Genomic DNA, 144179 nt, shown 5'->3' on the forward strand with positions numbered 1-144179 from the left:
TTAAAGCAACCAATATTTATTATCTCTTGCAGTTTCCAAGAAGTGAGAATTTGAGAGTGACTTAGCTGGGTGGTTCTGACACAGAGTCTCTCACAAGGTTGTCGTCAACTTGTCTGCAGGGGCTACAGTCATCTCACGTCATCTCAAGACTTGCCCAGGGGCTGCAGGAGCTGTTTCCAAGTTCATTTAGGGAATTATTGACAAATTGCAGTTCCTTGCTGGCTATTAGTTAGAATTCTTTTTTTTTTTTTTTTTTTTTTTTGCCATGGGCGCCTCTCCATAGGGCTACTCACAACCTGGTGGCCTGCCTTCCCCACAGTGAATGATCCAAGAGAAAGCAAGTCATAGGGTAGTCAAGACAGAAGTCTCAGTCTGACACCCCCATCACTACTGCTGTCTGCCTCAAACCAAGTCATACAAAACAAACCAGGGACGATGTGGGAGAGACTATTCAAAGGGATGAATAGCAGGAGGCAAAGACCAGTAGGGGCCATCCCAAAGGCTGGCCACCCAGGAGTTAAGGATGTTAGGCACTCAGAGACTAGCAATAGCAGGAAACCATTTCCATCCTTAGACTGGAAGGGGAAAAGGGAAGACAGCATTGCTGGAGCCCAGGAAAGCTGGAACAATGGAAAAGGAGTGCAGGACAGGATTTGTAGTGTTGGAGGAATATAGCCACTGCTAGAAACACAGCCTGAAGCAGGGAGGAAGCAGGAAAGAAAAACCCTGACTTCTTCTCTTCCTTCCCTTCTGTCTCTCGCTGGTGCCTGCCATTGACTTAGCCCAACTGGAAGTCAGTCAGCAAGGGAGTCCAACTGATGCAGCCTGAAAGGATCTGTCTCTCTGGACACAGGTCAAGGAAGAGAAAAACAGATAATGGATCTGAGGTGGGAGTGTAGGTAAATGGATTCTAACCAGCACCCCTAAGTGTTCCCTGGCTGCTGGAGCTGCCCTGGCTCCTCTCCTAATGCCCCCACCCCCAATATGTCCTGGGATCCAACCTCTAAAGGGCCACACCCAGCCACATCTCTAATCCAGCCACCCACTGCCTTCCTTTTGGCCAGTCTCAAGGACCCTCTCCAGCACTCAGTGACATTCCATTCTGTTTCGTCAGTGCCCAAGCCTCACCAGAGATTAAGTATTTTTAAATATCACCTCTGGCTAGAACAGACAGCAAAGGAAATAATTTTAACTAAAGCAGAGAAGGATGGCCTAACGAGAGTCAAATGAGGGAGTTCGGTCTTGAAACAGGGAGAACCCATGTTTCACACACTAAAGCAGCCTGAACCAGGGCAGAAACAGGCTCTATGTCCCATAGGGAAGGGTTCCCCTGGCTAAAAAGAGCTGCCATTTTGGATTAGGAACAAATCTCTCAGCACCACCAGCATTTTATCTGTGGTTTGGCATGCTTTGTTGGGTCCCAGTGGTGGGGTGGGGGGCAGGGGACAGATTAGCACACGAAGCCCATGTTCCCAGACAGAACATCCTCCACACCTTTGTCTGAAAGCTGTTCTCTGCATAGCAAAAAGCTATGGAGAACTTGAGGGATGACAAGAGTGGTACTCAGTCAGCTTGGAATGAAGTTAGGCAGAGAGGCTTCCCCAGATTGAGTCCAGAGCTGCACTGGGATTCAATGAGAAGGAAACAAGAAGCAGAGGACATTCCAGTGGAAGGGATTGTTGTGAGGAGGATGTGGAGGCAGGAAACACAGGGATTATGCAAAGAACAGCCTAGGGGCTGGCAGAGCCTGAATGGGAAGTAATGAGTTTGGTGGATTAGAGGGAAAATGTCCATCATGGCCTGCAAAAGAAGACACAAGTGGCCTCTTTCTTTCTCTCCCTGGAGGCTGCCTGAGCCATTTATTCTATGCCCAAGGCCAGCTGTGGCACATCTGGGCCAGCTGATGAAAAGTCCATGATGGCATGTGGAGTTGGATGCCATACAGGAAAGGTGGCCAGATCACTAAACCTGTCCTGTACTTTTGCATAATTATTTGCACATTGATTGTAACATGTTTACTGCCTAAATGAGCATAAACACATCAAGTATTTCTCCATCTTTTCCAATACCTCTGGTTTTTGGCATTTCTGCCCTTAGCCATTCCTTTACAGACCTCCAACCTGGTGCATGTCCCCTCTTCTTGCTCTGCTCACCCAGAGGTACAGGCTCTTGAGGAGGAACAAGCAAAGCACACACCTCAGAGAGCATTTGAGTCAGTCCTTCTGTTTTATTAATTCAAAATCGGGCCCAAAGAGGGGATGGGTCTTGATCAAGGTCACATAGCAAGTTGGTGGGAAAGCACGGACTGTGAGGAAGGCAGGGAGGTTTTCTCAGCATCGAAGGGAGGGAGCAGGAAAGTAGCTTCAGGCCCCAGTGGCTCTGAGAAGAGGCTGTTCTTGGGCTCATCGCAGCATTCTTAAGTGTAATTGACGTTTAGGCATTAAACTTTTACCAGAATGAGCTCACACAAGGTCTGTAGGGAGAGGGAAAGTGCCTGGCGTTTCCTGCCTCGTGGGGCAGCGTCTGTATGGAAAGCCCCTCCTCCTGGCTACAGGATGTGGCCCTCTCCTGGGAGGGAGAAGAGGGGTAAGGTCCCAGGAGATGGTGCAGGCTAGGAAGCAGAGTGTTCAGTGCCCACCTTGTCCTCTCCAACACCAGGCGGAAAGAGGACAGGGGTTTAGACCACCCACCCAACAGCCATCAAGCAGTCATGCTCTGTGCAGTGAGAGACTACTGCAGGGGTAGGGAAGAGGAGACAGAGAACTCAGTCCCTGCTCATAGGACATAGCCCTCTCCTCTCCTGACCAATCTCACTCACTGGTTTATCCCTAAATCTGTCCTGCCATCATTATGAACCTTGCTTCAATCACTACCAATCTCTGGACATCAGTGTTCTCATCTATTTAATGAGCTGAGCCAGATGATGTCTTGAAGTTTTCTGAGTGTTGCTATTCCCTAATGAGGGCGTTATCTTCATTCTTAGGTGGGCAGGTGCCAAGATGCAGCAGCCATCCCTGGAACAGCTGCAGCCCCTCAGTTTGACTTCAGAGCTAAAATGAGGGATGCTGAGGTTTACTGAGACTTCCATTTAAACCCCCCAAACCTCAAGGGCAGGCGTTTTGTTACAAGTTTGTTGAAGCTGACATACTGAGAACTGCACACATTTAAAGAATACAACTTGATAAATTGTGACCTATATTATTCACTTTAGAAACCATTACCATGATCAAGATAGCAAACATATCAACATCCTCAAAAGCTTCTCCCTGCATCTCTATCTTTCTTTCTTATCAATCCAATTCTCATCCCGCAGCTTACCACAGATTTACTCGTCACTACTGTTTAGTTTACGTTGTTTAGAATTTTAGATAAATGCAGTTATTCAGTATATAATTGTTTTTGTCTAGTTTCTTTCATTCAGCATCATTCTTTTGAGAATCATTCCTGTCATTGCTATCAACTATCAATAGTTCATTCCTTCATGTTTACTAGGTAGTATAGTATTGGATGGATATATCACCATTTATTTATTCATTCATCTGTTGATGGATATTTGGGTTGTTTGCAGTTTGGGTCATTAAAAACAAAGCTACCGTTAGTGTTTGTGCACAAGTCTTTGTGTAGGCATGTTTCATTTCTATTGGGTAAATACTTGGGAGTGGAATGACTGAGTTGTATGGTTGGTAGGTGTACGTTTTACTTCACAAGAAATAAGGAAACTGTTTCCCAAAGTGACTGAGCTATTTTATGATTCTACCAGCAATATATGACAGTTCTAGTTACTCAACATCCTTAACAAAACTTGATAGTGTCAAATTTTTTCTTTTCTTTTCACTAAAGTCCACTTTATTGTTTTTCCTCTTCAAAAACTAGTACTTCATATGTTGGACTTAAGAAATCTTTGCCAACCCAAGATCATTCTCCTGTGTTTTCTAATAGAAATTTTTAGTTTAACTCACATTTATGTCTGTGATCTATTTTGGTTAATTTTTATATATGGCATGCAGTAAGAATCAATGTACTTTTTTGTTGTTGTTGTTTTTGTATATGAGTATCCAGTTATTCTGGAATCATTTTTTGGAAATGGTTTCCTCATTGAATCTCCTTGACATCTTTGTTACATATCAATTGAACATATATGTGTGGTTCTATTTCTTTTCTGGATTCTGTTCTGTTCTCTTCCTTTGAGCTATTTGTCTATATTTATGCCACTAATACACTATCTTGATTACTATAGCTATATAATATTTCTTGAAATCAGGTAGTGTTGACCTCTCCAACTTTTTTCTTCTTTTTCTAAGTTATTTTTGCTCTTCTAGGTCTTTTGTATTTTCATACAAATTTTAGAATCAGCTTATTCATTTCTACAAAAAACTTGCAGGGACTTTAGGATTGCTTTGGGGAAAAGTTATGTCTTAACAAATATTGAGTCTTCTGATCCATGACCATAGTATTATTTCCTTTAATTATTTAGATCTGTTTAAATTTCTCACAACAATGTTTTGTAGTTTTCAGTACACAGGTCTTGCATCTTAGTTGTCAAATTTATTTCTAAGTATTTCATATTTCCCCATGCTGTTGTAAATAGTATTTTAAGTTTTAACTTACAGTTGTTCCTTGCTAGCATATAGAAATACAATTGATTTTAAAATAATGATTTTGTATCCTGCTGCCTCCCTAACCTCACCTTTTTTGTAGATTCCATAGGAAAGTCTACACAGTCAATTATGTCATTTGCCAACAAAGACAGTCCTACTTATTTTTCAATGTATCTGGATGCCTTTTACTTTTTCTTGCCTTATTTTCCTGGTTAGAATTTTCTATACAATGTTGAGTAGAAGCTTCATGAGCCGCCTTCCTTGCTTTGTTTCAGATCTTCGGGGGAAAGTACATCATTACATAGTTAGCTCTCCTTTATTTTATGCTCTTCGTCAGATTGAGGAAATTCTCTTTTATGCCTAATTTGCTGGAATCTTAGAGCATTTTTAAAAAAAATCAGGAATGAATGTTAAATTTTGATAAATGAGTTTTTTTCATCTTTGAGATAGTCATATGGTTTTTCTTTGTTAGTTTATCAGTATGATGCATTACACTGATTGATTTTCAACATCAGACCATTCATATATTTCTGAGATAAATCCCATTTGTTGTAATGTATTTTTAAAAACATATTTCTGGATTTGATTTGCTAAATTTTGTAAAAGATCTTTGGATCTATGTTCATGAAGCTTATTGGCTTGTAGTTTTCTTTTCTTGATACATCTTTGTCTGGTTTTTATATCAGGGCCTCATAGGGTGAATTGGAAATATTTCTACTTCTTCAATTTTTTGGAAGAGTTTGTGTAGAAATGGAATTACTTTTTGCTTTCTTGGAGTTTTCTTTGTGGAAAGAATTTTAACTAAAAATTCAATTTTTAACCTAGATATAGTACTATTCAAGTTATTTCTTCTTGAATGAGGCTAGTTTATGTCTTTTGTGGAAGTTATTCACTTCATCTAAGTTGTTCAGTTTATCAGAATAAAATTCTTTGTGATAATCCCTTACCGTGTTATTGTCTGTAGAATTTACTGTCTATAGAATCAGTTTATCAGAATAAAATTCTTTGTGATAATCCCTTACCGTGTTATTGTCTGTAGAATTTACTGTCTATAGAATCAGTGGGTGATTCTATAGACAATAACACAATAATGAGGGATTCATTCTATTCTCATTCCTGGTATTGGTCATTTATATCTCTTCCCTTTTTAGCTAGAAATTTTTCAGTTTTATTGATCAGCCCAAAGAGCCAGCTTTTGGTTTTATTGACTCTCTCTCTGATTTTTCTGCATTCCATTTCATTAATTTCTCTCTTTATTATTCAATATCTTCTATTTAGGAGCATGTTTTTAGTTTCCAGTTTTAGGGATTTTTCAGGTATCTTTCTGTTATAGATTTATAATTCAATTCCATTGTAATCTGACAGCATATTTTTATGATTTGAATATTTTAAATTTATTGAGACATTTGATGGTCCTATCTTGGTAAATATTCTATAAGTACTTAAAAATAATGTGTATTTTTTATTCTTACTGAGTTCTATAAAAATCAATTAGAGCAAGTTGGCTGATAGTTTTGTTCAAGTCTCCTGTACCTTTTTATATTTTCACTCAGTCCTAGAGTGGTCACTCTCAACTCCAGGCCGGCCATTTCCCTCACTTGATGTCTCCCCTGATTGGTGGTCCATCCCTTGAGGCTCTGCTGCCCTCCCATGGAATAGTAGAAACCTCTCTTTTCAAACTTCAATGTGAAAATGGATGATACAGAACCTTACTGAGACCTTCATTTAGATCCAAAGCAATGTTTTTCAAGTATTGCTCTTTAAAACATTAATTTAGGAGAAAAACTCTTTAGAAGTCTAACTAGGACTCATGAATCAATAGAATATGAGCCATCGGTGTGATTTGGCTCCAGGTATATTTCCTGTAGTCCTATAGCTCCAATATATCTCCTATACTTAAAATATAGGAAGAACTTAGAGTACGGAAATGGGGCAGGGGAACTTGAAGCTGCATTGGCACCACTGACACAGTGTTTTTACTTAGCCTGTATGCTCATTCAGAGTGTCTTAAATTGGGGGATTGGTGCGGATTAACGGAAGCTAAATTAGTACCCCCAGGATACCTCTTGGTAGCACTACAGTCTGACTAGTATAATTGTAGTCTATATTAATAGAAGTCTACTGGCCAAAAGGAAAAGATGTTCCATTGCCCCCTGGGCACCCGGTTTTAGAAGAGATAGATTAACCATAGTTTGCCTGGAGAAGAAGGGAGAGAATGGAAAAAGGATGGAAGCTCTGTCAAAATATTAGGGGACCAAATACATCGACAGAACTGAGTATATTAAATTTGGAGAGGGAGCACAGCATCTCCCCAGTGTGAGTTTCCACATTGTAAAGATAACTTTAAAAACATGCATTATCTTGAGAGAAAAAGAAATAAATGCAAAAGGTTCACAGACACTACCAAGAAAACTCCGTACCTTCTGTTTAACATCAAGCACGTTGTCTCTTTTTGTCTGAGAGGCAGTGCAGTATAGCATTGATAGCTTGAGACCTAGAGCCAGAATGCTTGGGTTTGAATCCTGAAAAAACCTCCTACTGGCTCTCAAAGAAGCCTCTTATTTCTTCTACATGCCTCAGTTTCTTCGTCTATATAATGAAGATTACAAATAGTTTCTACCTAATAGAGATGTTGTGAAGAAGTAATGCTGGTAAAGTGACTACCTGGCCCAGAGTAAGCACTCAATAAATGTTAGCTCTTGTTTTCTCAGTGCCACTTTGATTACTCCTTGTGTATCAAGGGACAAGATTGCCCATTCAATGACCCTGGAGGTTCTATCTGGGTTGCCAGGCAACTAGCAATCTGGGATCAGTGGCTTCCCCTCCTTGAGCAGGAGGAGCTATACAGAATTTCAGTTCCCCAAGGGCATTGGGTGTTAGTAACTGACATTCCAAGACTGCTCCCTGGAATAGCTGGCTCCCTGGCCCAGTTGTTTATAAGGCAAGCTCTCATCTTCGCCCTACAAAAAGGTAGAGCAGTAAGTGGTGGGATTGTTTCCTGGATCCTGCATGCTGTTTGGTAGAAGGGATGAAAACGTGGGACTGTGTATCTCACCTTGTTGACTGAATTTCTCCAATGAAGCCTGCTCTCTTCCCCCAATACAAGTCACGGTATTTACTGTCACCTGCTATCCCACATTCTTCTCTGGACTGTCTCACTCCTCTTCACCGTCATTCCCTGAAAACATACCCTCAGGGCAAGTACCCTGCCTGCTTCTAGAGCTGGGTATACTCTCTCTCCCATGATGTCATCTGCTCCTGGGGTTTCAGACATCACCTTTGCACCGAAGACTCTCGTCCACACCTTGTCCTCAAGTTCAAGTCTTGGCTGGGCATTGTCAGTTAGACCTGAGATCTTAAACTTCCAAAATATTTAAAATTGAATTACGTTTTAGATTTTCTTCCTCATTAGCCATTAAAACAAACAAACAAAAAAACTCAAACCCTTGTTCCTCCTATGCTATTAACTTCGTACCCTTTACTGCCATCTATCTTGTCTTCCCTGATGGTCAGGCTGCTGGCACAAGCATCTTGGAATCACACCACATTGCTCTTACCTCCTTCCTGGCTCAGTGCCTCTCCCCCACCAGGATCAGATCTTGTTTTCCTCCATTCCACCTTGCACATTCTATCCAGTTATTTTTCTTCCCTGCTAAAATACCTTTAATGCCTTCTTATTTTCTAAATACGCTAGAATTCCTCACTCTGGCATTTGAGGCTCTCCACAAATGTCTGTGTTTAAGATTCAGTAGCTGCTGCTTCACTCCCTATACTCCATGTCCAGTCAACTGGGTAATTCATACTTCCTCACACTTCCTAATTGCCATCAAGCTGCCTGTGCTGTCTCCCCAACTTTAAATGCCCTCCAAACCCAGGTTTGCCTTTCAAAATCCTACACCCCAGTTAAGTGCATCCATCTCAGATGCTCCTCTCTCAGGAAGCCTTTCTGTGAGCTTGCTTCATTCACGTCCTCAGAGCAGAGGCATGTTTCTTGTTTATGGCACTTGTTATGTTGTATTGCATTATTATTGCGTGGACACTCATCTAATTCTCCTGCCAAACAGCAAATATGCTCTTGAGATTATAGTCCTATAGTCTATTTGGTTAGAAGCAGTTTACACAAAACACTGCATTCATCCTTGGAACATGTCTGCCCATTGAATTGCAGGGGGCTGATCTACCTGGAGAAAAGAAAACTCAGAGAGTAAGGGGACTGGATTCATGTGCCTGGAGGGCTGCTTGCAGTGGAAAATCAGTATGTCCCAGGGAAACAGAGCTCACACCAACATCTCTGCCTCCTGAGGGTGTCCTGGATCCTCTCACAGCGAGCAATATTTCTAGGGATATTACTATGAGCTTTCTATCACCATTTAGATAATTCACTATTATCTAAGGTCTATCTAAGGGCTCTTCTCCCTTCAACCCTGTGGCTTTCTAAGTGCCAGGCCTGCGTACAGATGATGTGCAGCCCTCTCTGAAAAGATCATGTTGGACATTTGCTGCCATCTAGTGAAGGTAGAGTGGTCCAACCTCTTGATAAAGCTAAGCAGATCTTGTTCTCTTCCTAGGAGGTGGCTCCAAGAAACCAGCCCTGGTTAAACAGAAGCATGTCAGGGTATACAGGTGTGTATGAAAGGGAGGAGGGTGAAGCTTGTTTTATTATTATTTTTACTTTGTTCCACATGTTCTGAGGGTGAGGCTTATATACAAAACAGATCACATTCAAGCTCCTGCATGGTAGCCTGGAATGGGCAAGACCATATCCTTCCAGATCCTCTCCCTACCTCTACCCAAAAGGTACCCTTCTTGAAATGATGACCAGCCATCTTTTTTTTTTTTTTTTGAAAACTTGATAGAGAATCTATAAAACACCTAAAGTTCATAATCAGAGCTTTTTAAAAAGGACCCATAGGTTATTCCCAGTACCTTAAGGAGAATGTAGCCATGACTTTGTAACTAGTGATTTCCATGAGGCCCTCCCAGTCCTGCACAGGAGCCCTGGTAGCCCATCTCAAACCTTCCCTGGTCCTGAGCCCACCCACTTCCCCTTCCCAGCGTGGCACACAGGCTCAGGCTCCACCAGGTGCATGATTGTATGCAGGTCACTCAACCTCTCTGAGTCTCAGTTTTCTCCTTTTTAAATGGGGTATGTCTTCCTCATTGAGTAGGTATGAGGTACAAATGAGATCATTCATGGCAAATGCTTAGCCAGTGCCTGATGCACAGCAACCACTAAATAAATATTAGAGAATGATATTATCACTATTTTTACCAATGCTTCAGAGCACAAGGCTGCCTACAAAACTCAGGTCCTTGAAATGAATACATCAAGTCATGGTAAGATCTTACACACTGAAAATAATCACCTCTCAGCCCACCACAGGATCCAGTGCTGCCCTTCCCTTTGCTGGGCAATGTGGGGCAGGCCAGAGGCCCCGACCTCAGACTGCAGGCTGCCGACAGACACATCAGTTCTTCTCACCTGTCTGAGATCCAGGGTCCCAGAGCTATTTCTATGAGGTTTTCCTCCACTCCTCAATGATCACAATGTAGGTTCTTTGTCCTCGCCCAGTCTTTTGGGGGACTGAAAGCCTAATGCCTGTTTGACCTCTTGGCATCTCCAGTTTTTAGGGAACTCCCGGGCTCCTCCTGCTCCCAAGCCCTTTTGATAGGTCTGGGTGTTTCTCTGAAACAGACATTCAGCCAAAACTGTATGTAGGGCTCATCAAATGGCTAAGATCACTGGTTAAGCAGTATGTCTATGGATCTCTCACCCTGTGCCCCAGGTGTTGCTAAGAGGGTACTCTCTCTCCCCCAGGTGCCCACTGCAAATATTTTAACCCGTCAAGTGGGGGGCTCTTATCAGTTTCAGCAAGTGATGTGCTGCAGTCAGCTTGAGCCAGCTCTCAACTTATTACGAGCATCTCTTCTCAACTCCACGTCCAGTAATATTATGTTGATAGCTCGAAATCAGTCATAATGGGAGTACTCACACCACAGAGATTAGTGAATGCTACAAAGCATGGCTTTCTTTTTTCCTGAAGAGCCAGTTGTTAAAACACTTGTCGGATACACCACTGGCTCTAGTCTTTAATTGCAAGCAAAGCACCACATTTAAACCACTACTCACACAACCACTGAACAAAAGGGGAATATTAGTGTACTATCTGAAAGAAACACAAACAGAAAATTATATTAAAAAAATATATATGTATGACAGTAACTTGTGAAAGGGTAGTAATTGACAAGTCAAGATTGTGCCTCTAGGTCTTTTTTTTTTTTTTTTTTTTGAGACGGAGTCTCGCGCTGTGTCACCCAGGCTGGAGTGCAGTGGCGCCGATCTCGGCTCACTGCAAGCTCCGCCTCCCAGGTTCACGCCATTCTCCTGCCTCAGCCTCCGAGTAGCTGGGACTACAGGCACCCGCCACCACGCCCAGCTAGTTTTTTGTATTTTTAGTAGAGACGGGGTTTCACCATGTTAGCCAGGATGGTCTCGATCTCCTGACCTCGTGATCCACCCGCCTCGGCCTCCCAAAGTGCTGGGATTACAGGCTTGAGCCACCGCGCCCGGCCTATGCCTCTAGGTCTTAAACAAACCCAAAATAATTAATGTTGATAAAAAAATCTGCAATAAGCTATTCATTTATTGGCAAGTTTTGAATTTTCATTTAGCATGCAAAAGAGCTACAGGTGATAAACCACATACTTGCATCAGGAAAATATCAAACAAAAATGATGTACCTAGAAACATAGAAAATACAACTTAAAATTTTAATGTGTTTTTTGTGTCTTATTCTTTTTTATTTAGATATAATTTGAACCATGTTTCAACCATGTTTCTTTTTTTTTCCTTTTTTTTTTTTTTGTTTTTCTTTTGAGACAGAGTCTCACTCTGTCACCAGGCTGGAGTGCAGCAGCACGATCTTGACTCACTGCAACCTCCATCTCCCAGGTCTAAGCGATTCTCCTGCCTCAGCCTCCCGAGTAGCTGGGAGTACAGGTGCACGCCACCATGTCCAGCTAATTTTTGTATTTTTTGGAAGAGATGGGGTTTCACCATGTTGGCCAGGATGGTCTCAATCTCTTGGCCTCATGATCTGCTCGCTTCAGCGTCTCAAAGTGCTGGGATTACAGGTATGAGACACTGCGCCCGGCCTGAACTATTCCAATCCTAACATTGGTATGTCCTTTTACAGTCCTTCCTGGTGTCTTCTTCCTTATTAACATAGTACCAGTGGTTGTCAGGCAGCTTTATCTTATATCTCTGTATCATTTAAAATGAAATTGAAATATCACTTCTTTTAGCCAGAAAAGAAAATGGAATGGCTAATTTGGTGAATCCACTACCTGTTCATACACTAAGTTGCCGACCCCTGGAGCTCAGAGGCTGGAGGCAAGGCTGTGAAGCTGTGAGGTAAGCGTGGAGGTGACGGCTCAGTCATAGTGGACCTTGCCCTTGACCACCCCAAAGCTAGGTAAGTCTCCATTGCAAAGAGTCTGGAGTGGTGAATGAGGCCTGTTTTCCAAGTCACTTTGGTCACCTTGGTCACCCTTGGTCACCTTCATCATGTACTTTCGAAAGGCCTTTTGAATAACTGCAGCACATCTTTCCTCTTCCTTTCTCTTGGTGGTGGTGACTATGGGTTCATACAACTTCTTGAGAGGATTGGTTTCCATGAACTTCTCTTCCATCATTGCTTTCATGCTATCCAGGCCATCAGACCCACCAAGTACCCTAGCGGTGAAGGCGAAAAGAATATCCATGCAGTGGAGGCGATCTCCACTCACCATGGGCAAGTCCATTACTAGAAATTGATATTTATTTGGCTTTGCCACACGCAAAGGCTCAGGCAAGGCATCAGCAAAGTCAGAAAGGGCAGAATATTCGATAAATTGTGTTGCTTCTGGGTCAAACTTTTCCCACACTTCATAAAATATGTCAAAGTCATCTTCACCCAAAGGGTCCTCACTTTCTTCAGTGGCTGTATTGAAGTTCTCTAAAATCACAGCAATGTACATGTTGACAACAATGAGAAAGGAGATGATAATGTAACTGACAAAGTAGGATGTGGCTATGCCAGGGAGGTGGCAGTTTTCTGAGGAGGAGTTACATGATTCTTTTGATCGCAGCATGGGGCTGAGCAGGGAATCCCAACCTGCTGATGTGCTTATCTGGAAGAGACAGAGCATGCTTCCGGCAAAAGTCTCGAAGTTGAATATATCATCAATTCCAGACCTGGATTCACTTTGGAAAACCAGTTCATACCCAAAATGGCATAGATAAACATAATCAGAAAGAGTAGAAGACCAATGTTGAACAGAGAAGGGAGCGACATCATCAGAGCAAAGAGGAGAGTCCTGATTCCTCGTGCAGCCCGGACAAGCCTCAGGATTCGGCCAATCCGAGCCAAGCGGACAATTCTGAAGAGCGTTGGAGGGAAAGGAATGTACTCCTGACTTTCCAAGGTAGAAATCATTGTACCTCAGAAGAAGGAGAAAAGTCAATGAGTTTCCAGAAGGCACACTGGTTTCAGCTCCAGCCTGTCTCCTGCCTCAGAATCCTACGGGGGCCAACTTTTTATCAACACTTTGTAGCTCATGTACAAAACTAAGAATTTCTTTTACCACTATCAGGGAAAATACTTATCTGTGTCTTAATTCAGAAAATAAGTTTCCAAGGGCCATACAATTTTAGATGGGATCGGATGTCTAAAATATTAGAGACAACTAAGGAAAGGAATGCAGTTTATGAAAGCCTATTTTGTGAGTTATGTACTTGAAGTGTATTATCTATGTTGGGTTTTTAAAGCCACTCAGGAAGAATAAATACAACAGGTTTCCATATGTATTGAATATATAGAATATAGAATGTAAAACAGATAAACTACAGCTTGAGTCTTTTAGACTAGAGTGCAAGGAGAGATTTCTGCTACAGAAGGTTGCCTTGAGCCTGAGCTGCCAGTGGAAATTGTAGAATCCCCAATCCCAAAGTTCCTTAAAAGGGACAGGTCCTTATTTGTGTAGAAGAATTTAAATACAGCCCTACTACAGGTGAGGACAGTTTATCTGCTGAAAGAGCCACAGTGTATGTAGGGCTCGAGGGAAATGGTAGCATTGGAATGCCCAACTTTAGGCTGAAGCTGCCTATGGATTGTTCTTATTTGTCATCCTCATTCCAAGGACTTCTGAGACCCAAACTCAAAAAGCTCAAGGGAACACAATTTGGAGATACTTTCTCTGTTGCTGCAAACCCCATAAATGTCATTTCAAAGGTTTGATCAAAGCAGCTGAATATGTGACCTAAAATGTTGCCCTGTTCTTCCATTGTCTGCTCTGCAGGCAAGTGATGCAAGGATTTAAGACAACTCACATTTTGGCCTAAACATTATAGAATGGTTGGAACATACTTGCCTTGTGTAGACATGGCTTTGTTCTTGCTTTGAGAGTCTTCTAGGGTCGTTAGGGGTCATGGGCAGTCTTTGAGTGCCGATGACCCTAATGACCTTGAGTGTCCTCTAAGGTCACTAGGGGTCTATTAGGGGTTATGGGCAGCAGAACGCTTTGCTGTCACCTAATGACTAAAGAGAGCTAGTTGATTATATACTTCACTGACTCCTCAATTGTGCCAAAGAAGTTTAATTCATACCTTAATTGGGAAGTCAACCCGGAAAGATGTAAAATTTATTAAGTGCCAATTCAGCAACAACTGGAGGAGGCCCATCATTTAAGATTTACCTCCTCTATGAATATTTCTTGGGCTGATCAAGCTCATAGTAATCTGTTCTTTCTCTGAGCTCATTTCTGCTTTGCACCATGTGATATGGTGTTCAATTAATTTCCCTATCTTTTTTTGGCACTTTAAGATGAGTAAGCCGTAATACCTCAACTATATTGTTAACTCCTAGAGAGAGATTCATTTCAACTCACATTCATTTTGCATTTCTCCAAAAACTTAGGAAAGAGCTTGGAAAAGTATTGAGGCTAAGCGTTGGACAGCAGAAACATTGGCAAAGGCATATAAAACTCTGTCCACATTAGTGAGTAAGATTAATATATGGATTAATCCGACTGCTGAGTATTATCTGGCTTAATATGTGGATTTTCTCATCCACTGGAGCAAATGCCAGACAGCATGTATAACTGCAATTGCTTAGCAGTTGTTCAAAGGACAAAAGTCAGAAACATTTTAACAAACTGCATGATGCTTGGCATTGCATGGAAGGAACTTTGGAATGAATGAGCTGCTCTTTACTCATCAGAGGAAGGGCTCTCTGAGTTCTTAGAGGGCCTGCCCCAGACATCCGACCACCAATTTTTTTTTTTTTTTTTTTTTTTTTTTTTGCTGCTGTCAGTTTCACCAGGACTTGTGATTGGAACTGACTAATAAAAATTAAAGGTCTACTTAACTGTAAACTCATGGAATAATCTATTGCTAAGCTTTATCTACATTAACATCATGGCTTAAAAACCAGAAAACACTATGAACTGTAGCATATTTGTTGTTGTTCTCTGAAACATCTGCATTGCTGCAGTAGCATTAGGAACCAAAATATCGTAATCCAATATATCTGTTTGATGCATTCTTTCTGAGATCGCACAAAAGCGTCCACTTGGAAAATCAGTTTTCTTTGTCTTCATTGCGTTTTGAACTATGAGAAGGCCTCCTGGACAGTTTTACATAATTATAAAAAGTTAACAATTTAATTAAAACCAAACTTCAAACACCCAGAGTAAGCACTTATGATTTAGCCATGAATAATTTAATTTTAAAGATGATGTGTGTATGTGTGTGTTTTATAAGAAGGTGTATGGCAATAACCTTCTTTCTTTTGTATTCTTTTATAAACCTTTTAGTTAACCCTGTCTGTGATTAGGAAAAATATACTGATTAGAGAATGAGGCTGGTTAGTAAATGGGATCAAAGAATCTGAGACAAGCATAGTTCACACTATGGTTTAAGTTAACACGGGATATAGAATAGAAAAAAAAGCTTTGATTGTCTGAATGATATACTCTTGGAAGCCCAATCTAGAGTGGGCCATGGGGCCTTGAATAGGGGTTGAAAGGGGGCACAGCAGTGCCACAGGGGCACAATAATTGTGATCTGGCATCCATGTGGATTTTAAACAAAGGAAAAACATGGGCAGTAAATCCTTAAAACTATAAAATGCTCACAGGGCTTATAGTTGCACAGGAAAGGTGGAACTTTGACTCAATTATCTGAATAAATTAGGTTACCACCCCAAAAACTTCTGAGTCATTTTAATTTTGTCTATTTCCATTGAGTACATTATCTGCATAATTATTTAACTCTATCTCAGTTGTGTAGCGAGTTCAGGGAATGGAAATTACTCTCTATCTTCTAGCAACTTCCCAGTAGAGAATGGCATTAGTAACCCTGTCTATTCTTTCAGAAACTACACTAGGCCCAGTTTTCTACTTTGTGGATAGTTTGAACAAACTTCAAAAAATAGTAAGATTTACAAACTTACTTCTGGTTCTTAAAGCCCCTCTGACTGCTGATTTTACTTACTAACAATAGAAATAAGCACGACCACAGAGTCAAATAAATTCCAGCCATTGGTGAAGTAGTATTGCCTCAAAGCGAAGATTTTGATGAGACATTCTAATGTAAAGATGACCACAAAGACCCAGTTGAGATGGTCAAGGGTGGATTTCACAGCTTTGGATTGGTCGTATGATTCAGCCATCATGCTAATCATGTTTAGGATAATGAGACTTATGATGATGATGTCAAAGATCTGGCTTGTGACTACGTCGAACACAAGACCTTGACATTTGTTCTGAGAAAAAAAAAGAAATTATAAATCATTTTGAATGCAAGAATAAAATTATGTACAATAAAAAACAACATAAATACAACAGAATTTGTTTTTCCTTACAATTGAAGCACTTCCTTGAAAAATATACAGACCCTTTTCAAAGGGCAAGAAATTCCTATATATCCCCAGTGTTGCCTTATATATTTTCATTCAAATGTAATTAGTAACTGGTTTTAAGTGCTTAGGCTTATAGCTTTAAAACAAAAAATATTAAAACATTTAATATTAAAATATTTTTTAAAACAAAAAATATTAAAAAGTCTTAGTAACAAAATAACTGATGTGATTGATGATGTGCTTTGCTGAAATAAAACAGTGCATGTTGGATTTAATAATAAAAAGATGAATCTTGGTCTATATTTTATCTCTTTCTGTATTCTTACTTCAACAATATTAGTGCAGAGAATACCTGCTCACATGAGTATGTTGGAAAAAATGGAATTAATATCTTCAATGCTCCTTTTACCAATTCAAATAATCAGAACTTAACCAAAATTCTGTATTCAAATAATTCTTCAATGCCAATTTAAAAATTCTTGTTCACTTAAAGATAAAGCTAATAGATGAGATTAGAATCCAATAATTACTAAAACTGAAAACAGAAAAAATTATTAATTTATATTACAATGGAGGGTGAATTTACATGCGGTTTGTATATAGATGGCTATACTGCCCAAAAAGTGTGTATATGGTGATTGGTCTGGCACAGGTTCTAACTCAAGTTGCATGCCAAGTCTACCATATGTGGTGAAATTACTCAATTATTCCATGATTTTCTTTAATACAACTGCTGTGAAGCACTACTTAGTTCTTCACTTAGTGGAAAACTATTCCTAACTACAAACTCAGAAATTGACATTTTACAGCATTCTTGACTATACGTTGGTACACATACAATCTGTGTACATATTATTTTATATTATTATCATTTAATCAAACTGGCTACATTATTATCTTTAGAGAACTCATATACCCCTAAGAATACATCTTTAGACACCCTAGGGATCTGTTATGTAACCCAGGCAAAGATGATGTTGGCTTGTGGTGGTGACAGCAGATAAAGATAAAAGCATGTATGTTTAAGAGCTAATGTGAGGTAGAAGCAAGAACTGTCAGAGAATTCAAATGTAGTGGGGCTTTGGGAAAGTTAAGATTGAGAATATAGTTTCTGGTTGATGAAACCATTTAACCAGCCAGAGAGCAGAGGATGAGGAATATTAAAAGGAGATGGTGAGATCTGACCTGAGCATGTTGAGTTCAGGTGCCAGTGGGGGATCCAAGGGCAATGGCAGGTAGAAGTATGAGTTTGGAAGCTACAATACAGATGGCATTAATACTGATATGAATTAAAACCACAGGAGTGAATTATACATCATTCGGGGAGAGCAAGGGCAATGAGAGGAAGGAGGGTAGGGACAACACTGGAAGACACTACATTTCCATTGCGACTTTCAAGCCATGCGCTGGGAGCCCCAAAGCTTTTATCAAAGAGCCAGAAGACACTAGAAAGTCAAGTGCCTTTCCTATTTGAGCATGAATTTGGAAGTCAGAAAGGAGCTGGAGAAAAGACACTTTCAAGGATGCACTCCAGGGAAGTGGAATGAAGGCCAAAAAGAAATATGAGGGAGGGTAAGTATTGGTTTTATAGTTAACTCTAACATCAAGACAAATAGAGAAGATTAAGAGCATAAATTACCTAAAGTGTTGGACTACCTAAAGTGTTGGATGATCGAAAAAGCATTCTACATCACTTCAGAACGTATAGTGACTCCTATACCTCAGTATGAATTTTTTTTTTTTTTTTTTTTTTTTGAGACGGAGTCTGGCTCTGTCACCCAGGCTGGAGTGCAGTGGCGTGATCTCGGCTCACTGCAAGCTCCGCCTCCCGGGTTTACGCCATTTTTTAACCAAGAAATACAGTCACCTCGCCCCTGTGTATTTTTTAGTAGAGACGGGTTTCACCGTGTTAGAGGATGGTCTCGATCTCCTGACCTCGTGATCAGAAGTGTGATTACAGGCAACCGCCCCTTGTATGAATTTTTCTAAATCACCCTGTGGTTTCAAAGAAATCAAAAGAAATGCATCTGGGAAATGAAATGCTTAGGCTAAAACAGCTATGTTTTCCTCCTATGCAATTGCTATTCATTTGTTTTAAGGGTCAAAAGCTAATATTTGGATTTTAGAGATGGAAAAAAAAATCTCTGGGGAGATTAAGTTGTGGGTCAATGGCTAACTGTTGAAGTCTAAGCCCAGACTCAGGGACTTCTGGTGATATGATGTTGGATTTATCTCATGCGGCACTACTCTCTGGAATGTAAAAGTCAAGATAAACATGCAGTGTTAAGTGGTGAGATTGTGTTTTATTACCAGAATCATTCATTGAAGGCTTGATTCATGAGTTGCAGCTACACAGGGAGAGCTGTGACTTTGCACCTACTCCCAGATAAGCCATGTGAAAAACATGCTATAAAAGATGGTTAAGGAATGGAGGTGACAGCTTTCCTATACTAACATAGTCTGCACCCACTTTCAGTTCATCTTTTGCAGCCTAGCATACTCTGTGCAGTGCATCTATGTTGTAACAACTCCTGTTTGGCTGTGTGCTGCGTTGCTTGAAATACACTGATAAATATGTGGGAACATATTGTGTCTTGTGACTCTTTTAGTTAATGCCAAACCCAAGACCAACTGGTAATGAATCAGTGGTTGTATTGCATGCATATGTGAAGAAAAATTCTCTTTTCTTGTTGTTGGCTCAAGTTCAAGTAAGAACTTTAAAGTGAAATTAGTACTAGAAAGTGAGATTGGTATTTAAAAACTAGATTCATTTAGGTAAACTGAAGTCCCATAAACCGTTGGTGGTATTTAAAAACTAGATTCAATTTAGGTAAACTGAAGTCCCATACACCGTTGGCAGGTTAAACCTCCCCAAATAAAATTTTATCATTAACCCTGTGATCAAAAATCTCTCACTACGTAAAAGACAAATTCTAAATTCTTGGCCCTGACATTCATTGACATTTTTAGTGCATCACAAATACTTCATTTTAGTGTGATGGACTCTGTTTGTGCCTTAAAGCATATTTTTTATTCAATAAATAATTACTGAGAACACATTTTATGCCAAGTTCTATTCTGAGTGCTGAGAATAACAGTGGGTGAACTGCATTCATTATTTGGGATCTCATGTTCAAATGGGAATTTCCAAATTATCTACATGCTTCAGATTGCAAGCCCCTCTTTCATACTGCTTTCCCTGACTTTTCAGCCTCCACTGACCTGCTCAGGTTTGGAGCTTTCAAACTTACTTGTCAGAGCTACCAACTTTGTTGTGCCTGTTGTACTACTTTATAATCCAATGCTCTCAAGTATGTATACAACATCTCAGCTCCTCAGTTAGACTGTAAGCACAGAGCTGCCCTGGATGCTGCTTCTATCTTGTCCCATAGTACCTGACAAAGCAGGATTCATAGAGAGCAGGGATCAGCAAACCATGGCCTATAGGACAAATCCAGTGACCTATGTGTTATTGTACAGCCCATGAGCTCAGAATGGGTTTTACATTTTTAAATGTTTGGTGAAACAAAAATCAAAAGAAGAATAAAATTTTGTGACATATGATAATTATATAAAATCCAAATTTTCATGTACCTACATAAAAACTTGTGTTGTAATACAGGCATGTTCATTTCTTCTATATTGTTTATGGCTGCTTCTGTGCCACAGTGGCAGAGTTGAGTACTATGACAGAGACAAATAGCCAGCAAAGACTAAAATATTTACTATCTGTGTCTTTAAGGAAAAGTCTGTCAATCCCTGATATACAAAGTTTGTCATAAATACTTGTAAAGTGGAAGTAAGTATACACGACCTTAACCTCACACTAAAAAAAAACTAGTAAAAAGTGTTATAAGTACATTTTAAACTGGTCAAAATTGAAAAAAGCAAAAACGGGAAGACGGGCAGACAGGCGGCAAGGCTAACGTGCATCTCCCACCTGGATGGAGAGAACAGTGTGTGGAGACTCACACTGTGGACTTTTGCTTCAAGAACCATCGCAGGAACGTAACAAGAAAACCAGAAGAATTCACAGATCCTTTGAAAGAAGCGACACGCGACTGCAGACTGCACAGGACAGGTGAAAAGCAGTGAGTTCCCAAAGTGTGAGTGAGAGGGGGGAAAACCTGCCTCCGAACACACATCCCCACTGGGGAATCTGAAAATCCAGATCACGAGAGAAGGATGTAACCTTACCTAGAGCTGAAATGAATTCAGGGAGCTGCATGAAGTGCAAAAGTAGAAGCAGCAGCAGGAACCTTGAAGGCACTCCCAGTCTCCAGCTTGAGCCCTGGAATGCCATTCCTGACTGTATCTCACAGAGGCCTTCTGAGAAGGCAGACAGACAAATAAAGGAGGGACCATAGGGTGAAAGAAACTTCCAATTAGATTTTGTGATAATTTCGACTGGGCACAAACTTCCTTGAGCAGAATCCAGGGGGCTAACGGGAATTGCTCCAGATACAAGTGCATGAGCTGCTGACATCGTGGGCAGACAGGGAGGGATGTGCCCTGAAAGCCATTCTTGCTTTGTCAGCAGGGAAACTTATGGCCTGGGGCAGGTCTGAGATCCCTGCATAGGCTGCCAGGATCTAAACTTCATGCAGTTAGTAGGGCACTGCAGGAGCAAGACCAGCCTCACTAACTGTGTGGGAGCTGGGCAAGGCCTTTCACTACTCACTATTCCCCACTTCCCTGGTGAACTATACTGCACAGCAGAGGTAGCCATAATCCCCTCTGGAACATAACCCCATTGGCCTGAGGACCACCTCCTCATCCCCCACAGTGGTTATGGCAAGCCCCATTCAAGGACAGTCTGCACTTGGACTTGCCTAACCCTGCCCCCACCTGACGGTTTTTCTCTACCTGTCCTGGTAGCTGCACACAAAAAACATAAACCCTTACGACTCTGCCCATCACCTGAAAAGTCAGAATACTTCCCCTGGCCAACTTAGGGCAAGCATATATCCCACTGCTAATAGTATGGCTGGTGCTCTCTTGAAAGCACCACCTCCTGGCTGGAGGTCAACCAACTCAGGACGTGACTGCAATTCATGACAGAATAGCCCTGATCCCAGGAAGGGGAAGACGACAGCTAATTCTACTGCCTGCAACATCCTGGCTAACCAGAGGTCCTGAGTCTGTCCACGTGACAACTTCACTGCTAGTATAACCAGCATTCGAGAAAGCCAGCATACTAACTGTATCTACAACCAAGGACTGTCAGAGTCTACTTCACTCTCCTGCCACTTCCACCAGAGCAGGTGCTGGTATCCACACCTGGGAGACCTGAAAACAGATCATATCACAGGACTCTTTGCAAACACTCCCCAGCACCACCCCAGAGCCTGGTAGCCCTGCCAGGTGGCTAGACCCAAAAGAGCAGGAACAATCACTGCAGTCTGGCTTTCAGGAAGCCCCATCCCTAGGGAAGGGGGAGTGCACCACATCAGGGGATTACCCTGTGGGACAAAAGAATCTGAAGAGCAGGCCTTGAGTTCCAGATATTTCTGCTGGTGAGTAGTTTCTCACAGCAGAAACACAATTGCAGTGCTGGCACAGTAGGGAAAGTCTGCACCCCTATCCCAGTGGGCAGGTATCCTCTGTGATTGTGAAGGGCCTTGGAGAAGAGGTCCTTGTTTTCCCCTGGCACTCCACTGAGACACAGCTGGGGCTTCCCCCACAGGAACACAGTATGGAGGCATCAATAGACAGCCTGTCTGGAACAATCCAGGGTGAGTGTGGCCCCACAGAAGCAGCGCACTCCAGATTCAGGTCTGTGTGAGAGGCAGAGTCACAATTCCTCCCTATTTGGAACATCAACATTCCTACAGATGAAAAGAGGTGGCTGTCTGATCTGAAGAGCCAAAACACTGGGACAGGAGTGAGGCTATAAGGTGAATAGCTTTCTGGCTGACCTGGCAGAGGAGCTGAGGTAGCTTCTCCTCTTCACCCTGATAAAACAGCACATCTGAGAGCTCTCACAGCCACCATCATGGCTGGGACCTCAGCCCACTGTTGGATACTACATTTACCCACCTGCCTTAGCCATAGCCAGTGCCTACCTAGAAATACCTTCCCTATTGGCTTGAAGCCTGAATCAACTCAGTAAATAAAACACTGGGAGAAAATTACATAAATAAATAAAAATGTACACCATGAGAGAACCAGATAAGCTGCAAGAGATCCCTGCCATTCCAACCGCATAGGAGACAGTGAACTTGCCAGCACACTAAGACTATTACTACTACAACCAGCATCAGGGAAAGCCAGTGCACAATTGTGTCCAGAATTGGTGGGTTCTTGGTCTCACCGACTTCAAGAATGAAGCCGCAGACCCTCGCGGTGAGTGTTACAGTTCTTAAAGATGGTGTGTCCGGAGTTTGTTCCTTCTGATGTTCGGACATGTTTGGAGTTTCTTCCTTCTGGTGTGTTTGTGGTCTCGCTGGCTTCAGGAGTGAAGCAGCAGACCTTAGTGGTGAGTGTTACAGCTCTTAAGGCAGCATGTCAGGAGTTGTTCATTCCTCCCAGTGGGTTCGTGGTCTCGCTGGCCTTAGGAGTGAAGCTGCAGACCTTCCCGGTGAGTGTTACAGCTCAAAAAAGCAATGTGGACCCAAAGAGTGAGCGGCAACAAGATTTACTGCAAAGAGCAAAAGAACAAAGCTTCCACAGCGTGGAAGGGGACCCCAGCAAGTTTCCGCTATTGGCTCAGGCAGCCTGCTTTTATTCCCTTTTCTGGCCCCACCCATATCCTGCTGATTGGTCCATTTTACAGAGAGCTGATTGGTCCGTTTTGACAGGTTGTTGATTGGTGCATTTACAATCCCTGAGCTAGACACAGAGTGCTGATTGGTGCATTTACAATACTCTAGCTAGACATAAAAGTTAGCCAAGTCTTCACCAGATTAACTAGACACAGAGCACTGATTGGTGCATTTACAAACTTTGAGCTAGACACAGAGTGCTGATTGGTGCATTTACAATCTTCTAGCTAGACATAAAAGTTCTTCAAGTCCTCACCAAATTAACTAAACACAGAGTATTGATTGGTGTGTTCACAAACCTTGAGCTAGACACAGGGTGCTGACTGGTGTGTTTACAAACCTTGAGCTAGACACAGAGTGCTGATTGGTGCATTTACAATCCTTTAGCCAGACATAAAGGTTCTCCAAGTCCCCACTAGATTAGCTAGATACAGAATACTGATTGGTGTATTTACAAACCTTGAGCTAGATACAGGGTGCTGATTGGTGTGTTTACAATCCCAGAGCTAGACACACAGTGCTGATTGGTGTGTTTACAAACCTTTAGCTAGACACAGTGCTAGACAGAAAAGTTCTCCAAGTCCCCACTAGATTAGCTAGATACAGAGCACTGACTGGTGCATTTGCAAACCTTGAGCTAGACACAGGGTGCTGATTGGTGTGTTTACAAATCTTGAGCTAGACACAGAGTGCTGATTGGTGTATTTACACTCCCTTAGCTAGATATAAAGGTTCTCCAAGTCCCCACTAGACCTAGGAGCCCAGTCAGCTTCACCTAGTGGATCCTGCACCAGGGCCACAGGTGGAGCTGCCTGCCAGTCCTGTGCCATGTGCCCACACTCCTCAGCCCTTGGGCGGTTGATGGGACCCCGCACCATGGAACAGGGGGCAGTGCTCATAGGGGAGGCTGGGGCCATGCAGGAGCCCACGGTGGGGGGGAGGCTCGGGCATGGTGGGCTGTGGGTCCCGAGCCCTGCCCCATGGGGAGGCAGCTAAGGCCTGGTGAGAATTCGAGTGCAGTACCAGCAGGCCAGCACTACTTGGGGACCCAGCACACCCTCTGCAGCTGCTGGCTGGGGTGCTAAGCCCCTCACTGCCTGGGGCCGGCAGCGCCAGCCGGCCACTCCAAGTGTGGGGCCCACCGAGCCCATGCCTACCTGGAACTCGCACTGGCCCATAAGCACCTTGTGCAGCCTCGGTTCCCATCCGCACCTCTCCCTCCACACCTCCCCGCAAGCAGAGGGAGCCAGCTCCAGCCTTGGCCAGCCCAGAGAGGGGCTCCCACAGTGCAGCAGCAGGCTGAAGGGCTCCTCAAGCATGACCAGAGTGGGCACCAAGGCTGAGGAGGTGCCAAGAGCGAGGAAGGGCTGCCAGCACACTGTCACTTCTCACAATGACGCTCTATAACTAAGGATCTCATATACAGTCTTTACTCCTACAAGTACCAATAATCAAATTAGGCTAAAATACACACTGATGTTAAAGAGGGAAATATTTTAAATTAAAAAAAAATTTTTTTAAAAGGTCAATTAAAATTAAATCCAAGAACAATTTTAAGTAATAAAATAAGTAACAATTTTTCACCCAAGTGAAAAGGAACCAGAAAAGTAATTCTGGTAATATGACAAGACAGGGTTCTATAACACCTCCAAAAGATCATACTAGCTTCCCAGCAATGGATCTAAACCAAGAAGAAATCTCTGAATTTCCAGATAAAGAATTCAGAAGATTGATTATTCAGCTAATCAAGGAGATACCAAAGAAAGGTGAAAACCCAGTTAAAGAAATTTAAAAAACAATACAAGAGATGGATAAAAAATTTTTCCAGAGAAATAGATATCATAAAGAAAAAAATAGTCACAACTTCTGGAAGTGAAAGACACACCCAGGGAAATGCAAAATGCCATGCTAAGTTTCAACAATAGACTAGGACAAGTAGAAGAACTTTAGAGCTCAAAGACAAGGCTTTTGAATTAAAAACCAATCAGACAAAGACAAAGAAAAAGTTTAAAAAATGAATGAAGCCTCCAAGACATTTGGGATTATGTTAAATGGCTAAACCTAAGAATAACTGGTCTTCCTGATGAAGAAGAGATATCTAAAGTTCAGAAAACTTACTTGAAGAAATAATTGAGGAAAACTTTCCTGGCCTAATTAGAAATCTAGACAACCAAATAGGAAGCTCAAAAAACTTCTGGGAAGTTCATCAGAAAAAGATTATCACCTAGGAACATAGTCATCAAGTTATCCAAAGTCAAGATGAAGGAAAGAGTCAAGAGCTGTGAGACAAAAGAATTAGATAACCTATAAAGGAAAACCTATCAGATTAACAGTTAACTTCTCAGCAGAAACCTTACCAGCTGGAAGGAACTGGGGTCCTATCTTTAGCCTCCATAAACAACATAATTGTCAGCCAAGAATTTTGTATCCAGTGAAACTAAGCTTCATAAATGAGGGAAAGATAAAGTCTTTTTCAGACAAATAAATGCTGAGAGAATTCATCACCACCAAACCAACACTACAAGAAATGCAAAAAGGAATTCTAAATTATGAAACAAAACCTTGAAATACACCAAAACCAAACAAACAAAGCCTCCTTAAAGCATGGGGCCTATAAAACAGCAACATAATTTCAAAAAACTCAACAAAGTATTTAGGCAACAACTAACATGATGAATAGAACAGTAACTCACATCTCAATACTAATGTAGAATGTAAATGGCCTAAATGCTCCCTTTAAAAGATACAGAATTGTAGAATGGATACAAATCCACAAAGCAAGCATCTACTGTCTTCAAGAGACTCACCTAACACATAAGGACTCATACACTTAAGGTAAAGGGTGAAAAAAGATATTCCATGCAAATGGAAATGAAAAGTGAGCAAGAGTAGCTATTCTTGTATCAGACAAAATAGACTTTAAAGCAACAACAGTTAAAAAAGACAAAGAGGGACATTATATCATGATAAAATGATTAGTCCAACAGGAAAACATCACAGTCCTAAATATATATGCACCTAACACTGGAGCTCCCAAATTCATAAACAATCACTATTAGACCTAAGTAATGAGGCAACACAATAATAGTGGGAGACTTCAGTACTTCACCGACAGCACTAGACAGATAATCAAGACAGAAATTAAACAAAGAAACAATGGACTTAAACTATACCCTAGAACAAACGAAATTAACAGATATTTACAGAATATTCTACCCAACAACTGAAGAATATATTTTCTATTCATCAGCACACGGAGCATTCTCCAAGATAGAACATATGATAGATCACAAAGCAAGTCATAATAAATTTAAGAAAATCTAAATCATATCAAGTATCTTTCCAGACCACAGTGCAATAAAACTGGAAATTAACTCCAAAAGGAACCTTCAAAACTATACAAATACATGGAAATTAAACAATCTCCTCTTGAATGATCTTTAGGTTAACAACGAAATCAAGATGGAAATTTAAAAATTATTTGAACTTAAAGTATAATAATAATAAATAAATAAATAAATAAATAAATAAATAAAAATTATTTGAACTGAATGATAATAGTGACACAACTTATGAAAACCACTGAGATACAGTGAAAGTGGTGCTAAGAGGAAAGTGTATAGCATTAAATGCCTACATCACAATGTCTGAAAAAGCACTAACAGACAATCTAAGGTCAGATCTCAAGGAACCAGAGAAAGAAAAACAAGCCAAAGGCAAATCCAAACCCAGCAGAAGAAAATAAATAACAAAGATCAAGCAGAACTAAATGAAACTGAAACAAACAAAAAAATACAAAAGATAAATTAAACAAAAAGCTGGTTATTTGAAAAGACAAAAATGATAGACCTTTAGTGAGATTAACCAAGAAAAGAAGAAATATCAAAATAAGCTCAATTAAAAATGATACAGGAGATATTACAACTGATACCACAGAAATACAAAAGATCATTCAAGGCTACTACAAACACATACATGCACAAATTAGAAAATCCAGAGGAAATGGATAAATTCCTGGAAATATACAACCACCCTAGATTAAATCAGGAAGAAGTAGAAACTCTAAACAGACCAATAAAAAGTAGCAAGATTGAAACAGTAATAAAAAAGTTACCAACCTAAAAAAGTCCAGGACCAGATGGATCAACAGCTGAAATCTATCAGACATTTAAAGAAGAATTGGTACCAATCCTACTTATGGAACTGCATTTGCAAAATTATAACTGAGGAAATTATGATAGTGAAAGAGATCACACCTAACGGACTCCATCTGCTTCTAACCTTTAAGCTGTCCTTGTTCATTCCTGGGTATAGGCTGAACTAACTTTGGGAAGGAATTCAATTCATGGCTTGACTTTGAAACAAAATTGATAATAGATATTTCCCAAAAAGACCCCATCCTCTTGCCTGGGGACCAGGCTGCCTTTGCAGGACTAACAAATTAGCTACAAGATTAGAAATTAGGGTTTAGGGGTCGTGCAGCCTCTGGGATCCAAGAGTCTGAACCTCCTCAAATTGCTCCTGGAGATAACATCAGTATTGTAAAACCTAAGATCAGTGCTGGAGATATTTTGCAGACCCTGCACTGGATGGATCAGCTGACACCACCCAGACCCATAATCTGGCTCAACTGGCTCTGCCATTCCACCCAGGAACAGAAGACAGCAAGAAAATCTCACTTTGACCCCCTATGATTCCATATCAAACCTGACCAATTAGCACTCCCCATTTCCCTAGCCCCTACCCACCAAATTATCTTTAAAAACTCTGATCCCTGAATGCTCGGGGAGACTGATGTGAGTAATAATAAAACTCTCATCTCTCACACAGCCAGCTCTGTGTGAATTACTCTTTCTCCATTGCAATTCCTCCATCTTGATAAATTGGCTCTGACTAGGCAGAGGGCAAGGCTGGTTACACTGACACTAAAAGATAGAGAAAGAGGAACTCCTCCCTAAATCATTCTATGAAGCCAGTATCACCCTAATACCAAAACCAGGAAAGGACACAACAAAAAAGAAAACTACAGACCAACATCCCTGATGACGATAGGTGCAAAATACTCAACAAATACTAGCTAACTAAATCCAACTCAAAAAATACTAGCTAACTAAATCCAACAGCATATCAAAAAGAAAATCCACCATGATCAAGTGGGTTTTATACCAGGAATGCAGGGATGGTTTAACATACACAAGCCAATAAGTGTGATACATCACATAAACAGAATTAAAAACAAAAATTATATGATCATCTCAATAGACACAGAAAAAACATTTGACAATATCAGCATCTCTTTATGATAAAAAACCCTCAGCAAAATTGGCATAGAAGGAACATAGCACAAGGTAGTAAAAGCCATCTGTGACAAACCCACAGCCAACATCATACTGAACAGATAATGGTTGAAAGCATTCCCCATAACAAATGGGACAAGATAAGGATGCCCACTTTCACCACTTCTATTCAACATAGCACTGGAAGTCCTAGCCAGAGCAATCAGATAAGAGAAAGAAATAAAGAGCATTCAAATTGGAAAAGAGGAAGTCAAACTATTGCTGTTTGCCAAGGATATGACTGTATATTTAGAACACCCTAAAGACTCATCCAAAAAACTCCTAGATCTAATAAATGAATTCAGTAAAGTTTCAGGATACAAATTCAATGTACATAAATCAGTAGCACTGCTATACACCAACAACAACCAAGCTGAGAAACAAATCAAGAATTCAATGTATTTTACAACAGCTGCAGAAAAACATAAAATACTTACAAACATACCCAACCAAGGAGATGAAAGATCTCTACAGGGAAAACTACAAAACACTGCTGAAAAAAATCATTAATGACACAAACAAATGGAAACACATCCCCTGCTCATGGATAGGTAGAATTAACATTGTGAAAATGACCATACTGTTAAAAGCAATCTACAGACTCAATGCAATTCCCAACAAAATACCACCATCATCCTTCACAGGATTAGAAAAAAATTCTTGAAATTCATATGGAACCAAAAAAGAGCCTGCATAGCCAAAGCAAGACTAAGCAAAAACAACAAATCTGGAGGAATCACATTACTGGACTTTAAACTATACTACAAGGCCATAGTTACTGAAACAGAATGGTACTGGTATAAAAACAAGTATGTAGACCAGTGGAACAGAATAGAGAACCCTCCAAAAAAGCCAAATAGTTACAGCCAATTGATCTTTGGCAAAGCAAACAAACATAAATTGGGGGACGGGCACCCTATTCCACAAATTGTGTTGGGATAATTGGCAATTCACATGTAGAAGAATGAAGCTAGATCCTCATCTCTCACCTGGTACAAAAATTAACTCAAGATGGATCAGACTTAACTCTAAGACCTGAAACCATACAAATTCTAGAATATAACTCTTCCAGATATTGGCTTAGGCAAATAATTCATGACCGAGAACCCAAATGCAAATGCAACAAAAACAAAAATAAATAAATGAGACCTAATTAAACTAAAAATCTTCTGCATGGCAAAAGAAATAATCAGCAGAGTAAAGAGAAAACTCACCAAGTGGGAGAAAATATTCACACACTTTGCATCTGACAAAAGACTAATTTTCAGGATCTACGAGGAACTCAAAGGAATCATCAAGACAAAAACAATTCTATCCAAAAGTAGGCAAAGAACATAATCAGACAATTCTCAAAAAAAGATTTACATATGGCCAGGAAAACATAGAAAAAAAATGCTCAACATCACTAATTCTTAGGCAAATGTAAATTAAACCACAATGGGGTGCCACCTTACTTCTGCAAGAATGATCATAATTTAAAAAATCAAAAAAAAAAAATAGATGTTGGCATGGATGTGGTGAAAAGGAAACACTTTCACACTGTTAGTGGGAATGTAGACAAGTATAACCACCATAAAAACCAGTATGGAAATTTCTTAAAGATCCAAAAGGAGAACTACTATTCGATTAAGCAATCTCACTACTACGTACCTACCCAAAGGAAAATACGTTATTATATGAAAAATACAGTTACACCACGCTTGTAGCTGAACAATTCTCAATGGAAAAAATGTGAAACCAAGCTAAATGCCTGCCAACCAAAGAATAAATAGAGAAAATGTGGTATATCTACACCATGGAATACTAGTCAGCCATAAAAAGGAATGAAATAATGGCAATTGCAGCAACCTGGATGGAATTGGAGACCATTATTCTAAGTGAAGTAACTCAGGAATTGAAAATCAAGTGTTGTATTTTCTAACTTATAAGTGGGACCTAAGCTGTGAGGACATAAAGGCATGAGAATGATACAATGGACTTTGGGGAATCAAGGAGATGGGTGAGAAGAGGGTGAGGAATACAAGACTACACACTGGATACAGTGTGCACTGCTTGGGTGACATGTGCACCAAAATCTCAGAAATCACTACTAAAGAACTTAATGCATGGAACAAAAAAACCACCTGTTCCCCAAAAACTACTGAAATGAAATAAAATAAAACTGGTCAAAATTAAGTTCAAACAGACCACTAAGTTCATATGGTTGCAATAAGTATTTACTTAAGCACATATTGCCTGGCTCACTAAAAAATAAATTTAAGTTGTTGTCCAGGCTCTTACTTTTGAATCTGAGTATCTAATTTTCCTAAGTGTTTGAATATGTCTTGACTTCTGTTGAGTCCTTAATGCCTGCAAATTTTAAAAATAAAGAAGGATGGCACTGCAGAAATGTGAGTTCCTCACAATAACTCAACAGTTCTACATATTTACAGTCATTCAATTGCTCTCACCAGAGGCCGTGGAATAGGTTTTTGAGGTTTTTTGGATCCTAATTTTTTCATTGCATTATAGTATTTCTTCTGTTCTTCCGTCATAAAAATGTCTTGGCCACCTAAGTATATGGAAAAGATAAGAGCTAATTACCTTTAACACTTTTTTTTTTTTTTTTTTGGAATCTAGTTCTGAATTTTTTGACACAATTTTAAAGTTACATTACATTTCTATTAACAGTTCCTAAAATTCCAATAGTAAGCTTAAGAGACTGGACTATAGGGAAATGCTGCAAAGAAACAAGATTTAAGTTAAGGTATACAAGAGAAATAAGGTTTCATCAGTTATTTTTCATTTTTTAGAACAGAAAGGTTATAAATCTTTGCAAATATACACAGAATCTTTACAAAAATTTGATATATTTCAGCTTGCATAAATCAAACCACGATGCAACAAAAACAGAAATTAGTACCAAAATTTAGACAAAAATCTCATAAAGGGCAACTGGATTTCTCTTAAATAATGAATACACATAACACTACTAACAAAGCTGCATAAAATCTGTTCAGAGCCACTCTCAGGGAAAAAAAAGTTCTAACTATTTTCACTACTGAGCAAGAAAGAACAGAAAAATGAGCTAGGATTCTCACATCTGGAAATTTGAGGGCAAAATATCTAGCATGAAATTTAAAAACAACCTATAAATGTCCAAAGAGGGGAATGATCAGGATAAATTATGATCTATCCATAATATGCAATGTAATTCAGCCCTGAGAATTCTTTTTTTTTTTTTTTTTTTTTTTTGAGATGGAGTCTCGCTCTGTTGCCCAGGTTGGAGTGCAGTGGAGCGATCTCGGCTTACTGCAACCTCCGTCTCCCGGGTTCAAGCAATTCTTCTACCTCAGCCTCCCGGGTGGCTGGGATTACAGGCCTGTACCACCACAGCTGGCTAATTTTTTTGTATTTTTTGTAGAGACTGGGTTTTACCATGTTGGCCAGGCTGGTCTCGAACTCCTGACCTCAAGTGATCTCTGCGCCTCGGCCTCCCAAAGTACTGGGATTACAGGTATGAGCCACCACGCCCTGCCAGCGGCCCTGAGAATTCTTATAGCAAAGATACTTTTACGACATAAGCTTATAACTAATGAGGTCAAAACTACAAAATTAAAATTATAAGGTAATTCTAACTGTGTAAAAGTAATACAAAGTGACTGAAATGGATTATACCAAAATCATAAGAGGCATTGTCTAAAGTGATTACCATTTGGTGGCCACTTTAGGGTGATTTAACATTTCTTTTTATCTTCCTTAATTTTCACATTCACTATAAAGCTCCTGTGGATTTTAGAATCAGCAAAATAAATATGTGTTTATTATAGTGTATGGAGAAGGAAACCTCCCTAGCCCTGCCTCTTCCCCAATCATCTTCTTTCCAAGTAGGGTGGATAGATCTGCTGAGGCTTGGGGGCTGGGGGCCAGGATACATTGGCTGAAAAAGGAGAGTATATTATTTTTATTGTGGTAATAAAGTGCATTTGAAAGATTATTAAAATATGACCCTCCTGTCATATTTAATAAATACTAATCCTGGTGGTGGTTGTTCTATTAGGGTTCAATTATTAATGGGTTTCATCTCAATAGTAACAATGTCCATTGATTAAGAAGGTAAAAGAGAATAAAAGCAATGACTTAACTAAACCCAGATGTTTTCAGTCTTCTTTCAGCCTCATCTTTGAGGATCATCTCCAGGCAGACAGGGGAGGCTCCCTCCTTGTTATTGTGCAGATCATAAAGGCTACTTTGTATAATATTCTAGGCCAGAATTATGTTTCAATGCATTTGGAGGACAGAGATAAAATTACCAAATCAAGACAACTCGGATACTTATCTTTTTCTGCTGTTGGTTGAAGTTGTCAATAATAACACCAATGAAGAGATTCAGAGTGAAGAATGAGCCAAAGACGATAAAAACTACGAAGTAAATGTAACCGAGTGAATTGCTCTCAAACGCTGGCTGCTGTTCTTTCTGTTAGAAATTTTTTTAATAAGAGAAAAAAACAATTACTGGAGAAAAATATAAGCATCGAACTGCCTTATCTAGAAGACCAAGGTGTTTCTTACAGCAGCATTGACTACATAGCCTCTTCCTAACAGCCATGGACCCTGTTGGGAGCCTGTCTCTCCGTTTTCCCAGCTCAGCTTGAGTGGTGGCATGTGGTGGGGACCTGGGGTGGTGGAAAATTGGGCTTTTTATTCTAAGCAAAGGAGAATCATTGAGGGATTGTAAGGGAGAGGAGTGGTATGATCACATTTGTGTTTTTAAAAAGTCATCCATATGGAATGTCCATATGGATATGTAACTGGAGGGAACCTGACTGGAAGTGAGGCCACCAGAGGAGGGGCACATTCACCTTGGGCAGAGGTGACTAAACTACTAAATGTTGTCAAACTACTATGTCCCCCATATAGAGCCCACTGCTTTATTTAATATGTGGTTATGTCCTTTCACTCTTAAATTCCTTGTGCCTAGCATACCTTCTGATATGTAGATTTTTGACACACATGGAATAAATATCTAAATGAATGAATGAATGATCAAGCTCTAAAATGGATACAAATTGACTTCAACCAAGCTCTCCTAGTTCGAGGTACCGCCCAAATCATCTGAGATCCCTTTCATTCAAGTCCTTCGCATTGTTATTGGCTTCAAGCACTTTTAGGCAGGTGGCAAAAGAATTTCACTTTTTTCCCTTCTATCACATCAAAGACGTAAGTGCTGATAGCTCTGACTAATGTTGAATGTATTTATGGTATTTGTTATTCAACACTCACAATGTAGACTAGTGTAATGAAGTTAATTATTTGAAAATATTATTTCTCTCTTTTGCTACGAAGACTACCTGACCTTAGTCCAGGTTTGCTTGAGGCATCCATTTATTTGAACAAAAGGTAGACATTAGTACAGAAACAATGTAATGGAAAGAATATTCAGCATTGGACATTTAAAATAAAATTGCCAAGTAGGCTAATAGTCTTGCAAGTTAGGTTATTGCTTTGAGATATAGGAATGTCTACACTCCTTCATGTCCCTCTTTGTTAGATCAAGGGTTTGAAGGTGGAGAGTTTTATTGGAGGGAGGTTTAGACAAGAATATGAAATGATCAAAGCTTACTCAATTTGTCCATAGGAAATGTAGGAAAAATAAACAGAGACAGAAAATCAGAGCTACAAGATATCTGTCCTGATTATCCCTCTTTGGGTCTGGAAAGAGGGGTTGGGATCCAGTAAATTGAGGGAAATGGAAGGCAGAGAGGGTATTCTCGCTTTACTTCTGCATTTTTCTGGAAGGAATTACTAGTAGGAAGGCCTGAGATATATTAGGCAGGCAGGCTGACTTAAGAGATTAGAGTAACATAATTGAACAGAGAGAAGTCTCTTGAACCTCTCAGTTCTCATGTGGCTTGGACATGGAGTTCATAGCTATGGGCTTGTCATGTTGGGCCTTGTAGCAAGGGATGGGAGTAGACTGCCAAGGACCCTGTGGAGGATATGGCAGAGAACCAGCATTTAAGGCCAGGAGGAAATGATGGGGAGAATGCCCGCAGTTTCAACAATCACAACTTCAATATTTGAGGCCAGCAGGGTGCTGGGTGACTACATAGACAAGAGTCATCAGGCTAGAAGCCAGCATACAACAACCAGTACATAGCAGGACCAGCACCAAAACAGGCACCCCTCCACACATTTCCACCCACCTGTCACTCACTCTGGGAGCATTTGCAAGCCACACACCTTGTCTGCTACACATCTGCAAAACCTTTCCTCCCCACTTCCCATCTCCACCTCCACGAAGATGGATGTCAAAGCCAAACTAGAGTGAAGGTCATGTACTCAAAAAGACAAATGAGTACATTAGTATTTTTAAAATATTTCCTTTGCTATAAATTGTAATTATAAAATTATGTTGTGTATATAATTATAAAATTACATTTTAAAATTATGAAATTATAAAAGTACATTTTATAATTATATACACAACATAATTTTATAATTACATATAAAAATTATATGTAATTAATTTGTAATTACATATAAATATATATAAACATTACAATGTAAACTATAATTGTTATAAACAGTTAAGTATCTACTGTTAGCTCCGCCTTTCCAGAAAGTTGATTTTATTAACACACCCACAGAAGTAAGCAAACTCAGATTTGTTGCTATGCATCATCTGTATATTAACTTATAATGCCAATCTGTGAATTTATAATGACAACTGGAATCACCATAAAGATTCATTCTCATCTCTTGGTGCTGCTATAACACTACTCAAACCACCTCTACTGCTACTACAGGTTGAACATCCTTAATCTGAAAATTCAAAGTCTCAAGTGTTCCAGAATCTGAAACTTTTTGAGTGCTGACATAACATGCAAAGGTCATGCTTAAAGGAAATGTTCACTGTGGCATTTTGGATTTTCAGATCAGGGATGCTCAACTGTAAGTATTATGCAAATATTCCCAAATCTTACAAAATTCAAAATCTGAAACCCTTCTGGTCCCAAGCATTTCAGATAAGGGATACTCAGTCTGTACCAGCTCACAGGTACTGAATACAGTGTTAGGCATCAACTCTGCTGACTCCCAAACAGGTCAAAACACACACATATGCTGCAATAGAAAACAGTAATTTCTGCCATTGACTCCATTCTTGAGCTAACCATCTGCTCACTCTATGGCTTTGGGAAACTCTTTCTTTTTATCCCTCAAATTTCCAAGCTGGAAAATAGAAGCTAGGCTAGATTACTGAGTACACTTCCAACTTTGAGAGTCCGTGATTATCTTTTTCTTTAACTAAAATTCCAGTTGGCCATCACTAGGGAGTCTGGAGCCATGGAAGGGTCTCCCTTGCAAATTTAGTGCAGTCTTAAGGTTTTCCACAGTCTAAGACAGATACTCTTTGAAATTTGGTTTCTGCTTATACAACCATTTGGAGAAGAGGTAAGAGGAAAATCAAGGCATCCTGTGATTCGGCCACTTTTGGCTCCATCTCCTATATGAGTGGTTTTTCCTTGGCCACCATGGAGAAAGAGGATTGGATTTTAGAAAATACTGGGTGGGTATCAGATACTCACTAGAGGATGCGTAAGAACCCTTTGTATCAGGCAGTGGTATCTCATGGTGTTTTGTTCCAAAGAAAACAAGGCAGAGAACCCTGGCTGCTGGAACTATGATGCCATAAGTTCTGGACTGTCCATGTAGCCGTGGTATCTCTGACTTGACCCTAACACTCCAGAACATGGTAGAACACTGACTCACCTCTCTGGAATCAACAGCTGCATATATAATATCCATCCAGCCCTTAAATGTTGCCTGCAACAAAAGCAGAAAAACATGAATAATACAAATGTAGACTTGCCATCAACAGACACGTGGCATGGAAAAGCAGGTGAGGTCCAGTGGGCTGAATATATAAGATGATACCCCAACTTTCTAGGACAGGATGCTCAAATAAAAGAACAGTAGAAGAGAACTCAAGGATGTGTGTCTTGGATTTTTTTTCTTCTTCTTCATTTGTACAAGATACAAAGTTTAAAAACAAGAAATTTCCACCTTAAAAGTTACCAGAGAAGCTGAAGCTGTGGCCCAACAGCTGAAAAGAGACTGGCTAAGGGTTCTTTTCTGATGCCATATTTATTTGCACTGCCTGTTCAAGACCTGGCAACTGTGGTTTAAACAGGGAACTGTTCAAAGTGTCATGACCTACACCCAAGGCTCCACTCCTCTCTGCCTGGAGATGTGGAGAGCCAGCAAAGGTGCCATACAGGACAAGGTGAGATGTACAGATCCTTAAAGGGGCATCACTAGGAAGCTGAGGCTCAGCAGTCAATGAAGTTGCAGATGCTCAGTAGAGGACAATTCCAGTAGACATTGGCTTTCATATGAGGAATCAGGATTTGCTTCTATTATCACAATGGAGTCACTGCATTTTTTAGCTGAGAAACAATTCATGATTATTTGAAGTATTTTCTCCTCAGAGTGCAAAACATACTGATTGTACTCACCACTTGCAGCAGAGCGAGGTAAGCATTTCCCACATTGTCAAAGTTGACTTTCTGGTTGATCCAAGAGAAATTGCCACTTTCACATTGACTTTTATTTGCAATGATGGTATAACTTATAACTGACTCTGTTCCATTAATGCATTTCCCAAATTTTCCAGAAAAGAAGTGTACTCCCAGAATACAAAATATGAGCCAGAAAATGAGGCAGACAAGCAAAACATTCAGAATGGCAGGTATGGCACCTATGAGAGCATTGACCACCACCTTATGGAAACAAAACCAGAGAAAACCATAACAGACTGGTAGGATGCACCAGGCTCTTCGATTCTCAGGATGGGCCTGATGCGCAGGGCTGGATCTCTTGGAGCTCTGTCCTTAATCTCCACATACATGCGCCCCACCCCCATGACAAGCCCTGCTCTCAGCTACCTACATAATGGGTCCTCTCTGTTGCCACTAAGGATACCTTGAGAAGTGCCCTGTGATGACAGTGTTAGAGACTTATGGACACCTACCCCAGGATTCTGAAGGGAAGCTAGAACTCATCTTGGCTGTCACAGAAGCTTTTAGGGTAGAAAGTACTATCTTAGGCTTTTCCCTACCTCTCAAATTCTAAGCATTGGGCAGGCTGGGAAATAACCCAGGGAAAGCTTGGCAATTTAAGGAAATCTCAGCCCAGAAAGAACTGTTGGTCTTTCCACCTTTCCCTGTTAACTGAACTTCCACCCACTCCTCTGCAGAATGTACCTTCATTCCTTCAAACTGGGACAGCGCACGAAGAGGCCTCAGTGCTCGCAGAGTTCGGAAGGACTTCAATTCCTTTAAGTTAATGAGGGTGGTCACAGAGACCTGATGGGAAGAGAAGCCACAGGTAATGCACCTGACTTGGTGTCCAGCTCAAAAGTCCATTTTTCTCCTTATCTACCAAAGCTACAGTCCATAAAGGTGGGGACAATGCACTCACATTATTTGTTTAGTGAAAGACAAAGAAAATCTCAGAAAGTGTTGTGAATTAAAGGAAACCAAAGAGATATAACAATCATATGTAATATGGGGTCCTGAATTGAATCCTGGATTGGAGTGGGGGCAGGAGGTGGATGCATAGAGGGAATTAACCATAAAGAATCTTGTTATGGCAGTCAATTGAAATAAATATATTTATTTATTTATTTATTTATTTATTTATTTTTTGAGATGGAATCTCGCTCTGTCGCCCAGGCTGGAGTGCAGCCGCGCGATCTCGGCTCACTGCAAGCTCCGCCTCCCAGTTTAACGCCATTCTCCTGCCTCAGCCTGTAGCTGGGACTACAGGTGCCCGCCACCATGCCCAGTTAATTTTTTTGTGTTTTTTAGTAGAGACGGGGTTTCACCACGTTAGCCAGGATGGTCTCGATCTCCTGACCTCGTGATCCACCCACCTCGGCCTCCCAAAGTGCTGGGATTACATGTGTGAGCCACCACGCCCAGCCAGTCAATTGAAATTTATTATGACAGTCAATTGCCCTAAAAAAGCTCTTTATGGTGAATTTGAAAAATTTGAAAATGGACGTGGATTTTAATTCAATCAATGTTAAATTTCCTAACTTTGATCACTGTATTGTAATCATGTGAGACATTGTCCTTGTTAGGAAATATACATTGACATGTTTAGCGGTAACAGGTTTGATGCTTGCAACTTAATCTCAAGCAGTTCAGGGGGGAAAAAAAGAGAAAAAATGACAAAGCAGATGGGTGACAATAATTGGTGAACCTGAAGAAAGAATATGTGGATTTCATTATGCTATTTCTTGCAACATTTTTCTTAGTTTGAAATGATATCAAAATAAAAAGTTACATGGAAAAAAATAATTATTTGCTAATAGTTCCCCTAACCCAAATCACTCCTTATTGGGGAATTAAATGCTATTTTCTCTCCCAATACACTTCTCCTCTATAGGACAGAATTGAGTATTAGAAAGCTCTGTTAAGAATACCAAATTAAATCTTAACAATATTTACAGATGCTCAGTAGAGGACAATTCCAGAAGGCATTGGCTTTCATATGAGGAATTAGGATTTGCTTCTGTTATCACAATGGAATCAATGCTGTGCTTGAGTTGAGGCTGCTTGCTGCAGATCTTCAGCCATTCTTATTATGGAGAGTTTTCAGAGGCTCAACTTGGAAGAAGAGTTGCTCAGCTGGATAGAAAGTGAATCAGGCTAGTCCTGACTAAGCTGATGTCAGAGTTCACTATTAACTAAAAACATTCCTCACAAATCTTGCCAACCTCATTGTAGCAGTGAAGAGAAATTGAGTTAATATGACAGAATATTAAGATTTTGAAATTTATAATCAATTTATAGTGTATTTATAATGTTTTTAATGGGCTTTTTGTTTACAATGGCACCACTTTTAGAGAGTTATTTAAGTAGCTTTCGCGTAAATACTCCATTTGTTCCTAGCCAGATGAAAACAGATGGCAAAGTTTAGCAATTCTTCTGTTTTACCAAATCATTGTCATAGTTGGTGAGAAGAGATGTTCCTACAGGGACCTTACACACCTCTTTACCTGAAATCTCACCCCAGTTTCTGTTCCATCAGACTTGCAGGTATCAGTGAGACACAGAGAAGCACCCATATTCTTTCCCATCCTACTGTACTCACTCTTCAAGTGAGAATTCATCTACTAGTTTTATCTTATTTTTTAAATCTAACTTGCATTTATCACTCTGCACTGTTTTTGAAATCATCATATTGATTATATTCTCATGGTTTGCTCCTTGTAACTATTGAGGAATAGTACAGCATATAAATCTTCATATTTTATGGATCCACTCCTCCTTGGTGAATACCTAGGTTATTTCCATTTCTTTGCTATTAGGCAAAACAGTACACTGGACAGTATTATGCACAACTGTACACTGGACAGATGTGTGCATTTTTCTTGGGTACATAGGCAAGAATTCTCCTTGGATCTATAACAAGTGATATTTGTGGATTGTGAGTTGGGTCATTTGTGATTTTTACTTAACAGTGCAAAATGTTCCCTACAGTGGCTGTACCAATTAAATTATTAGCAGTGGTTTGAGATCGCATTTTCCTGTATCCTTCTAAATATCGATGTTATCCAACTTTAAAATTTTTGCCATGGCTGGGCACAGTGGCTCAAGCCTGTAATCCCAGCACTTTGGGAGGCCGAGGCAGGAGGATAGCTTGAGCTCAGGAGTCTGAGACCATCCTGGGCAACATGGTAAAACCCGTCTCCACAAAATTACAAAAATTAGCTGGGCATGGTGGTAGGCACCTGCAGTCCCACCTATTTAGGAGGCTGAGGCAAGAGGATCAATTGAGCCTGGGAGGCAGAGGTTGCCACTGCACTCCAGCCTGGGTGACAGAGTGAGACCATGTTTCAAAACAATATATTTTGTTTTCCAATCAAATGAGTAAAAAGAGGCCTCTCATTTTTATATGCACTTCTATGCTAACTGGTGATAGAACTAGTGTATATTTCATCATACATTTATTCCTTTTGTGAACTGGCTGTTTGTATACTTATCCCATTCTTACTTTGGGTTGTTTTTTTCCTGTGACTCTGTAGGAAATTTTTATATGTTGTGAATAATAATGATCTGTTGTGGCAAATACTGTCTCTCAGGCTCTAGTTGGTTTTTAACTGTAATTAGAGTATTGTTGAATACAAAAATAAAAGTTTTACTACATTTTGATGTAGTTGAATTGTGTATCTTCTTGTGATTTATACTTTTCTAATAAAAATTATGATGGCAATTTTATATAATCTTGATTGACAATAAATATTATAGAATTGTTCACATACGTTCTCTCATTTAATCTGTACAACAATATCCCAAGCTAAGCAGCATTTTGCAACATATACCATATTATAGGTGAGAAAACCTGAAGCTAAGTAGATCAGCAACTTGTTTCAGGTCATACAGCTGATAAGTGGTGAATTTCAGATCCACACCACAGTCTGCATGCTGTCAAGGCTAATAATAATAATAGTAAACCACATGTGTTGAGTTCTTTATCTGCGATTTATAAAGATATACAATTGTAATATTATTTTCTTCTTATTTGATTAATTTCTGTTCTATTCATTTTATTATCAATATTATGTTTGTCTCACTAAATAAGTTTGCAAGCTTTCCCTTTTTTGTCTATTCTTTGTAACAATTTGAATAAGATGAGATTAATTGCTCCTTGTAAGTTTGGTGAAACTTACCTGCAAAACCATCTGGGTCTTGTGATTATATGATTGTATACATAGAAAACCCTAAAGAGTCATTCAAAAAGCTTCTAGAACTGGCAAATGAATTCAGCAAAGTTTCAGGTTACATAATCAATGTACAAAAATCAGTAGCACTGTGATACACCAACAGTGACCAAGCTCAGAAACAAGTCAAGAACTCAACCCATTTTACAATAGCTGAAAATAAAACAAAATAAAATAAAATAAAACACTTAAGAATATACCTAACCAAGGAGGTGAAAGACCTCTACAAAGAAAACTACAAAAATACTTAGGAATATACCCAACCAAGGAGGTAAAAGACCTCTACAAAGAAAACTACAAAACACTGCTGAAAGAAATCATGAATGACACAAACAAATGAAAACACATCTCATGTTCATGGATGGGTAGAATCAACATTGTGAAAAATGACCCTACTACCAAAAGCAATCTACAAATTCAATGCAATTCCCATCAAAATACCACTATCATTCTTCCCAGAACTAGAAAAAACAATCTTAAAATTTACATGGAACCAAAAAAGAGCCTGCATACCCAAAGCAAGACTCACCAAAAAGAGCAAGTCTGGAGGTATCACATTATCAGACTTCAAACTATACTATAGGGCCAAAGGTACCAAAACAGCATGGTACTGGTATAAAAAAAGGCACACAGACCAATTGAACAGAATAAAGAACCCAGAAATAAAGCTAAATACCTACAGCCAACTGACCTTCAACAAAGCAAACAAAAACATAAATTGGGAAAAGAGCACCCTATTCAATAAATGGTGCTGGGATAACTGGTTAGCTATAGGTAAGAGAATGAAACTGGATCCTCATCTCTCACCTTATAGAAAAATCAACTCAAGATGGATCAGAGATTTAAATCTAAGACCTGAAACCATACAAATTCTAGAAGATAACATGGGAAAAACTCTTCTAGACATTGGCTTAGGCAAAGTCTTCATGACCAAGAACCCAAAAGCAAATGCAACAGAAACAAAGATGAATAGATGGAACTTAAACTAAAAAGCTCCTGCACAGCAAAAGAAACAATCAGCACAGTAAACAGACATCCACAGAGTGGGTGAAAATCTTTGCAATCTATACATCTGACAAAGGACTAATATCCAGAATCTACAAAGAACTCAATCAAATCAGCAAGTAAAAAAACAAATAATCCTATCCAAAAGTGGGCAAAGGACATGAATAGACAACTCTCAAAAGAAGATTTACAAATGGCCAACAAACATAGGAAAAAATGTTCAACCTCACTGATTATCAGGGAAATACAAATCATAACCACAATGCAATACCACCTTACTCCTGCAAGGATGGCCCTAATCAAAAATTATAGATGTTGGAGTGGATGTGGTGAAAAGAGAACACTTCTACAATGCTGGTGGGAATGTAAACTAGTACAACCACTATAGAAAACAATGTGGAGATTCCTTAAAGAACTAAAAATAGATCTGTCATTTGATCCAGTAATCCCACTATTGTGTAACTACCCAGAAGAAAACAAATCATTATATGAAAAAGACACTTGCACACTCGTTTATAGCAGGCACGATTCACAACTGCAAAAATATTGATCGGCCCAAATGCCTATCAATCAAATCGTGGATAAAGAAAATGTGATATATATATATGGTATATATATAGTATATGCCATATATATACACATACACCATGGAATACTACTTAGCCATAAAAAGAACCAAAATAATGGAATTCACAGCAACCTGGATGGAATTGGAGACTATTATTCTAAGTGAAGTAACTCAGGAATGGAAAACCAAATATTGTATGTTCTCACTCATAAGAGGGACCTAAGTTAAGAGGACACAAAGGTGTAAGAATAATACAATGGACTTTGGGGACTCAGGGGAAAGAAGGGTGTGAGGGATAAAAGACTACATTGAGTACAGTGTACACTGATCAGGCGATGGGGCACCAAAATCTCAGAAATCACCACTAAATAAGTTATTCATGTAACCAAACACCAGCTGTTCCCTGAAAACCTATTGAAATATAATAAATAAATAAATAAATAAACAAACCCACCCACCCATCTGGGCCTGGTACCTTTTGACAGTGTGGCTTTGGACTACTGTTTTGATATCGTTAATGGCGATCCTAGATTTCTAGTGAAACTATCACTAGTTTTCTATTTTGTATTCAGTCAGTTTGGGCAATTTATAGTCCACATCCTCATTTTTACCTGTGAGAAAATTACTGTCAAAAGAGGGGAAGTGTTTCGCTTAAGGTTACACAAAAGGAGGGTAGACCAATTAGCTTTAGGACCCAGGCTCCTAAGTGTAGGGCTTGTATCCAGTAAAACACAGGTCCCTATAATTGAGATACCAATCTTCTGTTTATCACATAGTTTATAGGGTTTTCTTTTTACTATAATCTACTAAGATAATAGGTACAGAATTATTTGTTCTCTAGAAATTAACAGGACTGACAAACGTGGATGTTTTTATTCTCATCTTTGAATCCTGTTGTAGCTTCTATGGCATTGATGCCTTTCTAAAATGCCTGAACCACAATGAGCTTCTCTTTCCTTGCCTCTGAGCTTCTGGTTTTCTTGTTTGCAATGTGGTAGATGTCATGTAATACTGATGAACTCAGGATATTGATGTCCACATTAAATGAACACATAGTCTGTTTGTGCTAACCAGCAACATTATGGTTCTCCAGTGGGGTTTGCTGACCACATGGTTTATGCTCATGCATTTGTCTTATCTACTTCCTTGCACAGCAGGGACAAAGTTTAACTAATTTTATCATGATGGAAAGAAGGTAATGTTAAAATCAAGGGCCCTGGAGTGAGACTTACTAGGTTCCACCACTTTTAATTATTTAAAGGTATTACATAATCACATGTATCCTGAAAATGCGTCCATCTACTATATATCAGTAAACATAAAATTAATCTTAAAAAGAGGATGTAATGTTAAATCAAGAGTTTTGGAGTGAGGCTTACTAGGTTTGTATCTCACCACCACTTCTAGCTGGGCAATCTTGAACATGTTTCTTAGCCTCTCTATGACTTACTTTCTTTCTCTGAATATACAAAAATAGTAGTACCTGCCACAGAGTGGCTATGATAACTAAAAGACAGAAGGCATTTGGAACATATGGAAGAGTACTTGATACAGAGAAAGCACTCAATAAATGTGATCCACTAATACTATTATTAGCTTTTGTGTCATATAGCTAGACATGTGAATTCCAATTTCACCACTTATCAGCTCTATGACCTGAAACAAACTGCTAATCCTCTGAGCTTCAGGTTTCCTTGTATACAGTGTGGGAGGCGTCACACGATGCTGCTTAACTCAGAACATTGTCATGCATATTAAATGAGAGACTGTATGTGAACAATCCTCTTATGTTGCTTGACAATTAAGATGGATATTAGCCTAGTCTATTGGCTGCTGACCAGCTTTGAGAAGTCTTGAAAAGAAATACACAGTTGGAAGAAGAAAAAATCGAGGATACTGAAAGTTATTCTAGATACATATCATACATAAACAGTGCTTATGCAGAGAAGTGAATGAATCATGGGAAAGGAAAAAACCTTTCCCATCATGGGAAAGGTTGGAGTGGTGAGCATATAAAGTGCAGTGTATGAGGAGTGAGACCTAGAAAAGGCTCAACGGCTGATAGACAAATGACAACTACTTCCAAGTACTGCGAAGAGGCAATGATAATAAGAAAAACTATTTTAGACAGACATCCCACATGAGGCACACAGGAAAAGCAGCCCCCATATGATCCCTGCCTTAACCACTACCCCAGCCTGTGTGGGACACAGAGATGGTAAACTTACAATCACAATGATGAAATCAAGGCAGCACCAGGCACTGGTGAAATACTTTCCAAATCCAAAGGCTACCCATTTTAGTACCATCTCCAGGATAAAAACATATGTAAAAATAATGTCAGTACAATTTAGTAATTCTTGGATTTTGGGTCGGTCCTTAAGGTAAACATCTTCAAATATCTGAAACGAAAAAGCATAGCCATAGGCCAGACTGAATATTTGCAAAGAACTCCTTGGTAACTTTGCTTTTTGTTTTTCTTCCTTATGTGAATAAAAACGGGTATCTCTCTTGGTAATGAGGTTTTGCTCAAAAGATATTAAGGCTAAACTTTTCCAATGGAATCCATTCCTTGAGTAAGTAAAAATGGAAGAAGGAAAATCCTCTTTCTTCTGTTGTCATAATAGTTTCTCAACTTCTTATTACTGGTCCCCTGAATATTAAAACTTCTTCCTAATGGATCACATTATTTCCTGGGCTTCCTCATACTTTCAACTGCTGCCAAATATGTCTTGTCAACATTCCCAGGACCACCCAGTGGCACAGACCATCTCTCATCCTCCCAATTGCCTTGGTGAATTAATTCAGTGTCTCTTTGTTGCTTATAACATGAAGTCCAAGTGCTTTAGCCCACCCTCTAAATCCTGCCAACCCTGATGCCCCTCATCTCCCCCTACAAACAGCCTCATCCATTTACCTTACCATTCCCTACAAATAGTGTCATTTCATATGTGTGCCATGACACACAAAATTTGGAACACTCTGGGCTAAAGCTCCCAGTGTAAATTACTTTGAGTATTGAACATTGTTATGTGTAACTATGAAAAAATAAATTCTGGCTTTCAGAGCAACCCTTTTTAATGCTACATCCAAACACTTCCCTCACCCAAAGTGTATGTGATTCTACAGGGTCTATATAACTAGGGTATAAGCTGTCCTTTTGGCCTTTACAGAGTTACTGAGAATGAAAGAAAGGAAGAAGGCCTGTTACTAAAGCTGCCCATGAAATTTACGCCAACATTGAAGGCAGGAAGGAAATCACCTTTCCTCTTGGGGACTAGGGTAAGCCCACAGCCCCAAAGTCCTGGGGTGAAAAAAAGAATGCAAAAGAGTGAAACAGTCTCACTTCCAATTGCCAAGTGGGTTTTTGGCTGGAGAAGGCCCTCTATCTCATCCTCTGCTCTTTCGGCTCTTCTTTGGCTTTAAGATTTCAGCCTAGCTGATATTTTCTACAGGAAACTGTCCTGTTCCAGCAGGATTGGGTTAGGTTCCCATCCTACATGCTCCCATGTCACCCACTGCTTCCCTGAGTAGGCCACTTAATTGCTCTATCTATCTTGATCTATACTTTCTGGTCTATAATCGCTCCAGCTATCTTTCCTACTAGACTTCAAGCTCCTGGAGGTCAGGGACTTTGTTTGTTTGCCTCTTGAGGATAAACAAATCTGAATGGTATTAGGTGCTCATTTCCTCCCTTATTTGGGAAGCTTAACGGTAAGATGGTTCAGCAGACCTGAGTAGTTAGCTCAATGGATGAGCAGGCTTATATCTGCAACTGTGCTTCAGAGGCTTCCACATTATATCTAGGCCGTTTTCTGACACAGGAAACTCTTATTATTACATAGTTGCCTAGACCAGAGTTTCTCAAACTCTAATGGACCCCAAATCACCTAGGGAACTTGTTATAATGGACTGCTTGTTACAATGTAATAATCTACATTTCTAACAAGCTTCCAGGTGATTCTGATGCTGCTGATAGATATATATAGTGGCAAACGACTTGATGTCTCTTGTTCTCATTGTCTACAAATACGTACAGAGAAATACGGGCTGGGTCCTTCTCCTGGCACCCTCTGCATCGTGTATTCAGCTTTGTTCTGCCCAGCCTGCACCTGCCTTTCTGAAGGCAGGTAAAAACTGGGGCTGTGTGCCCTCTGCTACATTTCTGATCATAAATTTTCTTTTTATGGCACCATGGGGCATTTTTGCTGTGGCCTTTTAGCAACATCACTGCTTTCCCACTGCCTATCATAAGTATCATTTGTGGAATAAATACAAAAAACCCTACCACTTGAATAAGAGTAGACAGCCAGTCAAAATGTAGTCACCGGCAAGTGTACAGGTAACACTAGACCCAAGATTAACAATAAAAATTGATCAAGGGAATCCTCTGGGATGGTTTTAGAGAAATCTGCTTTTCTGTCTGAAGAATAATTTACACTGTAATAAGTAGACAAACGGAGATGTATGTTGATCACAATCCCTGGTGGCCTCTGGTATGTATTCCTCTCTTTTCACCTAGAGATCACACAAGTGTAAAACACTAATCAGAAGCTATGGGGTGTAGGAGCAAGATATTTCCTTGCCTTTTCCACTTGCTAATGACTCACTGTGAAATGTTCTGTCACTCTTAGTAGGGGAGAACCCAAGACTCCTGGGTTTAGTAATATGGAACCAAACTCTCATAACAAACTCATAACTGTTTGTTATGTCAAACAGTAAGAGAGTTTGGTTCCATATTATTTAGCTCCACATTACTGTATAATCATTTTAAGTGAATATACATGATAGAAAAAAGCAGAAAATAGAAAAGGAGAGGGAGAAATATGCAGATGATAAGAGAAAAGATACTATCCCCCTAGCAGAGAGGGGAAAGGGAGACAAGAAGGACCAGAAGGTGTGAAGAGAGAGCATAAAGGAGTGGATGGCTTTATGGCTATGGAAGCTGATGGGTTCAGAGTTATTTCTAAACTTCATTGGGACTCATACCACACTTTGATCATGCATATAAAGCAACATCTCCTTGTCCTTTCTTTCAAGGGATCATGAATGACAGAAAACACCAAGGCAACTTATTATATCCTAATCTGGTCCCTGTAACTCCCTCCTATAATATTTTACCTTTCAGAAAACAGCACTTTGGTTTACAGTAAGAGGGAGAATAAAAGCATTGCTGTCTAGAGGAGGAACTATGGAGGATATAGTGAAAATGTCTAGAAATCCCCCAAAATTGAGAGGTAGATGATCAAGGACCAGACTCTAGTGGCCACTTTAAAGTGCTGGTTTTAGTTACTCTTCCACACAGACGAAGCATCTTTGCTTGGGGATATCCCAGTTGAGCATGACTTCAGAAGTTGTGCAAAACCCTGCCCACTGCGGGAACCAGCAGCACCAGAGACCACTTCTGCCTGGTCTCCCATATTCACAGTCCCATGAGAAGCCAAGTAAGAGTGCAGCTTCCCCAGCTGCCCTGATGCCCAATGTCTCCACAAGACCATGATGATTTACCAGTGCCCCACTGCTCAGCAGAATCACAAAGATAATAAAGCTCTCAAACCAGCTGTGTTTCACTATTTGGTAGCAGGTTTTCCGCAGGTTCCACCAAATGACCCAGTGAGGCTTTCTCTTGTCCATGCTACAGCATGGAAAGCAGCAACCAAAGCCTGAAAGGAATTAACGGTAGGCACTATCATTAGTGTCTGTAATAAATTGCATTAAAATGCAACTTTTCACCCCCTCCTGTGTTCATATCCCTTGCCACGTGACCTGCAGTTGCTCCCATTAAAGAAGTACAGCATCTTTTTCTAACCGCTTAAATCTGGTCCCAGCCATGTGACTTGCTTTGGCCAATAGAGTAGAATGGAAGTCACACCGTGCCAGTTCTGAGCCCCTTGAAAAGCCTTGCATGTTTCCATTTGCTCTCTTGTGTCATCTCCATAAAAAAAGGCATATTCAGGCTACCCCATTGGGTCTGGAAGGAGGCTGATAGACATGTGGAGCAGAGCCATGTTGCCCTGTTGAGCCCAGACTAGATAACACTTGCATGAATGAAGCCAGCCAAGATCAGCAGAATCCTGCAGGCACATGTTTATTATTTTATGCCACTGAGGTTTTGTGGTTGTTTGTTATGCAGTAATTTTTTTTGGTAATCATAAAGAGATCATGTCTGGAGGACTCCAGGGAATTAGGTAGAATGGTCACAGGCTTTGTGAACCTCTCAGGTCATACACGAAAGAATTTCATCAAATGTCGAGATGTTTACAAAGAGCTGAGCATTTGTTCTCAACACACACAGGCCTTCAGCATAGACCACATTGCCCTTTCCACCTTTTCTCCTCCTCCCCTTATACAAATTCTGCTGATCCTTACTTCATGATGATTATAACATTTTGCTCCTTTCCTCATCTTCTTAAACCACTATGGGCTCTCTTCACTCTGCCTCTTTTCTTCTTCCAAGAATGTCAGTAGGTTCATCTTCCTAAAATACTACACTTTTTTCCTGGCTTTTATCCCACTCCTCCCTTCTTTGATAAAATCACCCTTCTTTCTCATCTCCACTGTTGACATCATATGCACACCTCAAGGGCCAGTGCAAATGTAAATCAGGAGAACTGCAATCTACTGGAAATCCTTAATCCAACTCCTGTCCAGCTTTGGAGCTGTTAAACAACCTGGAATGTGACTTTGAAATCTGTTATCTGTGTTCTTTCTGGACCCAATTTAGTCCTAATCTGATAGATAATTTTTTAGATTCATTCATTAATTTGTTGTCACTTATATATTCATTGACATTTGTTGAACCCATTTCTGGGCCGGCTTCTATTCTTACACAAGAGATACAATGCTGATGAAGTCACTGCCTTTGTTTTTAAGGACCCCATGGGGGAAACCAGTGCAAATAAGTTCACTACAATGAATATAAGAAATAGTAAAAGCCATAGGAAAAAGCCACTACATCCACTCAAGGAATTAGGAAAGGCTGCATTTATTGATTGCTTATTTTTGTTCCAGATGCTCTTCTAAGTGATTTATACTAACTCATTTAATACTCACAGCAGCTCTTTGCTTTGGGTACTATTATTACCCTCATTTTAGAAATAAAGCACAGAGAGGTTAACTAAATTGAACAAGTCGCACAGTTCATAAGTGGCGAGGCCAAAATTTGAGCTCAGGCAGTCTTGCTCCTAAGCTAAAGATCCTGACTACAATGTCTGAACTCTTTTCTTGGTCTTTCACCTCAAATATACACTGACATTGAATGCCCTGGGAACCACAAAAAGTGGCAGACATATTGACCCAGTGGGCTTTCTAAGAAAGTTTTCTAGAGTGTTTACCTGGCATGTTGGGCCATGTGAGAGGAGCCCAATTAAAGCAAGAATTTCCTGAAATCTTCTCTGCCTAGACCTGACAATCGCCCCAAGAATCTATGGGTGCCCTCTCTTGCTTTTGTCTCCAATAGAAGTAGAAAGATGCTGTCTACTAAAACCACAGAGCCTCAGAGAAGAACAGAAACCCCATCCAAAGATTATGTGAACTGGATGCAGAAATACTGCCACTTACCTTTGGGCAAACATCTCTCTGGTTGCTTTTCGGGAACCATCTCAGGTAACAATCCAAAGCCATCCTGAAGATCAATGGTGCTACATTCTGATAGTATACTGGTAACATCAGACTTCTGCACATCAGAACAAAAGGAATGGGGAGCCATTTACTAAAACCTTCTTCCACCATGGTAGTATGGAGTTTCTCACTGTCTGATTTTTTAAGGATGAAATGAACTAGACAAAGGTTTCTAGGATGAGGTGTGTCAAGAACCACCCCTCCTGCTGGGCTCTTCTCTAAGTGCTATGAGCAGTCTGATTTCAGAAGAGAACTCTCTAGCTCATCTCTATGGCTGAGGAATGGCAAGGCATATGCAGATATAGTACCTCTACTTTTTCTCCCTATGGATCATAACCCTGATATGCTGCCTAAGCGATAAGACGACTACTTCACTGAGACTGTAATTTTCCACTGTCTCACCTACTGGAATAATAGGCCTAGACCAGAAGTTCTTATTTCCTTGGCCCTCCAGGAGATATTTTGGCAGTGTCTAGGACATTTTTCATTTTCTTAACTGGGGGATGCTACTGGCACTGAATGCATAGAGGCCAAGGATATGGATAAACATCTTATAATCCACAGAAAAGCTCACCGCAACAAATAATTGTCCTGCTTCAAATGTCATAGAAGTAAAGTTGAGAAACTTGGCCTAGACTTTTGCTCAAAACTCGATTCTTGCAATTTTCTCTGCATTAACTGTGCCATTTTTCCATAATAGCTATCCTGGAGAAGGTGTGTGGATGAGCCACAAGCTCCTCTGACATCCTAGGAAAATTACCTTTCGGGGATCCTGTATGGTCAGATGAGGCTCATCTTCAGGGAACATGTCAATTTCCACATTTTGAACTCCCTGGCTGGTGGGCTTCTTGTTCTCCTGATGGAGCTCATAGGCCTAACACAGAGAGCCCAGGATAGAATTAATATTCCTCCTGGACATGTCACTTAAGATGAAAGAAGTTTGAATGCTATTTCGTTTTCTCTTCGTCATGAGAATAAGCCTTTGACATTATTACTCTTTTTTCTCTTTAAAAACTGCTCCTGGAAAAACTCAACATAATTCTGGGAAAACTACTAGAGGAAACAGATATTGAACTTGTTGCAAAGATACATAATCAAAACAGTATGGTTCTGATACAAAACTCCACAAGTAATTCATAAATAAAACTTATGTGGCGATTTAATATAATTTATATGGGGATTTAATATATTTTAAACATACCCTTTCAATTCAATGACTAAATGATAAATTATTTAATAAATGGTACACAATTCCATTATACAGTAAAAATAAAATATATAGTCATATGATATTTTGATGTAAAAATAAATGGGTAAGCATTTTAAAAGGAAAATTTGAAAAATAACTTGCTATCATGTGGGGTACAGAGTTTCCTTAGCAAAATAGGAAACTAAAAGGCATAAAGAAAAATAATATATCACTACATAAAACTGAAAAATAAATTTGGTCTGATGACCTACAGGGATATCTAAGAAGAATGTGTAAAGTCATGTAACCGAGCAGCTTGGCAGCTGAGCCTCAAACCGTGTTTTAAACTTTTTTTTCTTTTTTCCCTCTTCCTGTTCCTCTTTCTCCTCCAAGTCAAAGATACAACTTTGAGACAAACTGCCTACGTGTTACCTCTTATCTTGAAATACAGCCTCGGAATGCGCTGTGAACCTCCACTGCCTTTCCTTTCCCATACTATATTCCCATACCTTATGCACATTTATTTACCTAAATGCTTTCTAACCACACACCATGCTCTTTTATGTGATCATTAATTTTCTTAGAAGCTTCAAGAGTCAGATCCTGATAGGGACCAGACACCTCTAGAATTCTCTAACAAGATTACTTCAAGAATGGAACCTATCCCCGGCTGTAGACTGACTACAAGATTGACTGCAACTAATGTGTAACCTGGCAGGATCCATGATCCATGATGGTGCCAGCCCCTTCACCAAATGGGACAACAATTCAAGAAGGGCCACTGGAGCAAGTCACACCACTGAGCACCCCCTCATCCCCCCTTGCCTCTTCTCTATCTCAAATGCTTTATTTAAAAACCCCCGCACTCCTTCCACAAATTGAAGAGTAGAATGAGTCTCTGCTCTTCCCCTTGCTGGCACAGATAGTAAGGGAATATTGCTCTTATCATAATTTGTTATTATTTCAAATTCTTTTCATAAGCAGCTAGCAGCCAGACCCTTTTGCAGGTTACAGTTACATCCTGGGTGAATGTTTTACACTAACATCTATGTGAAGACTCCTGCAACTGTGACATTATAAGGTAATGATTCAGAAACATTTCTCCACTCATGTAATAGCATATGTAAAAATACACACACATACTAATGTGTCCAGAATTGGTGGGTTCTGGGTCTTGCTGCCTTCAAGAATGAAGCTGTAGACCCTCACAGTGAGTGTTACAGTTCTTAAACATGGCATGTCCGGAGTTTGTTCCTTCAGATCTTCAGATGTGTCTGAAAATGTGTCCAGAATTTCTCTCTTCTGGTGGGTTTGTGGTGTCCCTGGCCTCAGAGGTGAAGGTGCAGACCTTCGCAGTGAGTGTTACAGCTCTTAAAAACGACGAGGACCCAAAGAGTGACCATCAGCAAGATTTATCACTAAGAGCAATAGCACAAACCCTCAATAGCATGTAAGTGGACCAGCAGGTTGCTGCTGCAAGTTTGGGCAGCCTACCTTTATTCCCTTATCTGACCCCACCCACATCCTGCTGATTGGTCCATTTTACAGAGAGCTGATTGGTCCATTTTACTGAGAGTTGATTGGTCCATTTTGACAGAGCGCTGATTGGTGCATTTACAAACCTTTAGCTAGACACAGAGCGCATATTGGTGCATTTACAATCCTTTAACTAGACCCAAAAGTTCTCCAAGTCCCCTACCCAATTAGCTAGACACAGAGCGCTGATTGGTGCATTTACAAACCTTGAACTAGACACAGAGTGCTGATTGGTGCATTAACAATCCTTTAGCTAGACAGAGAAGTTTTCCAAGTCCCCACCCAACCCAGAAGCCTAGCCTGCTTCACCTTTCAATGGCACTCAGGGTGGGACTTTGTGGCACCTAGCCTGGGTACTCCAGCAGCCCAGAGGGAGCTCAGCCCAGAGGGAGCTCATCCCTCCATCAAGCCCAGCAGGGGTCCGCCGTGCCGAGATTCAGGCCCCACTGAGCCTGCACCTGCACCCACCCAGAACTCACACTGGCCTGCCAGTGCCAAGCGCATCCTGGGTTCCCGCCCACGACTCTCTCTCCAAACCTCCCGGCAAACAGAGGGAGCCGGCTCCAGACATGGCCAGCCCAGAGAGGGGCTCCCACAGTGCAGCAGCAGACCGTAGGGCTCCTCAAGTGCAGCCAGAGTGGACTCCGAAGCTGAGGAGGTGCTGAGAGTGAGCAAGGGCTACTAGCATTGTCACCTCACTAATATAGCCACAAATATACCTCACAAGCATATGCATACAAAAAGGGGTAACCTGTCTATGGACTAGACACAGAAACGAAATATAAAGTAGTAAAAATTTAAATAAGATAGCAGGTAATGGTGTCTAAAAGTACCCTAAGACGAGGAAGGGAACCAGAGCTATATTTAAGACTTGAAACTATGGGCTGAGGTAAAGTTCTTGCACTTAAGAAAAAAAGCCAAAAAAAAAAAAAAAAAAGTGCTGTAGCAAATGCTTATAATTACAATTGTACAAAGCTGCATACCTAGTGAGACAGGAAGAAGTACAACCTCAGAAATAGGACCTGGGCAAAGGTACCCACTGGTTCAGTGACTTGATCTGCAATATGACTTGTATCACTATTAGACCACAATCCAAAGTTGGCAATATAAGACATGGATCTGAAATGGATGCCACAGAAGGATTTATTACAGACAATCATAGAACTTAGACTGCAAAGAGAATGACAGATCCTCCCACTAAAGATGAGCTTTTAAGCTAACATTCCAAAATGTATGAGGAAACAAACATAAAATCAGTAGACTTCCTAAAATTAACAACAAGGAGGTGAATTCACTTGAGAAAAAGATGAAAGTAACATAATAATCGGAAAATGTCTTTAAATGAATACATTTATAATTTAATAAAGAAGTCACATAGAGTTTCACTTCTGTGGATGATAGCATGAGAATCTCTGTGAACGTTCTCCCTAGGGAAATAAGTGTAAGTGGTGAAAACTGTTTTAAAAATAATTTGAAGTCTCTGGAAATTATTCTGAGAGTGTACAGCAAATGAAGAAACATTCATTCAAGAAAATCTACTAAAATTCAGTAAGAATGGTAGAAATTGATGACACTGAAGCCATGATCTGATGTCTCCCCCAGGCCCTTCCAGCAAGTTTTATGGAGGCTCCACTTCAGACAGAGGTGGCCAAAAAGATAGGGTTTCCTCTACCCTAGCTCCCAATCAAGGAATGTGGTGATGGGTGCACCAAAATCTCACAAATCATTGCTAAAGAACATTCAAATCCTAGCACTCCACCTCTAAGAAGCTCAATGAAACCCCAAGTAGAAATATCCATGTAACCAAAAACCACTTATTCCCCAAAAACTATTGAAATCAAATTTTTTTATGAAATTGAAAAAAAAGACATTGAGCCTTTTGAATGGAAAGGCACATCAATGATATCTGCATAAAAGGAAAATCTTTTTAAATGCTTTTATTTAAAAAAACACTTCCTACATGTTAAATTACCTATTGCAGGCCAGGCACAGTGGCTCATGCCTGTAATTCTACCACTTTGGGAGGCTGAGGTGGGTGGATCATCTGGGGTCAGGAGTTCAAGACCAGGCTGGCCAACATGGTGAAACCCCATCTCTACTAAAAATACAAAATTAGCCAGGCATGGTGGCACACTCCTGTAATCCCAGCTACTTGGGAGGCTGAGGCAGTAGAATAACTTGAACTCGGCAAGCAGAGGTTGCAGTGAGATGAGATTGTGCCATTGCACTGCAGCCTGGGTGGCAAGAGCAAAACTCTGCCTCAAAAAAAAATTACTTATTGCATATTTATTTTATCTTAGTGCAAGGCCTGTCACATGGTGGTCATTCAATGCATTTGAAATAAAGAAATGCTGTTATCATCAAAAATAATCCCATTTTCCAATACATAAATGATTACAACACCATGAAATGTCTACCAATAAAAATGTATGAGTTATGGGGGAAAAAAAAAAAAAGAAGCAGCAGCAGCTTCAGGCCACCAGCATTTCTTATCTCTTCCAATTCTGAGTTAAGGCCTCTAAATTTCTGGTGAGTGTGGCCAAAATGTCGGCTCCCTTTTTCCATCTAGCCCTCCACTCATAGGGCAGAGACTTTATCCCAGAAGCGGCAGCCCAAGAATACTAGAATCACCCTCATTCCAGCTTACTTGTAGGGCGAAAGCTCTGGGGGTGGGGAGGATTAAGGAAGAAGGAAACTGAGAAGTTGAGAGGCTACTGCCCCTGCCCAAGTGCCTGGAATTGTGCCTAAGAGATTTTGCCCAGAGTGGGAGGCAATTCATAAGAAAAAAGAGCTTTGAAGTTCTCCATAGAACTGGCTTTATTTGAAACAAAGTGGTGTGGGGAAGTAAAAGTCTAAAAGTGCTCTTGAAAACAATGGGTATTTTGTTGGTAAGCAAATAAGAAGAGACTGGTAGCTCTCCTTCAATAAAGGCAACAAACTAAAATATAGGTTAGGAAGCTCAGCACAAGGAACTATGAAAAGAAACAGCTAAGGAGAGTCCCCCTGGGGTCAAAGCAAATCTCAAAGACTGCGCTTAAAAGCTATCACTTCCAGAATTTAATTGAATCAGACAGTTGAGCAATTTATGCCCCATGGCATTGTCAAGGAAAATAGAGCAATTATCTAGCAATTAGTTGAGCCTAAAATCAAAATATAATACCAAAAGAGGCAGACAGCTTAACAGAGAGATCACAGGAGACAGTCAAAGATAGCCTTGCTGAAACAACAGTCATCCTAGACTGACTGTGTGCACATCCAGGGACGTACTGTCCTAGGAGTGACACCAAAGGTTTCACATTGTGTGTGAATGGAGGGGAATGGGTTGGAGAGGGAGTAGACTCCACTAAAATAGTCTAGTGAGATTACCATTTAATAAAGAAGCCCCAGAGAGGAGAAAAGTGAATCAGTTATAGAGTTTCCACAATATGTTACTTAAAATGTCCAATACAAAAAATTATGAAATGTGCAAAAAACAAGAAAGCATGACCCATACAGGGGAAAACAATCAGTAATAGAAACTGCACTTGAAAGGGTCAAGATGTCAGAGCTAAAAGATAAAGAATGCAAAGAAGCCATTATAAATATATTTAAAGAATTAAAAGGTACAATGCTTAAGGAAATAAAACATACTATGACAAGGTACAATCAAATGCAAAATATCAATAGAAATTATATTTTAAACAGAGCCAAATACAAACTGTGGAGTTGAAAAGTATCATAACTGAAATGAAAAAGTCACTAGAGAGACCAACAGTACATTTGAAGAAAGAACCAGTGAATTTAAAGATGAATCAATGGAGACTGTGCAATCTAAAGAGCACAGAGAAAACAAAAGAAAGAAAAATAAAAAGAGCCTCAGAGAAATGTGGTGCACCATTAAGCACACAGACCAGAAGGGAAACAGAGAAAAATGAACAGAAAAAATACTTAAATAAATAATGGCTGAAGACTCCTCAAAATTGATTGAAAACATTAATCTACACGTCTTAGTCCAATTTATGCTGCTATAATAGAATTCCTGAAATTAGTAATTTATAAAGAACAGAGATGTATTTCCTACAGTTCTAGAGGCTAGGAAGACCAAGATCAGCAGGCCAGCATCTTGTGAAGGACTTCTTGCTGCATCATAACATGGCAGAAGGCATCACAAGGCAAGAAAGTGAAAGAAGGGAAGGGGGCCAAACTCAGTCTTTTATTAGGAACCCACTTCCACAGTAACTAAACCACTCCCACAATAACAGCATTAATCCATTCATGAGACCAGAGCCCTCATAATCTAATCACCTATTAAAGGTCTTACCTCTCAACATTGTTACTTTGGGAATTAATTCTCCAACACATAAACTTTAGAGGACACATTGAAATCCTAGCACTCCACATCTAAGAAGCTCAATGAAACCCCAAGTAGAAAAAACACAAAGAGATCCACACCTAGACACATCATAGTAAAAGTGCTGAAACACAAAGAAAAGAGAAAATCTTAGTAGCAAGAGAAAAGTGGTTCATCATGTACAAGGTGACATTGATAAAATTAACATTGACATTGCATTAGAAATAATGGAAGCCAAAGGCAGTGATATGATATATTCAAAGTGCTGAAAGAAAAAACAACAGTGAACCAAGATTTTTATATCCAGTGAGGCTGTCTTTCAAAAATGAAGATGAAATAATCGTGTTTCCAGATAAATACAGAGAATTCTTTGGTAGTTGCCCTACCTTATAAAGAATACTAAAGGATATCTTCCAGACTAAAAACAAGTAACGCTAAATGGTAATACAGCACCCCCAACACACACACACAAATATAGTAAAAAATATATATTTCTTTTCCTTTCTTCTTTTAGCTGATTTCAAAAGCAATTGTGTAAAACATTATGTTTAAAATTGTGTTGCTGGATATGTAACATAGAAATAAAAAAAATATTTGCTAATAAAAGCACAAAGGATATGGGTGGGAGCAAAGTTGCATTGGAGTAAGAAAATCACACCTGCAGGTAACTCACATTCACAGGAACAAATGAAGAGAGCCAAAAGTAACTAAGAAGATTATTAAAGTAAATCTTATAAATATACACTTATTTTTTTTTATTTTCTCAGCTCCTTTAGTAGACATCTAGTTATATTAAGCAATAATAAAAAAATGTTGCTTGGGTTTTAACATGTATGAATATAATATGTAGAATTAAAAACAATACAAAAAGAGGAGAGAGGAAATAGAGCTATATATGAGTAATATTTCTATAGCTTACTGGAATTAATATAAATCTGAGACAGATTCTGATGAGTTAGATGTATGTGTCAAATTTTAGAGCACTCAAGGAAATAATTCAAAAAGATTTTGAAAAAAAACTAAAGATATTAAAATGTTACACTAGAAAATATTCACTTAATGCAAATGAAGCAGTAGAGAAATAATAAAGGAAAAAACATGGAAGACATATAGAAGACAAAGAAGAAAATATGATAAATAAACTGTGTTAACAATAGCATTAAATATGAATGGGTTAACCAATCCCATCAGAAGGCAGAGATTGCCAGAATAGATAAGAAAACAAGATCCAATTACACACTGTCTGCAGAGTACACATTTTAGATTCAAAGATATAAATAGATTGAAAATGAAAGAATGGAAAAAGACATGTTACGCAAACAGCAACCATAAAAGAAGCTGGGATGACTCTATTAACATCAGATAAAATAGATTTAAAAACAAAAAACTTACTAGAGATGAAGAGGGACATTTTATAATGATAAAAGAGTCAAAATATTGGGAAGATATAGCATTTATAAACATATATACACCTAACAGAAGAGCCCCAAAATATATGAAGCAAAAACTGACATAATTGTTGGGAGAAACAGATAATTCAACAGTAAACATTGGAGACCTCAATACCTCATTTTCAGAAATGAATGAATAACGACTAGATAGAAGATCCACAGGGAAACGGAAGATTTGAACAAAACTATATACCAGTTAAACCTAGCAGACATCTATAGAACGCTTAATTCCAAATGGCAGAGTACACATTCTTCTCAGGTACAAATGGAACATTTCCAGGATAGACAATACACTACACCACAAAAGAAGCCTCAAAAATTTAAAAGGGCTGAAATTGTATGAAGTATGTTCTCTAATCACAATGGAGTGAAATTAGAAATTAATAACAGTTAGAAATTTGAGAAATTTATAAATATTAAACAACACATTTTTTAATAAGCAGTGGGTCAAAGAAGAAATCATAAGAAGAATTAGAAAATAAGATAAAATAAAAACACAATTAAATATATAGAAAATAAAAATGAAAATAAAATGTATTTGATACAGCTAAACACTGATTAGAAATTTATAGCTATAAAAAAACCTACAATAAAAAGGCAAGAAAAATTTCAAATCAATAGCCTAATCTTTCATTTAAGACACAGAAAAAAGAAGAGAAAAGTAAAATCAAAGGAAGCAGAAGAAAGGATATAATAAATATTTGACAGAAATTAATGAATAGAGGGTACAAAAATATTAGAGGAAAATTAACAAAACTGAAAGTTGGCTATTTGAAAAGATTTTCAAAATTGACAAGATGTGAACTAGACTAACCATGAATCAAAAGATCTAAATTACTAAAAAAAAGGTGGGGAGGGGATTAGTATTAACCTTACAGAAATCAAAAGGATTGTAAGAAAATATTATGAATAATTGTATGTTAACAAATTAAATAACTTCAATGAAATTAACATATTCATAGAAATATATAAAATAACAAGCAGAATTAACAGAAAATCTGAATAGCCCTACAAGTAAAGAGCTTGATTTTGTAATATAAAAACTTTGTGTAGATACTTCTGGTTTCTGGTTCATCAAGTAAGAACCTTGAAAGTCACCACTCTATCCTAACAACAAATAAAAAGATGAACAATGGAAAAATCAACAACTCTTCCTAGATATGTAAGAGAAGTGAAGTTACGGAGCTAACACTGCCTCTAAAACTGGAGATGCAGGCAAATACAGAGAATCACAACTTACGGAGCCAAAACCTTAATGGGAACCAGTGCCGGGTAAAGAAAACCTGAACTGTAACTGACAAATTGCTAAAGGCTCAGTATGTCTAAGAGATTAAAAAAAAAAAAAAACCTCCAAGGGTACCCAGTCATGAGGGAGGCCACCACACTTTTGTGAGGTTTACCTCTTGGAGCTCTCCCAGGTTCTCACTGAGAATACCAGAGAAACATCCCTTCAAGCTTCTGGCTTGAAGGGGGACTGAAAAAGGAACCATTTTAATGTTTGGTACAGGATTACATTCTTTCCAACAAGTTCTGCCTTCAAGAGAAATGATTTAACTAGAGCCTAACCTGCTGGGGTTTATCATAGACTGACTGATTTAGGAGAAGGGAAATACCCAACTCCAGCTGGTTCTAGCCATTCCTGTGAAAGAAGAGAAGTACCTATCGAGCCCACTCTAGTCATCCTATCCCACCTAAGGGAGACTAAGAAGCATTTACAAAGTTCACAGCCCAGAGGCACAGGCTCACCAAGAGACTGAGACCTAATCATAGGACTATAGAACACTTCCCCTTCCCCCATTCCTTTTCACCACATTACTGAAGGTCTGTTCATAGCAGTTTCTTTCATTCTGTGTATCATGTCTGGCTATAATTAAAAAGTATACCAAAAGACAAAACAAAAACAAAACAAAAAACAAAAAAACCACAGTTTGAAGAGCCAGAGCAAGCATCAGAACCAAACTCGGATATAACAGGGATGTTAGAATTATCAGACAGGGAATTTAAAACAACTATGATTAATCTGCTAAGGACCCTAATGGATAAGGCAGACAGTATGCAAGAACAGATTAACAATGTAAACAGAGAAATGGAAATTCTAAAACCAAAAAGAAATGCTAGAGATAAAAAACATTTAACAGAAATAAAGAATGCCTTTGATGGGTTTATCAGTATATTGGACATGCTGAAGGAAAGAATCTCTGAGCTTGAGGATATCTCAATGAAAATATCAAAAACTTTTCAGTAAACAGAAACTTTTCAGTAAACAGAAAAAGATTTCTAAAAACCAGAACAAGATATTCAAGAACTGTGGGACAACTACAAAAGGTATAAGATACATGTAATGGCAATACCAGAAGGAGAAGAAAGAAAGAAATCGAAGAATTATTTGAAACAATAATGACCAAGAGTTTCCCTCTATTTAAAATCAGAACCAAACTGCACATCCAGGAAGCTGAGAGACTAAGCAAGATAAAGATCCAAAAAACTACACTTAGACAGACATATCATATTTAAACTACAGAAAATCAAAGATAAAAAATCCTGAAAGAAGATAGAGGAAGAAAGCACTTTACCTACACAGGTGCTAAGGTAAAAATTATGTCTGACTTGTCAGAAATCATGCAAGCAAGAAGAGTGAAGCAAGAGAGTTAAATATTTAAAGAACTGAGAGAAAAAATCCACCAACCTAGAACTCTGTACCCTGTGACATTATTCTTTAAAAGTAAAGGATAAATACTTCCTCAGACAAACAAGTTGAGGAAATTTGTTGCCTTACCTATCTTGTAAGAAATGTTAAATGAAGTTGTTCAGAGGTAAGGAAAATGATATAGGTCAGAAACTCAGATCTACATAAAGAAAGAAAGATAAGGACTAAATAATAAGTGAAGCAAAATAAAAACACATTTTTTTTTGAGATGGAGTTTTACTCTTGTCACCCAGGCTGGAGTGCAATGGAGCAATCTCAGCTCACTGCAACCTCCACCTCCTGGGTTCAAGAGATTCTTATGCCTCAGCCTCCTGAGTAGTTGGGATTACAGGCACCTGCCACCATGCCTGACTAGTTTTTGTATTTTTAGTAGAGACGGGGTTTCACAATGTTGGCCAGGCTGGTCTCAAACTCCTGACCTCAGGTGATTCACCTGCCTTGGCCTCCCAGAGTGCTGGGATTATAGGCGTGAGCCACTGCACCCGACAAACACATTTATTTTTCTTATTCTTAATTTATCTAACAGAGAACACTTTGTTCAAAATAATAATAACAACAATGTATTTAAATATATATTTCAAATATGTTATTTTACTAATGAATAAATAAAATAAATGACTGCAATTATACAAAGAATGTAAGGGAGGAACTGGGATTATTTTATTATTATAAGCTATGCACACTACCCATGAAGTAATGTTATTTGTAAGTGGACTTGGATCAGTTGAAAATATATATTGAAAATTCTAGGACAACCACTAAAAAAAGTAAAAAGAAAAAGTAAAACTGATATACTGAGAAAGAAGAGAAAATGGAACCATATGAAATGTTTGATTTAAACCACAAAATGCAGAAAAGAAGTGGAAAACAAAAATAGGAAAAAGTACAAGGGCAACAAAAAGAAATGAATTATCAAGCAATGCACAGACACAGGGGAAACATAAATGCATAATCCTAAGTGAACAAAGCCAATCTGAAAAGACTATATACTATATGATTCCAATAATATCATGTTCTGGAAAAGACAAAACTATGGAGACAATAAAAAGGACAGCGTTTGCCAGAGGTTGGGAGTTGAAGAGATAAATAGGAGGAGCACAGAGGATTTCTGGAGCAGTAAAACCACTCTGTATAATACTATAATGGTGGATATATTTATTATATGTTTGTCTAAAACTACACACTGTACAATACCAAAACTAAACCCTGATGTAAACTATGGACTTTGGGTGATAATTACATGTCAAAGTAGGTTTGTCAATTATGACAAATGTACCACTCTGGGGGGAAATGTTGATAATGGGGGATGCTGTTCATATGTAGGGTGAAGGTGTATGTAGGAAATTTCTGTACCTTCTGCTCAATTTTTAACTGCTCTAAAAAATAAGTTATATTTGAAAACCAAAATTCCCACAAAGAAAAGCCCAGACCCAAATGCCTTACTGGTCAATTCTACTAAACATTTAAAGAAAAATTAATACCAAATTTTCACTAAGACTTGAAAAAGATAGCAGAAGGAACACTTAACTCATTTGGGCAATATTTGAGGCCAGTATTACCCTGATATAAATACTAGACAATGACATCACAAGAAAAATAAACTATAAACCAATATCTCTTATAAATATAGAAGAAAAAATTCTTAACAAAACACTAGCAAACTGAATTCCCAACAATATATAAAAATGATTATATGCCATGACCAAGCGGGATTTATTCTGGGAATAAAAAGTTGATTTAACATCTGAAAAGTGAATAGAAATAAGGACAAAAGCATTATCATCTAAATACATCTAGAGAAAGCACTTGACAAAAGAAAACACTGTAATAAAAACACTCAGCAAACTACAAATGGAGTGGAATTTCTGTAACTTGCTAAAGGGCATATTCAACACTACATTTAAATGGTTACAGACTGAATGCTTCTTCTCCAAGATCCAGAACAAAACAAGAATTGAGTTGAACTGTTGTACATTCAGTTAGTGTCCAGAGTGTTGGAGTGTTGCTTGGTGTGGAGAAACTCCACACATTGGTATCTGTTTCTACAGAATAAACCAGTAAGGGAGATAAAATAGTATACTGAAAAAATACTCAATCCAAAATAAGGCAGGGAAAAGTGAGGTAAGGGAACAAATAATAGTTAAATTCAAATGTATCAAGAATTACATTAAATGTAAATGACCCAGGCATTCAAATTAAAAGGCAGCAATTATCAGACTGGATAAGAAAATAAAATTTCTCTTCATTCATTACGTGTGTGCTAAACATAGTGACTACTTTTCAAAGAGTATGGTGAGGGAAAAGGGGTAAAGAAGAGTAAGTTTACAGAGGATGAGACTGACAAACACTACCTCAGCCAAGTGATCAAGGTTAATATAAATAGTAATAGCATGCACTTTTGATATGATATGATGAGAAGAGCATTTTGTCTCTGTGGTATTTCTCCCTACAACCTGTAATCTCAATCTATGAGAAAAATTAGAGCAAATCCAAATTGGGGTACATTCTACAACACACCTGACCAATGTCACTTTAAAATATCAAAGTCATCACAAACAGGGAATGTCTGAAAAACTGAGGAAGCCTAAGAAGATACGACAACTAAATTAATGTGGTATCCTGAGTAGACTCCTGGGGTAGGAAAACTGTGTGCTAGATACAAACTAAGGAAATATAAATCAACTAGGGACTTTAGTTAACAATTATTCATCTTGGTTCATTAATTGTAAAAAATGTACCATACCAATGTAAAATGTTAATGAGAGGGAAACTGGATGTGGAGTATACGGGAACTCTCTCTACTATACAATATTCATGTAAACCTAAAATTATTCTAAAATAAAAAGATTACCTGCAAGAGAAAAGCAAGATTTAACAATATGATGTGTATACACAATGCATTTTAAATATAAAAACACCCATAGATTAAAATAAAAGAAGAAAAACAATACCATACAAATACTAAACATAAGAAAGTTGGAGTGGATATATTAATATCAGACAAAGTAGGCTCCAGAATAAAGAATGTTATCAGAGATGAAAAGGAACATTTAATAAGGATAAAGGAAACACCTAACAATCCTAGGTATGTGTTCTCCTTATAACAGAGCTTCAAAATACATGAAGTAAAAAACTTAATGAAACTAAAATTAGAAACAAACAAATTCACAACTACAGTTAAAAATTGCAACACTGGTGTCCTAATATTTGAAGGTAAGAGGAAATCAATAAGGACATAGAAGACTTGAACAACACTAACAACCAACTTGATCTAATTGACACAAATACAGCACTTCACCCAATCATTCTTTTAAAGTGCATACTCCTTTCAATTGCATATTGAACATTCACCAAGTCAGACTATATGCTGGAACATAAAAAACAAAAAAATCATAAAACATATCTCAAGAAATTTTAAAAGGTTTAAAGCATATAAAATACATTATTTGGCCACAAAAAAAATAAAACTTTAATGAATAACAAGTATATCAGGAGAATCTTTAATTATTTGAAAATTGAACAACACTCATAAATAATTGATGAGCAAAAGCAGAAATCACAAGAGAAATTAGAATATATTTTTAAACAAGTTAAGAGGAAAATACAGCGTCGCAAAATTAGTAGAATGCAGCTAAAGCAGTGCTTAAAGAGAAATTTGTAGTTTTAAATGTTTGCAATAATAAAGAAAAAAAGACTTAAATCAATAATCTAAGCCAGGGGTTGAAAAACTTTACCCTTAAAGAGCCCACTAGCAAATATCTTAGGTTTTGCAGGCCATGAAGTCTCTGTTGTGACTATTTAACTCTGTTGTTGTGGCATTAAAGCAGCAGAGATAATAGGTAAACAATTTAGCATGGCTGTGAGTCAATAAATCTTTATTTAAAAAAGAAAACAAGGGGTGAGCCAGAAATGGCCCATAGGTTGTAGTTTGCCAGACCCTAGTTTAAGTGTACACTCTAATAATCCAGACAAAGAAGAGCAAATTAAACCCATACTAAGCAAAAGGAAGAAAAAAAATAAGAAAAAGAGAATCTATCTATAAAATAAAAACATGTAAAAACAATAAGGAAAAATAAAACCAAAAGCTGATTCTTTGAAAATATCAATGAAGTTGATAAACTTCTAACTATATTGAATAGAAAGGAAGATAAAAATTATCAATATGCATGAGGAAAAACATCACTACAGACACTACTAGAAATCTACAGACACTATAAAAATTCTACAAACACTAAAAGAATAAGAAAATACTATAAACAACTTTATACCCATAAATTCCTTTATCTAATTTTTAAAACATACATATTAACCAAATTGGAACAAAAAAAGTAGAAAGCTGGAATAGTCCTATATTTATTAAAGAAATTGAATTCATAATTTAAAAATTCCAAAAAAGACAACTTATGCCCACTTTAATGAATATTTGGTAAATTCTATCAAACATTAATAGAAGAAATAATACCAGTTATACACACAGTGTCTCAGAAATAGAAAAGGAGGAAGACTTCTCAACTCATTTAATGAGGCCCATGTTAATTTTTGTAAAGCCAAACACATTACAAAGGAGAAACTCTGCCTGCAAAATGCTTAACAAAATATTAGCAAATTGAATCTAGACACATATAAAGGATAATATGCTGTAACCAAGTAGGGATAATCTAAGGAATGCATAGGTGATTTAACATTCAAAATAAATAAGAAAAAAACACAATGATCATCTTAATACATGCAAAAAATGCATTTCAGAAATTCAACATATTTTTGTAATTAAAAATAAAACTCTCAACAACTAGGAATAAAAGGAACTTCCTCAACTAAAATCTTGTTTAATAGTGAAAGATTATGCTTTCTATCTAAGATTAAGAGCTAGGCAATATATCCTGTCTCACCAATCCTGTTAAAGATTATACTATAGATCCTAGCCAGTATAATAAAGGAAGAAAAAATATATAGATTTTTTTTAAAGAAGAAGTAAAACGGTTTTTCTCTTCAGGTAAAAAAAAAAACTGTATAAACAGAAAATTCTACTCAATTTACACAAAATGATTTAGAATTAATAAGTCAGTTTTCCAAGGTTTGAAGATACAAGGTCAATAGACAAAAGACAATTTCATTATACTAGCTATAAACATATGGAAATTAAAATTAAAACTACATTTACAATAGTATGAAAAACATTAACTACTTCAGTACAAATTTAACAAAATATGTCAAGACTTGTACAATGAAAATCATAAAACATTGCTAAGAGAAATTAAAGAACATCTAAATAAGTAGAGAGGTAGACATGTTCATGAATCAGGACACTCATTTTTGGTAAGATGCCAATTATCTACAAAATGATCCATGTATTCAATGCAGTCCCAAACAAAATTCCAGCAATTTTTTTGTGAAAATTTGATAAGTTGATTCTAAAATGCATACAAAAATGCAAAGAACCTACACAAAACAAATTTAATAAAGAACAAAGTTACACACCTTGCTTTCAAAATCTAATATAAATCTACAGCAATCAAGACAGTGTGGTATTCATATAAAGACACATATATAAATCAATGAAACAGAAGTAATATTTCAGAAATAGACCTATGCATATATGGTCAATTGCTTTTTTTTTTTTTTACAAAGATACCAAGTTAATTCAATGGAGAAAGAGTAGTCTTTTCAATATATGGCTGAAATCACTGGATACAAAAGACTAAATATAAGTCTTTTCAATATATGGCTAAAATTCAATTTAATGTTTGTGTATGGTGTGAGTTGAGGAAAAACAATACCTCAACTCACACCATACACAAACATTAAATTGAAATGGATCATGGACTTGAACCTGAGAGTTAAACCTATAAAACTCTAAAAGAAAACATGCGAGAAAACCTCTGTGAGTTTAGGTTATGCAAAGATTTCTTAGAATGAAAACAAAACACATGAACCATAGGAGAAATTTTGTTAAATCATATATTATCAAAATTAAAACTTTATACTCATTGAAAAATACCCTTAAGAAAATAAATGCAAGCCACAGACTGGTAGGAAATATGTGAAATATATATGTCAGAAAAAGGACTTGTGTTCAGAATACACAATTATTCTTTACAACAGGGGTCCCCAACCCCTAGGCCAGAGACCAGTACTTGTCTTGGGCTGTGAGCAAAGCTTCATCTGTATTTACAGCCACTCCCCATCGCTCGCATTACTGCCTGACCTTCGCCTCCCATCAGATCAGTGGTGGCATTAGATTCTTATAGGAGCATGAACCCTACTGTGAACTACACATGGAAGGGATCTAGGTTGCATGCTCCATATGAGAATCTAATGGCTGATGATCTGTCACTGTCTGCCATCACCCCCAGATGGGACTATCTAATTGCTGGAAAACAAGCTCCCACAGATTCTACATTATGGTGAGTTGTATAATTATTTCATTGTATATTACAATGTAATAATAATAGAAATAAAGTGCACAATAAATGTAATGCACTTGAATCGTCCCAAAACCATTCTCCCTCCACCCTGATCCATGGAAAAATTGTCTTCTATGAAATTGGTCCCTGGTGCCAAAAAGGGTGGGGAAAGTTGCCTTACAATTCGATAATGGGAAGACAAATCCCTTAATAAAAATGGGCAATAGACACTTCACCAATGAAGTATACAAATGACCAAAATGTAAATAAAAAGCAATACAATATCATTATTTGTTGGTGAAATTAGAATTAAAACCACAGTTAGATACCACTACAAAACCACTAGAATGGTTAAAATTTAAAAGGCTGACAACAAAAACACTGGCCAGGATGCAGAGCCAATGGAATGCCCATAGGTTGCTGGTGGGAATGCAGTATGTCACAACCATGGTAGGAAACAAGTACACAGCCCCTGCTGCATCCAAAACAAGTCCCTTGTTTATTTTATGTATTTTTTAAGGTTGGAATGTTTCTGCCCACTCCTCACAATTTTCGTATACTGAAATCCTAACCCCCAAGATGATAGCATTAAGATGTGTGGACTTCTATTAATGTGCTCATAAAATAGCCCAGGGGAAGTTGTTCACTCCTCCATTATATGAGCACAGCGAGAAGGTGCTGTCTATGAGTCAGTAAATGGGCCCTCCCCAGACATCAAATCTGTCGCTGCCTTGATCTGAAACTTCCCAGGCTTCAGAGCTGCAAGAAATAAATTTCTGTTGCTTAGAAGTTACCCAGTCTATGATATTTTGTTATAGCAGCCTGAACAGACTCATACAGTATCCATTGCCCTCACACTCCCTGACAGCCCCCATCTCCCACCACTCCTCACCCACAAGATTGGTCTCTGCAGAAACTGAGGTTGTTCCCAGCACTGCCTTTTTTTTAAAAAAAGACAAACCAACCAACAAACAAAACATGAGATTCAGTTTACTTCCCAAATCCCTTCTCCTCACTTTTCAGCCAATCCAAATTCTACATTTCTTGTAGAGTTCAACCAAAGGAACTCCCCCTGTCATCCCAGCCCATTCTGATTTTGTTCCCCTCTGAACTCTTCTGACACCTCCTATCTGTGCCACACTTGCAGGACCACAATAAAGAACCTGTCCTGAGATGTGCACATGGGTATCAAAGGGCAGCCACATTTTGTACCCTTATTATCCTTGCATAGTGCCTAGAAAAGGGCAGGCAACCAGTGCCCTGTGGTAACTCCAGCTTTGTATGACCTTTAAGTCTATGTGTGAATGTGTGAACCTTCATACCTGTTGTTCTGCCTCAGGTTGTGTGATGGGCTGTGCATTATCTTCACCAGAAAATTCAGCATCATCTTCCTCCTCTGCAAGTGGCGCCAACCAAGTCCGGTCATGCCTGATGCCCAAGGTCTTTGGTACAGAGGTTAGTATACCAAGCTCCTCCTGGGTCTCTGAGCCCCTTTTCATCTCTGTGACCAGGGGAATGATATCTTTGCTTTGTGCAGCACAGCCTCCTGTCACCTCTTTTTGCTTCGGTAACTTTTGCTTCCTGCACCACTTGTGACAGAAATGCTCAAGAGTGTGTCTCACAAAACAAAAAGCCCGGCGGAATCGATCCAGTGCTAACTGGACTTTAGTTTTCCTGGCCTGTCCTTCTAAGTTTCCATTTCTTTCCTCATTGTTAAAGGAATTGAGCAGTAAGGCAATGAAGAGGTTGAGCACCTGGGAATGGGGTGGGTAGCAAGAAGAAAGGAAAGTTTAGCAAAGGAAAAGATATAGTGGGTTTCCAGGACAACTTTTTCCCAAGACTAAAAACAGAATCAAATGAGAGTTTTATGTCCCACTGTCTCCTAAGAAAGTTCATCTATCCAATAAATAAAAGATTGAGAAAGAAATGGAAACAGTAAGACAGAATAAAAGTTGAAATTAGAGGGTACAAATAGCCAAGTCCACTTTCCCTACATATAAAGAACATGGATGAGTAGACCCTCACCAAGGTAAAGCAGAATGGGATAACCATATGGCAAAATTAAGAGTGTATGTTTCTTGAGGAACAGCTGGATAGTGAGCTTTGATTTTTCCTGGAATTTCCCACAAGGAGATGAATCTGATATTCAAGCCCAATGTACAGTCCTTTCTTATTTGCATATTTGTGAGATGATGTACTTTACAGTTTCTTTAGGTCCTGTTGCCCTAACCTTAGTAATGTATTGAGGCCAAGCCAACGGGGTTGGACCAAATATGCAACTCTTCTGTTGAACCACATATCACTTCAAATTCATGTAATCCCAATAGCTTCTTCCTGGGTTCTTTGCTCATAATTACACACCCTCTAATTCATCGTCTTTACCTCCTCAAATTCCTTTGTTTGTGGCTCTCTTCAACTCAGCAATAGACAGCCTTTGGAGAGAAGTGCCCGGTGGGTGTGAATGGGTCTAGTCACAGTTCCTCAGCTGCACTGTGAGAATTCCCATCTCTGGATCTTTGCTTAAGCTCTCCTCTATCTGTCTAAGTTCTCCTTACCTTGTAAGTGGTCTTTTCAAGTTCTGTAATCTTCCACAAATCCTTTCTCAGTGCTCTCCTCCCACTCCCACTGGTGATGCCCTGTTCTTCTGAGCTTTTGTATGTATCACTTACTGTCTAGGTACACCATTTATTAGGTACTTAGGATAAAGCTATCATGTGTAGAGAGTTAATTATATTGCACTATAGCCCCAACTTGATCCTGAAGATCTTGTGCAGTAAGGCAATGAAGTGCACTTAATTAGCCTCCTCATAAATATCTATGCTTCCAGCTGCAAGTAACACACTCAAGCCAGCTTATATAACAAAAAACTCTAGCATAACAAGAAGTTTGAAAATAGAACAGGGGGCGAATTATGACACAAATACAGGTTTGTTCTCTCTTTTCACTCTACCTGCCTCAGTATTGGCTTTGTTTCAGGCTGGCTCTTCTCATGGTTGCATAATGCTTGCAGGTTTGGTTCAAACCCCTCTGGCTAGGCACCGTTACCTCATTGAAGTTAGGGGAACAGGACCTAAAGAAACTGCACAAAGTACACCGTCTCTCAATTTGTGCAAACAGGAGAGGATTGCACAGCAGTCCTGGATGTCAGATCCAAATTCCTGTGGGCAATTCCACCACAGTTCCAAGCTCATGATCTGGCTTTTCCAGGGGTCACAGTCATTAAAAAGTCCAGAGGAAGTAAAAGGATCATTTTTTTAAACATATATTTCTTAAGAACAAAAGATTGTTCCCAAGTTTCTCCAGTGGACATCTCTTTACATCCTATTGACCATATAAACTCACAAACTCCTACTTCAGCCAATCACTGGGGAAGAGAATACTATTGTCTTAGAAGAATCATCGGGAATAAAATAAATTTTGGGGCATCAGTCAAATGAGTAGTATGTGTCAAATAGGTTTTTTTTCATGCTTATCATACTTTTTTCAAGCAAAATTTGAATGAATATTTTAAATATTTATTTGGCATTATATTGAGAATAATAATTTTTACTAGTAAAGTTTTGCAAATGAAGTAATGCATTTGAGAGGCATGTAGGGTCTTTTATTTTTTTGAAAAAAAATCTAAGAAACATACCACAAGTTTTCCTATCACCGTGATCAATATGAAGACAATAACACACAATGATGACGATGCATTCACTTCCTGCATACATTCCCACATATTTTCGATCCATTCCCCGCAGAGGATGCGGAACACCACTAGGAAGGAGTGCCAGAAATCCTCCATGTGCCAGTGCCGTAAACATGAGACTGTCGGGCCTGTCGGGTTACAGAGTTTTGCACTCTTTTGAGAACGGAAGCTATGGCCAAAAAGCTGCATGCCAACTACTGAGAAAATAAAGATCACAATGACCAGGACCACAGTCAGGCTTCCAAGGGCTCCGACAGAGTTGCCGATTATCTTAATTAGTGTGTTCAAAGTTGGCCAGGATTTGGCTAACTTGAAGACCCTGAGCTGTAGAAAAAGACAACAAACAAAAATGGAAGAAAAGTCAGTTAAGGACAAATTCCATCTGTTCATCTATAAAGCAAATGACATATACCCAAACTTATGACATCCAAAACTCTTCTCAAAGTTAAATCCATCCTGAACATAGCCATCAACTCTCTGTCGTAATCTAATGCTCACCTGTATCTACTTTCTTATTTGAAAATGGAAATATTGGCTGGACACAGTGGTTCACACCTGTAATCCCAGCACTTTGGGAGGCCAAGGCAGGTGGATCACAAGGTCAGGAGATTGAGACCATCCTGGCCAACATGGCGAAATCTCGTCTCTACTAAAATACAAAAAAAATAGCCAGATACGGTGGTGCATGCCTGTAGTCCCAGCTACTCGGGAGGCTGAGGCAGGGGAATCGCTTGAACCTGGGAGTCAGAGGTTGCAGTGAGCCGAGATTGCACCGTTGCATTCCAGTCTGGAGACTGAGCAAGACTCCATCACACACACACACACACACACACACACACACACACACACACACACACAGAGAGAAATATTTTGTCTCAGTTTTTTAATCATAAGAACTTTGGGATCAGCATGGTAACTGAGCTACATAATTGTTATATAAAATGAATGTTTTGGAATTCTATATAATATACCAAGTGTCAGCAAACTCTGGTCTGAGAGCCAAATCCAGTCCATTGCCTATTTTTGTATGACCTCAGAGACAAGAATACTTTTCCACATTTAAATGATTGAAAAATGATCAGGCCAGGCACAGTGGCTCACACCTATAATCACTTTGGGAGGTTGAGGTGGGTGATCACTTGAGCACCAGAGAGTTCAAGAACAGCCTGGGCAACATGGTGAAACACCATGTCTACAAAAAATACAAAAATTAGCCAGGCGTGGTGGCATGCATCTGTAGTCCCAGCTACTCGGGAGGCTGAGGAGGGAGGATGGCTTGAGCTTGGGAGGTGGAGGTTGCAGTGAGCTGAGATCACGCCACTGCACTACAGCCTGGGCGACAGAGCCAAACTCTGTCTCAAAAAAGAAAATGACAATAATCAAAAGGATATTTCAGGATGCATTAAAATCATGTGAAGTTCAAGTTTCAGTATCCATAAAGTTTATTGGAACATAGCCATGCTCATTGGTTTTTGAAAGTCTATGGCTTCTTTTTTTTTTTTTTTTTTTTTTTTTTTTGAGACGGAGTCTTGCTCTGTGCCCCAGGCTGGAGTGCAGTGGTGCGATCTCGGCTCACTGCAAGCTCCGCCTCCCGGGTTCACGCCATTCTCCTGCCTCAGCCTCCCAAGTAGCTGGGACTACAGGCGCCCGCCACCTCGCCCGGCTAATTTTTTGTATTTTTTAGTAGAGACGGGGTTTCACCGTGTTAGCCAGGATGGTCTCAATCTCCTGACCTCGTGATCCGCCCGTCTCGGCCTCCCAAAGTGCTGGGATTACAGGCTTGAGCCACCGCGCCCGGCCGTCTATGGCTTCTTTTATGCTACAAGGGCAAAGCTTAACGGTTGCAACACAGACCACATAGCCTGTAAGGCTGAAAACATTTACCATCTGGCCCTTTACAGAGAAAGTTTGCTAACTTCTGCATTATATAATTCAGGCCACGAGTTTGAATCTAAGCCTCATAAGAATGATTACAGTAATATGACATTTGTAGTCAGGAGAGAAAAGGCAACCAGCTATTCAAGACTTGTATACTTTTTCCAAAGATAAATTTTATCCTAGATCTTCACAGACTTTATAGCAAACATTAGAGAAAACATAGCAACTTGTTTTATAGGTTGTTTCTTATATTAACTTTTGATGTAAACTGACGGTTTTACTCCAAAGTACAATTTTGTTAAGCACATCCCCTATTTGGGGATGGAAATATTGCAGGTCAGTAAGGCTTCTGCTTGAAGAGGACGGTCATTGTCTGCTCAAAGGGGAGCTAGGAGCATCCCAGGAAGAAACTGTGGTTCCATTCTCATACAGAGACAATGCCACAGACTTCCGTGCATTAGAGCCTGGCTGTAATAAGCCTAAACAATGATAAAGCAAACGCAATTTTGCTTACCTGAGTGCTAATAAAACATTAGTAGAAAAGCTTAATAACACTTGACTTTGAGCAGTGTAACCTCTTACTATATCCCAAGTATAAAAAATATAAAATGGCCGGGCGCGGTGACTCAAGCCTGTAATCCCAGCACTTTGGGAGGCCGAGACGGGTGGATCACGAGGTCAGATCGAGACCATCCTGGCGAACACGGTGAAACCCCGTCTCTACTAAAAAAATAAAAATAAAATAAAAAACTAGCCGGGCGAGGTGGCGGGCGCCTGTAGTCCCACCTACTCGGGAGGCTGAGGCAGGAGAATGGCGTGGACCCGGGAGGCGGAGCTTGCAGTGAGCTGAGATCCGGCCACTGCACTCCAGCCTGGGAGTCAGAGCGAGACTCCGTCTCAAAAAAAAATAAAATAAAATAAAATAAAATAAAATAAAGTAAAATAAAATGTACACTTAGGTAACTGAATTAAGTATCTTACTCTATAGGCTTAGAAATCCTATCTAAAAAAGAAAAGGTAAATATCTTTGAAAGGGGACGAAATCCCACGTTGGAGGTTTTCTAGTTTCCCCTCTCAGATTGGATTTATCTGTAGTCCTCTGTCTATACCTTTCCTGGACTCTGTCACACTGTACTGTGCATGTAGCCCAGTCTTGTATCACTCCTGTGCTGCGAACTTCTGAAAGACAGTGATTTCCTCATCTTTGTTCCTTCCCTCATGTCAGTTTATATTAGGCACTCTGTAAAGGTTTCCAGAATGCTTCCAAACTGCATAGAGGGCAAAGACTACAGAACAGGAATGTGGCACTGGCAGCAGTGAGAAGGAAACTTGTGAGATAGCACCTGCCGTCAGCTCCCCTGCATTCCTCCCATGCATTCTACAGTCTTCACCCCCCCTCGGTGAGCCCAATATGACCGGAGAGATAGGAATATTTTCCCTTATTTATTTATTGCCTCAGAGCTCCATGGGAAAAAAGAGTGTTGGAAGAGTTGTGCACAGAGCAAGGAGCAGAGTCCCCACACTGGGAGACACAATTTTGTACCCAGTTGCCTAAAGGGTCATCTCTGGCAGGAAGGGGCTGAGGGTATAAGGGTTCAGTTAAGCAAAGACCCCCAGGGACTTGCAAGGCTATCAAAGATCTGTGCAGGAAGAGGAGTGCAGTTTTGGTTCTGGGGTTAAAGTAAGATAAATTAAAGTTTAGTCCAAGATAACCATTGAATTCTCTCAAGGCTTTTTTTTCCCACTTAGTCGGCTACGTTTATGCAGTAAAATAAGAAAGTGCCTTACCACTCTGAAGGAACGCAAGAATGGCCAGCTTCTCTTTTGAGAGATGTTCATTACATCTGCAAAACTCAGAAGAGCAACAATGCTGTCAAAAATGTTCCAGCCTCGGCGAAAGTAGTGGTAGGGATCGAGAGCAATGATTTTTAGGCACATTTCTGCCATAAAAATGCTAGTGAAAACCTAGAGTGGGACAAAGAAGAATGAGAGAAGGAAGCTGCAGAGACACACTTTTAAGAATGGCCCAAGGGAAGTACAGAGGTTACAAAGAAATGAAAAGTATTCTAATGATTGATACACTATACCCTAAAGTTCATGCAATAGAAACATTTACTGTTGTAGCATGAACCTCACTGTGACTTTGCTCCTCTCTCCATCCCTCTCCATGGTGCCCAGAGCAATGTAACCAAGCTCAAAGACACCAGAATGGAAAATGAATATTACTTCTCATTCTGTTGAAGATAAAGCAAAATGGTATTACTGGTAGATGGCAGGGTGACAGAAAGTGTCAGGCAATTTCTCCTATGAATTCTCTTTAGAATACCAATTAAAACAATTAAAATAGGGAGAGAAGGAATGTATACACTAGCCCTGAAAACTAAGGGTAACTATCCCCCATAAACTAGAATCCAGGAGGAGTTCACCTGACCACCTAATTTCAACACCTTGATCAAAAAAATTAAAAATAAAAACAAAAAAGGGGCACAGATCATAGAATTAGAAAACACTTCCAGGGACAAAAAAACTGTCTTTGAGCAACTCAATATATGGGATAAGCCTTAGATTGGTTATGGTTATGGTTGAAAGAAGAATTAGTGATTTAGAATACAATCCTAAAAACTCATTCAGAATGCAGGGCTCACACTTCCAGAACAAAATATCAAATAATAAAAAGGAGAGGCAGGAATTACAAAAAGTACTGAACTTTGTATTTTCCATGGGCAAAACAGTTTTGTCTTTGTCTTCAATAATCAGATAAATAAGGCTTAAGAAATTTGTAAAAATGTTGAATGTAGTAGCCAATTAAAAACTAAATCTGTCTTCCATATCTTTGCAGAAAATAAACCAAATCATTTCTTCACAGCAAATAGCACAGTCTTATCACATACAAACACAAATAAATAGAAATGAAAAAAGCAAGAATATAAAAATAATAAGGTAATATTCAAAGGATTAAAGTCTTTACAAAGATTTTTATAAAACTGTCTACTACAATTCTGGGGGAACCTATAAATGACTAAATTCGATTATTAAAAATAATGGATTATCTGTTTTTATAAATGATTCAATGATTTCCTATTTATTTTTTAAAATGCCTAAAATAAAATGGCACAAGTTAAAGACAAAAGGATAGCAAAGATAAATACAGGGTAGAAAAATAAAAATAAATCAAGAGTTACAAAGAAAATTCAAGTTTATTTTCATATTCCCCCTTTAAATACTGCTATCTACTCCTGCTCAATGTCACCACCAGTATCTAAAAGCATTCAGTGATGCCTGTCCTAGATAATTGTGTAGTCATCCCCACCTCTTTTGACTCACTCCTCCTTCTTGTATCTTCTTTAGGCTTTAGGCATCAAGCTCTACAGCATCCCCAGATACCTTGGGACCATTAGTGTTGTCAATTCAATCCAATTTTTCTTTATGTCTTCTTGGCATTCAGTATATCCCTCCGATTAGAGCAATCTCTATCCTAGAGAGTTAATTTTCTAGTCCAGTCCTGCAGAACTCCACAGAGTGACTTAATCCTGGCCCATATATCAGAGGAGGGAAGTTTTGATATGTTCCTTGGAACTCAGGACTCCAAGGCTTCTCACCACCACTACTACCATGGGAGCAATACATAGTGTGGCTGCCATTTTGGTATTGTATATCCACGGAGTAGGCACATGGAATGGAAACACAAGCTATGTATATGGTTCTACATATTTCCTGCCAGTTTTTAGGAGCTAGGGTGCAGCTGTTGCTTGTGTACTTGAAAAACAACAATGTCCCTGTGGTCCTGTGGCTCCTCCTGCTCTGGAGGAAATGAAGAAGAATGTCAATCACTCAGTTTCCAACTGCAAAATGTAGCTTCACCTCCACACTCAGGATGTCTAGTCAGTGGGAAATCTGAGACGGGGGTATTTCTCGTTTTCTAAATTTGGACCAGCAGATGAAAACAATCACCTCTGCAATTGGGAAGCCCTGTCCACGGAGATGACTGGATTTTTGAGTATTCTCTAGAACTTATTCAGTAACTCCATTCCACCAGGAGGTGCTGAAAGGTGGAGTCTGCTGACCATACCCCTGTGGACACAGCTTTCTGCCTTCAACTGAAACAATTTCAGCTTATTTCTGGGATGCCTCAGCAGAGGATAGCTGAATACATGGCCAGGAGACCCTGATCTGTGAAAAGGAACTATGTGTTAGGTTTGTCAAGCACCATAGAATCTAGTCTAACCCATTCACACCCACAAGGCATTTATTCCCAAAGGCAGCATGGAGAAAGGAATTTATGTGTTATGTGCAGACTGCCTGTGAGGAGAACCACCCTGGTTTTATACTACAGTTCCACTGTATTGCTGCTCCTTGTGGAGGGATGTGGAGCTGAGGATGACAGGACCTGCCTCTAGTTCCACACCATCATAAACTTGATGCATAAAAATGCTCTGTGAATGAACTCCTGATTCAATAATTCAATAGGTGTAGTGGGTTGTTTTTTGTTTTTTGTTTTTTGTTTTTTGAGATGGAATCTTGCTCTGTCACCCAGGCTGGAGTGCAGTGGCAGGATCTCGGCTCACTGCAAGATCCGCCTCCTGGGTTCATGCCATTTTCCTGCCTCAGCCTCCCAAGTAGTTGGGACTACAGGTGCCCACCACCACGCCCGGCTAATTTTTTGTATTTTTAGTAGAGATGGGGTTTCACCATGTTAGCCAGGATGGTCTTGATCTCCTGACCTCATGATCCGCCCGCCTCAGCCTCCCAAAGTGCTGGGATAACAGGCGTGAGCCACTGTGCCTGGCCGCAGTGGGTTCTTAACAATGTAAAACAATTTTTTTAAAGACATGTAAAAAGACATCACAAACAAAAAATATACCAAAAAAGGAGAAAAAAACTAAATAAAAATACATACATACACACATGCTTACATATTGCTTGGAAATATTCTGCAATGCTAAAAATGATCATCTTTGTCAGTAGGTACATGGGACATGAGTTTATTCTATTTCCCTTATTTATATTTTTCTTTATTTTTAAAAAATAAAACAGCATTTATTATTTTTTAAATTAGAAAAATAAAACAAAAGTTTAAGAAGAAAAGGCTAGATATTCTGGTAAGGTTTTTAGCTCATTAACCCATCAGCTAATTAGGGTAGATCATCTGGTGGGCAATTACTTATTGTTTCTGATATTCGAGGGACTAACTTTTCTTTGAGAAAAATGCCCTCCACAAGAACCATAAACTGAAGTGAACAGTCCTTGAAAAGTCTGCTCCCCTTAGTTTTCCCAATTTAACTGAGACTAGATCTATCCAATGAGAAACATATTGAAGCAGGCTCAAGTCTAGAAATTCACCCCACCTCACCCTGACCACCCCCTAAACAACCCCTCCCAGAAAAGTGAACCTCCCACAGCTGCCAGGCCCTGATCCATCTTTCCAGGGAGAATAACACCTAGTAATGGTAGTCACATTATTTTGTGACAAATGATGGCATGAATATCACTGGGACCACAGCAGTCATTACCGTGGTTCTCTGGATATGGTTAACATTTTCTTGATTATCTCAGAGAGCTGACCTTTTCGGATGTCTGCTTGCATCTGGCTTACCACTGAATGACTAAAGAGATACCTGAACATACCAGAGGGCCAACTCAGGACACATGGACAATTTCTGAAATGAACTGGGTAAAAGTAAAACTGCAACAGCCATCTTTTCCCTATACTCCACTGAAGGGGACCAAAAACCTAGGTTAGGTTAGGTCATTCACAAAATGTTTAGACTTTGAAGAGTTATACTTTAAAGTTTGGAATTTGTTTTTTATTTTTAAAAAGCATAATGTTACCAAATTCCCTGTATTCAACATCTTCTCAAAACTGGCCTCCATCTTGTGATGCTCCATGGCCAAGAAGACAGTGTTGATGATGATGCAGATGGTGATGGCCAGCTCAGTAAATGGATCAGTCATCACAGTTCTCAGGACCTTCTTAATGCACAGCCACGGGGGGCAGCAGTTCCACACGAGGTATTTGGATGCCAGGTTTTCCCCGCAAGGGAGACAAGGCTCTTGTGATTTTTCTTGTTCTGGAGGAGAATGAGCGAGAGGTTGAGGAGTTAGCTCTGAAGCAATCCAGATGCCCTTTGCCTGACTGCATTCCTTCCTCCCTCTTCCCCAGGGCCTCCTGATACATGATCAGTTGTGAAAGACTTTGATTTGTGTAGCCAGAAAGGTTTTTCCACCAATCATAATGCAGAAGAGACAATATTCCACATACAACTAGCATGCGGCACAGTCAAATCCATCAAATATTTACACTCTTACTGAGCATCCAGGAACTGGGCTTTGCTGTTAGATATATAGATGTGGAAGTCAATATTGGCTGGTTGTGAATCCAAGAGAGAGAGAGATACAGGCCCAAGTTATGTCCACTCAAGACAGACCATAAGGTCAGCTATAACAGAGGCAAAAGGAGCAACCAGGGCTCAAGGGAAGGGGCATCTGTAAGCACTGAAACAGTAAAAGGGGCTCTATCCACTAGTTGAGTTCAGACCACCCCTGATTTCCCTGACACCACTGATTTCCCTGGCACCACTGCAGGGACACATGCAGGGCAAAGGAAATGATGCAGTAGGCTTAAAAGTGCTAGAGGACCTATTTGACACCCACTCCCCTTTCAGGGACTTGATTCTGCTCCTGAACACCAACCTCTGGGGTGGGGTCCTGTTACCTGCTGTTAATCTGGTCCATCAGATGGTTCCAGCCTATCTACACAGGTCTTCAATTGCCCAAGTGGGGTTTCTGACTCTAACTTCAATAACAACTGCCACCTTCTGGAGACTCCAAGGTCTTCTGTTCTTTGACTGACTATTGTTGTCACTTGGATCTCTTATGACTCCCTGGCCTGGTTGTGAGGCCCTGTTTACGCATTTGGTCTGAAGTCCCATCCCAAGTCTAGCCAGCTTCCACCACTATCCAAGTGCCAGTTTAAAGTGGGCCCTCAAGAAAGGTCTGTTTCTTGTGAGTCACTTTGTTTACTTGCTCCAAAGAAGCAAAGAAAGTCACTCTTTGCAGGACAGTAGAGTGGGTTGGTTCCAAAACAGCCTCCTTTGCAGAGGGCTTCTAGGGGATTGGGAAGAAGAAGAATGGAAGGACGTCATTGAAGTAGGCTTTCCCTTGGATTGGAAGGTGGAACTTACCCTTCATGGTGATGGTGAGGATGCTGACAGCACTCAGTGCTCTCTGCCTTTGGAGAGGATCTCTATGCTCGTCAAAGTGGTCCAGTGATAGATTCTGGGACAGTCGTTTGGTTTGCTCTAGGAGCTGTGGCTGTAAGAGAAGGCATGGCGCACCTTCTAAAGACAGGGGCTGCCTCTCCTCAAAACTTAACTACTTTGTTCCAATGCTACATATAACAAAAGTGCTCAACATTTTCTATAGGTCTACTCACCTTGTTTTACAGCATGCCAAATATTCAGTTTTCTTATTTCATTTTTAACAGATAAGAGAAATCTGGTTTGATCATTCATATTTCCTATGCATGCACATTTCTAGGGTCCTATCTACAGAGATTTTACTTTCTCTGTGTTTTATTCACTTCCAACAAAGAGCAAACAAAATTTTACAAAAACTAGTAAGCAATGGTTCAGGGTGTGAAAGCAATATAGAATCCAATTTGAAAACAATGTTTCAAGGGGCAGAAGTGGAGTATAAATTTAGAAAGGTGGACTGGAGCCAGATTGTGAAGTGCTGGCTCCAGTTGTGAAGTGAACAACTGCCTACACTGATTTTTAAAACGATCAGTAACTAAAAAGAACAATCCCACTAAATATCACAAAATCTATATCCCAAACCTCAAGCACACTCTCAAGCTGTGCCCAAGGGTTAGCTGACTGTCTCACATCCACCTCCATTCTAAAATTACTGGAATTAAAGAATGCAAACCTCCAGTTATCCAGAAAATTTGGGTTTTCCTAATGGCTTATTTTCCAAGGGTTCTGACTGACCAGGGCCCCAGAGGGAACTATCCTTTTGTGATAAGTCAATCTAGATAGTCTTTCTATGAGCTCTCTCTCTATTACTACAGCAGAGAACTGATCATAGCAGTGGATGGGATCCTTCTACCTACTTCTGCAAAGGCCCCTCGATTCCTTTTCCCCACTGCATTATCAGGCATACATATCCACCTTCTACCTACTGCATCTCCCTCTATCTCAGGAAAGTGGCTCTTGCCATCTTTACCTATATCTTTAGCATCTTCCTCTCTTCTGACTTTTCTCTGGACAATTAAAATATGTCTGAACATCCCCCACCTTAATGATAAGAATAACTTTTTCTGCGGCCCATCCCTCCCCGCCGCCCCCCAACCACCCCTGCCAGCTTCATTTCTGCACATCACGCTGCCTAATCAACATCCCTGCTTGGAGGTCCTATAAGCATCTCAAAATTGGCACATTCAAAACTGAACGAGCTATCTTTCCACTCCCAAAATGTGTACCTTTCCTGTCTCCATAAATTACCCTCCATCAAGTTAGCTAATCATGTCAGAAACCAGGCCTTATCCCCACGCTGTCCATCAACTGAACTGCTAAATTTCATCTTCTGCAGATCACAGTCGTCTGTTAATTGCTCTTCATCCTCACTTCCCTAACCTTGGTTTAAGCCACAGGTACCTCTTATTTGGTTACCGCAACAACCTCTTAACTGGTTGCCTCCAGTCTTGCCCTCCTCCAATCCCCTGTCTTCAATGCATCCAAGATTTCATAAATCCAGTCATATCTCTTTCTTATATAAACCTTTCAATGCTCTTTACCCCTTGCCCTCTTTGCAAAGGGTAAACTCTTCTGTGTTCCCCCAACTGATCACTATAGCCTCGTGCCACCCACTCTCCCCCAGCCTCATCACACATGTGCACACATGAGCACGCATGCACACACACACACGCACTTGCAAATTTTCTAATGGGTCATGTTCTCCTGCTTGCCTTCGCTTCTAGGCTTTTGCACATTCTGTTCTCTCTGCAGGTAATGCTTTCTTTTTCCTTTTGCTGGTGAATTCATCCTTTCAACTGATACATCCAGTCAACATCCCTGCATCTTCTGGGGACCCTTTTCTTATCTACTGCTTTTCCCCCAGGCCCCATGAATTCTGGATGCTCTTGGTTTTCCCACCCATATGTCCTTACTTGAGGACTTTCTCTGATGACTCAAATCCCCGCTTCTTTAGTGCACGGCAAGTAGGAAATTAGAGGGAAATTATTGTCTTCAGTCTTCAGCAATCTTTAATCTATGATGGACGAAAGTTGGTATATATACCAACATACACACACACACACACACACACACACACATATATATATTACACACTCTGATGCCCTTACTTCAAAAGGATTAAACTCCAACTACCTGGCTTCAGTGGTAACTGGCTTGATAATGCATCTTCACTGGTTACCTTCCATTCCATATAGCGTTTCTTCCCTCCTTTCCCAGTGCTTCCTAGGATCACTTCCCAAATAATCTACTTGCACTGTAATGTCTTTGGGTTTGCTTCCAAGGGCGCCCACACTGACACATAGTTCCTCCTCTGTTCTCCCACAGTGATCAGCACATCAGTCATCACATTGACTCGTAACTGCCTTCTTATCAGTATGTCTTCATCATTAGCCGTACACTCTGTGGAGTATAAATCATGTATCCCTAGTAGCTATCCCAGTGCCAAGAAGATAGTACACACTGTAAACACTCTAAATTGATGTTTACAAATAAATGGATAATTGAAAAGACACATGGATGCATGAAAGTATGTGCAAATGGATGAATGAATAAATGAGTAAATGAATAAATGAATTATTTCAATGTGATTGGCAATTAGACCTGTCCCCGGGACAGCACTATGGTATCACTAATGCACTGGATAAGACTTACCTTTTTTTGGGAATCTTCATCAGAATCTGACCCTGGAGGCTGGCCTTTCCCAGACTCTCTCAAAAAGAAGGACTTCCTTTTCTTATTACCAAAGAGCTTTCTCTTTTGGGGGGTAAAATATGATGTTTCGAGGGAAGTAAGTGAACTTCTGTCAATTCCCATGGCAACCAGAGCCTTCAAATTGAACAAAAGCAATTAAAGAATAGATTACACCTCCTCATGAAACATTGCAAATGACCCCGACCTTAGAGTGGTGAAAATCTCTCTTCTGGTAGCTCTGAAACATTTAAATTGCTCATCATCTATCTGGACTATGCTAGCTCTGTTATTATTTATCTGGGGAAACATGTCCTGTTTTTGCACAGAAATTGCAGCCACCAAAAGCAGCATTGACTCTTTCATATCTCTGTGTCACTGCCCCTTACCACAGTGTCCAGTATGTGCTAGGCACTCAATAAATACTTATGCCTGATAATGCAGACGTTAAGCACTTATGATGGGCATCCTTCTGACAAATCTTAGAGAGGATCGGTGCAAGTATAAAACATGGTCCCTGTCCTGAAAATCCTAGACTTGAGCTGGAAGAATCTAAAGATTTCACGGAAACTATTAGAATGGCCTATAAATATGACAAGGATTTCAAACAGGGAGAGGTGATCATTGTTCTAGAGTCCACTTCAAGCAAAGACCCCGAACACAAACATCTCCAGATTTCCACAAGAAAGCCTGGATCACAGTCTGGATTTACATAAACTTATGTTGTATCGTCTAGTCAGTAATTTGGGGCATGTCTTAGAAGGCTTAGGCTTCAGAAGGTCAAAAAGCATCAAGGCCAAGAGTTCCCCGTTTTCAAGGGCCTGGTGCCTGGACAATTCTGCAAGGGACTTATATTCTCAGAAAAGCACCAGGAGAGAAACTGCTGAGACCAGGCCAAGGGTGGCAGCCTTGAGTCTCAGGTCACATTGCCTCTGGGGACCTCTTCCCCTCCCCAAACCAGATCCCACTGTCTGACCCCATGTCCCTACCTCCTTTTCCTCCTTTAACAGCTGCTGCGCTTCCTGAAACATCTTTTCCTTGGCCTCTATCTCTGCAGCTACATTCTTGTTCTGCTCCTCATATGCCATGGTAACAACAGCCAGGGTTAAGTTAATCAGGTAGAAGGAGCCCAGGAAAATGACCACAATGAAGAAGAAGACTGAGTAGAGTCCAGCAGTACGCAGGGTCTGCAAAGGACAGAGCATGTTCTTGCATCTCAAACCTTCTTCCACAGGAGGGTGACCATCACCTCAAGCAAGGATCACACAGTAGCAGAAAATTGATCTTCCCCAGCACTGGTGGGCTCAGTTGACCACAGAATCATCCATAGCTTCCCTAATATCCCAGGAATTCCTGATGCCCTGTCTCTCAGTGGGGAGATACTATCCACACCTTCATATGGAAGTTTCAGTGACTTTACTATCTATAACTCTCTCAAGAGTATCTGCATTTTAAAAATAAAAGTGGCAAGAGAGAGAGTGCTAGTGGCAAAACTTCAGGCAGTAGGGAATCTGGAGGGGACTAATATTTCTAGGAAGAGGAGGGGTTTTTTGGAGTCTTCTTCCAAATATTGCATTTAAATTTTTCTTGAAGTTTCTTTTTTTTTTTTTTTTTTTTTTTTTTTTTTTTTTTTTTTTTGAGACGGAATTGCACTCTATCACCCAGGCTGGAGTACAGTAGTATGATCTCGGCTCACTGCAAACTCCACCTCCTAGGTTCAAGTGATTCTCCTGCCTCAGCTTTCTGAATAGCAGGGATTACAGGCACTTGCCACCCCGCCCTGCTAATTTTTGCATTTTTAGTAGAGATGAGGTTTCACCATATTGGCCAGGCTGGTCTTGAACTCCTGACCTCAAGCCTCAACTTCCCAAAGTGCTGGGATTACAGGCATTGAGTCAGCGTGCCCGGCCAATTTTCTTGAAGTTTCTAACAGAATTAGTAAGGCAGAATTTAACAGTACGACTGTTAAATATGAGACAGATGATAAAAGTGGGGGATGAATGGTAGTTATAAATAAATGGTAGATAAACAGATAAGTGATAGATAGAGGGGGAAGGAAAAGGATGGAGGGAGAGAGGAAAAAGAGAGACTATAAATAGATAACCTGTTGATAAAGCTTCTCCCAGGAATCTTGGGTCATAAGCCGGAACATGGCAAGAAAAGACCAGCCAAAGTTGTCAAAATTCGTATAATTATAGTCAGGATTACTTTTGGTGTGGTTACATTCATATTGTTCGGAACAGGAACTAGATATTGGAAAGAAACAGAGAAATAATTATATATGCCACAGCCAAGCTTCCCTTTCCTTCCGACAACACTGGTTTTTCTGATGGGCTCACACCAGGAGCCCTAGAGGCAGTATTTGTAAAGTGGTCATTGCCCTGTCTGACAAGACTCTTTTGCTAATGAACTGATCAATAAATTCATATAAGATAGTTTTTCATTGAAAAATTGAGTACAGTAACACGTGAACAATGAACAGTAAAAAAGCACATACAATGAATATTAAGTCTTCCTCTCTTCCCTGTCTCCTGATCCCACTTCCTAGAGGCAATAGTTAACAGGTACTTTTGTAAATTTCCAGAAGTTTGCTATGGCTGTACAGCACATCTATATCTATACACAACTTTTATAATACACAAAAATGGAAACATGCTTTGCACACTCTCCTGCATCTTGCTTTTTTTAGTGGAACAATATAGTTTACAGCTCTTTTCATATCACCATACAGGGAGATATCTTATTTCTTTTCATGTCTATAGTTCTATGATTTAACTGCTCTGCTAATGATGAATATTTAGGTTTCAGTAATTGACAGTCCTTCATTCTTACAAACATTTGGGCAATGAATATCTTTGAATATAGGTCTTTTCCCATATTACCAAAACACACATTATTGAGTGTATCTATAAAATGTACTAAGGGTATATATTTCTTAGTTTTTTTATGAATAGTATTTTAATCAAAGTAATACATGCACATGGCTTAAAAATTACATGCACCAAAAAGTTTGTAATGAAATCAATTGTATCATTCTTTAACTGTCATTTATATACCCCAAATTCAACCACTGTTAACTCTTCTACCTCTGTATGTCTAAATAGTGCTTACACTGATATTTGATTTATCAATTGTAGTTCGTGTTGATTAACTTCTTGCTATGGTAGACATTTTTTCTTGGCTTTTTCATGTTGCTTTTTCATGTTTTACTCCCTCATTCTTCTGGAGCACCTCTCAATTAGCTTCTTAAGAAGACTGTGTAATCTTTGCATATATGAATATATATTTATTCCATTTTCACAATCAATTGGTAGTTTGGCCAGAAATAGAATTCTGAGTTGCAAATTTTTCCTTAGCAATATGAAAGCGCTGCTCAGCTATTATCCTGTGTTGCTATTAAGAATTCTTGGCCGGGCGCGGTGGCTCAAGCCTGTAATCCCAGCACTTTGGGAGGCCGAGACGGACGGATCACGAGGTCAGGAGATCGAGACCATCCTGGCTAACACGGTGAAACCCGGTCTCTACTAAAAAAAATACAAAACAAAACAAAAAAAACTAGCCGGGCGAGGTGGAGGGCGCCTGTAGTCCCAGCTACTCGGGAGGCTGAGGCAGGAGAATGGCGTAAACCCGGGAGGCGGAGCTTGCAGTGAGCTGAGATCCGGCCACTGCATTCCAGCCTGGGCGACAGAGCGAGACTCCGTCTCAAAAAAAAAAAAAAAAAAAAAGAATTCTTACGCCAGTTTGATTTTTGTTCCGTTGTGGGTGACCTTCTTTTGCCCTTTAGTTTTAAAATCTTTTTCCAGAAAGTTCTGAAATGCCATGATAATGTCCTCGGCATGATCCTTTCTCATTCACTGTGTTGGGTACTTTCTGGAGCACTGGGGGACTTGCATCTTTAGTCCCAGGTAAATTCTCTGCATCATTTCTTCACTAATTTCCTCCCTTTAGTTTAATCAGTGCTCTCATTCTAGAATTCCCTTAGTCAAAAATTGGAACTTTTGGATTGACATTTACTCTCAGATTTTCTGTTCTCTGTCTTTTTCCTACTTTGGAGGCTATTTTGTCAACTTCATCTTTTAGTTCTAATGTTGATTTTTGTATAATAATGTTTAATTTCTAATAAGTTTCTTGTCTTTTTGTTTTTGTTTTTTCACAACAAGCTGCTTTTTGTTTTATGTATGTATTATCTCTTTTAATTTCACCAAGGACACTATTCAAAGTTTTCGGAGCCCTTTCTGGTTCCTTTGTTTTGTTCATGGCCACATTTTCTATGGCTTTATCTTGGCCTCCTTTTTACCCAAGATTTTTTTCAGATGCCTGGTGAGCCTGAGCTGTTCATGTGTTTTAATCAGAGGACCTGACAAGCTGATTGGAATTTGCCTGGTGGGCAGAGTGGGACTTTGTGAGTGGTAAGTTTTGCTTTAGGGTGACTGAGGAGGAGGGCATCCATTGTGCCCTCTTTCTCACCAGACCTGGAGGAAATTCTGTGAAGTCCCAGTGCCCTCTAACTTCTAGGAGTCTGTTGAGGATGGACCTATCGTATTTAATCTCCCTCATTTCTTGGTCACCATTCAAAATATAAGCCTGTTTTTTTCAATCTGCTCCTCTCTGGGGGCACCTTCTCATCAACTTATACAGGTGATTCAGCCTCTCTGCCAGCATCCCTATCTCAGCTAATGACGTTATCACTCACTCACACCGATATGAGAAACATTTGTAACAGTTTTCTCTCCTTTGTGCTTCCCACCACTCTCTTACACATGGCTTTGTACACACAAATACACACCAACACCCCCTCTTCAATCTCCACAATTTTTTCTATTTATTTATTTTTACCTACTATTTTAGGTTCTGGGGTACATGTGCAGGTTAGTTATATAGGTAAACTCATGTCACAGGGGTTTATTGTACAGATTATTTCATCACCCAGGTACTAAGCCTAATACCCAACAGTTATTTTTTCTGGTCTTCTTGCTGCTCCTACCCTTCATCCTCAAGTCGGCTGCAGTAGCTGTTGTTCTTCTCTATGTCCATGAGTTCTCATCATTTAGCTCCCACTTACAAGTGAGAACATGCAGTATTTGGTTTTCTGTTTCCTGCTTTAGTTTGCTAAGGCTAATGGCCTCTAACTCCATCCATGTTCCAGCAAAAGACATAATCTCGCGCTTTTTTATGGCTGCATAGTATTCCATGGTGTACGTGTACCACATTTTCTTTATCCAGTTTGTCACTGATGGGCATTCAGGTTGCTTCCATGTCTTTGCTACTGTGAATAGTGCTGCAATGAACATGCACGTGTGTGTGTCTTTACAGTAGAATGATTTATATTCCTCTGGGTACCTACCCAGTAATGCGATTGCTGGGATGAATCCAGAAACAGTAGTTCTGTTTTAGGTCTTTGAGGAATTGCCACACCGCTTTCCACAATGGTTGAACTAATTTATACTTCTACTACCAGTGTATGTGTTCCCTTTTCTCCACAACATTGCCATCATCTGTTATTTTTTGACTTTCTAATGATAGCCATTCTGACTGGTGTGAAATAGTATCTTATTTTGGTTTTGATTTGCATTTGTCTAATGGTGAGTGATGTTGAGCTTTTTTTCATATGCTTATTGGCTGCATGTAAGTCTTCTTAAAAAAAAAAAAAAAAGGTCTATTCATGTCCTTTGCCCACTTTTCAATGGCATTGTTTTCTTATTGTAAATTTGTTTAAGTTCCTTATAGATGCTGAATATCAGACCTTTAACAGATGCATAGTTTGCAAATATTTTCTCCCATTCTGTAGGTTATCTGTTTACTCTGCTAATAGTTCTTTGTTTTTGTTTTTGTTTTTCTGTGCAGAAGCTCTTAAGTTTAGTTAGATCCCATTTGTCAAATTTTGGCATCTGATTGCTTTTGGCATCTTCATCATGAAATCTTTGCCCATTTCTATATCCAGAATGGTATTGCCTAGGTTGTCTTCCAGAGTTTTTATAGTTTGGGGATTTACATTTAAGTCTTTAATCCATCTTGAGTTGATTTTTTGTATATGGTGTAAGAAAGGAGTCCAGTTTCAATCTTTTGCATATAGCTAGCCAGTTATTCCAGCACCGTTTATTGAATAGGGTGTTTTCCCCATTGCTTGTTTTGTCAGCTTTGTTCAAGATCAGGTGGTTGTAGGTGTGCAGCCTTATTTCTGGGCTCTCTATTCTGTACATTGATGTATATGACTGTTTTTGTATCAGTACCATGCTGTTTTGGTTACTGTAGCCGTGTTGTATATTTTGAAATTGGGAAATGTGATGCTCCAGCTTTGTACTTTTTACTTAGGATTGCCTTGGGTATTTGGGCTCTTTCTTGATTCCATATAAATTTTAAAATAGCATTTTTAAAATTCTGTCAAGAATGTCATTGGTAATTTGATAGGAATAGCATTGAATCTGTAAATTGCTTTAGGCAGTATGCCCATTTTAATGATATTGATTCTTCCTATCCATGAGCATGAGATGTTTTTCCATTTGTTTGTGTCATTTTTAATTTCTTTGAGCAGTGTTTAGCAATTCTCACTGTAGAGATCTTTCACCTCCCTGTTGGCTGTATTCCTATGTATTTTATTCTTTTGTCACAATCATGAATAGGATTGCATTCCTGATTTGGCTCTCGGCTTGGCTGTTGGTATACAGGAATGTTAGTGATTTTTGTACATTGATTTTGTATCTTGAAGCTTTGCTGGAGTTGTTTATCAGCTGAAGGAGCTTTTGAGCTGAGACTATGGGGTTTTCTGGATATAGAGTCATGTTACCTGCAAATAGGGATAGTTTGACTTCTTCTTTTCCTATTTGGATGTCCTTTATTTTCCTTTTCTTCCTGATTACTCTGTCCAGGACTCCCAATACTATGTTGAGTAGGAGTGGTGAGAGAGGGTATCCTGTCTTGTACTACTTTTCAAGGAGAATGCTTCCAGCTTTTCCCCATTCAGTATGATGTTGGCTGTGGGTTTGTCATAGATGGCTCTTATTATTTTGAGGTACGTTCCTTCAATATCTAGTGTTTTGAGAGTTTTGAACGTGAAGGGATGTTGAATTTATCAAAAGCCTTTTCTGCAACTATTGAAATAATCATGTGTTTTTTGATTTTAGTTCTGATGAATCACATTTATTGATTTGCGTATGTTGAAATAACTATGCATCCCAAGGATGAAGCCTACTTGATTGTGGTGGATTAGCTTTTTAATGTGCTGCTGGATTAGGTTTGCAAGTATTTTGTTGAGGATTTTTGCATCAATGTTCATCAAGGATATTGACCTAAGGTTTTCTTTTTTTGTTGTGCCTCTGCCAAGTTTTGGTATCAGGATGATGCTGGTCTCATTGAATGATTTGGGGAGGAGTCCCTGCTCCTCAATTTTTGGAATAGTTTCTGTAGGAATGGTACCTGCTCTTCTTTCTACATCTAGTAGAATTCGGGTATGGATCCACCTGGTCTTGGGAGTTTTTTGGTTGGTAGGCTATTTACTATAGATTCAGTTTTGGAGCTTGTTATTGGTCTATTCAGGGAATCAGTTTCTTCCTGGTTCATTCTTGGCAGGGTGTTTGTGTCCAGGTATTCTTAGTTTGTGTGCTTAGAGGTGTTTATAGTAGTTTTTGATGGTTATTTTTATTTATGTGGGGTCAGTGGTAACATCCCCTTTGTCATTTCTAATTGTGTTTATTTGGATTTCCTTATTTTTTGTCTTCTGCTAGCTTTGCTCTTGCTTATCTAACTCTTTCCATTGTGATGTGACACTGTTAAGTTATTTCTAAGTTTTTGATGTGGGCATTTAGTGCTATGAATTTTCTCTTAACACTGCCTCAGCTGTGTCCCAGAGATTCTGGCATTGTATCTTTGTTCTCATTAGTTCCAAAAAACTTCTTGATTTCTGCTTTAATTTGATTATTTACTCAAAAGTCATTCAGAGGCATGTTGTTTAATTTCCATGTAATTGCATGGTTTTGAGTGATTATTTTAGTTTTTTCTTCTATTTTTATTGTGCTGTGGTCTGAGAGTGTGTTTGGTATGATTTTGGTTCTTTTGCATTTGCTGAGGCTTGTTTTATGTTCCATTATGTGGTCAGTTTTAGAGTATGTGCCATGTGGTGATGAGAAGAATGTATATTCTGTTGTTTTGGGGTGGAGATTCTGTAGAGGTCCAATGTCGAATTCAGGTCCTGAATATCTTTGTTAATTTTCTGCCCCAGTGATCTGTCTAATACTGTCAGTGCTGTGTTGAAGTCTCCCACTATTCTCGTGTGGGAGTCTAAGCCTCTTTGTAGGTCTCTAAGAACTTGCCTTATGAATCTAGGTGCTCCTGTCTTGGGTGCATATACCTTTCGATTAGTTAAGTCTTCTTGTTGAATTGAACCTTTTACCATTTTGTAATGCCCTTCTTTATCTATTTTTTTTATCTTTGTTGGTTTAAAGTCTGTTTTGTCTGAAATTAAGATTGCAACTCCTGCTTTTTATCCGATTTCCATTTGCTTGGTATATTTTCCTCCATTTCTTTTATTTTGAGCCTATGGGTGTCATTACATGTAAGATGAGTCTTTTGAAGACAGCATACCATTGGGTCTTGCTTTTTTATCCAGCTTTCTACTGTGTGCCTTTCAAGTGGGGCATTTAGCCCATTTCCTTATTCTTTCTACCACAGTCTTGTAATTGGCTTCCTCATCTATTCTATGCATCCATTCTCTACACAGAAGCCATGGTGGCATTTAAAATATGTCTAATCTGCCCAGGTCATCTGCCTGCCCTAAAACCTTTCCATGTCTCCTGCTTCCTTTGTGATCAAGACCAAAATCGTTGGCACTGATGAGCTATCAGGTCCTTCATGGTTGGCCCTTGTCTCTGTTCCTGCCTGCTCTCTTGCCTGTCTGCCCAAAAAGCTGCTGGGCTTCTTATCATTCCCTACATGCTCTTGTGCTCCAAGACCTTATGCTCACCTTTGCTGTGCCTACTGTCTGGAATTGTTCACTCTTTCTCTTTATCTACTGGAACCTCCTACTTAGACTTCAGATCTGAGTTGTAGTCACTATGAATTAGTCAGCAGGGGAGGAAGCAGTGACCGGAGGGTGAAGACTAGTCTGGGCCCTGAACAGACCAAAGCCTGCCTGGGAAGATCATCACAGACCTGCCTTCTCAGAGTGCCATTTCCTCAGAAGCGAGCATGTTGTGATCAGTGTGGAATGCTGTGTACTAGGAGTTGGTTTACCATAAAACTCTGGAGCATTTATATTGTACCTAGACTGAGAGAGATGTGCCTGGCACATAAACTTAGAGACAAGAGCCCTATAAAGATCAGTTGTACACCGTTGATCATTAGAGAAATACAAATCAAAACCACAATGAGATACCATCTCACACCAGTCAGAATGGCTACATTAAAAAGTCAAAAAATAACATATGCTGGCATGGATGCGGAGAAAAAGGAACATTTATCCACTGTTGTTGGGAGTGCAAATTAGCTCAACCATTGTGGAAAACTGTGGCAATTCCTCAAAGACCTAAAAACAGAACTACCATTTGACCCGGCAAGCCCATTACTGGGTATATACCCAAAGGAATATAAACCATTATATTGTAAAGACACATGCACGTGAGTGTTCATTGCCACACTACTCACAATAGCAAAGACATGGAGGCAACCTGAATGCTCATCAGTGACAGACTGGATAAAGGTAATGTGGTACATGTATGCCGTGGAATACTATGCAGCCATAAAAAGAAAGAGTTCTATTACTTTGCGAGAACATGGATGTAGCTGGAGGCCATTAACCTTAACAAACTAATGCAGGAACAGAAAAACCAAATACTACATGTTCTTACTTGTAAATGGGAGATAAATGGTGAGAACACATGGACACACAGTGGGGAACGATAGATACTGGGACTTACTGGATGGTGGAGGTTGAAAGAAGGAAGAGAATCAGGAAAAATAGCTAATGGGTACTAGATTTAATACCTGGGTGATGAAATAATCTGTACACAAATTTACCTATATAACAAACCTGCACATGTAGCCCTGAACTTAAAATAAAAGCTAAAAAGACCAGTTCATGCACCAAAATCTCAGAAATCACCACTAAAGAACTTATTCATGTAACCAAGTACCACCTGTTCCCCCAAAACCTATTGAAATAAAAAAAAAAACCCTCAAGTTTGACTGCTGTTAAGCATGGCATGTGTCCTCTGCCTCTCTACTTTCCCCACCACTCTCTATTGTCATATACATATCACACTTGATTCATTTTGTGCATGGTGTTGTTTGAGTTTTCAACAGCTAAAATAGTTTTTTTGGACCTTTGATAGCAGTATAGTATTGTAATAAGAGACTTTGGAGGCAAAAGACTTGGGGGAAAAAAAAGGACTAGTTGGAAACAAGGCTGCTGCTTCTGCATGACTAGGTTATACACCCCACCTTGGATTTTGCCTGTGGTAACCACACCTGTCTGCCTGTGTGAGGGGTAAAAGAAGTGCTATACGCAGCAGCTGTTGGGCTCCCTTTAAGACAGGGGTCCCCAACTCCGGGCCCCAGACCAGTACTGGTTCATGGCCTGTTAGGAACTGGGCTGTACAGCAAGTGAGCAGCGGGCGAGTGAGCATTACCGCCTGAGCTCCACCTCCTGTCACATCAGTGGTGAGCATTAGATTCTCGTAAGAGTGTGAACCCTGTTGTGAACTGTGCATGTGAGGGATCTAGGTTGCATGCTCCTTATGAGAATCTAACTAATGCCTGATGATCTGAGGTAGAACAGTTTCATCCCAAAACCACCACCACTTCCTGCCCATGAAAAAATTATCTTCCATGAAATCGGTCCCTGGTGCCAAAATGTTGGGAACGTTTCTGGCAACAGGGACCAGTTTCGTGGAAGACAGTTTTTCTTTCTAGAATGATCCTCAGCAAGTTCAATGCAGTGCGTTCTGTTGAGAATCATTCTAGAAAACTCAGTAAGTCTCATATTAGATTAAAGCCTATTGTGTCTTGCAAATGGAGAGAAGCCTTCCCTAATTCTCCAGACAAGGTCACACCCCCATCATACCTCTCAGTACCTGCACATCACCCTTATAACACTCATCACACTTTCTAGTAGTCATGCATTGCTTAACAGCAGGAACACATTCTGAGAAATGTGTAGTTAGGCAATTTTGTTGTGTAAACACCATAGAGTGTACACACAAGCCTAGATGGTATAGCCTACTATACACCTAGACTAAGTGGCATAGCCTATTGTTCCTAGGCTACAAACCTGTACAGTGTGTTACTGGACTGAATACTGTAAGCAACTGTAATACAATGGTAGGAATTTGTGTATCTAAACACAGAAAAGGCACTGTAAAAATACAGTATCATAATTCTATAGGGACAGTATCATATGTGTCATCCATTATCAACCTAAATGTCATTATGCAACATATAACTGCATTTTCTGTGCATCTGTCTTCCCTAGAAGACATCAATTCCAAAAGCGTGGAGCTGCCTTGTTCATAATTGCATTCTTTGAGGCTAACTCAGGGCTTGACACTCTGTAGATTCTTTTATCTATTTGTAATTTAGGAATGAATGTCATCTGTTTCATCAGAGTACCTTGCATATTATCTTAATTTGAAATACACTCAATAAATCTTCACTGAATTGAATCTTTCACCACAGAAAGCACTGCTATCCTGAAAGGAAAAAGAGTTTCCCCATAGGACCAGAGGGCCAGTAGCTGTTGGGGCAAGTGTGCATGGATGTATGTTCAACTGTGTTTGTAATTAGAGGCAATAGTTGTCAACAGGTCAACAAAGAGAAGAAGCATGTTCAGATACTCTTGCAGCAGGAGAATGCCACTGAACAGGAAACAAGGGCTTCACAGGGCTCTCAGTCATAACATCCCTTCTCAGCTTTGAAAGTCTTGAATACCTACTCCATAAAGTTGAAATATCACTGTTTCAGTAGGTTTCTTACAAGCTTCCAATTTAACATAACTAGGGAGGAAAGCTGCCTTAAACACCAGGAAATGTTTTTTAAATTTAATAACACAAGTCTAAACCTGTTTAGACACATGAAATAATTATATGAGAACTATCATCACTGTGTCCACCAGTCATTAGATAAAGACTATTTGCCACACCATTCTAAAAGGTCTAGAGGTACTCTTCTTGGGATGAAAATGAAGATTATAAACCTCTTACCTCTTAACCATCCAGATGCCACACATTTTGAATTCAGTCGAATTTTCTTTCTTTTCAAAGCAATGGTCTGAGAGAGGAAAAAATCATAAATTCAGATTTGAAAAAAAAAATCGAAAGGAAAGAGAATAGTAAGTATGCAGACTATGCTTGAAAATGGATGTTTCTACATCTTCTAAAATGATTAAAGGGGGTGTGTCCAGAGAGAAACTGGGGCCCAAGACCTCTAGAAGGAGCAAGAAAAAGGGAGGGAAAAGAAGAAGGAAGGAGAAGTTGGAGAAGGAAGCAGTGACATCACCACCACCACTTTGCCTCTCGGTAAATAATACTGAACCGAAAATCCTCCCTGGGGGAAGCTGGACAGAGACCCATCCTGTGACAGACCTCAAGAGAGTGTAGATGGAGTAGGTGTAGGGTCAACCTCAGCATAGAGAGGGTGGGCATTGAAAGAAGTGTTGTTAGCCAGGCATGGTGACTCACACCTGTAATCCCAGAGCTTTAGGAGGCTGAGGTGGGCAGATCACGAGGTCAGGAGATAGAGATCATCCTGGCCAACATGGTGAAGCCCCATCTCTACTAAAAATACAAAAATTAGCTGGGTGTGGAGGCACAGGCCTGTAATCCCAGCTACTCGAGAGGCTGAGGCAGGAGAATCACTTGAACCTGGGAGGCAGAGGTTGCAGTGAGGTGAGATCGTGCCACTGCACTCCAGCCTGGTGACAGAGCTAGACTCCATCTTAAAAAAAAAAAAAAAAAAAAAAAAAAAAAGAGTCATTGAAGAAATACTTGAGGAGCGGGGCTGGGAAGCTGTTGATTATCGCTGGCCAAATCCAAGTATTCTGAAAACTTCCGCAAATCATTACAAAGAAGTGAGCAGAGATCTAAATGGCAAAGGGATGGGACAGCATAGAATTGCTCTTGTGGATGTAGTTTCAAGACTTTCCTTCTCCATGGCAACCCAAAGAATAAGGCAATTCTCTAGGAAATACATCTGCCCACAGGAACACCCTGGATGGATGAAGTCCTCCCTTGCTCCTAAGAGACTCTGTAAGGGAGGTGTGAAGGCAGGACAAGTGAGGATAAGGAAAAGTTAACCATGCAAAAACTAAGGAGTGAAAGGTTGGGTATTTACCATAAGCTTCCAGGTTACTGATATTTTTACAGTCCCTCGAGATGCATTTCAGGTTCAGGCTTCCCATGAAGAGCTGCTGACCTACCAGGGCAAAGATGCTGAGGCAAAAGAAGGTGAGGATAATCACATTGACCAGCTTCTTCACAGAGCGCAGCAAGGCCCCCACGATGACCTTCAGACCTGAGAAAGAGGACAGGCATGGGGAGAAGCCCATCCCCCTGAGCCAGACACTCACAAAGGCCAAGGCAGGAGCAACTGAGGTCTCGGAAACTGTCAAATTGCAGGCTGGAACTGGACTCCAGCCTAGCCTATGATTCTGATACCTTTAGTGTGCGCTCCAACTCTGTGCCTTGGAAGCTGAGTGTCTTCAAAGTAGTCAACAAGTTTGAGACTCAATCTCTCTATTGCTGCCCTATGCCTGCCTCAGTGCTGCTATGAGGAGCAAGCAAGGAGGCTTTGAGTAGAAACATGCCACACGGACTCAAGAAGGCATAGGTTGAGGACAGTTGCAAAGACACCACCTAAGCTGGGGCCACACTAGAGAATGAGAAAGACCTGTATTTAACATTTAGTAGATACTGTCTACTGTCAAAGTACATGAGTACCATGAAACACAGCTAAATTGTGGGGTATAGGGGATGAAGAAGGAGTTTTGTCTAAACCCAAATTATAAGGATATCCTGGGAGGGAAAACTCAGATTACCAGTTAGAATAGGGTGTTTTCTTTTCATTTATTCATTCATTCAAGAAGTATTTATTAAGCACCTACTATGTCCATGGCACACTGTTAAGCTGCCAAAGTTACAAAATAAATAATCTTGTGGCAGGCTAGTAGATGTTTAAAACTGGCTCTTCAAGCGGGAGGCAGGAGAGCCCTGATCTATGGCATGTATAGGTTTCCTTGTTTTCTGAATTCTGTGGTCTAGATCCTGATCCCCACTCACTACCATGCTAGATTTCAAGCTACCAACATGATGTCACGGAACAGAGCTGGAAAAAGAAGGAGTCAACTTCAGCAATCCACTGAGTCATGGGCTTTGCTCTCAAGATAGCTGGAGAGATAAACTCTCAGATGTGATTGCAATGCATGGAATGACACTAAGTGACAAAATTTCATTTCATCAGTGTAGAGGTGAGAGCCCATGGCAGCATACAGTGGGAGGCCAAGCCCTCAGTGGATGAGCTTCCCACAAAGTATGACACCAGATAGCAGGAACCTGGAGGCTAAGCTGGGACACTTACTATATCACCAATTGAAGGTAAACTAGAGGTTACTACAGCATCACCCAAGGCAGATTTTAACCTATAACAAGAGGCTTCTCCAAAGCAAGAAATGTGGATGAGTGATGATTGTGATTCCTGGATCATTTTTTCATAGTCTCATAAAAGATTGTACCTTGCACCCTTACTTCCAAAAAGCATCCAGGCATCTCAGTGCATTTCATGGACCAAAATAGAGACCATATTCACCTGTGTGGAGATAATGAAGGGGACACGAAAGCTGCTAAATGACTGCCAGAATGTGTATTTACTTACGTGAAAATAAAAGGGGCTCAGCTCATGCAGAAAGCTCCTAAATCTACCTGGGAAAACAAAGCCCTACTTGAAATGAAGAAGAAGGAGAAGGAGAAGGAGAAGGAGAAGGAGGAGAAGGAAAAGACATAAATTATACATAAAGTGTCCTCTGACTACCAGTTTCTTTATCACTATTCAGTTGCTTTCATGAAGTTTCAAAAAATAACCTACTGCTTCTGTTTGAAAGGACTCTAATTGCCTGGAGTTTAGGTATTGGGGCCATATGGTATAGTTTATGTCTATATCATCAGCACAACTAAATAGTTCCCATGTCTTTTTATAGTTTGCCAAAGCCACTGATAGAACAGAAAAGAAGGGAAGGGGGGAAGGTGGGGGGAAAGGAGTCTAGAGAGGGAAGATAACAAACTGTTTTGTTTGTTTGTTTTAGTAAACAAAAGGGAGGAAAGGGGGAGGAGAGAAAAAAGGTGTGTGTAATAACCTTATTTTTCATAAACTGAAATTCATGTTCACACCCAACCTTGGCTTCATCCTGATCCGAAGGGCTAAAGTGCCTTCCTCACCTGGTTTCCAGAAGACCACCTTTGGTTTCCCTCCTACTTCACAGGTGCCTGCTGCTCATCTCATTCCCTGTTTTCTCCTCTTCTCCCTTTCATGTTTCAATGCCCTGGGGCTCAGGCCTTGGTCCTCTTCTATTCTCCATCAATGCTCATTTCCTTGGTGATCTCTTCAGATCTCATGGCTTTAAATATCATCTATAGACCCTTGATGCCTGAAATGGTATCTCCAGCTCTGACTCATCCCTGGGATCCCAGACTCATATACACCTAATTGCTTACTGAATCCTTTCCCTTGGTGGTCTCACAGCCATCTCAAACACAACATGTTCAAAGCTAGCTTGTAATCTGACCCCAAGGCCTGCTCCTCTCACAGCCTTCTCTGTCTCAATCAGTGACATCAGACATAAAAGTCATTTTTGACTCCTCTCTTTTGCTCACACCATGTATACAATTTATCAGTCAGGAAATGCTATTGTTTGTACCTTCAGATTGACACAGAATCAGACCAGTGTCTACCAACTCCACTACCACTACCTGATCAGAGAGCACCGCCATCCCTTGCTTCGATTACGGTCTCTTGTGTCAGTTTGGGTTTTGAGGAGCAGATATTCTGAGATCAGATGTGCAAGAGATTTGTGGGGGTTGGGAGGATGCCTGTGAAAGATGAGTGCGGGGAGCAGGAGTGGCAGGGAGAGACTTCAGACTGCAGCTCAGGTTTGACGTCCGAGAGAGAGACAAGGGAGGAGGACTGGATAGGAAGAACCTCAGACTGCAGTTCAGCTGTCGGAGTCTCAGCCAGGTCACTGGAGAGTCCCTGAGCCAAAGTTTCCTATTAGAAGAATCCCATATACTTCAGGAATAGGCCAGCACTAGAACCCACACACACTGTGCAGGGCAGGCATGATCTTGGCATGTGGATGGATGCAGTAGGGAATCCAGAGAGGTGGAAGCCGGGATCTTTAGTCCACCATGCTCCCTGTAGTAGGAGGTCTTCCTGCTTCTCCCATCTTCTCCCCTACATTCCATTCTCCACACCACAGCTCTCATTTCTTCAGAGTGAAGCCTAGATCCTCCCTGTGCCTACAAAACTCCCCTTCAGTTCTTCTTCTTGTTCTTTTTTTTTTTTTTTTTTTTTTTTTTTTTTTTACCTTAGGCTGCAGTGCAATGGCACAATCTCAGCTCACTGCAGCCTCTTCCTCCCAGGTTCAAGCAATTCTCCTGCCTCAGCCTCTCGAGTAGCTGGGATTAAATGTACCCACCACCACACCTGACTAATTTTTTTTTTTTTTTTTTTTTTTTTTTCTGAGACGGAGTCTTGCTCTTGTTCCCCAGGCCAGAGTGCAATGGGGCAATCTAGGCTCACCGCAACCTCCCTCTCCCAGGTTCAAGTGATTCTCCCGCCTCAGCCTCCTAAGTAGCTGGGATTACAGGCATGCACCACTACACCTGGTTACTTTTGTATTTTTAGTAGAGATGGGGTTTATCCATGTTGATCAGGCTGGTACCAAACTCCCAACCTCAGGTGATCCACCTGCCTCAGCCTTCCAAAGTGTTGGGATTACAGGCGTGAGCCACTGCGCCTGGCCTTAATTTTTGTATTTTTGTAGAGAGAAGGCTTTACCATATTGGCCAGGCTGGTCTCAAACTCCTGGCCTCAAGTTATCTCTCCGCCTTGGCCTCCCAAAGTGCTAGGATTACTGGCGTGAGTGACTGCATCCGGCCCCCCTTCACTTCTATGATCTCACCTCTACCTGGCCCCTCACTGTCTCCCCTCCAGTCCCATCTTCATCCTTCCTACTCAACCTCTGTGCTGGCTGTTTCCCCTGCTCCGAATACTCTTTCCCATATATCTGCTTGTGTCACTCCCTTGCCATCTTCAAATCTCTGCCACGTCTCACCTCAATGACAACTATCCTGATCACTCTGTTTAAAACTGCAACCTGCTTCCCCTATACCCTGTGACTTCCCATAGCCTCTATGGTGTCTACTTTTTCTTTATATTTTCCCTGGCACATAGCACTTGCTCACATGCTACATAATGTACTTATTTATTATAGTTGTTGTTTCGTGTCTGTGTCCCCACCCCCTACCCTAGAAGGTAAAACTCCATGAGTCTGTATCCATTTGCTTACTACTAGATCTCAGGCAGTTAGCACAGTGCCTGGACATATTAGGTGCTCAATAATTATCAGTTGGGCCATCAGATAAATTTGTAAAGCAGGGTTTGTTTGTTTTTGGTTTACATGATGACATTTTGAAAAAATTTAAATACAAATTAACATTCTTTCTAGATAGGAGCCAGTGTGGAAAGTGAGAGTGACTTACGTGAAACTACTGAAATTGCTTTTAAAGCTCTGAACACACGGAAGGTACGCAGGGACAACAGTTTGATGGTGATTCCTGGAATACATGACACAATCCTACAAGAGAAAGCACAAGGAAAGCATGGGCTTGCTCAGTCCTGCAGCTGCACTGCACATCTCCACAAAAGCCACAAGTAAGCTCAGCCTGGGGCTTGTGACTTCCGAGGTGAAATCGACAGCCTCACCTTTATCTTAGGATCTGGCATACCACTGTTCTTGATATGAACTGCAGAGGAGGCTGTTCTCAGTTTACCTTCATATGTGGACACAGATGAAGACTCCTTGAAATAGTCCATGTAGTTGTGGCTAATGAATAATAGAAGTCCTCTCAAATATTTACTGAGTGGCTGACAAGTTCCATGCCCCAAGGCACTTCACTAAAGTCTCCAGCCACTACATGGTCAAGCCTGAATGTGCAGCCAGGCAGTGTAGCTCCAGAGTCACACTCTAAACCACTGTGCTTCACCACCTTTCAATAACTAAGAGCACACAACCTTTGAACTTCAAATATCAAACTGAAATTACTAGCACCTACCTCCAAGTGCTTTTGTGAATATTAAATAGGAAAAAATATGCAAAGTGCTTAACATAATGCCTGGTACAGATTAAATGATGCTAGGTTTACTATTGTTGTGCTGGCAATGTGTCATTGCATTTCTCGTTTTTTCTTTTGCTTACTCCATTTCATCATTCAGATTCCAAATCAGTGTCTTTCCTGCAGGAAGAGCCTCAACCTTCACCTTACATCTTATACCATACATAATAATTAACTCAAAATGGACCATGGACTGAAACATAAAAGCCAAAACTACAGAACTTCTAGAAGTAAACAGGAGTAAAGCTCTTTGGAACCTTGTAGTAGTCAAAGATTTTTTAGACTGCTTTGCTTTGTTCTTCCTATATCCTCTGACAGCTTAATACATGTACAGCCCCTATCCTGGTACTCATCATACTATATTTTAAGGGTCATTAATTGTCACTCTTCCCCTCTGGACTGTGAGCTTCATAAGATAGAAAAACATGTCTTTTTTTTTTTTTTTTTTTTTTTTTTTTTGTATTTCATTGGCACACTCTGTATCTTGCATAAAGCCTGGCCCATAACAGGCCAGTTTTGGTGAGTAAATGGCTGAAGGAACAAGAACTTGAGTGTTGACCTAGAAATGGGTTTGTGTGTGGAGGCATCTGGTCAATTGGCTGCATGTGCTGTTCAGGGCCAACCAACACAGCACTCAGAGCTCTAGGCATTACTAGGGCATACTCAGCCACTCAAATGAATCCACACAGAGCTCTGATGGAAGCAAAGGGGCTTCTTTCCCACCCAAGTCTCTTCAAAAACATCTTTAACATTCTTACGCTATTCCAATGACAATGGAGTCCAGCCAGTTCCATGGATCTCGAAGGAAAGAAAACTCATCCAGAATGAAACCTCTTGCCAATATTTTAATCAAAGCTTCAAAAATATAAATCCCAGTGAAGACATACCTAAAAAGCAAACCATTTACAACAGGAAGAAACATGATGAACAATATGAAAAGTAAAGAGCCCTTCTATCTTACTGGCCTTGATTTTTTTTTTCCATTTCAATGTGACATTTAACATTCTGGTCTTCAGCAAACCAGAGTTCAAAAACGCAAGCTTTTTAAGCAAGTTCTGGTATTTAGAGTTTCAGAGAAACAGGCCTAGAGATAAATTGTGAAACTACATTTCAAGACCCAGCTTTATGTCCATATTCTTGAGAATAGTTTCAGGTAACATGAGGCCCAAGTACTGGAGGTTGTAGTTTGTCACCACCATTCTAGAGCTGTCACTCTGATGTACAGAAGGAGACAATGGTAACAGGACAATGAAGAGAGTAAATGACAAGCAAATAGCTGAATTTTTTCATACCTGTGTTCAGGGATTGAAAGGTTTAATATTATTAAGATGTCGTACTACCCAGGGTGATCTACAGATTCAGTGCAATCCTTATCACACTCCCAATGACATTTTTTACAAAAATATATAAATCCATTCTAAAATTCAGATGGAATTTCAAGTGACCCCAAATAGCCAAAACAATCTTAAAAAAAAAAAAACAAATTGTGAGGTCTCATACTTCCTGATATTGACATTTATTACAAAGCTACAGTAATCAAAATAGGTGTGTATCAGTCCATTCTCACACTGCTAACAAAGACATACCTGAGACTGGTAATTTATCATGGAAATAGATTTAATTGATTCACAGTTCAGTTCAGCATGGCTGGAGAAGGCCTCAGAAAAATTACCATTATGGTAGAAGGGGAAGCAAACATGTCCTTCTTCATATGGCAGCAGGAAGGAGAAGAATGAGAGTGAAGCGAAGGGGAAAGCCCCTAATGAAACCATCAGATCTCATGAGAACTTACTATTACCAGAACAGCATGGGGGAAACCATCTCCATGACTCAATTATCTCCCACCAGGGCCCTCCCACCACATGTTGGGATTGTGGGAACTACAATTCAAGATGAGATTTGGGTGGGACACAGACAAAGCATATCAAGGTGGTACTAGCATAAAGACACATATAGACCAATGGAATAGAATAGAGAGCCCAGAAGTAAACTTTTGCATATAGGGCCAAATTATTTTCCACAAGGGTGACAAGACTAAGAACTCCTACAACTCAATAATAAAAAATTAAATGACCTAATTAAAAAATGACCAAAGGATTTGAGTAGATATTTCTCCAAAGATGAAATATAAATGGCCAATGAGCTATGAAAAGATGCTCAACATCACTTATCATTAGAAAAATGCAAATCAAAACCACAAAGAGATGACCTCACACCCATTAGGACGGCTACTATTTTTTAAAAAAACCTAAAATAACAAATGTTGATGAAGATGTGGAGAAATTGGAACACTTGTGCACTGTTGATGAGATTGTAAAATGGTGCAATCCCTATGGAAAACAGTATGAAGACTCCTCAAAAATTAACAATAGACCTGCCATATGATCCAACAAAGCCACTTCTAGGTATATGTATAAAAGAATTGAAAGCAGGTTCTCAAGGACATATTTGCCTACCCATGTTCATAGCAGCACTATTCACAACAGCCAAGAGGTGGAAGCAACCCAAATGCCATTTGCCAGATAAGTAGACAGTCTCTAAAAAAAAATAGTTTATATCTTTTTTTATATTCCTACGCTGTCAAAAATACTGGGTCTGTACACACACACGCGCACACACACACACACACACACACGTTTGGGACTGAAACAAGTAATTCAGTCAAACAACCTGTCAGTTCAGAGTAAAATGTGGTATTTACATGTGATGGAATATTAATCAGCTTTAAAAAGGAAGAAAATTTTGTCACATTCTACAACATATATAAACCTTGAAGTCATTATGCAAGGTGAAACAATTCAGTCATAAAAAGACAAATACTGTGTGATCCACTTTTATGAGGCAGGGGCTGAGGGGAAGACTGAAATGGGGAGTTGGTATTTCATGGATATAGAGTTTCGGTTTTGCAAGATGAAAAGAGTTCTGGAGATGAATAATGATAATGTTGTGTAACACTGTGAGTATACTTAATTCCACTGAACTTAAAATAGTTAAGATGGTATCTTTTATGTGATATGTACTTTATCACAATTTTAATAAAAACTGGCCCTTCCTTTTTCTTCCCTGAATCTTCCATCATATGCTATCCTTGCTATGGTTTGAATGTTCCCTCCAAAAGTCATGTTGAAATTTAACTGGCATTATCATGGTATTAAGAGGGGGGACCCTTAGGAGGTAATTAAGCCATGAAGATACTGCCTTTGCGAGGCATTAATGCCAATATCTCAGGAATGTTTTCCTGATAAAAGGTGAGTTCAGGCCTCTTTGCCCTTGCTCTCTCATGTGCACATTTTTGCCCTTCTGCCTTCTGCCATGGGATGATGCAGCAAGAAGACCCTCACCAGATGCAGACCCTTTGATCTTGGACTTCCCAGCCTCCAGAACTGTAAGAAATACATCTGTATTCTTTACAAATTATCCAGTCTGTGGTATTCTGTTATCACAACATAAAATTGGCTAAGACAATTCTCTAATTTATTTACCTTTTTCTCTTCTGCCTCAAAAAAAAAAAAAATCTTGTATCTTTTGTTATAATCCCAAGCTGCAAAAATACTGGGTCTGCAAGCGCAAACACATAGACACACTCACTTGGGACAGAAACAAGCAATTCAGTTAAACAACTTGACCGTTAAAAGTAGAAGAAGTGGACCTTTTCTGGTAAACTATCCAGCCGTAGTAGCCCTGAAAACTAAAGAACAAAGGCCTTGAGGACTTGAAAAACCTCAAAGTAGCCAAGTCCAAGAGCAGAAATGGTCATGAGGCTGCTACAGGCAAGAGCTCCTCCTTGCTTCAGGCTTTTTCTGAGCTGCTCACCTTTTGTGTGACAAATGAGCATATCAGATTAAATAATGTCTGTCCTAAACTATGTGTGTGTGAATGTAGGGTTGCAGGAGGCTGTTAAAAATGTCCTCATGTAAACAGGCATTAAAAGAGTTTAAAAAGGCAATATATTTTAATATCAACTTTAAATTATAAAGTTATAGGTGCTTTTATAAAAATCTGTAATTGCATATTTGTGGGATTTTTCAAGTCTTCATACAGATCTCAAGCAAATGAGACAGCAGACCATCGCTGCTATTTCGGCCTGACATTCTAGCCTCCCACCTCTTACTTCCATCATTCTCTCTTTTCCAGAGGAAGCCTGACCAATGATGGGACAGGCAGATCAAAATGACATCTGATACGGAATAAAGCCATGCCCACCAGGAGGAAATTACATGCCTCTTTGTATGAAGACATTTTTAACAGCCTCCTTCCACCCCACATTCATGTATCCACTGTTCAGAACTGCCAGGGGAGAGCAGCAGCTTTCCCCACCCTTGCTTCCTTCCTCTCTGCTTCTCTATGGCCTAAAAAGGGGTTTTCCTCCCTGCCTTATGGGTATTTTAATAGTGAAAATGGCCTCAGAGCAAATTACCTTCCCCAATAGAGAAAGAAGTCTCCTTGCATCTCACCACAAAGGCTAGGCAGGGCAAACTGCTGCTGTGGAAACAATGCACTCTCCTGATCTGTCTCCTCCATAGGTCCTACCCTCCTGATCACAAAGGCTTCTAGGGAAGCTGCAGTAAGTAATGAGTAGCAGCACCTGCACTCAAGTTAGCACCTCATGCAACAGCCAAATCTCCAAAGGGGAGACCACATTTCCCAGGGACACTGCCAGGATGGCATCTATTCCTGGTGCTACCTGTGCCCTCCTCAAGGCATAGACCCTCCGCTGGCCAGACTTAACCAGGTTCCAGGTTCCACCCAGCAACAGAGACAGATGGTCCCTACAAAGACACCACCTAGGAGAGAGAAGAGTTCTCCAGAGACAAATAGACCAAATCAGAACTTAAAGTCAAAGAAAGGGCAGTTTTCAAAGTCTGACCTCTAACCAATGTCCCAGAAACCACTAGAGCCAAGTAAATGAGAATAGATGTGAATATGATTTAGAGAACACTTCCAGGAAAAAAAGTAGGGTGGAAGTGACTGGAGACTGCCTTCCCAAATTCCCGTTTAAAATCTGTGAAAACATGTGAAAATAAAAACATGTTCTAAAGAAGCATGACGAGAATGAGCATCACCCAGATTCTGGGAGGAAAGCCTCTCAGGGTCATTAGTCCATCTTTCCCTGGAGCATCCAACCTTGCTCACGTAGCCCCTTTCCTGATGATGTTGTATTCCCTAATAAGTGCCTGCAAGGTCTGGAAGTCCCCAGTCCTACTCCCCACCAGAGGCACAAACAGCTGCTAGTCAGCTTTCACCGTCATACCTCTAGCAGGAGTGATTTTTTGCCTGTGTGCCCAAGTCCCTCAAGCCTTAGAAACAGTAAGTCATTGCTCCAGTCATTTTAGAAATATTAGCTAAGCCATTCCATTCACAAGAAGCTTCTTATATTTGCCTGAACCTGAGTGAGTCTCTTTGAATTACTAGAGGATCTGAAAGGAAATGTACAGCTCAAGCGTAACTAATGTGGGAGATGTAGTACAATACTTGCAACTTGCCAAGTCAGATACCACAAATGTTACTACAAACATCCTTAAAGAAGAATCTACAAGAAACTGAACCAAACATTAACTAATGTGAGAGATGTAGTACAATACTTGCAACTTGCCAAGTCAGATACCACAAATGTTACTACAAACATCCTTAAAGAAGAATCTGCAAGAAACTGAACCAAAGAGGAAGAGAAAATAAGAATACAAAAGACATTTAGAAGATATTAAAAATTGAAATGCCACATATTAAAACCTATAAGACAGAGACAAACCTGTACCCCAAGCATTGTCCCTATAAACATTTTTATTATTTACAACAAGAAGGAAAATACATGTACTAAACATTCAAATTCATATTTTAGAATACGTTATGTCCTATTGAATGTATAAGGAAGAAAATAAAAGAAGGTAGAGGGAAAAATATTATACACACACACACACACACACACACACACACACACACACACATATATATATTTTTTTTGAGATGGAGTTTCACTCTTGTTGCCCAGGCTGGAGCTCAATGGCACAAATTCAGCTCTCCGCAACCTCTGCCTCCCGGGTTCAAGTGATTCTCCTGCCTCAGCCTCCCGAGTAGCTGGGATTACAGGCATGTGCCACCACGGCCGGCTAGTTTTGTATTTTTAGTAGAGATAGGGTTTCTCCATGTTGGTCAGGCTGGTCTCAAACTCCCAACCTCAGGTTATCTGCCTGCCTCGGCCTCCCAAAGCGCTGGGATTATAGATGGTGAGCCACGGTGCCCGGCCAAAAATATTATATTTTAAAATAGAATTTAAGGCCAGGTGCCTTAAAATAGAATTTAATAAAATAGAATTCTTAAAATAGAATTTAAGACCTGGGCAACATGGCAAAACCCCATCTCTACTAAAAATACAAAAATTAGCCAGACATGGCAGTGCATGTCTGTAATCCCAGCTACTCCGGAGGCTGAGTCAGGAGAATTGCTTGAACCCGGGAGGAGAAGGTTGCGGTGAGCCGAGATCGCACCATTGCACTCCAGCCTGGGTGACAAGAGCAAAACTCCATCTCAAAACAAACAAACAAAAAAAATTTCAATACATGGGAAAGATGGGGAGCCATACGAGTAATCAAGAGAGTAAACAAATGCTGACAACAAATTTTATCAAAGATAACACAAAATTGTATATATATATAAAATATAATACTGATGTACATATATATATATACATATAGTTTTATATAACAAGGCAACTAGTTACAAGGTATAATGAAAGAAAAGACCACATTCATAATGGCAACAAAAAACAGTAAAATTCACAAATTTAGCAAGAATTGTGGAAGATCTGTATGAAGAAAGTTTTAAAGCAATTAGAGGAACACAAAAGAAGATTTTAACAAATGAAAAATATGTCATGTTCTCAATGAATTCCAACCTCATAAAGATGTCAATTTCCTCCAGGTTCATTTATAAATCCTTTCATCATGTCAGTAAAACCACCCAAGTTGACTATAAAATTTACATGAAAAAATAAACCAACAAGAACCATAAAAATTCTCAAAAGGAACCTCTAGCACTCCTGAACATTACAATATTAGACAATCTTGATAGTTAAAAAGTGTGGTTCTGGCATATGAAAATGAAGACCAATGGAAGAGAAAAGAAAGTCCAGAAATAGATCTGAATACCTAAGTAACATTTCACATTAGAGGATAGGATGTGGACTATTTAACAAATGGTGTTGGGACAAATGGATAGACATCTGGGATGGAAATATGAAGTCAGATCTATTTATGACACTCTACCCTTGAATGAATTCCAAATTATTCAAGGATTTAAATTTTTAAAAAAGGAAACTATAAAAGCACTATAAGAAAATATGAGAGAATCCTTTTATAACTTAAGGCTAGAGAAAGTATTTCTAACTATAAATCAAAATCCACAGGCATAGAGGAAAGTTTGTTAAATTTAATACAGGAAAAGAAAAAAATAATAAGCAAAATTAAGAGACCATTAATGCCTGCTTCAATTGTGATGAAGACATGAAGTGGTTGGGCAAACCCTCCCACAGATAATGAGTATTAAACTGGAAATATATATATATAAGGACAACTATTTGAAGGACCTGCAAGATGAACAAAAGGAGGCAGAAACTGGGGCAGATGTTCCTCTTAAAAGAAGGTACCTGCAATGCATAAGAATTATAAAAATGTTTAACGTTTTGGTCTGAGAGTGTTTTCCAACTTCCCCACTCCCACCCCAACACTAGCAAACAGCTGCAGTCTTGAAGATTTAAGGTGGCTGAGGGTGGAGTTCAGAGCTGGCAGAGCAGCTGGAAATTTAGGGAGTAAATCCTGGAAGCAAGCAAGAGAGAGCTAAGCAACAGGGGCAGAAAATATGGAAAGGACATACTTAAAGTGCTAGAAAAACAAATTGTCAAGCACTAAATCTATATACAATGAAACTCTACTTCAAAAATGAGTATGAAATAAGGACATTTTCAGATCAATATAAACTGAGAATGTGTTGCCAACAGAACTGAACCACAAGAAATATTAAAGGAAGTTGTTCAGGCTAAAAAGAAATAATACCAAAAGATAACTTGGATCTACAGGAAAAAAAAAATGTCTTTAAAAGGCATGTGCCCATTTAAAGCAAAAATGATAAACCGTATTGTTGGGTTTATTGTGTACATTAATATAAATATATGACAAAAAACAAACAGGACTGAACTGTGGCATGGTTTCTGTTTTACTTGAAGGAATTCAACATTAACTCTATTTTGCCCATTTAAAAATGCCTAATTTAATCTCTGAAGAAACCGCTAAAAAATGCAAGTAAGTAAAGCTAAAAGGCCAATAGAGGATTAAAATGAAATACTAAATATACTTGATTAACACAAAAGGAAACAGGAATGGGGAAATAATGGAGTAGCAAAGGAATAACAACAATGACAAAAAAAAAGATGAGATAAATAGAAAACCAATAGAAAAATAGCAGAGCAAAATTCAATTATATAACTATATTAAATGTAAATGAACTTTAGTCCATCAAGAGTCTGCAACTGGATTGATAGACTGCATAAAAAGCAAAAACCAACTATATGTTGTTTACAAGATATATGCTACAAATACAAAGACACAAAAAGGCTGAGAGTAAAAGGATGGAAAAAGATATACCATGCAAACAAAGAGCATAAGAAAGCTGGAGTAGCTATATTAATATTAGACAAAACAAATATTTAAATGAGTATTATTAGAGACAAATAAGACATTCCATAATAATAAAAGAATGAATACATCCAGAGGATAATAATAATCATAAATATGTATGTACCTGATAATAGTGCTTCAAAATACACAAAGCCAAATTTGACAAAAAGAGAGAAAGAATAGACAAATCCACAATAATAGATAGAGATTTCAAGCCTCTCTTTCAGTAATTCACAAAAATGCTAGGTAAAACTCAGTACAGGTACAAAAGATCTAAATGACACTATCAACCACCTTAACTTAACTGACGTTTTAAGGAGTATTTAAGAATGTGGCAGAATCCACATTCTTTCCAAGTGCATGTGAAACATTTCCCAAGACAGACTATAAAAGATGTTTCTCTTTATTTCAAAAGATTGAAATTTTACAGAGTATATTCTCTGACCATAACTGAACTGAAGTTAGATAATAATCAGACAACCAGAAAATAACTAGAAAAGCATAAAATATTTGGAAATATTAAAAAACACACTTCTAAATGACATACGGGACAAAGAATAAATCATGAGAAAATGTAGGGAATATTTTGAACCAAAAGGTAATGAAAACACAGTGTATTGACATCTGTGGAATGCAGCTAAAGCAGTTCTTGGACAGAAATGTATAGCTTTATACAATTGTATAAGAAGAAAAATCTAAAACCAACTATTTAAACTTCCAACTTAAGAAGCTAGAAATAGAACAGCAAATTAAAATCAAAGCAAATTGAGTGAAAAAATTAATAAAGACTTTGAGACTTTCATATATTGCTGGTATGAATGTAAAATTATGCTGTCAATTTGAAAAAGGTTTAGCAGTTTCTTAGAAAGTTACATATATACTTATCACAGGGCCCAGCAATTACACACCTAGGTATTTATCCCAGAGAAACGCAAAAATATATCCACAAAAGATTTTTATACAGAAATGTTCGCAGCAACTTTATTCATAATAGCCCTAAACTGACAACAGCACAAATGTGCAGCAATAGATAAATGGGAAAACAAAATGTGGTATACCCATTCAATGGAATCCAACTCAGCAACAAAAACAAGAAAAAATGTAGAAATATACACAACAACATGGATGCATCTCAAAGCATTATGCTAAATGAAAGAAACCAGATACAAAAATATGGTATCATACATACCATATGAAAAGTATGTGAAATTCTTTAAAAAGGCAAAACAAGTCTCGAATGACAGAAATGAGATCAATGTTTGCCTGGGGTTGGGAGTGGGGGTTGGGGATAAACTGCAAAGAGGCATGAGACATTTTGGGGGGTAATTGAAATGTTCTATATATTGATTGCAGTGGTTTATATTGCATAATTAAATAGGAGTTAGAAAAAATGGTCTCATTTATTCAATTTGCATTCAATATGTTCCTGAAAGATTAAAGCAGCAAATATGTTAAACTAGAAAAACTGGAATTTTGATAAGAAAATATTTATACAAATATAGAACTTCTAAGTTAAAAAACTAATTTACATGTCTGAAAAGCCAATACAAATGATAAAAAAATTAACATTTCAGTTATACAGAGAACTCATTCAAACTGATTAGAAAATAAAAATGATACAGAAACAAAGATGGAAACACAATTCAGAAACGAAAACATCAAAAGAGTCTAAATCAAATATTTCATATTGTCATTCACATATGGGAACTGAAAAAGTGGATCACATGGAGGTAGAGAGTGGAATGGTGGTTACCAGAGATGGGGAAAGATTGGGCAAGAGGTGGGTAATGAAAAGAAGTTGATTAATGAGTACAAAAAACAGATAAAAGGAATAAATTCTAGTACTCAATAGGACAGTAGGGTGACTATTTAGTTAACAATAATTTATTGCATATATCAAAATAGCTAGAACAGAAGATTTGAAATGTTTCCAATACAAGGAAATAATTAATGTCCAATTGGGATTGATATCCCAATTACCCTGTGAGCGATCATTACACAGTGTATGCATGTATCAAAATATCACATGTACCCTATAAATGTGTACAATTATTATGTGTCAATTAAAATTTTCTTAAGTCTAACTCATCTGGAAATTAAAGAAATGCAAATATTTTAACTCCATAAATTAGAGAGGAAAAAATTTAATGCTAGCAAGAATGTGATATATAATTGGTTATTAAAATACACTGCTGATGGCAGAGAAAATTGATACAAACTTTTTGGAAAATATTTTGTCTATATATATTATTTAAAGCATTAAAATGTACCTTTTTATCTAGAAAATCCATTTCTAAGAGAATATCTCAAGAAAATAATAATTTAAGAATAGGGCTGGGTGCAGTGGCTCACATCTGTAATCCCAACACTTTGCAAGGTTGAGGTGAGCAGATCACCTGAGGTAGGAGTTTGAGGCCAGCCTGGCCAATATGGTGAAATCCTGTCTCTACTAAAAATACAAAAGAATTAGCTGGGTGTGGAGGCAGGCGCCTGTAATCCCAGCTACTTGGGAGGGTGAGGTCGGAGAATCGCTTGAACCTGGGAGGCAGATGTTGCAGTGAGCTGAGATAGCACCATTGCACTCCAGCCTGGGCAACAACAGCGAAACCCTGTCTCAAAAAATTAAAAAAAAAATTAAAATTAAAAAAGAATAGCTTTATTTTTGGCAGAGTGAATTGGCATAAAAATTTTTTACAAACAAAAACAAAGAATAAATAAATACATAAATGTAGCTTTATGCAAAAAAAAAATTTTTTTTTTATTTCAACAGCAACTCACTGTATTGAATTATCTTGAAAGTCTCTATTTATTGATCCTGATAAGAGTGCTGAGCTACAATTCATCTTTAGGACCTGCTATTCTTTTTTTTTTTTTTTTTAATTATTTTTTATTATTATACTTTAAGTTCTAGGGTACATGTGCATAACGTGCAGGTTTGTTACATATGTATACTTGTGCCATGTTGCTGTGCTGCACCCATCAACTCGTCAGCACCCATCAACTCGTCATTTACATCAGGTATAACTCCCAATGCAATCCCTCCCCCCTCCGCCCTCCCCATGATAGGCCCCGGTGTGTGATGTTCCCCTTCAAAAATTTTTATGACAATGTTATAATCTACTAAAATGCTAGAGTGGTTGAGTACATTATGGTTTATTCACCTATGAAATATTATATAACCATCAAAATGGACACCTATAAAACTTATGTAAACACAAAGAAAACCACTTAAAATGTGAACATATGTGTGCTGTTTATTACAAATTGTAAAAAAACAAAGGACAAAAATAAAACTGATTCTGCCAACATGTGTGTTAGAATTATCAGCGACTTTTTCTTTCCCTCCAGTGTAATCATTAACTGTCTTAGGTATAGTTGTTTAAAAACTTAGGATAGGTGAGTGAAGGAAAAATACTTACTCTGCGATGTCAGTATTGTTGCTGTTGCTGTTTTTAGCAGGCCTTCTAGTCATGAACACGCAGTTGATGATAACAGTGCCGATTATGAACATGCTGAACAATGTGGCCAGCATCCATTAAGGCAGATATGTTGTAGGATGGCATGAGCCATTAGGTATTGGGTAAGACTGGGAGTACCCCTGCTGGTCCCCTTTTCTGCAGGTGCATCTATCTTCTGACTGTGAGTATTGACTGAGAACAACTCACAACTGTCCCCTCCTGTGGAGAATTGTCCCCTGCTGAATGGCAGCCTTCTCACTTGGAGAGCTACGCACCCCCTTCCACATGTCTGACTGACACAGGCCCTTGCTTCAAAGTGGGACAATTCTGTGGTGCAATTCATGCTCCAGAGTTCCTCGTGGGATCAGGATGAAGCTGACTCAGCTGAGACCATATCCTTGCTTGGCTCTTTGTTTCCCCCCGTTCTGCTTCCCTTTCTCCTTCTCCAGAAAGCACTCCTCTGTTAAATCACTTAAATAAGAATGCCCACATCAGGCTCTGCTTCTAGGGAACCAAACCCAAATAGTTATTCATTGCCATTCTCCTCAACATTTTACTAAATCTATCAACCCATATCTTTTTCTCATTCCCCTGTCTAAAACTTCCTAGTGTCTCCCCCAACCCTTGCATACATCAGAAATGCTTCATAATTCCTACCTGCCTTTACGCTTTAAGACTGACATTGCAAACCCTAAGTTTTAAGAGCCTGAAAAGGCATATAAATGGGTAAAATGGGCTGGTGTTCAGCCACAAGAGGGGTGCAGAGGTGATGAGACAGAGCTTACATGCCCCCTCCAAAGAGGCAGCAATTTCTTACTCTACCGATTTTTGCCAGGTATTAACAGAAATGTGAACCTACCCTTGCCAGTTTCCATCTTTCAAGAAAAGCTGGAAATCTGGAGTATTCACATTACAAAGTGTTTTTTAAAGTTTTAAGTACTGTGTAGGTCCAACACAACACATTATCAACTCAATATGGTGCACAGGTTGCCAGCTTAGAACTCTTTACATGTCAGCTTAGATGTGCCTTCCTCTAAGAAGCCATCCTTGATGCCTCTAAAGCAGAGCAGTGCCCCTCCCTGCTACACCCCTCCCAAGGTGTCCAATGGAGTCCCACTGAAGAACACTGAACTTTCACACTACCAATCTCACTAAAGAAATTGCCTGCCTTTTAGTCCATGCCCTTCTGAGGTCATAGCACCCCAGAGAAGGAGATGACGTCTTGCTCACATCCAGCACAGTCCCTGCCTGAGCAGTAGGCATTCAGCCAGTATTTGTAGAAAGAATTAGTTATTTGCTTCCATTCAATAACATGAACATCGTGGGGCACGTGTGCTTTTCAAATAATCTGGACTTAGTAAAAGGTGCAATGAAAGGATATGAATGGACTGAGACTCTAATGGCTAAACTTCTGATTGAATTGAAAGGCCCAAAAATGAACAAGGCACGCTTGGCACTGAAGCGGTAGATTGTCCTCTTTTTGTTTAACACCATAAATGTCTGCAAAACAAAACAAAACAAGAAAACACACACATACACAACAGGAATTAAATGCAGTGACAAAGCAATATTTATCATGAATTCATTCAGAGAAAATTATAATGTAACTGTTGGGTTGTGGAATATTTATCCAATGGGATACTCCAGAGGAATCAGAGATGGAAAACGTGGCACTTGAAAATACCAAAATTAGGAGTATAGAGTAATAACTGGGGAAAACAAAATCCTTAATATTGTACTCCATGGTATGTATCAATGGGGAAAGGGACTAGGAGAGAACTTGAAGAGACAGAAATTGAGCTTGGACATTTAGATTCAGCAGATTATTTTAAATTATTTTGATTATTAATGAAAACTTTGTAAAGAATCTTAGAATAGTAAGTGACCTAAAGGGTGCATGTTTGCTACCTCAGGTCTGAGAAGCACTGTGTGAAATAAGCAGTCAATTCTAACCTTGATGATCTTCAAGAAAAAAGTCACCAAGTTTCCTGGATTTGCTCTTTCTTTACCTCTATGGACATAGGGGCAAATCTGCCCATGGTCCTTAACCAGCAGGAGAGGTGGGCATTGCCCCTACAGAAGGCATTTGGAAATGTGTGTGGGTATTTTTGGTTGTCTGCTGTAATGACTGTGGGCTCTACTGGCCTTTATTGGGAAGACTCAGGGATGCCAAACAGGACAGAGTTGCCAGTGGTACACTATGCCCCCCCAAGGTGTCCAATGGAGTCCCACTGAAGAACACTGAACCTCTGCCCATTTTCTCCTAGCATGACTCCCTGGGCACTGGGAATGAAGCAGCCCCTGGACAACAACCTGTCACTAACAGGCTTCTAACATCCACCTCCAGACCTCCCTCTTTCCATTTAACTGTTATCTAGCTGTCCCCATATCTGTCCCCATGGCTGTCAGTTACAAAAGCCTTCAGAAAGTAAGTCATTCATTTCTCTCCAACTCGTGACTCCTTTCAGATTTGCAAAAAAGTACTACTTGGCCATGTAATACAGCATGTTCTCAGGCAAGAAAAACAGACCTCGGCACCCAGGCCCAATGTCAGCACTGTGAGTGCTACCTTGGCTCAGGTGCCAGAACGTTAGCCACTGCCAACCATCAACCTTCCTTTAATGAGTTGCTGGGATTGACTGGTCTGATGGTCATCTGGCTGCAGAGAAAACTGTGCTAGGATATTTTTCTTTGCCCCCATAATAATGAAATGAGCCACAGGGTTTTTTTTTTTTTAAATATGAGCCAGGACCCCAAAACCTGCTTTGGAAATTCTGTGCCTTTCCTTTGAACAGACAGACAATTTTAGGGCAGAAACAAACCTCTCTTTGAGGTAAGTTACCCCACATTAATAAGTGGTACAATATGGCTCTCCTGTGCCCTTTGATTTTGACGTTTTATTGATGCCTCTTCTTACTGCTTTAAATATTTTAACTAATGGTGTATTTAACTCTATGTGCCAGGGTTTTAATGATTAAAATGATAGGCACTAGCTCCTCCTGCCTGCTTGCTGACACTTCTCTACTTCTTTCCCCTGTTGCTCTTCAAAATGGGGCTTCTAAAGAGAAGTAGCCTGTGACGATAAAAAGCACCCTTGGGTTTGCATCCTAGCTCCACCACTCACTGGCTGCTTGACCTGGCTTAAGCCGCTTTCCCAGCTGGGCTCTGGTTTCCTCATCTGTGAGGCAGAGTGCTAATCATGATCACACATACCTCACATGACTGCTGAGGGCACTGGTCATGTGAGATCATGGGTGTGCAGAGCTCTAAACAGATATCATGTCTTCTGATTTGAAGGGAGGACCCAGGCCGAGAAGTGGTGGTCCTAGAATTAACACTCAGGCTGGAATAGTCCTGTTCTCCCAGGACTGTCAGCTGCACACCAAACTGCTGCCTGACTCATGGGTCTCTTCTCCAGCATTGAGGCAGAAGGAGACCTCTACAGTTAACTCACCTCCAACAGCTACACCTCCAAGAAGACCCTGGAATCTTGGGGCATCAGAAAAAGGAGAAATATTGGAGTGTTTTTGCTCCTTCACTTCTTTCCCCTTGCTTGTCCTGCCTACTTATACTCTGCTTTCCTCTGTACATGTGGTCCTCATTTGGCCTGATGACCCTAAGTCTGTCCCAATTGAAGGACATGCAAATCAGGCAATCTTTCTTTGAAAGATCAGTTTCTTATGGATGCCAGCCAAAGATGCTCTCAGCATCCCATATTTTCTTGGGCTTCCCCAAAGCTCCCAGCCTCCTAGGCCTCTAACCTCAGTATGGCAAGGTGGTGTTTCCAACCTCTGCTGGATCACACTGCGAAGTGATGATGGCAAAATCTTCTGAGACTTTCCTGAAAGGGACAAGTGTGCTCACAGCCTCAGGCTCTAAAACAGTCATGTGGGAGCTAAAAGTTTACATTTCCTCACTCAGGAGCCCCTTCAAGAAACCTTTACTAGACTTTCCCTGCAAGAACTGCATCCAGGCAGATAAAATAGCAAGGCTTTCACATATTTGCATTGAGTTTACACACAATCTGCATGTGCCCACTTGGTTATCATTTTCTTAAGTTTCATTTACTGAGCTCCTACTATGCATCAAGTGTTGGTTTGAACCCTATCAGTCTCATTTAATAGCCTAGAAAGCCTATTATCCAAGAGTTTTTAAGGTACAATCTTGTCACTAAAATGAGCATTTCTGGACCATGATATTAATCCTTTGTATCAGTGTAATGCATTACAGTGATAAAGTGCTTTCCCAGCATGTCTATGCTTTAAGGTAGGAACATCAGGCATTATTTCTGTTACACAGATTTTCAAAGTGAAGATTTGTAAAGTGACTTGCCCAGAGTCATAAAGCCAATCACTTGAAATGGCCTGTACTTAACTTCTGGGACTACTAGTCCAGTCCTCTTTCCAGACTTCATTTTGTGTTTTCTCTGTTTTCCTTTTATCCTTCTGCAGTCCCTCATCCTCATCGTCTCCTCTAATACATGCATTGCAGAGAAAAAATGAGGACTGAAAAGGGTTTTCAGGACTATCAAGGCAATGCCAGGGGGTGACAGCAAAGAAGAGGCACAGCCTGCCTGCTGTAAACTCCAAGAGTGGTGTTTGGAGAACCCATAACACCAGTTATAACTACATGGTTAGAACACCCCCACCTCCTCATGAAGTACCTTATGATTTCTGTAGAATGGGTCTAGGTCTTCCAGGGGCTTTCCTATGAGCTCACGAGGAATGTCGCCATAGAGATTGGGCAACTTCCTGGAGGCCTTTAGGTCAAGCTGAGGCCGAAGATGGGGTACTTCTCCTGTCTTGTCTTTAGACTTATCTTTCTCCTTTTGGATGGCAATCCGCTTCTCAATTGCAGCCAGAGAGTCAGAAGTGAAGGGGCGGAAATTCCGCTCATCTGGAAAGATTACTGGGTAGCATCTGTCATCCATCTTCACCCTCAGGACAGAGATAAGCCACAGATCCTCAGAAAGGCCTCAGGAGGCAGGAATAAAACAGCCTGCCCTAGGACTCCACTCTTAAAGGATGATGTCATAAGGATCTACAAGAGCTGAGCTGAGGTCAGGGGCCTTGCGAGCTGATTGGCTGTGAAGATCAGAAGAGATGACCACCACTGTGGGTATAGCAGAAACTTTTGGCATAGACAAAACCAAAGCAGGGCATCATTCCTGGAGGACCTGGCAAGAGATGGAAAGTTGAGTTCAGGAACAAGTGAGCAGAAGAAGCCCCGTCTCTAAAACTGAAACCCAGACATTAAGCAAGACAATAAGGCTGAGCTGGCTGAACTGCTGAAATGGGACCTACAAGTAGCAGCAAGTGGCCACCATGGCCCAAACAAGAGGAAAAGGAATAGGGGATTGACTGGGCCATAGGTATGGGCTGCAAAAGCAAAGCTGTAAGTGCATGGGTCTTTTCTCACATCCAGTCAGTAAAGTTCTTACAATGTGATAAAACGGGAACAAAAGAGCCATAAACGTAGGCATGAACTGCGACCCCGTGCCAGCCCTCTCACTTCTAGGACTCTGACCCTAAGAAAGTGGAAAGGGTTTGTTAATAGGGTTACTCTACCACAGGATAATCGCTCCTTTGAGGACTTTCTCTACAGCCCTAAGGTTCAAGCTAAACACTGAAAAGAAGCAGTAGTGTTCAGGTTGAATGCCTATATTCCCCATGCCAGGCATCCTCTTTCTTTCTTATTTACTGAATGCTAATCTAGGGCTCACTCTTACACCCACTCCAGGAAATTATAGTAAGAAACCCAACATATCACCAGTTTGTTCGTTCAACAATTATGTGCCCTGTGTCTATGTAGGCATGGTGCCAGGCACTAATGGTGAAGAAACACAGTCCCTAGTCCAACAGTTACACTGTCCTGGAGTAGTAGAAAAGACAAAGACAGGAAATTAAAATAGAACAAATGCTACTACAGGGAGAAGTAGTGGGGTTATGTCTATGCATAGGACAGGTATCTCAACATAGGATAGGCATCTCATCAGGGAATCAGGGATTGTTGTCCAAAGCTTTAATGTCTAAATTGAGACCTGAAGGAGATGTAAGACTTAGGACAAGAGGAAAAGGGGGCATTAGGATGCTGCAGGGAGAGCAAATAGTGTGTACAGGAACCCTCAGCTGAGAAAGAACATGATGTCCAGCAACTGGTTCTGTTTGCCAGGAATGGGGATTTCATGGAGTGGAACGGCTAATAGGGCTTTACTCAGCAGAGGGAGAGAGTGGGCAGGCCTATAATCTTTGATAAAGATCATGGACTTCCCCTGAGGATAATGGGGAATTACTGAAGATTTGGCTTTTCATTACTATTATTATTATTATAGAGGAGAAACGCTATCAGATTTGGTTTTTAAAAAAAAAAAAAAAAAGAAAGAAAGAAAAAGAAAAGCCACTCTATTGGGAATTGCAGGGATATGGATGGAGCTGGAAGGCCCTTAGCAAACTAACTCAGGAACAGAAAACCAAATACCACATGTTCTCACTTATAAGTGGGAGCTAAATGATAGGAACTCATGGACACATAGAGGGGGACAACACACACTGAGGCCTATGGGAAGGTGGAGGGTGGAAGGAAAGGATCAGGAAAAATAAGTAATGGATACTAGGCTTAATATCTGGGTGATGAAATAATCTACCACAAACCTCCATGACACAAGTTTACCTGTGTAACAAACCTGCATGTGTACCCCGAACTTAAAATACAAGTTAAAAAAAAAAGTCCCTCTAACTGTTGGGGATTGAAAAGGCCTGAGATGGGAGGATAAAGGGGAGGCTAAAATCAGAGAAGTGAGCTTGGAAACTGTTGCAGCAAATCAAACCACAGGGGATGATCCAATGACATGGACGGATTTGAGAGTTAATAAATAGCCTTGACACGTGATTAATGGGAAGAGAGACTTGAGGGATGGTCCTTACCAAGATTCCTGGCTTGGGCAGCTTGGAGGACAGCATGGTCACACACTGAGACAGAAAGTGCAAGAAAAGGAGGGTGCTGCGAGGGAATAAATTTGATTTACAACACATGAAGCTGAAGCTGCCTGAGGCACCTGCAAGTGGAGAGAACTAAAAGGCTCTCAAATATAGGGAAATCACAGTTCACGCATGCCAGGCTCTGAAAACAGTGTGAAAGCAAAGAAAAGTAGTCAAAATTTCTCTTGAAACTCCCTCAGGAAGGCAGCATACTAAAGAGGCATCCCAACTCACTACTTAAATGAGTTCAATACAACCAGCTTTTCTTCCAGGGCCAGAACCAGGCACTCTTTCTTCAGGTTAGCCCCAAACAAAGTAGTTGGATTGTGTTTCAGGGCCATGATAAAAGCAATGTACGACCCGTCAAGTATACTATGATTAATATACTTGAAGGGCAAGTATGATAATTACTTATCATAGTAATCAAGTATGATTAGATCAAGCATGATTAGGGCAAGCAATGATAATACTGTGAGAGCCATATATCAGCTGAAACTGAATGTAGGACTGTAGATTCATCACATTCTGTCTCACACTCATCCAGAGTCAAGTTCATTACTGATAGGTCTGGATGATTGAATTTCCCACACTATTTAAATTCCCCCCTCCTCATGAACATGTATAATTGAATTTGTATGAATGAAGTGGGCATATAATGAGACTCTGCTGCATTTGATTCTAGAGCTCAAGAAATAAATTTTATTCAGAGCATAAGTCTTTTGCAGTGAACACCATATGGATGCTAGTCAATCCTATAAAACGGATGCTCTGTGAAAGACCCTGGATGGCAAAACCTGGACCCTATGCTCAGTTACAGCAAGGAGTCCAGTGGCGGGTGCTGCCATTCTAATGTGGCGATTAAAGAAGCAACCGGACACTATCGCCCTGCCATTTTGACCCTGGAAGATATTTTGCCTGGGTTCTTAAGAAAGAGAAACTTGCTAAAAATAAATAACACAAAATAAAACTGACAACCCCTGAAAGTGCACACTTTAAAATTTGTTATAGATGATAAAACACACACACACACACACACACACACACACACACACACACCTGAAGAACCACATCTTAAAAGTAACATTAGCCAGGCATGGTGGCTTATGCCTGTAATCCTAGCACTTTGGGAGGCCAAGGCGAGTGGATCGCCTGAGGTCAGGAGTTTGAGACCAGCCTGGCCAACATGGTGAAATCCTGTTTCTACTAAAAATACCAAAATTGGCTGGGCACGGTGGCGTGTGCCTGTAATCCTAGCCACTCAGGAGGCTGAGCAAGAGAATCGGTTGAATCCAGGAGGCGGAGGTTGCAGCGAGCCAAGGTCATGCCACTGCACTTTAGCCTGGGTAACCCAGTCAGACTGTGTCTCAAAAAAAAAAAAAAAAAAAAAAAAAGGAAAGAAAAAAAGAAAAAAGTAACATTGAGGCCAGGTGCAATGGCTTACACCTGTAATCCCAACACTGAGATGTCAAGTCAGACAGATTGCTTGAGACCAGGAGTTCGAGACCAGCCTGGCCAACATGGTGAAACCCCATCTCTACTAAAAATGCAAAAATTAGTTGGGTGTGGTGGCGTGTGCCTGTAATCCCACCTACTCCGGAGGCTGAGGCACCAGAATCACTTGAACCAGGAGGTAGGGGTTGCAGTGAACTGAGATCACGCTACTGCCCTTGAGTTTGGGCCACAGAATGAGACTCTGTCTCAAAAAAAAGAAAGTAACATTGAAAACTGCAAAAATTGACCCAGGAAAAGGAAAACTGAATAAAAATCATCAACTCAAATTAAGTCTGACAAAATCACATGTAGTATGCAGTAAAATTTCCTTATTTACTAAAAAAAAAAATTAATGGAAGAATCAAGTATTCTTTAATAAGTAAACTCAAGAAAATTAGACTGTGAAAATCAAGGATACATCCACAAAATAGATAAAATAGATAAATTAATAGAAAATCATGAGCTGTAATTGGTAATATTTGAAATGACTCAAATCTTTACGGTGAAATTTGTACAGAAATACTTAATTCTGAAAGTTTTCTGTACAGAAAATAGATTGCGTTACTAGAAAATTGATCAAAGAATTAAATTAGGTAGGTGCAATTATTTTCCAAGTCCTGCTAACAAATTTGAAGGTAAAATTTTCGGATATTGAATGACTCTTTACAAAAAAAAAGTTACTTGAGTATATGCTTTCAAACAATGAAAAGAGAATTCAGAAAACAGGATGCATGGAATCCAAGACATTGTGTCCTTAATCCAAGAGTGCAATAAAATATTTCCGGTCAACCACACATCAATAGGCTTAAGAAGTCATTGCTCAACCACCATGGCACATGTATACCTATGTAACAAACCTGCACGTTCTGCACATGTATCCCAGAACTTAAAGTTAATTTAAAAAAAAAAAAAAAGCTGTAAGTTGGGGATCTTGGCCAGGCATGGTGGCTCACGCCTGTAATCCCAGCACTTTGGGAGGCCGAGGAGGACAGATCAAGAGGTCAGGAGTTCGAGACCAGCCTGGCCAACATGGTGAAACCCCATCTTTACTAAAAATACAAAAATTAGCCGGGTGTGGTAGTGTGTGCCTGTAATCCCAGCTACTCAGGAGGCTGAGGCAGCAGAATCACTTGAACCCTGGAGGTGGAGGTTTCCATGAGGCAAGATTGTGCCATTGCACTCCAGCCTGGGTGACAGAGGGAGACTGTCTCAAAAAAAAAAGAAGAAGAAGAGGAAGAAGAAGAAGAACAAGCAATTGCTCCAACTGCATAGAAAAGTCAGAGAATCCTGGGAAAAATCTTTAAACTATAAAGAAAATTTTAAGTAACAAAGAATATGTTTAAGAAAATGATTTTTCCACATGTTAAAAGAAAGGCAATGAGAAATTCCATCAAAATAAGACATACTTCAAAAGTCATAGTTTACAGATAAAGCCAACTAAATGATTTGAGCCCTTATATCCTGCCATTTTGACAGGAACCTTAGTAAGGACCATCCTTCAGTATAATAGGAAAAATGAGAGCATTCATTTGACCTTGACATTGAATGTGCAGCAGACAGTCAGTAACACCAGAGTCCATCCTTTTACCTTTATTACGGGTCCAAATATAGTACAGTTCTTGCTTTTGGAGAATAGTAACTATAAAATTATTATATAATTCAGGTTATCTATTAGTTTTTAATTTTCACAATCATCATAAAGATAAAGCAGAATTAATACAATTATAGAGTAGAATACAAATGCTATAAATGTTATAAAATTTTACCGCAAGCTGAAGTTGGAGAGAAAAAGTGAAGGGAAGATTAAGGATACCAATTTTCTTACCTTAAACATTTAGAGAGTCAAGGCACTCTATGAAAGGTTGGTCAAGCCATACAAAAATAAGCTTATTCCTTAAAATTACACAGATAAGTACAAAACCGGCCGGGTGCGGTAGCTCACGCCTATAATCCCAGCACTTTGGGAGGCCAAGGCGGGTGGATCACCTGAGGTCGGGAGTTCAAGACCAGCCTGACCAACATGGAGAAACCTCGTCTCTACTAAAAATACAAAGTTAGCCAGGTATGGTGGTGCATGCCTGTAATCCCAGCTACTCGGGAGGCTGAGGCAGGAGAATCACTTGAACGCAGGAGGCAGACGTTGCGGTGAGCCGAGATAGCGCCATTGCACTCCAGCCTGGGCAAAAAGAGTGAAACTCTGTCTCAAAAAAAAAAAAAAAAAAAAAAAAAAGATAAGTACAAAACCAAATTTTAAATACAAATAACAAAAACTGGAAGAATCATGGGGAGCCCAGAATAATTACCAACAATAAGCTAAATTCCCCATCTCCTATAGGGACAATTCAAAAACTTCTACTCAAACTTGATAAATCAAGAAATAGCAGTATAAGCTAATTTAAAGTTAGAGAGACCCTCCACAAATATATACGATGATTATTTTGTCAGTTGAAAATAAAATAGTCCCTGGGCATAGTAGTCTAAAGAAAAAAATAAAATAAAACTTTAAAAAAATTAAATAGGCTGGGCGCGGTGGCTCAAGCCTGTAATCCCAGCACTTTGGGAGGCCGAGGCGGGTGGATCACGAGGTCAGGAGATCGAGACTATCCTGGCTAACATGGTGAAACCCCGTCTCTACTAAAAATACAAAAAACTAGCCGGGCGTGGTGGCGGGCGCCTGTAGTCTCAGCTACTTGGGAGGCTGAGGCGGGAGAATGGCGTGAACCCGGGAGGCGGAGCTTGCAGTGAGCCGAGATCACGCCACTGCACTCCAGCCTGGGAGACACAGCGAGACTCCGTCTCAAAAAAAAAAAAAAAAAAAAAAAAAAAAAAAAAAAAAAAAAAAAAAAAAAAAAAAAAAAAATTAAATAAAGAAAGAGAGACAATGACCAGAATTAAAAACTAAAATGGTTAGAAGTGGGACTGAGCATAGAGGTGAAAGTGGAGACATTTTACTTTTCACGTTATATCCTTCTCAACATTTTTTCCTTCTAAGCTATTTGAATTATGTGCTTGTGTTACTTTTATAGGTTGCAAAAGGATTGTGAAAACCCTTCAGGGGATCAAAAAGTCTTCTGATTCAAACTAGAGAGACGAGATATCAAGCACAACGACAGACTCCCAATCCCCTTGGGCCATGAAGGAAACAAGCAGAATCTCAACTTGCATGCAGTCTTAAACTGGGAGGCCGGCTACACGTAGGTTACCACTTGATGTGGGGAATGACAGAGCCTGGGAGAGCAGTGAGGAGCCCCTGCAAGACCTTGATGAGCCAAGGGGCCTGTCTTGCAGGGTGGCCAGGGCTGCCTGTCACAGGGAACTCTGCAACCGCTCTTCTTGAGGCCTGGCCTACTCCCGCCGAATAGACAGAAAGCAAACACTCACCTAGGAGAGAAGACTAAGACCTCACTTTCCAAAGCTGCAAGCTTTATAGAAGTATTTAGACCCTAATCCCAGCACTTTGGGAGGCCGAGACGGACGGATCACGAGGTCAGGAGATCGAGACCATCCTGGCTAACACAGTGAAACCCGTCTCTACTAAAAAATACAAAAAACTAGCCGGGCGAGGTGGCGGGCGCCTGTAATCCCAACTACTCAGGAGGCTGAGGCAGGAGAATGGCGTAAACTCGGGAGGCAGAGCTTGCAGTGAGCTGAGATCCCGCCACTGCATTCCAGCCTGGGCGACAGAGCGAGACTCTGTCTCAAAAAAAAAAAAAAAAAAAAAAAAAAAAAAAAAGAAGTATTTAGACCTGACCTCCCGTGGTTCATTCATTCATGTGGTGGGCACTGGGGATGCAAAGGGATGTAAAACACCAGCCTTCCAGGGTCTTCCAATCTGTGGGGACCAGGTGAAGAAATGACGGAGGATGAAACCACGCCATGTGTACGGCTGCACCAGAGGCAATTGTCTGGGACTGTGGGAGCCCTGAGTGGGGCATGGTGACGAGGAATCAGAAGTCATTTAGCTGGGAGGAGAGAGGGAGGTGACCTGGACAACAGGCAACGTAGTGTGAAAACACTGAGGGTTGCACACCGGCTCCTGGCTCTTATTTATGAATTCGCCTGTAGTTATAAAAGTCATGTAGCCTCACTGTGCCCTCCAGCTCACTCTCCATCCTTCCCCACCCTGCTCAGTGATGCAAAGCTGACCCACATGTAGCCTCCCATGGGATCTCTCACACTCTGGCTTATGGCTGGGTTTGGTTGGTGAGAGGCATCCAGCAAGTGACCCAGAATATGATAGGAAAGCAAGGGTAGGGATTTCTCCCCCAGCTTTCCCCTGATGGTGGCCATGGGCCACAACGCTGTGAGGTGCCCATCTACAGGACTCATACTTCCCTTCCCTGGCCTCTTCTGCTGTGGGGTGTAATGGCACCTCACTCTCACCAACCTGAGAAATGCACCATCACCTGCTTCTGTTACGGTACTCTGCCCACACCTTTGTAAAAAGTCCCTTTAATAAAATATCCTCACAATGTCCAATTTGAACGTGCTGTTTCCTGCTGGGGCTCTGGCTGATAGAGTCATTCACTAAATACAATTTAGAAATCAAGAAAAGGAAATTATTACTCACAAGCCATAGCCATCTAATACATGCAAGTTTTAACATTTTGGTGTATCTCTTTGCAGTAGTCTTTTTGTCCATATATTTCACATGACTGTCATTGTCCTGTATAACAATTTTAAATGGTGACTTTTTCACTAAACCCTATAACAAGAACATTTTCATAAAGAAAGCTACCATTTCAGTGTCTATGCTGTTCCAGGTGAAATTTGGGGTGTGTTAGCTAACATACATTATCTCATTTAACCCTCAAAACAATTTTATGAGATAAATATTATTCTTGGGGATTTCTGAAAGAAATGTTCATCTAGAATTAAGGTGGATTATTTATGGCCTTCTCTTTAAGGTCAGAGTCTTTAACCTTATACCTTCCTTGCCTGATGTTTCTAGCTTTCTCTTTTAGCAAAGAGCAAACTGACGCCCTGATTCTCATATTTTATCCTAACCAGTAAGGGAAATCGCAAGATGTTTGCAACTGCTCACCTGGAACATTTCAGCATAGATGTGGTCCACACAATCTGGAATGCTAGAGGTCCACACTGAGGTTAATAAGAGCTATTAATTATGGGCTAAACAAAGGGGCAAATGCTTTAAATGGATTATCTTTCAGAATTTCCCCAGATCTACAAGGTGGGCATGATTACATCATCCCCATTTTGCAGAAGACATTAGGTCTTACAGAAATTGAGAAAACTTGCCTATGATCACATAAATAAGTGCTGGAAAATCTCAAGCTGAAACAATCCCATTGCAGGCCTTGTACTCTTAGCCACCATGCAATTCCACCTACGTGCCTAGTTCTTCATACTTAAAACTAAGATATCCCCAAGGAGATAGGAGAAAGGAGGCAAGAGGAGAAAGCCTCACAAGCTTCTAACTGGGCTGGTCTGCATCTATGGCAGCCTCACTATGTGTGACATGGCCTCCCAGGACCTCAGCCCGCTGCCACCTCCTCATTCACATGTCAGTCCTACAGGAATTCCACTGGCCCCACCATGACACTCTCACCCACCACCCAAGTCAGACAGCTTAATGGTAGACATGCCCTATAGAAAGCCTCCTCATTCATTTTAGGTGTAACATGAACAAGCTCTTAATTTTGGTGACACATAATCCATATTTATTAACATAGTTACCAAAAAAATTTCTCTTTCCCTTTTCATAGATCCCATAAGAAAATCAGACAGCAAACGAACATGATCAGAGTTTAATGAAATTGATCTCAATTCAAAGTTAATCCCAAGATTAGCTTGCTAGCTCTTCAGTAAAGAAATCATGCATGTCAATTTCTGATTAAATAAATTGGCCACGGGGAATTCATAAAATATTTGGAGGATTTTTACCATCGCCTCAGATGGAGACAAGATTTGAGATGACCTTTTCTAGCAAGGTCCAATTGCTGACACAAAGTCCAGGGTTGCCAGCACCTATTAGGCCAGTTGGCCATCTCCTGTCCCTGTGAGCCCATGACCTCTCAGTGCATTTGACAGCAGGAAAAACAACCCGATGGGCTCCACCAGCTGAGCCATATATCTCATACCCGCTCTCTGCTTCTAATTCGATCAGGAAATAATCACAAAAGTCCTGTACTCTATCCTGATGAGAAAAACAACCAAGTTCCAGGTGGCAGGTCCCAGACTTGAAAGAACAGAACAGGCCTGCACCCAGCCCAGAGGACTTACCTGACTTCTTGGTAAGGTGGCTCCAGACAGCAATCCCAGCGATACTTCTTGAAGCTCTCCCCAGAGCAAGTCTCTCAGCAGAGTTCGAGCTCCTGCTCCTGGCAGCTGTCTGGAGCCCTTCTGGGAGGAGCGGCTTGGAAGCTGGGTGGAGAGTGTGGAGGAAGGCAAATGGGAAGAGAGCCAAAGTGATTCTAAAGAATTGTGTAGGAAACCCTGTAACCAGAGAAGTGACTGAGAGGGTACTTACATTTATACTTTGGAAGCATCTGCCTTTAATCAGTGCTTAATCTAACTCTGCAGAAAGCATCATTAATAAAGAAACAGGTTGTTGTTTTTTTTCCTATGGCCTCATCCAAGTGGGTGAGGGAATACAGAAAAGTCTGTGTGAAAAGCCATATTGTGCTTCCGCATTCAACTTAAGCTGCAGGCCTCCTAACCCAGGGTTCTGGGGTCTCACCCCCCACAGGACCCACTGAGGCCCGTACAACATGGAATTGCTCACAGGGTGTCCGTTCGGCATCTCCTCCTTTCTCTTCTCTTGTGCCATCAACCTTAGGGTTCAGAACTAGAAAAATATAAATAACATGCATGCTTATGTGGTGGCCACCGGGGTACCAAGAAGAACTTTTGGTCATCCAGGCAACTCCACAGCAGACCTGTCACCAACCCAAAACTCCCCCAAGTAAGCTCTTAGTGTTTTTTTTTTTCCTGGGGAAAATTTAACTCTCCCTGGAAAGTATCACACCATAAGCTATTATCAGCCATTGTCACCTTCAGGAGACTAGCTGACAATCAGCTGAGATAAAGGGTACAGGGTGAGTGTTCACAAGGAAGTAGGTGCTTATGGGATGGAAAAGTAGTGCAGGATGGGAAATAGGAAATTTTGGTGCCGCCACAAGGGGCGCTGAATACTAGTTTCAGCTCCACCACTTCTCAGCTGCATGATAATGGACAGATCACTGAGTTTCCTGAGCCTTAGTTTTCTCCGTGTTAAATATGATAATTCTTTCAAATCTTTTTACTGTTAAGAAGCAAATGCGATAATAGCTCTAAAAACACTCAGCAAACACTACATTGAAGTATCTGTGGATTTTTAAGAGGAAAAATGCCTGGTTGCTTTTCTCCCCCTACTAAGCCAACACCCAGGTCCTCTGGAGAGGAATTGAAACCACGGACATGGGATCAGCATCTGGCCTGGCATGGAGCATATGGCTTGGCTTTTTGAAGCAGGGATCAGAAATTCTAAGCCCTTGTCTGGTTTCACAGTGACTCTCAGAATAAGAGAAGACCAAAGAATAAGAGAGGTACTTAGAGTTAATAAGCACTGTTTACATAAATGCAACATGTGTGTTTAAAAAGGAAAGAGGCCTCTAAATCCATTATCTTAAAGAGCCCTGGCCTTTTAAAATGTAGACTCTTTAAAAATATTATTTTTCCAATGGGATTGTTTGGGTTTTTTTGTTACTGATTTGTTTGAGTTCGTTGTAGATTCTGGATATTAGTCCTTTGTCAAATGTATAGATGGTGAAGATCTTCTCCCACTCTGTTTACTCTGTTTGTCTGTTTACTCTGCTGACTGTTCCTTTTGCTGTGAAAAAGCTCTTTAGTTCAATTTGGTCCTAGATATTTATCTTTGTTTTTATTGCATTTGTTTTTGGGTTCTTGGTCATGAAATCCTTGCCTAAGCCAACGTCTAGAAGGGATTTTCCAACATTATCTTCTAGAATTTTTATAGTTTCAGGCCTTAGGTTTAAGTCTTTAATCCATCTTGAGTTGATTTTTGCATAAGACAAGAGATGAGGATCAAGTTTCACTCTTCTACATGTGGCTTGCCAATTATTCCAGCACCATTTGTTGAAAAGGGTGTCCTTTCCCCACTTTATGTTTTTGTTTGCTTTGTTGAAGATCAGTTGGCTGTAAGTATTTCGGTTTATTTCTGAGCTCCCTATTCTGTTCCATAGGTCTGTGTGCCTATTTTTATAGCACTGTTTTGATGACTATGGCCCTATAGTATAATTCGAAATCAGGTAGTGTGATGCCTCCGGATTTGTTCTTTTTTCTTAGTGTTGCTTTCACTGTGTGGGCTCTTTTTTGGTTCCATATAAATTTTAGAATTGTTTTTTCTAATTCTGTGAAGAATGATGGTGATATTTTGATGGGGATTGTGTTGAATTTGTAGATTGTTTTTGGTGGTATGGTCATTTTCACAATATTGATTCCACCCATCCATGAGCATGGGATGTGTTTCCATTTGTTTGTGTCATCTATGATTTCTTTTAATTCCATCAAAAAGTGGGCTAAGGGCTGGATGCGGTGGCTCACACCTGTAATCCTAGCACTTTGGGAGGCTGAGGCCAATGGATCACTTGAGGTCAGGAGTTCGAGACCTTGGCCGAACAACATGACAAAACCCCGTCTCTACAAAAAACACAAAATTAGCTGAGCATGGTGGCAGGCACCTATAATCCCAGCTACTCAGCAGTCTGAGGCAGGAGAATCACTTGAACACAGGGAGTGGAGGTTGCAGTGAGCTGATACCATGCCACTTCACTCCAGCCTGAGCGAAAGAATGAAACTCCATAAAAAAAAAGAAAAAAAGTGGGCTAAGGACATGAATAGATAATTCTCAAAAGAAGATATACAAATGGCCAACAAACATATGAAAAATGCTCAACATCACTAATGATCAGAAAAACGCAAATCAAAACACAATGCGATACTACCTTACTCCTGCAAGAATGGCCATAATTAAAAAATCAAAAAACAGTAGATGTTGGCATGGATACAGTGAACAGGGAACACTTCTACACTGCTGGTTGGAATGTAAACTAGTACAGCCACTGTGGAAAACAGTGTGGAGATTCCTTAAAGAACGAAAAATAGAACTACCATTTGATCTAGCAATCCCACTATTGAGTATCTACCCAGAGGAAAAGAAGTCTTTATTCGAAAAAGGTATTTGCACATGCATGTTTGTAGCAGCACAATTCACAACTGCAAAATCATGGAACCAACCTAAATGCCCATCAATCAATGAGTGGATAAAAAAACTGTGATATATATATATGTGTGTGTATATATGTATATATATGAAATACTATGTGATTAAATAAACTGTGGATAAAGAAATTGTGATATATATATATATATATTACTACACAGACATAAAAAGGAATGAATTAACAGTATTTGCAGTGACCTGGATAAGACTGGAGGCTATTATGCAAGTGAAGTAACTCAGGAATGGAAAACCAAACATCATATGTTCTCATTGATATGTGGGAGCTAAGCTATGAGGATGCAAAGGCATAGGAATGATACAATGACTTTGGGGAGTTGGGGCAAAGAGTGGGAGAGAGGTGAGGGATTAAAAGACTACAAATATGATACAGTGTATACTGCTCAGGTGATATGTGTACCAAAATCTCACAAATCACCACTTAAGAACTTACTCATGTAACCAAATACCACCTGTACCCCAATAACTTATGAAAAAAAATTTGTTTTTAATTTCTAAACAATTAAGTCACATTTAAGTCACATTCAGACTTCCTGAAGTTTCAAATGATCTTTCTAGCTTCCTCTTTAAGGTAAATGCAAATGATTCCAAGTGTAAAGCCTTAAGTGACAAAGGATAATACACACACAGTTTACTTGAATGGGGTTTGCATTCAGGACTTTTCTGTCCTGCGGGAAATTAAAACATGTGTCTGACAAATGGAGCAGAACACCTGTGTTGAGTCCACATTGTAAGAGGATGTCAATATCAGACACGTTCAGGAGGCCCCCTACATTTGCATCCTTGGAGCCACACAGCACATTGCCCTCCCTTGGTGATAGCAGGCAGCAAGACCCTGCCAGTCTCAGTTCTGCCATCTGATGAGGAGTCTGGCTTCAGCATCAGTGGCCAGGTAAGGTGCATCAGCTTTAGTGGCAGCTACACTGCCCATCTGCTCATTTAGCAAAGATAACATTGAGCCCCCACTACTGCAGAGCACCATGCTGTGTCCTGAAAACATCAAAACAAGACCTTAGCTCTTGAGGAGCATGCAGTCTGCTGCATGAGAAAGAACAGGTGTGCTGAGAAAGAACCATAAAAAAGCAAGAGAGCATCAAGGAGCTGCAAGTAAGATACAGAGGCTTTCACAACGTGAGACAGGGGGCAACTCATGCTGGGATGGCTTCCAAGAAGAGGTGAGATTTAAACTGAAGCATAGAAGATGACTAAGAACTCAACAGGTGGAGAAAGTGGGGATGGGCTTTCCAAGAAAAGCAGGAGCCAGGGCACACAGGCCTGGAGGTACAAGCATGTGCAGACAACCTCAGGTGGTTTCATGAAGATGTGGTATTGCCAGCAGGAGGACCGTGGAAGAAGAGGAAGCAAAGTTGAAGGAATGCTTTGCATTGCCTTGAATATCTCTTGCATACCACCAAGGAGTTCAAACCTGAACTTGTATTGATTCACACAGCAGGCCTGACACTGGCACCATCTCAAGCTCTTGATTACTTTAGGCATAACCACTAAGTCTTCTGTTTCCCTGATGTGTGCCACTGCTGACATCCATGCAAAGAAGCAGATGTCAATGGGCAACGTTCAGTGTAGGATGAGTAACATGCAGAAGAGTGAACAGCCAAAGTGAACAGAGCATTGTGTGGGGAAACTGAGAGTAAGCAAACCAAAAAGAACTGGCTGTGACTGATTCTGCAGAGACAGCTCTGAGGAAGCACAGAATCAGTGGCTAGGAAGCACTTCCTCCAGAGTTCTAATGGAGACTCCTAGCAGATCCTTACAGAAATCATGCTCATTGAGAACAGAGTTTCATGATCTTGTTCACTGCCATGCCATGATTAAAACAGTGCATATCACTTAACAGGTGCTGAATAATTGTTTGTGAATAAATAAAATAACTGCTAACCTCCTCGTAGTCCTTTCTGAGACCAAGTCCTGGCTCCTCAATCTTATTTATCTGGTCCTGGGAAGGAGGCCCTGCCAGGCCCCTGTAAGACAACATTTGTAAGATCTGGTTTCTTCATTCCCATCTTTTGTTTCCAGCCAGCTTCGCCCAGTGCAAGCCCTTTTCACCTCTCACCTTGACCATCATGAAGGCCTTCACAATTGACAATCTACTCCAGTTCCCTCCTGGTAGGCTGTCCCTGTCCTGACCACCCCTGTCCCAGCCACATCTCGCTCTTCTCTGTTCTCTGCCCTGGCCAGGCGTTGTGGCCACTGAGTCTTGCTGAAGTTGCAGTGCTCTCCTCTTGCCTTTCTTCTCACTGCATTTCCCAATCTCTGAATTTCTGCTGCTCCTGTGAAGCCTTTCTTTTTCTTTTTTTTTTTCCCCATATGACAAGGTGTTTATTGGAGTCTTAAGAATTGTAATTTGGAAGACACAGATTCAACTAGAAGTCAACTTGTGTTCCAAAGAGAGGGAGGGGAGTATGGGTTTTTAAAAGGAAGCCGAGGGCTGGATATGGTGGTGCACACCTGCAATCCCAGCACTTTGGGAGGCTAAGGCAGGAGACTTATGGGAGCCCTGGAGGTGAAGACTGCAGTGAGTTAGGACTGTGCCACGTTACACCACCCTGGGTAATAGAACAAGACGCTGTCCCTAAAAAAAAAATTTTTAAAAAAAAGGAAGCTGAGGATGACTATGCAAGTTGTTTTGAAAAAAATATATATCATTGGTAGAAGCAGCTGGCTTAGTACCTGAGATCATTGGTTGTTTCTGTTCAGAAGTTGCAGCACTGGTGAAATTCAGCTGCTTTCCAGAATGTTGCTGTCAAGGTTGCAAATTCGAGGCAAGTTTCTGGGGGTTTTTGTTGTTGTTGTTTGCAAGGTTGCAGGTCGTCAGTCCTGCCTAGAATGGCTCCCTGACTTCACTTTAGAGATCTGAACCAGAGGGACACCATTTGTGTATCAGTTTCACATAACAAAGGAAATTAACATTCGTTGATGTCATAGTTCATTATTATCATTACAGATCATTCATTCATTACAAAACAAATAAATTACATAATTTGAGGTAGGAGTATTTTACCAAAAAAAAAAAAAAAAAAAAGATGAAGCAAGGTAAGAGGAGAGAGTAGCAAGGATTGTACATTTTTATTGCTATACAATATTTTACCCATTTATGGGGTATATTTGATTTTGTTGCATGCATAGAATGTGTAGCGACCAAGTCAGAGTATCTGGGCCAGTATCCATCACCTTGAATATGTATTATTTGTATGTATTGGAAACATTTCAAATTCTCTCTTCTAGCTACTTTGAAATACACAATACATTGTTGTTAACTATAGTCACCCTGCTCTGCTATTGAACATTAGAACTTATGCCTTCTACCTAACTGTATGTTTGTACCCACTGACCAATCTCTCTTCCTACCACTGCCCTCTACATCCTTCCCAGCCTCTGGTATCTATTATTCTACTTGGCTTCTGTGAAGCCTTTCTTGACCATGTTTGTGCAGTGCATTGCCTACTTTCATGTTTCAAAATTATTTTCGATATTGCCTTTGTGTTTTGGTTTGGGTTCCCCCAGAAGCATTAGACAAGCACTTCAGTGTGGGAGTTCATTTGGAAAGTGATCTCAGGAAACAGGAATGAGGGAGTGAGCAATGGAAAGTTAAGAAGGAAAAGCCAATAAGGGGTGTGCACTTGAGATGATTACTGATATGGCCACCTGTGGCTCAGCCTCTCTAGAGACTGTCTGGGGAACCACATAGAATGTACTTGAATATTAGGAGGCTGAAACATTTATCCTCTGGCTTATATTCCCTATTGTCAGAGATGTCATGGTAACCAGCCTCCAAGGCAGCCCAATGATCCATATCTCCTGAAATTCACTTTCTTGTGTGGTTCTATCCCAAATTGAACAGGGCTGACATGTGTAAGCAACAGAATATTGGAGAAGTGACAATGTGTAATTCCTGAGACTCAGTCGTAAAGGGCATTGCATGTTTTGTCTTGCTGTCTTGGATTGCTCACTCTGGAGGAAGTTAGTTGCCATGCTGTGAGGACACTCAATCAGCCCTACGGAGATTCCACGTGGGGAGTATCTGAGGCCTCTTGCCAATAGCCAGCACCAACTTACCAGCCATATGAGTAAGTCATCTTGGAAGCAGACCCTCTACTCTCAGGGGTTCATTTCCTTCCCTGGGCTATGCTTGTTTATGGGCTGAGAGAGCTCCCATGGCTTTGGAGAAAGCGCTGAGACAGAAAAGCCAAGTGAAGCAAGGCAGACTCTTGAGGTGATATGCTGTCAGTATGCAAGGGAACTGTCCACCACAGCTTTAGCTGGAATCAGAGGTGGGCTGCTGGAATGTGGCATGGACGCCACAGCACCTGCTAGACTGAGCAACTTCCTAAAAGATGATTCCTGCATATTCTTATTTCCCCTCCCCAGGGCTCACCGAAGGGCTACTCACACATGTCAGTATTCACCAAAGGCATCAACGCCCAACTCATGAGAACTCCTACAACACAACAGTGAAAACTGCTCCATCCTCTGACTTCCACTATTCATTCATTATACCTATTCTAAGTATTTAGTTCACTCTGCTTCCAATTCTAATATATAGTATTGAGGATTCTTTTGGAACAGAACACTAACCCTAGCTAGTATAAGCATAAAAGAAACCTTACTGGCAGAGAACATGGGTGTCACACAGAATTCAAGGGGAGAGAAGCTTCTGACCCTCATGGAGTAGAACCGAAGAATGAAGACCTGTAGGAAGTACGGGGAGCTCTGTGTCTCCTTATGTCTTGCAGTTGTTGCTAGTCTACAGCCTCTTTGCTCTCCTTTCTCAGTGTTCACTGGTTTTCTCTGATCCTAGTACACCTAACAGAAAATGTTCACTCTCAACCACCATGTTTACATGCTGCTCTCTCTCATTCCCAGATACAAAATTCCTAGGGAAGGGACTGAGTGGCCCCACCTGGCTCAGGGGCCTCACTCTGAACCTCAACAGAGGCTAGAGAGACGGAGGTCAGCTGCCCCTGCCGACCTAGTGGACCAGGGAGAAGCAATCCCTAAAGAAACCCCCAATGAGATAGCAACATTATAGCAATGTTTTAAGGATTAAATGAGGCAGTATGTCAAAACTTCCCCTCGTATACTCTAAAATGTTATACAAAGGTACAACTTTATTGTTATTTGGGAACCAGTAATAGTGTAGAGGGAAAATACCCATGCCTCCTCCCAACACACACATGCACACACACATGCACACACACACACAAGCACACACACGTGCTTACATATGTGCACACACACACACATATGCAAACACACCCACACAAGCACACACATGCACACACACGTGCACACATGTGCATATACATGTACACACATGCATATATGCAAACACATGCATACCTGCACACACGTGCACACACATGCATACACGCACAAACACACAATCACACACATACACACACATGCACACACACACGACAGAATCAAAGACCTGGCCTGAAGCCTACCTTGTTCTGCCACCTAATAGCGGTGTGATCTCCTTTTGAACTTTCTGAGCCTCAGTTTCTTCATCTAGAAAATGGCACTGATAACATCTACTACGTAAAGTTTTCATGTATTTAAAGGATCAGGAGATAACACTTTATAAACTGTAAAGTACATGCAAAAATAAATGCATATGGTTGTGGTAATAGTGTTTATATATGTGGTCTCCCACTAGCTACCATGTCCCTACCCCACACACAGATACAAATACATACACGCTCCAGATTATTTATGCCCATCCCAGCCCCTACCTACCACATTTAAGCCCCAAGTAGCAGCTGCAGTGGCTTGCTGACTATTTGTGCAGGAGGGTGCAGGGAAGAGGTGGTTGGAGGGAGGAAGAGAAGGAACAAGGCAGGCAGGCACGCTGCCAGACTGAGGCTAGGATAGGTGGCCAAGTCTACATGGAGGCCCAGCGAAGGGACTGGCTGGAAGTCAAAAAGGATATAATTAACTTAAGAATCACCATAAACTTGTTGCCATTCTTAATAGGCTTCAAATATTTTCTCAATTTACCCTGGCTTCATTCTTCCTGGTTTGCCCTTACTGGGGAGGAAGGAGGAGAAAAATCTTAAAGGGGCAGCACCACCAAGCACATAAGAGGGAGGAACAGGTCTAAGCTTTGAACACAATCTCAGCGGCCTGCTGTAACATCAGCTGCCTGCACGGCCCCTCCTTAGGGAACACAGGGAGTGAGGGAGTTGAGTTGTAGTGACAGGAAGAAACACACGTCTGACCTGGCTGTGAAGCTGCCATCCCTGGCCCTGTGGTCTGGGGGCTGCAGTTTAGTGTCCTTTGAAGAGTCAAGGGAGGGTCGCCTTGTGATGCTCCCTGTATTTGGTCATTTCAGCTTGCCTTGTTTTTTCCTGACTAGGCAGAAAGTGCATGTTGGTATTTCTGGAACAAGTTTAAAAGCTTCTGGAAATGAATTCACAATGTGCATAAGAAAAGAGACAGTGTCTGATAACCGAAGTTCAAGTTCAGAAGCAGCATGATTGGATATCATAGGATCAGCTCCTCACTCCACCATAAGGTAACTGCTTAATGCCAAAGCCTAGTCTTAAGAAGGCTCGGTTCTCTCTTTAAAATGGAGAACACAACCCCGCCCCCGAGTCTACCTCCCACATAAGTGGTCCATTCGAAACCTCCAGGCTTGCCCGCCCGTGTGGCCATCTTTTGAATGCTCCCTTTTATCTGCAGCGCAGATGTTAGCCGCCTGTTTCTCTGCTGTCACCTGTATCCACTCCCGCTGCCCCTGGCTTCTGGCCCCTCAAAGAGCCTGCTCTCAGGAAAGCATTATGAGCACCGTAGATCTCACCAGTGTTTCTGTAGGGGAGAGAGCGGAGGAGGGTAATACTGCACAGCCCACAGCAAGAAGGGGCATCTCTTTTGGCCTTCCCTAACCCTACTGGACCCTCGATTGTATCTATTCACCTCAATTTCTTGCCATCTTTCCTCTCAGGAATGAAACAAATTTCAATACTGTTTCCAATCTTAAAGATGCCACCCCCTGTAATTTTTGCATGCATGCCCTTGGGATCTTACTCTCTATCTCACTCAATTTACCTGAATATTTCTTTCAAATAATATGCCCTCTCCAAAAGAAATTTTAGTAAAGAAATATGTCACCAGCTCATTATATTGTCATAATTTGGAATTAAAGGTATCTTTCTTTTTTAGTTTGCTGTCAATTTCATATTTAATCTTAGAAATTAAAAATAGATACTGGAAATCTTAGTTAACTTTTTGGTTGAGGCCTGGCCTTTCAGACACTATTCAAGAGGCCTTGAGGTGAGTGTGTGTGCCTGCTCATAGATGTCTAGAGAGTCAGACCCTCGGGGTCCCTGCTTAGCTCACTCTTCCTGGATCATCTGTGGTCCATGCTCTGGGCAGTCCAGACTGTTAGCCTCTAGGCTCCTTGGACACCAGCAAGACGCCTTCCCTATAGCACTCAGCATGATGCTGCCTTCTGAGAAGAGGTCAGCACCATGGGCCATGAGCACACCTTGACCATGAAGGTTTCATTGTGCCCCCAGAGCTTTGGGACCTTGCTCAAAAAGAGGGGCATGTGTGGGTACTCTTTCAGCCCCAGACTTCCTGATCTCCCAATCCCTAGACCCATCTTCCACCATCAGGGAGCTTAACAGGCTTTGAAGTAGAGGCAGAGCTGCTACCAGAGCCCCAGTGGAGGGTCCAGGGTCTCACAGCCTCAGCAACTCAAAGCTATAGACCCTGCTGCCATGGCTCAAATCCAAAGATGTAAATGTCTGATGTGTGTCCCTGAGAGCTCAGCTGTGCATTCACACTCACCCATACACTTACACACACTTTTTTTCTTTTCTTTTTCTTATTTTTTTTAAGGGACAGGGTCTCTCTCTGCTGCCCAGGTTGGAGCTCAGTGGCACAATCATAGCTCCCTGCAGGGTTGACCTCCTGGGCTTACACACACATACACAGAGCTCAGCAGAAGAGACAAGTGAAAGAAACAGACTCTAAAACCTAAAACGTCACTGAGGACGCCACCTAATCTATTCTGGACGGTTGGACTCCCTTTACCCTAGAGGTAAGGAAAGAGAGGCTCACAGGCCAGGTGATCCCAAAGCGGAGACAAAAGAGCAAGCAGGCAGGTAAAGGGCCTTACTAACTGGGCCCTGGCCTGGCTAAGGCTCACCTCTATGTCCTCACTCTCACCTGCCCTCATACCAGAGGCTTATTTCCACAGCCACATCTGTGCTCCTGCTGGACCCCTATATGAGCTGCCCTCTTCTTTACTTCCTTTCCAAATCCATACCAACATTCAGAACGGGTTCAAGCCCTCTTCTTCCACGGAGTTTTTCTCACAGCAAGATCTGACCTCTCTTGGGCCCCAGTAGCCCAGCCAATGACACTGACAAATACTATGTGCTCCTTCCTCCCCTCCCTGTTTCTTGGTGAATAAGCCTCATCTCCTGGGTGGGCTGAAAGCTGGTTCAGGGCAAAGACTATCCTATTCTCTGTATATCTCAACACCCAGCCTGGAGTTCATGCTCATAAATTAATATTCAATTCCTTATTAACTGGGACAAAAGATGTTGGATGGGAGAAGGCTCAGCTGCTTCCAGAAAGACACTTGTGCTTCAAAGCTTAAGGAAGGCAGGAGGCAGGAGGAAGGAGGGAGGCAGAGAGGGAGGGAGGGGGAAGAGGCACTCACTAAAAGCTTATGGAATACACAGAAGAGCTGAGCATCAGAACAAAGACTCATTTAAGAGGGCAAAGGAAACACTAGATGGCTGTTAATGGTGAACTGAATATGATAAATTATTTCTTAAATTACTTGGTTTCACTCCTTGTTGTTATGTACAGTTAATTGGAGGGAACAAAATGCTGCCACAGAGAAGAGCTCAGAGCTGTGCCTGCCTGGATGGTGGAGGGAGCGGGGAGCCTTGGAAGCCCCCTTGCAGTCTCAGATTTTTCACTTCTCCAGGACCATGCAGCCACGATGAAGGGCTGACAAACCACCGTTCACTCCCCAGCTTCCTGCGGTGACCCAGGTCCTTTTACCTATGCTGTGGTCCTCTAGCAGGCTTGAGTCATTGGCAGCCCAGGTAGCTCAAGAGAGAGAGAATCAGAGGTGAGCTGAGTGGCCAGAGGTCACCTAAAGGATGCCCCAGACTCTGAACACCAACCAGGCCCCAGCTGTCTCTCACCCGAAAGAAAGCTAGATGGCATCAACAGCAGATTTAATCTCAGTTAAGAACTTGGATTGTGACTCTTTTTTCCCTTACGTTTCATATATATGTATACACACACACACACACATATATATATGTACACACACACACTGAAACACACTGAGGTACACTGAGCGTTTTTACCAAATTATAAAGCACTTAGTGGAGAAAGGGGTCAAAGGAGACATACAGAAATGAGTAAGACACAGTTTCTGCCTTCACTTACTGGGGAAGACAGATACAAGTATATTGAATTTATTGTGGGCTGCATAGGAAAAAAAAAAGTCTTTCTAACACTTAATTCAACACAAAGAATCTGTTAGAGTTTGGGATTTTATTAATAATCCTGTGGCCAAAGGGAGAAGAGGCAGGCAAAGTGAGCTTGATAATACTGTCAGCAAAGGAAAGAAATTGAGGAACATGTGTTACGGATCAGGATTTCACACAAAATGTTTACATAAAAATTAATTAATGAGGCTTGGAGAGTTTTCATTACATTATATAGGAGACAATATTAAAATGTTGAAGTCCACATGTCTACAAGATACTTTAATAAGTACCATCAAAAGGCATTTTTATAATTATAGAAGTAGAAAAAGAAAGTGATAAGATGTAGCACAGGTATAAGTTGGAAGGCCATGTCATTTTTTTTAAACAATATTTAAATTTACATTTAATCTTATGTTTAGAAACTATTCTCAACCTTCAGTTTTATCACAAGAAAATGTATTTAACTGCTATATTCGTTTGAATAAACTTTTGAATAAATAAATGTTATCTCAGGATGAAAAGCTTTTTCACAAGTCTGTTAATTAGAGGCTCACAGTCTCTTCTTGCAGTCAGAAGTCAACAGTAACACCACATAAATGGTGTTGAGATACACACACACACACACATATATATATATATATAATTATATGTAGCAAAATCAAAATGCTAACAAAGAAAGGAATATGAGATAATGGTTTTTATATTAAACAACTGTGATGCTTAAAGAAGAGCCTAGAACGACAGTTCTATCAGTATGGATAGTTAGATACCTTGAATAATTCTTGCTAGTAAAACAACTAAAATATTAGAAAAAATATTAAAAGTTTAAAAATTAGAATATTTAAAAAGCTCTGATGATTTAAGGACTCTAGAGATCAATATAAAACAGAAACCTCTGGGTGGAAGAGAGTGTTGGAAGCAGCTTTGACCTGAAGGATCTGTGCCCCACCTGAAGATCTTAGGCTTCCACTTGGATGACTGCACAGGGTTGAGGCAGGACAGAAAGCCTGGGGGCCACCTAAAGTGGAATATTTTAAAGGAGTTCATTGTGTAAAGCTGGAGCATCAAAGGGCTCCACTTACAGTGTAAGGTGAACAAGAAATAAAATCTCTCTTTAGAAGGAGGCTGGCAGATGCCAACACGAATTCTTTCTGAAGGAGTTCTACTGTGACCCAGACCTCAAGCAATTCCCACAAATAAGATTTTAGTAAAAATATCACCTTATGATCAAAATCACAAAACATACAAGGAAATAAGTCACCATGAGTGAGAGCCAAAGTAATAGACAACACAAAGACTTAGGAACTGGAATTAATAGATAGAAAATGTGAAAACTAATAGAACAGCTGAAAAACATGAGCGTACAAGAGATCATAAAGAATAATCTTAGAAAATTTCAAAATTAAAGAAACAGAATTTCTAGAAATAAAAATAATTAACAACTGGGATTTACAAATGTAATGCACAAGTTAAACAGATTAGACATATATGAAGAGAAAGTTAGTAAACTAAAAGGTAAATATAACAAAATTAAACTGAAGTACCACACAGGAATACAAAATGACGCAAATAAGTAAGAAGGGTTGGGACATGAAGAATGAATTAAGAAGGCCTAATTCAAGGCCAGACGCGGTGGCTCACACCTGTAATCCCAGCACTTTGTGAGGCCGAGGTGGGTGGATCACAAAGTCAGGAGATCGAGACCATCCTGACTAACACAGTGAAACCCCGTCTCTACTAAAAATATAAAAAAAAATTAGCCGGGCATAGTGGCGGGCGCCTGTAGTCCCAGCTACTCAGGAGGCTGAGGCAGGAGAATGGCGTGAACTCGGGAGGCGGAGCTTGCAGTGAGCCGAGATTGCGCCACTGGACTCCAGCCAGGGCGAAAGAACGAGACACCCTATCAGGAATTCACTGACCACCTTGTCAAGACCCACACCAGAGTATCCGTGCAGCGGACCCAGGCTCCAGCTGTGGCTACAACATAGGGTTTTTATACAAGAAAAATAAAGTGAATTAAGCCTGAAAACAAAAAGAGCGCGAGATACCATCTCAAAAAAAAAAAAAAAAAAAAAAAAAAAAAAAAAAAAAAAAAAAAAGAAGGCCTAATTCAAGTCTAATTGAATTTCTAAAAGGAAATAATAGAAAAAATAAGAAAAACAATATTCGAAGTGTATTATAACAATGGAGAAATTTCCAGAAGTATTGGGAAATGCCAATCTTCGAATCTAAGAAGTTCAATAAATCCAAAGTGAAATAATTTTTAAAATCAATAACTACATACAAAATAGTGAAATTTTGAAACATCGAAGGCAACTAGATTCTGAAAGCCATATAGAAAATATAGATCATGTACCAATGAATGGCAATTTAATTCTTGGCTGACACCTCAATATCAATAAAAGAATACAGAAATCAGTAGAGTAAAATGTTCAATATATTGAGAGAAGAAAAAACCCCAAACTGTCAACCTAAACTTGTATGCTGATAAAAACTCTTTCAAAAACAACAGTAAAATATAGACAATTTCAGACAAAAACTAAGAAAAGTTTATCATTAAAAGATCCTCACTGAAGAAAATCCTAAAAAATATACTTCAAGCAGAAGAAAAATACTTCCAAATGCTAAGTCTGAGACACATGAAGGAATGGTGAGTAAAAATTTCAGTGGATATGAATAGGGGGATACAGCTAAGCAAACTCTAACTCTGAAGTTAATAATAACACTAACAATAGTAATAATGTCTAATAGAATAATGTCTAATTCGAGGGATTAGAAGGTA

The 144179-nt window shown here is 40.0% G+C and overlaps 1 protein-coding gene and 1 long non-coding RNA gene across 2 annotated transcripts; one reads left to right on the top strand and one right to left on the bottom strand.

Annotated features, from left to right (window-relative positions):
- Positions 1–11650: 11650 nt before the first annotated feature.
- On the bottom strand, positions 11651–119154 carry SCN11A (sodium voltage-gated channel alpha subunit 11). The gene is given in 27 exon segments (XM_050778352.1): positions 11651–12835; positions 12838–13080; positions 16132–16402; positions 31049–31149; positions 32913–33054; positions 36351–36404; positions 37097–37360; positions 37844–37945; positions 45172–45345; positions 48452–48606; positions 50504–50618; positions 51324–51437; positions 69503–69934; positions 71815–72195; positions 75538–75714; positions 79579–79817; positions 80931–81060; positions 83655–83828; positions 84680–84877; positions 85795–85936; positions 95879–95945; positions 97008–97187; positions 101426–101520; positions 102817–102945; positions 114147–114248; positions 115567–115685; positions 118849–119154. Coding segments are annotated over 27 exon segments (5370 nt in total). The 5' UTR covers positions 119116–119154; the 3' UTR covers positions 11651–12032.
- On the top strand, positions 36328–38200 carry LOC126947581 (uncharacterized). Its single transcript, XR_007723128.1, has 3 exons — positions 36328–37114; positions 37255–37329; positions 37837–38200. It is a non-coding gene; the product is annotated as an uncharacterized LOC126947581 (long non-coding RNA).
- Positions 119155–144179: the final 25025 nt, after the last annotated feature.

The sequence above is a fragment of the Macaca thibetana genome, chromosome 2, assembly GCF_024542745.1.
Source record: "Macaca thibetana thibetana isolate TM-01 chromosome 2, ASM2454274v1, whole genome shotgun sequence".
NCBI lineage: Eukaryota > Metazoa > Chordata > Mammalia > Primates > Cercopithecidae > Macaca > Macaca thibetana.